Source organism: Oncorhynchus mykiss, chromosome 1, assembly GCF_013265735.2.
Source record: "Oncorhynchus mykiss isolate Arlee chromosome 1, USDA_OmykA_1.1, whole genome shotgun sequence".
Classification (NCBI taxonomy): domain Eukaryota; kingdom Metazoa; phylum Chordata; class Actinopteri; order Salmoniformes; family Salmonidae; genus Oncorhynchus; species Oncorhynchus mykiss.
Window position 1 is genome coordinate 36,712,510 of NC_048565.1, and position 144,179 is coordinate 36,856,688.

General features: G+C 43.0%; 1 protein-coding gene across 1 annotated transcript; it reads right to left on the reverse strand.

Moving 5' to 3' along the window:
- Positions 1–354: 354 nt before the first annotated feature.
- ldlrad3 (low density lipoprotein receptor class A domain containing 3) lies at positions 355–114,772 on the reverse strand. Its single transcript, XM_021600535.2, has 6 exons — positions 114,385–114,772; positions 66,122–66,268; positions 39,006–39,131; positions 37,199–37,333; positions 1,688–2,090; positions 355–1,272 (listed from the first exon to the last, which is right to left on the reverse strand). Exons 1-6 carry the CDS (start codon positions 114,434–114,436, stop codon positions 1,062–1,064), a joined length of 1,074 nt encoding a protein of 357 aa, XP_021456210.2. The 5' UTR covers positions 114,437–114,772; the 3' UTR covers positions 355–1,061.
- Positions 114,773–144,179: the final 29,407 nt, after the last annotated feature.

A 144,179-nucleotide genomic window follows, 5' to 3' on the forward strand; every position in this document is an offset into this window, starting at 1 on the left:
AAATAAACATATCTAGGTGTTACAATGGACAAGTCAAAGTCCAGACCTGAATCCAATCGAGAATCTGTGGAAAGAACTGAAAACTGCTGTTCACAAATGCTCTCCATCCAACCTCACTGAGCTCGAGCTGTTTTGCAAGGAGGAATGGGAAAAAATTTCAGTCTCTCGATGTGCAAAACTGATAGAGACATACCCCAAGCGACTTACAGCTGTAATCGCAGCAAAAGGTGGCGCTACAAAGTATTAACTTAAGGGGCTGAATAATTTTGCACGCCCAATTTTTCAGTTTTTGATTTGTTAAAAAAGTTTGAAATATCCAATAAATGTCGTTCCACTTCATGATTGTGTCCCACTTGTTGTTGATTCTTCACAAAAAAATGCAGTTTTATATCTTTATGTTTGAAGCCTGAAATGTGGCAAAAGGTCGCAAAGTTCAAGGGGGCCGAATACTTTCGCAAGGCACTGTACATCTGCCACTGTAACACCATGTGACATTTGACCCCTTATGAGTACCACAAATACTGTTAGTTAGTGCGACTCCTACTTCATTGTTAATGCATGACTGGACTACACAGGTTGACCATCTATCCAGTCAACTTAATCCAAGCTAAAGGATCTTCGCCCAACCACCCAACTGGTCTTCACCAGTCCAACAGGAGATGAATAGTGTTGGGAGGCTGTGGGAGTATTTCTCAGTCTTTAGAAGTTTAGGCTCTGGTTTCTGTTAAGCAGACTGTGAGAAATTAATTTGTAAAAAGCGCTATATAGCCACAGATTAAATGCAATTGACTGATGATTGATTGAATGAGTAGTAAGCCCAGTCAGGGATATGTAGATACATTTCCAGCAGAGGGCACCAGCGTACAAGAGCAATGATTCCAAGTGCCTCAGTCAGTCAGTCAGTCAGTTGTAGCTATAGGTAGAATAGCGCCTTGTCTCTCATTCCCACAGCAGGCAGGACAGTGCTTTGGGCCTTAACATATCGCACAGCTCTTCTCTCTTCAGCCATCCACAGCGCTGAGGCTGGGTACTAGTCCTGCGTAGATGCAGTAACCAGAGGACTACAGCTGGTCCGACTCCTCTCTGGAGCTGAGGCTAGGCCGGGACAAGCCTGGGGCCACAGTTCTGGGTGTAGGGGGCTCAGATGGGCATGTATTTGGCTGAGTGGAGCGCACTGTGGGGGCTTCGTACTGGGGCAGCTCACCTTCTGACGGCAGCTCCTCCCCGTCTGGGAGGTAGGGAGGCGGGGGGAGGTCGAACCAAGGAGGCCGGCTGGAGGCGAGATGGAGAAATAGATGAGTAAAGGAGCGTACATATAATTATGCTACTATTGCATTCTAACGTCCTAACTAATAAATGGACAAATTATGGTCAGAAGTATTCTAAATTGTATTTAGTTAAGTTTAGAGACAGATCAATTCTTAGTTAGATTTCTGTGTATTAGGTAGTTGTTGTGAAATTGTTAGAAATTACTTGTTAGATATTGCTGCACTGTCGGAACTAGAAGCACAAGCGTTTTGCTACACCCGCAATAGCATCTGCTAAACATGTGTACGTGACAAATACAATTTGATTTTGAATATAACAAACACATTAAAATAGACAAAGCTACAGCTGGCAAAAGTCTCACAATACCCCCTCCAGTACACTACATTGACAGTATGTCTCAAGCGGACTCTCAGCCTACCTGACATCCAGTACAGCCTGGGAGTAGGAAGGTGGTGAGTCCATGGGCATGCCAGCTGGGTAGAGGGCCCCAGACAGCAGCTGTAGCCCTGGGGGACCTGCAGGGTAGTGGGCCGCAGCAGAAGGGGAGGTGGGGGAGAGGCCAGGGCCAGCCGGGTGGACATGTCCCCGGTCTAGGATGACCAGGCGGGACAGCAGCAGGGGCTGGTGGTGGTGGTGGTGGTGGGAGGACCCCCGGACCCCACGGGGCAGCAGCACGCTGCGCTTCCTCTGATGGTGCAGGACCAAGGCCAACAGCGCCACCACCAGGACGAAGATGACAGCGCTGCCGATGACCGCGTAGGTGATGCTGGGGTAGTAACGCAGCCGGTAGTCCAGGGTTACAAAGTCCTGACCTGGAGCCTCTGGAGGAGAGAATATATGGATCTGTTTAATGTAGGACTAGCTCTAAGGGGCAAAATGATCTTACAGTTATTTTCTAGAGAACCTATGCAGAGTTCAGGAGCTTTGTGTCTGAGATGAAAACAGAGAGCAACACTACGGGGAATGTCAGATTACTACTGTTGAGGAGTGAGCAATGCGTGCACACACACGAGAGTAACACTTAGGAACTCTCAGGTCAAGATGAGAAAAGGGAACAGTGGGATAGTAGTCAGAAACACAGCATCAGCCTACTGGTTGAAATGAACAGGAGTTGCAACACTAATAAGGAGCACTGTGCTTTATTATTCCAGATGAGAGGAGGGAAACATTTCCTGTATGGGGGGAGGTAGTCTGGGGAGACCAAGGGTCGCACTCAGAACTAGCCTGAATAGAAGTTGCGTCCCCCCTCCCCCAACAGCCGCTACAAAACAATCACCAACACCCCTTCCCCTGTCATGGTGATGCTCATTCACTCAGACCCGGCCGTTCCTTCCCTCAGTTCCCTGGTCCTATTCATTATGCGCTGAGCTCTGCAGAGAGCGGTCCAAAACAAAAATTAAATACTACAGTAATTAGCGCAGTAAAAGAAAAACAGACAAAGGGATCCCACCGCTGCCACCCGTCCCGCTCGCCAGACGCACAGACAAAAGGAACTCATAATCAGGGCGATCACCAGAGTTTCATAATATTCGGGGCTCAGTCCTGAAGACCAGGGATGAGGGGTTTGTGGGTCCGAGAAAAAAAGGGCCTTTCTAAAATAATTTCCTGCATTTCTACGTCATTGTACATGACTGGAGACATTACACTAATACTTTTTTATACCACAAAAATGATCAAAAATGTCAAGCGACTCTGACATTTACATACTGCGATCAATAAAACGAACGACCCATGTCTTAAAACCAACCGATAGCATACGCAAATGAAAATATTGGATTCACAGATTTTAGGCCTACAATATGAGGAGGAAATTATAGTCCAACAACTTTCCAGTGTCACTCACCTACTCAAACAGATTTGCCCAGCAATTGTATTTTGAAATATTGCGAAATACCTTCTAGCTGCAGCCTGTTGTTCATTGACAGCCACAAATCAGCCACAAGGGCTGCCTGATTGCTGGATTCCCGACTGTAGACTCACTTGGCCTATGCGTTTGGCAAATGTATGTATTTCAATGTATGTGCAACACTTCCAACACCCCTTCCTGGAGCGCTGTTTTCTTTCATGTGCTGTGCTCTCCCCAAGGCCAAATAGTCAACACTTTTTGTCATTAATTCAATTGAGTGTGGTCAGTAACCCCATATGACGTTATTGTTTCGGTAGGCCAACTGTTACAATATTTGTTTTAATCATCTATCAGCAATTAGCTTAGCCTACATTTACAAGGGAATACATTCAGTAAATCAATGAAGCCAATAGTAGTTTCAGCTATATTGTTATTGAAATTATGCAGATGACCTTATGACCTTTTTAAACAATAAAAAATGTATGAAATAGTCTATGGGAAAAGCATACGAATGTGTATTCGCATCACTAGTCTAAGTGACTAAAATGCATCAGAAAAGTGTTGAAAAGTTCAGGAAAACATCAGGGAAGCTCATTAGGTAGACTACAGGATTGATGTGTGTGTAAAATCTGAATTACATTCAATTGCTAGACTAATGATCATGAGCACTTCCATACATTTAGCTAACAATTGTCTGCCTAATGTTGACCAAATATCCAAACAGAGATTCAGTGAAAACAAAAATCTGACATTGATTTAATTATCAAGATGAGTTCCCATGTTTGTCTCAAAGGAGCGCAATGATACTGTCCCAATTATCAGTTGACCTTTCACGGCAATTGCTTTACATTCATTATAACCAGTGGGGTAGCGCTATTTTTTTAATGTAGCCTACCGGAGCACCATTTTTGTATAATTATTACGCCATTATTTCTGAATGAAAGTTGGTACCGACATGAATTTTAGAATGTACATACAATGCATCATCCAAATTGTATGATTGCCTTTGCCTACACATACTGTAAGTAGCTAAAAGGAAAACGTGTAAAATCCTAAAACACCAAATTAGGCCTACTTTATTATGAATTAGGCCATCATCACTGTCAATCGTGAATGATAATTATTCACGTCTTACAGGTGAACGTCCATGCTGCATGGCAACCATTTGATCCCAATCACTTTCATGTGAATATGCATTTCAATCTCCTTGAAAGATTATTATTTTTTTATTATAATTTTTTTACACCTTTATTTAACCAGGTAAGCAAAGTTGAGAACAAGTTCTCATTTACAATTGCGACCTGGCCAAGATAAAGCAAAGCAGTTCGACAGATACAACAACACAGAGTTACACATGGAGTAAAACAAACATACAGTCAATAATACAGTATAAACAAGTCTATATACGATGTGAGCAAATGAGGTGAGATAAGGGAGGTAAAGGCAAAAAATGGCCATGGTGGCAAAATAAATACAATATAGCAAGTAAAACACTGGAATGGCAGATTTGCAGTGGAAGAATGTGCAAAGTAGAAATAAAAATAATGGGGTGCAAAGGAATAAATAATACAATAAATACAGTAGGGAAAGAGGTAGTTGTTTGGGCTAAATTATAGGTGGGCTATGTACAGGTGCAGTAATCTGTGAGCTGCTCTGACAGTTGGTGCTTAAAGCTAGTGAGGGAGATAAGTGTTTCCAGTTTCAGAGATTTTTGTTCCAGTCATTGGCAGCAGAGAACTGGAAGGAGAGGCCAAAGAAAGAATTGGTTTTGGGGGTGACCAGAGAGATATACCTGCTGGAGCGTGTGCTACAGGTGGGAGATGCTATGGTGACCAGCGAGCTGAGATAAGGGGGGACTTTAACTAGCAGGGTCTTGTAGATGACATGGAGCCAGTGGGTTTGGCGACGAGTATGAAGCGAGGGCCAGCCAACGAGAGCGTACAGGTCGCAATGGTGGGTAGTACTGTATATGGGGCTTTGGTGACAAAACGGATTGCACTGTGATAGACTGCATCCAATTTGTTGAGTAGGGTATTGGAGGCTATTTTGTAAATGACATCGCCGAAGTCGAGGATTGGTAGGATGGTCAGTTTTACAAGGGTATGTTTGGCAGCATGAGTGAAGGATGCTTTGTTGCGAAACAGGAAGCCAATTCAATATTTAACTTTGGATTGGAGATGTTTGATGTGGGTCTGGAAGGAGAGTTTACAGTCTAACCAGACACCTAGGTATTTGTAGTTGTCCACGTATTCTAAGTCAGAGCCGTCCAGAGTAGTGATGTTGGACAGGCGTGCAGGTGCAGGCAGCGATCGGTTGAAGAGCATGCATTTAGTTTTACTTGTATTTAAGAGCAATTGGAGGCCACGGAAGGAGAGTTGTATGGCATTGAAGCTTGCCTGGAGGGTTGTTAACACAGTGTCCAAGGAAGGGCCAGAAGTATACAGAAATATACAGTAACTAACCGGCCGAACTAATCGCATTTGAGACCAGATGAAGTTAAACACAGCCACCTCATATGAGATTTTTTTTTTTAAATTTCAGCACATAAGAAATTACATGGTGTTTTTGGCATAACAGTGGCCTGACATTATCATGTTATTATATTTGGCTTGATAAGTAATCATTAAGTGATCTTGAGAGACATAAAACCATTCTGAAAAGTGGGGGAGCTTCGCTCTGTTGAGCACCAGCAGCCCTACGCCCCTGATTATAACGGTTGGATGACTTCGGGAGTTAAGTGGCACATTCAGTTGACACATTTTCTTTTTACACCATTGCAGCAGCGCAAAAGCTTATTGGCTGACCCAAAGTCATTCGGGACTAAAGCTCCAAAAGCCAGGTCCTGGTGACGTCCATGCTCATAATGCCTCCACACAAACAATGGGTGGGTATTTGGTGCGTTTAGCAATAGAAGGCCTATATGAAGGCTACTGTTTTGTCTCTACTGCACTACCTGCCCAGTGCTAATGAACTGGTGTTTCTGATGCAGACACATCAGAATAGAAGCACACACGCATCTTTCTATTCCATAAGGGAGCTTTGCCACTCCCAGATGACACCATCACCTCTAGCAGAGTCTCTATACTCTTAGTGCTCATAAACCTTTCCCCCCTGGAGAGGTAGAGGGCCAGGGATCACACAGGCTCTGCCTGCTGTTCCCACAGACCACTTTAATCATACCAGAGTGGCTTCAAAACCCCCTTCTTCTCCCATCCTCTCTCCTCTCAGCGCCTGCTCTCCCTTCTTAGTACCTGCAATGCCTCCCCCATCCTCCCGGCTCTCCCCTCCTGCTCTCGTCCTTTCCTCTTTCTTCCATCTCCCCCATCCTCCCGGCTCTCCCCTCCTGCTCTCGTCCTTTCCTCTTTCTTCCATCTCCCCCATCCTCCCGGCTCTCCCCTCCTGCTCTCGTCCTTTCCTCTTTCTTCCATCTCCCCCAGCCTCTCTCTCTCTCTCTCTCTCTCTCTCTCTCAGCAGTTAGTCTGATGCCTCCACTGTGCAGTGGAACAGGTCATTCTACAGCCATGCTTCTCCACCTCTTCTACTTCTCTTATCATTCCTTGTGGTAAAAGTCTGTGGTGGAATTGAAATGAAAAGGGCAATGAAAAAAACAGACTGCTGACTTGTGTGAATCAATTACTAGAAAACTCAACAGTGTGTTCTCTAACATTACGTCCGAGACCATATACGGGTGTAGGATAAATGCCAGTATGTTTGACAGCCTGACTCAAAAATGCAGTCCCACCAGGGGTATTCTTGTCATTTGAACTGAGAGAGGATGTGGAGTGGGAGGTAGATCCTTTAAAGTGTCATCACAGAAACACAAGGGTGCAGTTACAGTGTGACACACAAACCTAAAAACAAAGCCTGAAAAATAAAGTCATTTCTACCTGCCTAATCTCTTTCTTGCTCATGATCCAGATGCATAGACAGGAGTAAGACAGACAGGAAAGTGAGACGCGGTATTGGAGAATGCCTGCTATATTGAGGGCAGCACTGAAACTCTTCTTTGTCTGATCAAATCAAACTATGACAGACATTAACAGAACACTGCCATTTTATTGCTGGGATACAGGGGATTTCTTTGAAGCGCAAGCTTTCATCCTGATTGGACACCTGCCTGCAAGTATGCTAATGAGCGACTCATGTCAAAATGAATGAGAAGAGAGAGAGAGAAATGCTGGGAATACTGGAATAAAGGAATAGAGACATTTTCCCTGATCATACTCCAGGAGAGGAGATCCACATCTACACAAATAAAGCCGTACACAGCACAGCAAATCCTCTCTCTACATACCTTAACACATAATGTATTCACATACTCTCCTTTAGAAGAGAGAAAAAGAAAACAAGGGGAAAAACACACTATCTCCTGCTATAACATTCCACTGCTTCTAGAATGTGTCTCCAGTTGATTGGTGTGTTTGCCTTATTCCATGGAGGTGGGGGAACGCCGTGTGACGGCTGATAATTACAGGTGTTGGTTCAGCTGGCGGCACGGACATAACAGCGAGAGAGGGTTGTGATGATGGTGCAACGATGGAGTCAGTGACAAAGCTGGCCGCTCCTCAGATCAACACATTAGCTTGAGCCAGAGTAAATATGGCCATGCCGTGGAGTGGAGCAGTGGTGAGACGTACCACTAGGGGGCAGTCTGTTCCTATATTTTCACCACATTTTGAGAAAGCTGGTTCCCCTCAGTGCAGGCCTAAAACCTCAAACAGGACTATTCCTCCTGTCCAAGCTCCCCCAGTGAAGGGAGGCCGACACCCCTTGGGCAGCCCTCCAGAGCAACAGCAGAAGAAGGGGAAAACACAGCCCAAACAGGCAGACAAGCCATCTGGCTAACAGGCTTCAAACATACCCCGACGCATGTGCACACTCACACACATACTAAGTGAGAAAAAGCAATAAACACTATTCAAAAATTACAACACGTCTTTCATTCTGGTCCAAATCGGCTAACTAAATCCTAACCCACATGGAGGGAAATCTATAAATTAAAAACAACAAACAAGTAGTAGGGGCCATGCTGTTCATGCCCCCTGGGAGTACTATTCATATGCTAGCTACTCACTCTCAAATTCCTCTGTCTGTGGAACAGTAGGTAGAAAGGGAAAAACAAACTCTTAAAAATGACTGTGGTGGATGTGGTGGGCAACTTGGCTGAGGGACTGACACCATACTCCCCCTCTCCTCTCCAAATTCCATTGGCTGTCTGGACATGCTGCTCTCTTTAGCAGTGATAGCATAGCGTAGCATGTTAGCTGCTCCCTGACAGACACCAGCACACCATTACTCCTCCCTGCCTGCTGCGTTATTAGTGTTCATGTGTCATGTCCCGTGTGACCCTCTCCTGTTATTATGTTCTGAGAGAGGGGAAGAGAACGACAGAGAGCGTTAGGATGAGTGAGAAAGTGAGGATGAGAGCGAAAGGGAGAGGCAGGGTGGGATCAACAACATGGAGGGAACAACAGAGAGAAAAAGAGAGAGTGAGCGAGGCCACGATAGAGAGTAAGAGAGAAAAATAAAAGAGCCAAAGGTAGTGAGGGAGGGAGGGAGGCAGCCCACAGCCCCACAGAGCTGGGAGGAGAGGTTTCATGCTCTATCAGGTCTCCATTTGCCTGTCCTGTAATAACTTGTCCGCTCCATTGCCTGCAACTATCACCACGGCCATTACACTCAGTCACACGGTTACAGCAGCACGACCAGCCATGTTTGGAGGCAGGCAATGGAGACCACTAACAGATTGCACCACATCCGTACACACTGGGAGAGGATGGAGGGATTGAGGAATGGAGGAGTTGAAAGACTGATAGAAGGAATAGAAGTGAAGAAGAAAGAGTGATGCAGGGTGGAGGGAGGGATGTTGGGACAAAGTGAAAGAGTGGATGAATAAAATGTATTGCAGGGAGCCAGACTTGGCTGGAATAGTGCAACAATGACTTGTCATTAGGGATTACAGTGAAGAAAAACGGTTGGGTGCTTTGGTGCAACACAGAGTGTGTCAAAGACTTTCAAATGCAGAATTCCTTAGAGATAAGCGGTGGGGTGCTGGTGTGTGTGTGGTTGGGGGGACAGAACTTTCTGCAGGAATCGTAAGAAAAGGGAGGGGTCAGTGGTTAGAAAGAGCTATGACTACAGGCCCCTCCTACTGAACCTGAGGGGCCCGTCTCCATGGTAACTGTGTGCTTTGGGCCGAGAGGTGAGAGAGGAAGGGTGGGAGTAGTGGCTGTACACACACACTGATGCCCCCTGGGAGTACTATTCATCCATGTCAGAAAGACAAAGGGAGTCTGTCTGTCTGTCTGCAGGATCCACAGGTTTAGGACAGACCTCCCAGAGGAGACAGCTATGCTGTGTGCGTGTTCAAAGGGAGCTATCACAAAACCCCATGGATGCAGCAGGGCACTATGAGAGAGATACAGAGCCATGGCCACTGCCAAAACCTTTTTATCTGATGTCCTTTATCATTTTATTTATGCAGGTGAGGCTCTTTGAGATAAAACATCTCCTTTTCAAGTGTAAAAGAGCAGCAATCAGACTCATTAAAAGTTAAAAGTATACAGACACAGACATATATAGATATAGCTCCAATAACTACCACTAACTTCATGACAGGAACAGGAAATTAGACCATTCTAATTTTTGACAAAAGTACCCAAAAAGGCTGTTTTTAAAAATGTGGATGTAGCTGCTGTGCTTGAAGTCAGGGGCTGACGAGGAGAGTTGGTGATGCTGTTACGGGGAGAATTGACGCCATCGGTGGCGATGTTTGGAGCTAGGGAAAGGGGGATACCTAGTCTTCCCCATTTAACCCTCTGAATCAGAGAGGTGTGGGGGGGGGGGGCTGCCATAATCGACATCCACATCTTTGGCGCCAGGGGAACAGTGGGTTAAACTGCCTTACTCAGGGACAGAACAACAGATTTTTACCATGACAGCTCTGAGATTCGATACAGCAACTTTTTGGTCACGAGAGAGAGTGCGTGAGAGAGAGAGAGGCTAATTACTGGGTAAGGAAAGGCATAAAAACAAAGAGAGGGAATGAAACAGCGGTGAGGAGCAAGAGAGCGGGAGAGAGCTGTATATGGTTGTATGTTTTATTGAGTGTATAATATAGACTGAGTGCAAAACTGGAGACAAATTCAGCTCCAATAACTCCTGTGGTATATGTGTCAACAGCAACCGTGGGAAAATCCTCTGCATTATCATTAACAGCAGACTCCTACATTTCCTCAGTGAAAACAATGTTCTGAGCATATGTCAAAATGTCTTTTTATCAAATTGACACAAGACAGACCATCACCCTGCACACACCAATTGACAAACAAACAAAACAAAAGCAAAGTCTTCTCATGCTTTGTTGATTTCAAAAAAGCTTGCGACTCAAATTGGCATGAGGATCTGTTATATAAGTTGATGGAAATCGGTGTTGGGAAAACATAGTATATTATAATATCCATTTACAAAAAAACAAGTGTGTGGTAAAAACTGGCAAAAAACATATTGATTTCTTTCCTAAGGGCCAGGGGCCGAGACAGGGATGCAGCTTGAGCCCCAGCCTCTTCAACATTTACAGTGCCTTGCGAAAGTATTCGGTCCCCTTGAACTTTGCGACCTTTTGCCACATTTCAGGCTTCAAACATAAAGATATAAAACTGTATTTTTTTGTGAAGAATCAAAAACAAGTGGGACACAATCATGAAGTGGAACGACATTTATTGGATATTTCAAACTTTTTTAACAAATCAAAAACTGAAAAATTGGGCGTGCAAAATTATTCAGCCCCTTTACTTTCAGTGCAGCAAACTCTATCCAGAAGTTCAGTGAGGATCTCTGAATGATCCAATGTTGACCTAAATGACTAATGATGATAAATACAATCCACCTGTGTGTAATCAAGTCTCCGTATAAATGCACCTGCACTGTGATAGTCTCAGAGGTCCGTTAAAAGCGCAGAGAGCATCATGAAGAACAAGGAACACACCAGGCAGGTCCGAGATACTGTTGTGAAGAAGTTTAAAGCCGGATTTGGATACAAAAAGATTTCCCAAGCTTCAAACATCCCAAAGAGCACTGTGCAAGCGATAATATTGGAATGGAAGGAGTATCAGACCAATGCAAATCTACCAAGACCTGGCCGTCCCTCTAAACTTTCAGCTCATACAAGGAGAAGACTGATCAGAGATGCAGCCAAGAGGCCCATGATCACTCTGGATGAACTGCAGAGATCTACAGCTGAGGTGGGAGACTCTGTCCATAGGACAACAATCAGTCGTATATTGCACAAATCTGGCCTTTATGGAAGAGTGGCAAGAAGAAAGCCATTTCTTAAAGATATCCATAAAAAGTGTCGTTTAAAGTTTGCCACAAGCCACCTGGGAGACACACCAAACGTGGAAGAAGGTGCTCTGGTCAGATGAAACCAAAATTGAAATTTTTGGCAACAATGCAAAACGTTATGTTTGGCGTAAAAGCAACACAGCTGAACACACCATCGCCACTGTCAAACATGGTGGTGGCAGCATCGTGGTTTGGGCCTGCTTTTCTTCAGCAGGGACAGGGAAGATGGTTAAAATTGATGGGAAGATGGATGGAGCCAAATACAGGACCATTCTGGAAGAAAACCTGATGGAGTCTGCAAAAGACCTGAGACTGGGACGGAGATTTGTCTTCCAACAAGACAATGATCCAAAACATAAAGCAAAATCTACAATGGAATGGTTCAAAAATAAACATATCCAGGTGTTAGAATGGCCAAGTCAAAGTCCAGACCTGAATCCAATCGAGAATCTGTGGAAAGAACTGAAAACTGCTGTTCACAAATGCTCTCCATCCAACCTCACTGAGCTCGAGCTGTTTTGCAAGGAGGAATGGGAAAAAATTTCAGTCTCTCGATGTGCAAAACTGATAGAGACATACCCCAAGCGACTTACAGCTGTAATCGCAGCAAAAGGTGGCGCTACAAAGTATTAACTTAAGGGGGCTGAATAATTTTGCACGGCCAATTTTTCCGTTTTTGATTTGTTAAAAAAGTTTGAAATATCCAATAAATGTCGTTCCACTTCATGATTGTGTCCCACTTGTTGTTGATTCTTCACAAAAAATACAGATTTATATCTTTATGTTTGAAGCCTGAAATGTGGCAAAAGGTCGCAAAGTTCAAAGGGGCCGAATACTTTCGCAAGGCACTGTATATCAACAAATTGGCGATGGCTATCTGAAACACCCGGCTTCACCCTACTAGACTCTGAAGTCAAATGTTTACTGTTTGCAGATGATCTGGTACTTCTGTCCCCAACCAAGCAGGGCCCACAGCAACAGCTAGATCTCCTGCACAGATTCTGTCAGACCTGGGTCCTTGGGCTCAGTTCATCTCAGTAAGACATAAATAATGGTGTTCCAAAAAAGGTCCAAAGACCACAAATACAAATTCCACCTACACAAAAAATGCTACCTACCTCGGCCTAAACATCAGCACCACAGGTAACTTCCACAAAGCTGTGAACGATTTGAGAGACGAGGCCAAAAGGGCCTTCGACGCCATCAAAAGGAACATGAAGGCTGACATCTCAATTAGGATCTGGCTAAAAATATTAGGATCAGTTATAGAACCCATCGTTCTCTGTGGTTCACTCACCAACCAGGTCCACTCACCAACCAAGAATTCACAAAATGGAACAAACACCAAATTGAGACTGGGTACAACATAAAACACCAAATAATGCACGTAGTGCAGAATTAGGATGAAAATAATCTAAATCCAGAAAAGATCAATTATATTCTAGAACCACCTAAAAGGAAGCGATTCTCAAACCCTCCATAATATAGTCATCACCTACAGAGAGATTAACCAAGAGAAAAGTCACTTCAGCAAACTGGCCCTGGGGTTCTGTTCACAAACAAGACAGCAACACAACTAGGCCCAACCAAATAATGAGAAAACATTTGTGACCTGTTGCCACAAGAAATGGGCAACCAGAGGAGCAAAAACACCATTGTAAATTCAACGATATTTACCTGTTTATTTATTTTCCCTTTTGTACTTCAACTATTTAAACATTGTTATAACACTGTACACAGCCAATAATAGAACATTTGAAACATCTATGTTCTTTAAATCATTTTGTGGGCTTAATGTTTACTGTTCATTTCTGATTGTCTATTTCCCTTTTGTTTATTGTCTATTTCACTTGTTTTGGCAATGTAAACATATGTTTCACATGCCAATAAAGCCCCTTGAATTGAGGGAGAGAGCGAGAGCGAGAGAGACGCACACACCTTGTGTCACACCTAGAGATGTATAATAAACAAACAGGTCCTTTAGCTCACTCATTCATACAGCAACAAATCCTCCTCTACCCCATGCCCTAGGTTATGAAAACTAGCAGAATTTAGGATATGTTCCCCTTCAAATGTACGCAGCTTATATCAAATCCCATTAGATTAGCCTATAGACTCAGTCAGCACTGGGTATTTATCCAACTTAATACCTTCCTTGGGGTTCCTGTCCCAACGTTCACAGGCTTTGAACAGGGAAATCCAACTGGGTACATGTTAAATGTTAGACATATTTCAAGCTACCTTTAGAGGACTTTATATTGCTCCCCTTAGATCTAATAGAATAGAATATGCCTCACACTAAATGATACCAGGAGAATTGTAGCTACAGGATTTTAACTCAAAGTGCTCCCCCCTCTGGCCAGGAAAGTATAACACAGTGACAACAGCTAGTCTACCTGGGGTCCAACAAAATCAAAAAATACATTACAGACAAAAAAAAGGTCTGGGCGCATAGATGGGACACTGATCTGCAAATGGGGTTGGGGGCTGACACACAGGCACGGACCGAGCATTTCTCATTGTAACTCTAGCCACATGGGAACTGGTGGTGACAGGAGTCTTTGTGAGTGTCTGAAGATCAGGTTGAAGGTGATTTAATGCTCAGCACAGGAGATCATATGTGGCAGGGGTAATGAAAATACAACGTGAGTGGGTCCTCCATATCTCCTTCAGCCATGACATGTTCTGATAAAGTTGAGCCAAGAGTGGACTGGAAGGGAGGGAAGACCGGAGGGAGGGAGGCTCACACACTGGCTCCTGGTGAGTCGATCAGAGTAACATACATCCACCCTGCTTGGCAAATACACACATGCAGTACATGCAAGTACTACAGACAGATAAACATGCATATTACCCACACATGTGCACACACACAGACACTACCCTTGGATCTGAAATGCACCAAGGTTTCAGATGCAGATCATAGTATCGAATCCCCTCTCCTTAAACACTGGGCCTGTCCAGCCCTACGGATGGGTCTCATCACTGTCCACAACACAGCCCATATCTATGGACCACACTACTGCAAATACAGTTGAAGACAGAAGTTTACATACACCTTAACCAAATACATTTAAACTCAGATTTTCACAATTCCTGACATTTAATTCTAGTAAAAAATTCACTGTCTTAGGGTCAGTTAGGATCACCACTTCATTTTAAGAATGCGAAATGTCAAAATAATAGTAGAGAGAATTATTATTTTCAGCTTTTATTTCTTTCATCACATTTACAGTGGGTCAGAAGTTTACATGCACTCAATTAGCATTTGGTAGCATTGCCTTTTTTTGTTTAAAAAACTTTAATGTTTTGGGTAGCCTTCCACAAGCTTCCCACAATATGTTGGGTGAATTTTTGGTAATTCCTCCTGACAGAGCTGGTGTAACGGAGTCAGGTTTGTAGGCCTCCTTGTGCACACACACACTTTTTCAGTTCTGCCCACACATTTTCTATGGAATTGAGGTCAGGGCTTTGTGATGGCCACTCCAATACCTTGACTTTGTTGTCCTTAAACCATTTTGCCACAACTTACAACTTTGAAGTATGCTTGGGGTCATTGTCCATTTGGAAGACCCATTTGCAACCAAGCTTTAACTTCCTGTCTGATGTCTTGAGATTCCTGCCTCATGATGCCATTTATTTTGTGAAGTGCTATTTTGTGATGATGCTGCCACCCCCATGCTTCACGATTGGGATGGTGTTCTTCGGATTGCAAGCCTCCCCCTTTTTCCCCCAAACATAACAATGTCATTATTTCCAAACAGTTCTATTTTTGTTTCATCAGACCAGAGGCCATTTCTCCAAAAAGTACGATCTTTGTCCCCATGTGCAGTTGCAAACCGTAGTCTGGCTTTTTTTATGGAGGTTTTGGAGCTGTGGCTTCTTCCTTGCTGAGCGGCCTTTCAGGTTATGTCGATATAGGACTCGTTTGACTGTGGATACAGATACTTTGTACGTGTTTCCTCCAGCATCTTCACAAGGTCCTTTGCTGTTGTTCTGGGATTGATTTTCACTTTTCGCATAAAAGTACGTTCATCTCTAGGAGACAGAACGCGTCTTCTTCCTGAGCGGTATGACGGCTGCGTGGTCCCATGGTGTTTATACTGGCGTACTATTGTTTGTTCAGATGAACGTGGTACCTTCAGGTGTTTGTAAATTGCTCCCATGATGTCAAGCAAAGAGGCACTGAGTTTGAAGGTAGGCTTTGAAATACATCCACAGGCACACCTCTAATTGACTCAAATGATGTCAGAAGCTTCTAAAGCCATGACGTCATTTTCTGGAATTTTCCAAGCTGTTTAAAGGCACATTCAACTTAGTGTATGTAAACTTCTGACCCACTGGAATTGTGATACAGTGAATTATAAGTGAAATAATCTGTCTGTAAACAATTGTTGGAAAATTACTTGTGTCATGCACAAAGTAGATGTCCTAATCAACTTGCCAAAACTACAGTTTGTTAACAAGAAATTTGTGGAGTGGTTGAAGAACAAGTTTTAATGACTCTAACCTAAGTGTATGTAAACTTCAGACTTCAACTGTATATGGCTCTACTCAGCTCTGCCTGGGTGGAAGAGAAGGCAAGGTGGCTCTTGGGATGTAGCAAGATTCCCTCGTTGCATTGTCAAGTCTTTCCATTCACATACCTCTCTCTCTCGCTCGCTCTCTCTTATTGGCATGGAAACCTATGTTAAGCAATATTTTTTTTTTTTACAGTAAACATTACACAAAATTCCCAATAGAATAAAGACATTTCAAATGTCATATTATGGCTATGTACAGTGTTATAACGATGTAGAAATAGTTACAAAAGGGAAAATAAATCTTCACTGGTTTCACACCTCTTGTGGCTACAGGTCACAAATCTTTCTGCTGTGATATTTCACCCTATAGATATTGGAGTTAATCAAAATTGGATTTGTTTTTTCGAATTATTTGTGGATCTGTGTAATCTGAGGGAAATATGTTTCTCTAATATGGTCATATATTTGGCAGGAGGTTAGGAAGTGCAGCTCAGTTTCCACCTAATTTTGTGGGCAGTGTGCACAAAGCCTGTCTTCTCTTGAGAGCCAGGTATACCTACAGCGGCCTTTCTTGATTGCAAGTTTATGCTATTGGTACCTTAAAAAAAAGGTAGGGTGATGGCGCCGGAGGAGAAGGCTGCTGTCTTATCGGCTCGTCACCAACCATGCTATTTTGTTAGTTTTTTTGCGTTGTTTGTAACTTGTTTTGTACATAATGTTACTGCTACCGTCTCTTATGACCAAAAAGAGCTTCCGGACATCAGAACTGCGAATGGTCACCTCAAACTAGACGTAGACGTCTTCTTCAATGAGTCAGACCGGAGGGATATAATACAGACACCCAACCAGGCCCAGATTCCCGTTATTCGCTGGAGAAGGAAACGCAGATTTTGCAGAAAGAGATCAGGGTGCTTTGTGAGGATCAGGCGACGAGTGGCTAATCTGCCCATGCCTTCCATCCTGCTAGCTAACGTTCAATCGCTGGAAAATAAATGGGACAAACTGAAAGCACGTTTATCCTAAACTCAGCAAAAAAAGAAACGTCCTCTCACTGTCAACTTAACATGTGTAAATTCCACAGACATGTGACTAACAAAAATGGAATAATGTGTCCCTGAACAAAGGGACAAAATCAAAAGTAACAGTCAGCATCTGGTGTGGCCACCAGCTGCATTAAGTACTGCAGTGCATTTTTGTGTAGATTTGCCAGTTCTTGCTGTGAGATGTTACCCCCCTCTTCCACCAAGGCACCTGCAAGTTGTTCCTGGACATTTCTGAGGGGAATGGCCCAAGCCCTCACACTCCGATCCAACAGGTCCCAGAGGTGCTCATTGGGATTGAGATCCAGGCTCTTCACTGGCCATGGCAGAACACTGACATTCCTGTCTTGCAGGAAATCACGCACAGAATGAGCAGTATGCCCGGTGGCATTGTCATTCTGGAGGGCCATGTCAGGATGAGCCTGCAGGAAGGGTACAACATGAGGGAGGAGGATGTCTTCCCTGTAACGCACAGTGTTGAGATTGCCTACAATGACAACAAGCTCAGTCCGATGATGCTGTGACACACTGCCCCAGACCATGACGGACCCTCCACCTCCAAATCGATCCCGCTCCAGAGAATCCGACCATCACCCCTGGTGAGACAAAACCGCGACACATCAGTGAAGAGCACTTTTTGCCAGTCCTGTCTGTTCCAGCTTGTGCCCATAGCCGACGTTGTTGCCGGTGATATCTGGTGAGGACCTGCCTTACAACAGGCCTACAAGCCTCCAGCCTCTCTCAGTCTATTGCGGACAGTCTGAGCACTGATGGAGAGATTGTGCGTTCCTGGTGTAACTTGGGAAGTTGTTGTTGCCATCCTGTACCTGTCCTGCAGGTGTGATGTTTGGATGTACCGATCCTGCTCAGGTGTTGTTACACGTGGTTTGCCACTGCGAGGACGATCAGCTGTCCGTCCTGTCTCACTGTAGCGCTGTCTTAGGCGTCTCACACTACGGAAATTGCAATTTATTGCCCACATCTGCAGTCCTCATGCCTCCTTGCAGCATGCCTAAGGCACGTTAACGCAGATGAGCAGGGACCCTGGGCATCTTTCTTTTGGTGTTTTTCAGAGTCAGAAGAAAGGCACCTTCAGTGTCCTAAGTTTTCATAACTGTGACCTTAATTGCCTACCGTCTGTATGCTGTTAGTGTCTTAACGACCGTTCCAAAGTTGCATGTTCATTAATTGTTGGGAAACAGTGTTTAAACCCTTTGTGAAGAAACCCAATGAAGATCTGTGAAGTTATTTGGATTTTAACAAATTATCTTTGAAAGACTGGGTCCAGAAAAAGGAACATTTATTTTTTTGCTGAGTTAACCAACGGGACATTAAAAACTGTAATATCTTATGTTTCACTTCGTCGTGGCTGAACGACGACATTAAGAACATACATCTGGTGGATTATCGGCAAAACAGAACAGTAGCCTCTGGTCAGACACCCCCCGCAGGGGCCTATGCATTTATGTAAACAACAGCTGGTGCACGATATCTAAGGAATAATCTAGGTTTTGCTTGCCTGAGGCAGAGTATCTCATGATAAGCTGTGGACCACACTATCTACTTAGACAGTTTTCATCTGTAGTTTTCATAGCGGTCTACCTACCACCACAGACCGATGCTGGCACTAAAACAGCAGTCAAAGAGCTGTATACTGTCATAGGCAAACAGGAAGACGCTCATCCAGAGGTGGCGCTCCTAGTGGCCGGAGACTTGAATGCAGGAAAACTTAAACCAGATGTACTTGATTTCTAATCAGCCTGTTAAATGTGCAACCAGAAGGAAAATAATTCTAGACCACCAATACCCCACACACAGAGACCCCACTTCCATTTGGCAAATCTGACAATAATTCTATCCTCCTGATTCCTGCGTACAAGCAAAAATGAAAGCAGGAAGCACCAGTGACTATGTCTATAAAAACATTGGTCAGATGAAGCAGATGCTAAACTACAGAACTGTTTTGCTAGCACAGACTGGAACATGTTCCGGGATTCTTCCGATGGCATTGAGGAGAACACCACATAAGTCACTGTCTTTATCAACAAGTGCATCGAGGATGTCATCCCCACAGTGACTGTACGTACATACCCAACCAGAAACCATAGATCACAGGCAACATTCACATTGAGCTAAAGGGTAGAGCTGCCACTTTCAAGGAGCAGGACTGGAAGCTTATAAGAAATCCTGCTATGCTCTCGAACGAACCATCAAAAAGGCAAAGTGTCAATACAGGACTAAGATTGAATCGTACTACACCGGCTCCAACTCTCATCGGATGTGGTAGGGCTTGCAAACTATTACAGACTACGAATGAAAGCACAGTCGAGAGCTGCCTACTGACACGAGCCTACCAGACAAGCTAAATAACTTATATGCTTGCTTCAAGGCAAGTAACAATGAAACATGAATGAGAGCATCAGCTGTTCCGGATGACTGTGTGATCACGCTCTCCGCAGCAGATGTGAGTAAAACCTCTAAACAGGTCAACATTCACAAGGCCACAGGGCCAGATCGATTACCAGGACGTGTACTCAGAGCATGTGCTGACTAACTGGAAAGTGTCTTCACTGACATTTTCAACCTCTCCCTAAAACCAACATATTTCAAGCAGACCACCATAGTACCTGTGCCCAATAACACTAAGGTAACCTGCCTAAATTACTACCGACATGTAGCACTCACGTCTGTAGCCATGTAATGCTTTGAAAGGCTGGCCATGGCTCACATCAACGCCATTATCCCAGAAACCCTAGACCCATTCCAACTTGCATACTGCACCAACAGATCCTCAGATGATGCAATCTCTATTGCACTCCATACTGCCCTTTCACACCTGGACAAAAGGAACACCTATGTGAGAATGCTATTCATTGATTCATTGACTAAGGATGCTGGGACTAAACACCTCCCTCTGCAACTGGATCCTGGACTTCCTGACGGGCCACCCCCAGGTGGTGAGGGTAGGTAACAACACATCCGCCACACTGATCCTCCACACGGGAGCTCCACAGGGGTGTGTGCTCAGTCTCCTCCTGTACTCCCTGTTCACTCATGACTGCACGGCCAGGCACGACTCCAACACAGTCATTAAGTTTGCTGATGACACAACAGTGGTAGGCCTGATCACAGACAATGATGAGACAGCCTATAGGGAGGAGATCAGAGACCTGGCCGTGTGGTGCAAGGACAACAACCTCTCCCTCAACATGATCAAGACAAAGATGATTTTGGACTACAGGAAAAGGAGGACAGAGCACTCTCCCATTCTCATCGACGGGGCTGTAGTGGAGCAGGTTGAGGCGTCCACATCACCAACAAACAAACATGGTCAAAGCACATCAAGACAGTCGTGAAGAGGGCATGACAAAACCTATTCCCCCTCAAGAGACTAAAAAGATTTTGCATGGGTCCTCAGATCCTCAAAAGGTTTTACAGCTGCACCATCGAGAGCACCCTGACGGGTTGCATCACTGCCTGGTATGGCAACTGCTCGGCCTCCGACCAGATTGTAGTGCGTACAGCCCAGTACATCACCGGGGCCAAGCTTCCTGCCATCCAGGACCTCTATACTAGGCGGTGTCAGAGGAAGGCCCTAAAAAAGTCCACAACTGGCAGCTTCATTAAATAGTACCCAGCAAAACACCAGTCTCAACGTCAACAGTGAAGAGGCGACTCTGGGATGCTGGCCTTCTTCTATTTTGACTTGTGAGGCGTCTGTTTCTCAAACTAGACACTCTAATGAACATGTCCTCTTGCTTAGTTGTGCACCGGGGCCTCCCACTCCTCTTTCTATTCTGGTTAGAGCCAGTTTGCACCATTCTGTGAAGGGAGTAGTACACAGCGTTTTACAAGATCTTCAGTTTCTTGGCAATTTCTCGCATGGAATAGCCTTCATTTCGCAGAACAAGAATAGACTGACGAGTTTCAGAAGAAAGTTACTTGTTTCTGGCAATTTTGAGCCTGTAATCGAACCCACAAATGCTGATGCTCCAGATACTCAACTAGTCTAAAGAAGGACAGTTTTATTACTTCTTTAATCAGACAACAGTTTTCAGCTGTGCTAACATAATTGCAGAAGGGTTTTCAACTTAGATTAGCTAACACAACGTGCCATTGGAACACAGGAGTGATGGTTGCTGATAATGGGCCTCTGTACACCTAAAACATCTGCAGTTTCCAGCTACGATAGTCATTTACAACATTAACACTGTCTACACTGTATTTCTGATCAATTTTATGTTATGTTTATGGACAAAAATAATTACTTTTCTTTCAAAAGCAAGGACATTTCTAAGTGACCTCAAACTTTTGAAAGGCAGTGTATGTGCGGCTGTCATGTTGAGGTCCTTGCTGGCGGGGGGCAGAAGGGGCATAGGTGTGACCTGGGGAGGCCTATATAGAGTGTGGCCAGGGTTTGCTTGGGGGGGGGTCTCAGCTGGTTGGGGTGGGGCTGGTGATGCTGTGGTCTGGGTGTAGGTCCTCTTGGCGTGTGCCCTTTCAGTACAGGTCCTTCTGGAGGGTGTCTGGCTGGTCTGGGTGAGGTGTCCATGCTCTGAGACTCCTGTGTGAGGTGCTGGGGCAGCAGTTGAGGGTGCTGCAAGTGGGGGGCCTGAGTTATACTCTCCACTGCGCTCTTGGCTATTTTGATCAAGCATTCCTTCCTCCATCTATTCCCTCCTTTACACCCTCTCCTTCAGTATCTTTGTTTATATGTCTTTCCTTACCCAGTAATTAGCCCATCTCTCTCTTTTTCGCTCTCTCTCTCAGCTAATTTGCATTTGACTGTAAATCAAGTGCGCCTGGAAATAGCAACCCCTCCCCCACGAGAGAACAACGGTCAATCAGGAAACGCAACACAGAGAAAATACTCTCGAACGCAGCTCTCCTGGCTACCCAAAGCCCAGAGTGCTGCCTGCTTACCAGGAACATTTGACACTGGAGGAGGGACAGTCAAAACGGAACCAATTAAGATCAATGCTTGCACAATGAATTATGTATGGGTGTATGTGAGAGAGCTGCGGAGCTAGATAAAAGCAAGGGGCCTGCCAGTGGGGGGCCTGAGTTATACTCTCCACTGCACTCTTTGGCTATCTTGATCAAGCATTCCTTCCTCCATCTATTCCCTCCTTTACTCCCTCTCCTTCAGTATATTCATATTTATGCCTTTCCTTACCCAGTAATTAGTCTCCCTCCCTCCACTGTGCAGCCTGCGCACGCATGCACACACACAGCTGCTCCACATATAAATACACACACATTGGATCACATACAGACACTCAATCACACACACAGCTGCATTGTTTTCGTTCTTAGTATTGGCTCTGTTGTTCGATATGATAGTACGCCACAATAGTCCCTGCACGCAGCTTTTTGGGGGGGTGAGCAGCAAGGAAGGCATGCAGTATATCGACATCTTTAGTCCCTCTTCAAACATCCAATGTCGACGGATGTTTCTAGTGACCAGGCTGACAGCACAGCCACACTACAACACAGCCACACCACTATACAAAGGAGCTCAGGAGAGAGAGGCCAAAGGTGACACATACTCAGAGAACACACTCTCTCTTTCTGACTTTCTCTCTCCACGCCTCTGGCATGTAGGAGTCCAAAGAATCCTACCCCACAGAGACACTAGAGAAGGAAAAGAGAGAGAGAGAGAGAGAGAGAGAGAGAGAGAGAACATAGAGAGAGTGGAGGATAAAAATAAAAACCACCACAGGAGCAGAGCGGAATTACCATTTCAAGGATCGTATACAAGTTTTCCCTGTGAACACAGAGTAGAGGAGAAGAACAGAGGGGGGAGGAGGGTGGAGAGTGAATCAGGATGCATACAGGCCCCCACTGGCAAACAGGGATCAGAACAGAAGAGTTGTATGTGTTGGGGGGGAGACACATTTCTGTTGTTCGCTGTAACTATGGACAGTAAAGTTGTATTGTATTGTGTGTGCGTTTGTCATCACCTATCAACACACCTGACCTGTTTATACTGTGTGTATAACACACATGATATAGTCTAGTAATGTACAGAGACACACATGGGTGCCCTCCTAATGCGTTTTAACCTTGTCCACAGAAAGAGAGGGGGAGAGAGAAAGAGAGAGAGAGAGAGAGAGAGAGAGCGGAGAAGGAGAGAGCGAGTCCAGTTGAGCTCAGTAATTACTATTAATGAAAGCAGCGTTGCATGCAGGGACTAATCCTGCTCTCCTATTCACTCTCTGGGCCTCAGGGACACAGCCCAAAATCTCATATCCTCCGCTTTCCCACCTCTCTCCCTCTTTTTAACCCCTTTCTCCCTTTCCCCCTCCTCTTTCCCCTAAATCTCATTGTGTCCCTCTATCTCCTCATCCAGGCTTCCACCCTTCCTAACTCCCTCCCATGCCAGTTCCTTTCCTTGATCCATTTACTCTTATTTTTGCTCTTTACAACATACTTTTTAAAATTCTAACCCATCTCTCTTCCTCATCCTCATCCCCTATCAACTCTATCAGTCTCTCCTAATTCTTTCTCCTTCCTAATCTTTCTTCAACTTCCCTGTCTGTCTCCCACCTTTTCTTCCTCATTCGCACTGACTCTTTCTCAATTTCAATTAAATTCATTGGCACGGGAAACATCGGTTAATATTGCCAAAGCAAGTGAACAAGATAATAAACAAAAGTGTGTTGGGGTTTGTTCTTCTTGTTCTTCACTGGTCACCCTTTCTTGTGGCTACAGGTCACAAATCTTTCTGCTGTGATGGCACACTGTGATATTTCACCCTATAGATATTGGAGTTTATCAAAATTGGATTTGTTTTCAAATTATTTGTTGGTCTGTGTAATCTGAGGGAAATATGTCTCTCTAATAAGGTCATATATTTGGCAGGTTAGGAAGTGCAGCTCAGTTTCCACCTAATTTTGTGGGCAGTGTGCACATACAGTGTCTTCTCTTGAGAGCCAGGTATGCCTACGATGGCCTTTCTCAATTGCACGGCTATGCTCACTGAGTCTGTACATAGTCAAAGCTTTCCTTAAACCAAACTTCTCTCTCTCGCTCTCTCTCTCTCTCCCCATCTATCTATTGCTCTCTACACAATGAATCCGGAGGGTTATATTTTGTACATCTCCATCAACTCCCTATTCTTTCTCTCCCCTCCCAGCTCTCTCTCCGGCTCCCTTGCTTTCATCTCCCTCACATTCCACTCTTTTTCATCCCATATTCTATCTCATTCTCCCCCACCCTCCTCCTCTCGCATTTCTATCTTTCTACCGTTCTCCGACACACAATCACTCTTCCTGCTCTCCTGGGCACGCTTTGGTCTCGCTCTACTCAAGCCTTTTTCCTCCTGCATTTCCCTGACGGATACACACACTTACACCTCCACCATCCTGGAGAGGTACGCGCACGCACACACACACACACAGCTCCCTGATGGATACGAACACTTACACCTCCACATACTCCCTGAACGATTCAGACACTTAGCTCCATACCCACACACTCCTCCCTGTCTGCACACCTACACCATATACTCATAGTAGTGTGTTGTCAGGACACAACATCTATTAGTATTAGCCTATTAACAGTAATCCAACTCTGCCAGTCATAGTGCCAATGGTGCAATACAAACACATTGACGAGAGAGAGAGAGACAAACATAAATACATAAACATGACCTTGTAGTGCTGGGCTCAGCCTCTGAAGTGACTGTACACACTGTATGCAAGGATTTCTTTTGTGTTGTCTTAGGAATGCTGCATTATCTCACCAACCCCCTCTTGTCACATCTCTGTGAACCAAGTGATGCTTTTGCTTTTACATCTTGTAGGTCTGATATCTGATTGGATGTTCACTTTTAGAGTATTCTATTGGTCAATGACTCAGGTTTTGAATCCAAACATGGTCAAATGTTATAAAAGGGGCTTACATTCATTGTCTCTTTCTCTCTTTGTTCCTGACCTGCTGTGGTGAGATATACTCTGTCTCTTTCCCTCTCTCTCCCATGAGCTATGGGCCATTTTTTTAATTTAACTAGGCAATTCAGTTAAGAACACATTCTTATTTGCAATGACGGCCTAGGAACAGTGCAATAACTGCCTTGTTCAGGGGCAGAATGACAGATTTTTCACCTTGTCTGCTTGAATCTTCGGTTACTGGCCCAACGCTCTAACCACTAGGCTACCAAGCCATGGTTACTTTGTATCTCTCTCTCCCTCTCTGATAATGCATATACTGTAATTATTGTTAATGCTTTGTAACTTAAACTTGTGCTTTGTTTGTGAATTTATTTAATTTTACAATGTGTATTTCATAGACAACTCTCAGACCTTTCTTGGTAGTTTATTCCTGTAACTGAACAATAGTCCTGCTTGCATGATGTTGAATCATCTTTATGGAATGAGAAACATTGTAATAGACTCTGTCATATTAATTGCAAAGTCTTATCACAGGTCGCATGTGTGGTACGCTATATATTATATGACAATATTTACCCCAATACAACCCAATGCATCATGCTTATTAACTCATATTCAATAACATTGATGGATTTACTCGCTCCTCTCCAAGGTGTCCCTAAAAACAATAGCAGCTACTGTATGTTGGCACTGCCATGTTGACCTGAGCCTTGCTGTTGAAAAACCTCTACAGTGTCCGACTTTCGGCTGTCGCCGATGCAGCTCCCCCTACTTCACACACCGACTTTCGTCTACAGTCGGCTACCTGAGTCTTATTGCCCAAACACAACCCGTATTTTACGTCAGATGGCATCAATCCTAGGCAAAGCATGTCTCTCGACCGATCTGCCTTGTAGGTCGTGGAACTCACATTCAAATTTTAAATATTCCAGAACGAAAACATAGTTCCTATTTTTTTTTAAATATCACTGCGCTCTCGTATGACTCTCCATGAAATAGACAGAATAACTAAATTATTAAAAACGTTATTACAGTGATTTTGCAATTGTGAGAAAATAAAAAACTACGCGGTGGCTAGCTCCTGCACAAATTCTGTGCAAGGACGTCGGTCACCAACGTGACTTGATCAGCTGCTTAGCTAACGTTTGCAGCTAGTTTACTGACATGTGTAACGTTAGTTATCTAGCTAGCTCTACCTTCAACAGTTAATGACATAAAAAGCATGGTTAGCCTGTTTCAAATATCCTGAAGTTGTAGACACGCAGCCCCAAAATTAGGAGGGACAGAAATCAGTCTGTTTCTCCACTAACATGCATCTTTGTATTGTTGGGTCAACTGAGTACAGCAGCTGACTCAGGAGGCTACTGCAATGACTTGCGGCAGAACAGCTGCTTCATGAAAACTCTTAACAAGGTTAGCATTAGCACTACTACAGTAGCTTACTAGCTAGCGTTTGTTGGAAGCATTCTACATTGTGTGTGCTGCACTAAGTAGGTAGCTGGTTGGTTAGCATCATATCAGTGACTGGCTCAGCTAGCAAGCTATGTAATGTTGGCTTTGGTTCCCATTGTCTAACGTCAGAAATACTGCTCCATGAAACACAAAAATCCTTAGCTAGATATAAAACGGTGGGACTAAGACGTCCTCAACAGACAAAAAGTACATATTATTGACACATGTATTGTTCTACAGTAGCTTAGATTAATTTAGACTGTTTTGAGGCAGAAATGGGGTTCAGCGGGGTATGTCACCGATGTAATATTTTTAGACAAGCTACTTTGGTACTATCCAATTACCATTAGTGAAATTCGAGACAGAACAGTGCAGATGGAATCAACGCGCTATCTGGCGTAAGACAATGACAGACACTGGCATTACCTCCCAGTGATTAAACGTCATATAGCCTATTCTATATGACCTTCTGAAGCTATTCTGCTGCTTATGGATGAGCACATTAGGCATGTCACCCAGGTAAAGTAATGATATGTTAAAAATAGTGCTGCTGGTGAAATGGCCTTCTGGGCACATCACTACCTCTTAGAGTAGGTCTATTTTTAACACATTCATCATCAACCCTGCTGCCCAGGAGAATGAAGTCATGTGGATCACACCTCTTCACTCTAATCCATTAATTCCTCTTAATGAAACATTTTATTAAAATGGCAGAACGTTTTTTTACATACCTCCTAGGCTAAAGCGGTCTGAACTACTAACAAGCTTCCTTACTATGCAGAAGTGTTTCAACATTATAACAACGGGGGCAAGGTGTAATTATTCCATGCGTCTTGAGTTACTTGATAACACGTTCTCTTCGGCAATTACGTTCTGGCCAAGAGGTTGAGATGGTTATGTAAAGGACAGGCTGAGGGGAGAGGAGGCACAGTGGAGTGGTTCCTGAGCCCTATTCAAACACACAGATAATGGGTATGGAAGAGCAGGCTCTGCTCGTGCACACACACACACACACACCGACACACACTAGAGAGGAGGGGCTATGGCTATTAGTAACAGTAAAGCTTATGCCCCGACTGGAATTCCTCTTCATGTCCGTGGGTGGAGGTTGTACCAGTTGACCACCATCGTTCGATGTTCGATGTAGCAGAGAAAGGTTGTTAATTTTGGGGAGCTCAGACAGAGTGGAATGGCTGGCCATTGTTTAAGGACATGGGGATTCATACAGACATAAGTCCAGGGGGAGGGCTCCCTCTGGTCATGGCCAAGACTGTTAGGCCTTTACACTGACGCTCAGCCATGGTATAGGTTAAAGCAGGGTTATTCAGCATAGGTGTCTGCAGCGCCCCCCCCCCCCCCCCCAAATGTTTTTATGAATATTGCTAGCAACAACATAAACAAAATAAACACATTTTTTATGACATACAGTACCTACAGTAGAAAAGGGGAGAATATACTATTTGTAATAATGTCAACTTTATTTTTTAACTCCTAATATTGAGCAACTTACACTCATTGGAGCCAATTGCACTCACTGGAGTAGCTAACCTGGTAAGGTTTCTTGACTTGGACATTTTTGCCAACACATGGTTAACCTTTATTAAATTAGCTAAACAGCTGCTCTTAGCGAAAATGTGTTTTGAGTTACCTTTTTAGCTAATGGGCTATGTTAGAGTTTACACTTCCTCTTCCAATTATAATGTGGGGAGGTCAAAATAATGAAACTATCTACCAAATCTATTCAAAATGTTTTTTTGCTAACATATGATGGGGGTCCCTGGGTCGCCGGTTTGCCTGGGAGAGGCTCCCTGGGCAATAAAATAATGAAGACCCCTAGGTTAGCGGGCTACTTCTAATGGAGGATCAGGGTGGGGAGGGGGGAGAGGAGAACAACAAAAGAGGGAAGAGAAACGTGGGTACACACACTGAAAGTTGAACTAGTTGAACTCCCTGGGCAGTAGCGTGTCCAACCTCTTCTATTCTGCTCTGTCCACTGAGTGTTGGCTCTGATAAACTAGCACTATTATATTCCACTCCCCTCCACCATTTTACGCTTACTCCCACGGTATTCTCCTTCTGTCCTCACCTTCTGTGGTAATGACGGCGCAAGACAGACCCACACCTTACACACAGATGCCCGCATGCACACACACACGCAGCACACACACGCACACACACACACACGAAGCACACACACGCACACATGCCGCACACACACACACACACACACACACACCTCCACCATCCTGAAGATGTACGTACGAGCACACATACACACTTACACCATCCTGGAGACGTATGTATGCGCGCACACACACACACACACAAAACTCCCTTGGATTAACTTGTCATTTTAATCTATAGTGCCTATTCTCTGGCCCAAATTCCATCAGAAATCAATGGGGGATATGGAGGCTGATAAGCCATTAAAAGTAAAGGGATACCAAAAGCGATGAACACAGCCCATGAATCTGTAATCACACTGACATTCTGGATTCAGTTTATATATCAGCGTGACGGCAGGTCCTAATGTGTGCTTTACTGTGGACTCTAATGGTGAGGTGGAAATGAGTGTTATATATCGTCAGTGTACACACAAATCTGTAAAAATGACGCCTGTTTATGAGCTGGTGTAGACAGCTGGCCCTGGGATCCAGGTTTCTCATAGATAATGGTTATGCAAAGCAGAAGATGCAGCTGTGAATCTCCTCTCACACAGAGGAAGGCGATATTAAATATATAGATGTAGATTATACTCTGTAGATGTGGTGCTTCTCTAGAGTTCAAAAGAGGCTCTCGGAAGTTTTACTAAGAGGAAGGAGAGAAAATTCTGTGTCCAAAACTTCAAGGGGTTCTTAGACAGACAGTATGTAGTGACAGATATAGGGGAGAGGTAAAAAAAAAAGGGGGAGGTCACAACTCTGTTTGCACAGTTGTTTACATGGGGGGGGGGGGGGGGGGGGGGGGTTCTGTTGCATTTTTGTATCAGGCTAGGGTCAAATTTTTCTCCACTTCCTGTCTGACTGACATGCCCAAAGTAAACTGCCTGTTACTCAGGCCCAGAAGCCAGGATATGCATGTAATTGGTACCATTGAAAAGAAAACATTTTGAAATTTGTGGAAAAGTTAATGTATGAGACTATAACACAATTGATATGGTAGGAGAAAATCCAAAGAAGTACCCATGCTCTTACAATGGAAAGCTATGGGTTAGAGGCAATTCCAGCTCCTAGATTGCAATTCCTATGGCTTCCACTAGATGACAACATTCTTTGTTCAAGGTTTCAGGCTTGTTTCTTCCCAAACAAGGAAGAATTTAGAGTTTTGGTACTGGGAGTCAGAGTTGAAAATCAGTGCGCGACGAAGAGGACGCGCATTTGCTTATTTTGCTTTCAATTGAACATACTTCCGTATTAAATATTATAGTTTAATTCCATTTTAGGGTACCTGAGGATTATATAGAAACTTATTTTGACTTGTTTTAACAAAGTTTAGCAGTATCTTTTTGGATTCCTTTTTCTGCATGTTTAACGAGTGGATTACTCAAATCGATGGCGCCAAATAAACTGACCTTTTGGGATATAAAGAAGGATTTTATCAAACAAAACGATCATGCATGTTGTAGCTGGGACCCTTTGGATTGCAAATCAGAGTAAGATTTTCAAAAAGTAAGTGAATATTTGTGATTTTCTGAAGCCTGTGCTGGTTGAAAAATATTTTGATGTGGGGCGCAATCACATGGCATGCTTTTGCTGTAAAGCCTATTGTAAATCGGACAATGCAGTTAAGATGAACAAAAATGTAAGATATAACCGATAATAAGACACTTGTATGTACCTAGATGTTTAATATCCATAATTTATATGATTATTTATTTGAATTGCGCATCCTCCAATTTCACCGGACGTTTTCGACAGGTGTCCCGCCTATCCCAGAGAGGTTAACGGAAAAGTATGAAGGAATTGACAAGGAACGTATGAAGGGGACAGCTATGCTATAGTATGAAGATGAAAATGACAATAATTTAAATAGAAACATGCAACATGTCCATAGCCTATTTATTAGCAACACTGATTGTCAAGGGAGATTTTTCAAATACTGTGAGGAACTATTATAATTTGAAAGGATGTAAAAAACACACAAAAAAAAACAGACCTTTGTTGATATGCTGTGTGAGGTGAAGAAACATTACTGAGAAGCCCAGCTGGGCAGGTACTTCTACGCTTGAATCGGCGTGCCCGCTCCGTCAACATGAGCAGGACAAAGAAAGCAGACACATGCTCGTTGTTCACATGGAGTGCATAAATGATGGTTATGAAATAAACCAAAACTTGTTTCTCATACGTGTAGCAGGTTGTGAACGTTTCCACTCCGAGAATGAGAACAGTAAATTACTGTAATTAATACATGCATTAACATAAATGAATGTAACCAAATGAGAGAGATTAACAGTAAACTGCCTGTTTTACAAGCAGTAGATTACCACATGGGCAATGTTCCCTCTAAGCTGTGCACGTGCGTGGGTGAGCAGCAGCACTGAGACTGCTGCACAGCTCCCTGAGCTCCCTGGACTGGTGTGCAGAATGCAGAAGAAATATCAGTCCACAAAGAGAAGCACGAGATTGAAACTTTCTAGAGTTTTCCCTGTTAGTTAACACTATCAACGTTTCCCTTTACTGTGGCAATTGTGTTCGAGTCAACGCAATATTAGCCAATTTCAATGCATACCGGAACAAAACAAACTATGCAAGAGATTTTGTTATAGGCAGAACGCATAGGAGTAAGATTCTATTGCGCACGACTCAACGGCACAGCCAATCAGAGCTGCAGTAGGTCTACCTGCAAATGGACCATTGCCATATTTGAATCTGCGCTATTTACCTCACATCAACACCATTATCCCAGAAACCCTATATCCACTCCAATTTGCATACCGCCCAAACAGATCCACAGATAATGCAATCTCTATTGCACTCCACACTGCCCTTTCCCAACTGGACAAAAATAACACCTATGTGAGAATGCTATTCATTGACTACAGCTCAGCGTTCAACACCATAGTACCCTCAAAGCTCAGCACTAAGCTAAGGAACCTGGGACTAAACACCTCCCTCTTCAACTGGATCCTGGACTTCCTGACGGGCCGCCCCCAGGTGGTGAGGGTAGGTAGCAACACATCTGCCATGCTGATCCTCAACACTGGAGCTCCCCAGGGGTGCGTGCTCAGTCCCCTCCTGTACTCCCTGTTCACCCACAACTGCATGGCCAGGCACGACTCCAACACCATCATTAAGTTTGCTGACGACACAACAGTGGTAGGCCTGATCACCGACAATGATGAGACAGCCTATAGGGAGGAGGTCAGAGACCTGACCGGGTGGTGCCAGAATAACAACCTATCCCTCAACGTAACCAAGACTAAGGAGATGATTGTGGACTACAGGAAAAGGAGCAGTAGTGAAGCAGGTTCAGAGCTTCAAATTCCTTGGTGTCCACATCAACAAAAAAACTAGAATGGTCCAAACGCACCAAGACAGTCGTGAAGAGGGCATGACAAAGCCTATTCCCTCTCAGGAAACTAAAATGATTTGTCATGGGTCCTGAGATCCTCAAAAGGTTCTACAGCTGCAACATTGAGAGCATGGTTGCATCACTGCCTGGTACGGCAATTGCTTGGCCTCCGACCGCAAGGCAATTCAGAGGGTAGTGCGTACGGCCCAGTACATCACTGGGGCAAAGCTGCTTGCCATCCAGGACCTCTATACCAGGCGGTGTCAGAGGAAGGCCCTGAAAATTGTCAAAGACCCCAGCCACCCCAGTCATAGACTGTTCTCTCTACTACCGCATGGCAAGCGGTACCGGAGTGCCAAGTCTAGGACAAAAAGGCTTCTCAACAGTTTTTACTCCCAAGACATAAGATTCCTGAACAGGTAACCAAATGGTTACCCAAACTATTTGCATTGTGTGCCCCCCAACCCCTCTTTTACGCTGCTGCTACTCTCTGTTTATCATATATGCAGAGCCACTTTAACTATACATTCATGTACATACTACCTCAATTGGCCCGACCAACCAGTGCTCCCGCACATTGGCTAACCGGGCTATCTGCATTGTGTCCCACCACCCGCCAACCCCTCTTTTATGCTACTGCTACTCTCTGTTCATCATATATGCATAGTCACTTTAACCATACCCACATGTGCATACTACCTCACTAAGCCTGACTAACCGGTGTCTGTATATAGCCTTGCTACTCTTATTTTCAAATGTCTTTTTACTGTTGTTTTATTTCTTTACTTACCTACACACACACACACACACTTTTTTTTCTCTGCACTATTGGTTAGAGCCTGCAAGTAAGCATTTCACTGTAAGGTCTACACCTGTTGTATTCGGGGCACGTGACAAATACACTTTGATTTGAACTGGACTGTGTTTACAGCTGTGGTCTTGAGTAGATGTGTTTGTTTTGAGATCAAAGCAAGAGCTGCATGTAGCCACATGTGCAAATGTTGTTAATATCCTTTGCCAGTTAGTGAGTTATTAGCCCAGTTATATATAATTTGTAGTCAGCAATAGAGGAGTGATTGCTTCCTACAAGAGCACAAAACGTGTACATTTCTAGACTTCTTTGAAAAGCAAGTTAGGTAAAGAGCTTTTTTTTTTTGTCTTAAAGGGGCAGTGTTGTATTTTGAGATAGCCAAGTAGCCAATAGGCAGAGGGTAGCATAATGTGTCTGATTCTCTGTAATAATGGTATGGAAATAATAAAACATTTTATTTAGTAAAGTGGTTTCTTGCATCAAACAACGCAACAACATTTTCAGTCACATCCTTGTCTGAAGGACAAGTGGATTAAGAGGTTAATGTCTAAATTCTCATGGAATGTAGGCCTACATTGAACATCACACATTGGCTACTACTGAAGGCTGAATAATAAAAGAGCAATTTCCATGTTAAAATGTTATGGGATGCATTTTCTCCATTGTTTTTGATGTTAGGTCACTCTGGTAGGCCTACGTTATGATCTCATAGTCACAGTAGACTACTTGGCCAATGTCTGAAACTGTAACTTAAAGTGGGCACAGCCTCAGTGTTTACAGTAAACTTTCGCAACATTCAGGACTGGGCATGATCAGCGTTGATTAGTCTATAAATTAAAATATGCCATATCAAATTATACCATGCCAGGTTGGAGAGGACTTGCCCATTGTCCATTTGACACAACGCTAGCGCATTATAGGCCACAAAGCCAGAACAGCCTTGTCGAAAGATGTTAAATCATTAATCAATAGACAGACACATCAAACCTTTTTGAAAAGAAGAGAGATTTATACTAGCAAGCAATTAAAATGTGAATTGTATAAAAGTCAAAAAATCAAACCATATTTTACTGAGGTACCATAGCCTATAGCACCTATCATCAGTTGGAAAGAAGAGGAGATATAGAAAGTTGAATGGACAGTTGGCAAAACCATTGCTTATAATCATTAGCAAACACTCCGGCTTATTAGGTCCAGTTTACCTCCATGAAAATGAAACGAACAAAAAAGTATTGAACTCTTAAAATGAACGTAGGTTTATTTAAATGGTTTTGATGGTGATTTTATTTACATGATGGTCTTCATCCATAACCGTCAGTGACATGGTTATTCAATTACCGTCACAGCATCTTTCCCTGCTCCCTCTGGGTCTCTTCTGTCTGCTGTCTGACAGTCCTCTATGGACCTGTAGGCCACTGATTACACTGATGGGGTCGGTGGCAGGGACAGTAATGTGACCAAATACATGTTGTGACAGTTGTATGGTTACTGAAGCAGCAACGGACATATTTATGACGAGAGGGTTTCAGTTCAGCATGAGACTGGACTGCAGGCCCTGAAGATATCATGGTGTATTGGTGTGTGTGTGTGTGTGTGTGTGTGTGTGTGTACTCTACAGCATCTTTGCATTTGTGAAGTGTGTGTGTGTTGCATATGATAGTGTTTGTAGTTGCCACATATTTAGCATTGAAGGACTTCAGTTTAATGGTCACCAGGCCTCCAAACAATCAGGATGTACAGTGTGACTATCTGTGAGGGGGAGTGGTAAACATAGCAAGTCACTATGGTTCGATCCCTTAAAGTAATGCTGCAGGATAACCTTGATGAGGAAAGTTGGTTATAAATAGGCTTTGTTGTGATGCGAAGGGATATGAATGTAAATGACATGCAAATGTGTCCAACAAACATTGCATCTGTATTCAAATGTGCCTTAGATACTGAAATGTGAGTAAAGTTTGGGACTGGGGACATGAAACAGAGCTTTGGTTGAAGGTGGATGCGAAAAAGAGCAATAATGGAGAAGTTTTCCAGAGCCTTTGTCAGCTCTACTCTACATGAAGACACTAGCATAATCCACACTGCATTTCTGAATTCCTGCATATTGTTTGGAATGTAAATATTTAATGATAAACTCTATTTCAAAATGGTTATGTTAAATTTTTCGAAAAAGTGGAAATGTAGATAACTTTAAAAAATGATCTATGTTTTCTACAGTCTACTGAAGAGGGAGGTGCTGATTATTCAAACACGCACACACACACAGACAGACGGGTGTGCGCATACAGGGAGCGTGCCAAAACAAAAGCCTTTGATGCCGGCAATCAGACAAAGCATGCAATGTCTTCAGAAATCCACAAAGCCAGTTGAAAGCTTACACAACCATCAAATCCTCCTTTACCTTATTTCTCTTTGTTTGTTTCTCTCTCCATCTATTTCTCATAACTTCCGCAGGGATGGTCATCAGATGTGAGAATGAATCACTCCAACATCACCATATGCATAATACACTGTGACATTAGTCTACTGAGACAATTCAATGGCTGTACTTTGAAAGAATGTCCTTTCTTAGCAGATTTGAAACAACTTTCACCCATTCTGTGAATTAATGTTATTACTTAGAAAATAAACTCTCCAACTCAAAGAGAATACTTCATCCACAGTCTGTCATTAAGCAGCCCTCTGCATGTCTCTCACTATTTCACATTCACAAACTTCCTGATATTAAACTGCTGACGGTCAGGGAGTCATACTAGATGTATTATTGCTTTAGTGTGTGTGTGTATGTTTGGTGCTTGGGTATGTAGAGTGTTTCTCTGGACCCCAGTATTCAAGTGTGTGTGTGTGGGGGGGGGGGGGGGGGGGGGGGGTGTCCTGTTCCTAACCCCCTCCAACACTGTGCACCCAAACACAGATTTGAGAGGAAAGGGAAATCTCTTTCTCTCAGACTACTGCCCACCTCTCTAAATGTCCCTCTCAGTCACTTCTATCTATTCAATTCCCCTCCTCTGGCTTCTATTTCACTATTCCTCTGTCTTTGATCTATATCAGCTCCACCATCTCTCATTCTCACTATCCCTCTCCTATCTACCTCTCTTCCAACCTTTCATGTATTTTATTCTTACCTTTTCTATTGCTCTCTATTTTTCTCGTATTCTCTCTCTGTACACTCCCTGTATTACACCCCCTATCCTTCCCTCTACATATCGCTCATATCCCTCTCTTAGCAGTTATTGGATCAGTGCATTTATAGATGCTTGGATATTGCTATATTACATTGTTTGCCACTTCCCCCCTTCCAAAACCAATTATGCAATAAATAAATAGATAAACAACAAAGCGGCCATCCTTCGTGGCTGTCTAACAGTGCCAAATGACCTCAATCAGATTGTAGGAATGAAACAATAAAAATATCAAATGCTGAGAGTAGGCTAGATTTAATTATCAGACACCTTAGAGGCAGGTAACCCAAACAGCATTTGACTACGACCTAGCAGATACACAATCCAGGGAGGCGGCTAGAAGGACACCAGAGATTAAGATAGGAGGAGAGGAGGTCAGGCTGAGGAGGAGAAGAAGAATGTAGTGGGGGTAAGGGAGCAGAGGAGGAAGAGGAGAAGGAGGGAAGGAAAATGACATGTGGGGGAGGAAGAAAGGAGTAGAGGCAGAGAAAAAGAAAAGGAGTGTGATGAGGAGAGGCGAAGGAGAAGAAGAGGGGAGTGGAAGAGAAGAAGAGGGGAGTGTGGGGGAAGAGGAGAGGTAGAGACGCAGAGAACAAAACGAAGCAGTGAGTGTGGGGAGTAGGACTGGAGGAGAATATATATAGAAGAAGTGGGGTGTGTGGGGGAAGAGGACAGTAGAAGAGGTGAAGGAGAAGAAGAGGTGTGTGTGGAGAGGAAGACAGGATTGTAGGCTGAGCTCAGGTGTCTTAAAGCAGATATTATTGCCTTATCTGTCACCTGCAGCAGCTCAGCTATTATTTTAGAGAGAGAGAGGAACTGCTAGGGGAGGGAACATAGATGGTGTGTGTGTGTGTATACCTTTGGGTGTGTGTGTTATGTAGATTAAATTCCCCCTTCTCCTCCTCAGCACAGAGGGAAAATAAACACGGTAAACCCTGAGCTTCTCTGCTGTAATCTGTTCTGAAGGCCACGGGGGTCTGGGAGATGTGTATGGAGGTACATGTCAACTGTCTCTGCAGGAACAACAAGCTAGAGTCTTGCTTCTGACTGCAAAAGTTGGCTTGGAGTGTAAGAGGAAGCCAAGTATTGAATCCTGGCGAACACTGTTAAGGATAATAATGGTGCCCTGTGACTGTGATCCCATTAGCTTGTAGCCCTGATAGTGTGTCATTTGCGCATTGTTAGCATGCAGCTGCATACCTGCAGTGGTCAAGCAATGCTGCTATGTTTCAAGTAGTTGGCATGTAACTGTCGAATGGCTGCCTTTCTACGGTGGTCATTAGCATGTAGCCGTGTTAGCGTTTAGTTATGTAGCATATAACTCCTTACCTGCGGTGGTGAGGCAGTGTTCCTCGTCGCTGTTGTCCTGACAGTTGTCTTGTCCATTACACAGGAAGCTGCGGTCCACACAGCGCCCGTTACGACACTTGAAGCGGGCCTCCAAGCACACCAGCGGGTTACCTGCTGTGAGAGTACAACAACATGACTCAGAGGTTAGAGGTCAGGGGTTAGAGATTAGGTATGTGATAAACATACTGTAGGCATTGTTTTGATTTGTTTTTATAACCACTAGCTCCTTAACACTAGAAGTGCAGAGACCAAACTGCGCACAGCTCACCTGGCAGTTGCACTCGGAACAGAACCTACGACATCTGCAAGCGACATGTTTATGGGAAGAGTTGCAAACAAGAAAAAGCGACGAAGATTTGTGTCGACTATAGGACAAGGGATAACAGCTAAAAGAGATCGAACTGATGCCATTGCATGAAGACAGATGCTTTACTGTAAGCACGAGTGAGGCCAAAAATAATATGTCCAATAAATGACAATAATGGACTATTTTTGCTTTCGTGCTGATTTGACTATTTATCAAGCCCACTTTGAACTGATACTGATGTTTAGGATAATGATCATTTATGTGTGTGTGTCTTGCTGACCGTGCGTCTTAGTGGTTTGGGTATTTGCATTTGTTGTGTCGTTATAAAATCAAGTTGTTACTGTGTTCCAGCGCACATGCTTTTTTTAACATAGATGTACAAAGGCAAAATAATGAATAAAATTGGTTTATCACTTGAAATTCTGTGCTTTTAGTGTTTTGTTCATTTTTACACATAGCCTACAGCAACAAACAAATAAAAATGCTATTATGTAAAAATATATATTTTTCCGTATTCTAATGTTACCTAAGACCTTCATAAACACAACCAAAGGATTATTTTCCCGATAGTATTACATTTATTTATTAGACTGTTGACATCCCAAAAGAAACGTCATTGGCTCAAAGTGGGGTCCCTCGAGGCCTGGCACTTTAAGTGTTAAACTAAAGAGCAGAGGCTGTCCAAAAAAAAAAGAGAAACCTCAAACCTAAATCCAAAACATATACTGTAACACAGTCCAATTTAACAGAAACGTTGGGATTTTAGACTATCCAAAATTATCAGAAATTTGAAGAGGGGAGTAATGAAAAACTGTAACACATCACACAGAATCGAGAAATACGGTAAAACCATTTGATCAGGGTTTGTGATTAGATACAAACAAATCTAACTCCAACTAGCATGAGAGACATCAGAAAAGTTCGGATTCCTCTTTGCACTCTGTGCTGCTTGGCCTTTGTTCCAAGCCTGGGCAGAATTAGGTGGAATTATCTTGTGAGACGATTCCGACAATTACCCAATGGAGATGATGTGGTCGGCTCTGAGAGTGCGCCGCTCCCAGCCCAGAGCACACGGAGGGAGAACAGCTCCATTGAAATAGCTAGATTAGATGTGTAAGCCGTGGGGGCCTGCGGGCTATGCATAGTGTTTCTGACGATGGAGAGTGATTGGTTTGTTAAAAGCTGCTCGGTTGAGATGGAGAGAGACAGGAACAGAGACACCACTCCCACCAATCCCTCTCCCAATCCTCCACTATAATATACTACAGCTGGCTCCCAAATGATCCGTATCTCTGTACTGTGTCTGCTAACAAGAGGACAAATCGCACTGACTATAGGTCCAGAAGACCAACCTTTGTGTGAATACAGTATGTGGCTAAATAGAGAGTGGTTTCCATAATAATTGTATATTAGGGTCACGATGAGGTTTGGTTGTAAGGGTTATTATGGGATGGGAGGTGGTTGCCGTGGGATACTCACTGCAGTTCTCCTCGTCGCTCCCGTCAGGACAGTCACTGAAGCCGTTACAACGGAAGCGCCCGATGATACAGTGGATCCCGTTGGCACAGGCGAAAAACGTCGGAGCACACTTGGACTTTATCTTGGCTGTGGGGCGGAGACAGGGAGAGAGAGAGAGGGGGAGAGAAGGGTCTGTTATTTAGGATGATGGCAGACATATCTATGGATGGATGATGCTGCAGTTTTAAGTGTGTCATAATAGAGTTGAGCTGTGGGGATGAGAGAAGTAGAGAGCGAGAGAGAGAGAGAGATTAGGAAGAAGAGAGAATGAGAAGGAAGGAAGGACAGCAGGAGAGAGATGAGAGGAGAGGGAAGAAAGGGGGGGAAGAAAGGAGAGAGATGAAGAGCAGGACAGGAAGAGAGCGGGAGAGAAGGAGTGAGAGCGAGGAGGAGAATGGTAGGGAGAGAGAGATGTGTTATATGGGACAATTCCAGACAACCACTGTATATTACAGGATGTTGATAGAGTGTCATTCATGGCCTTAAAGGATCCTCTTATTGGCATTCTGGCAATGGTGCACTTTGAATACAGAACTGTTGTTCTGTCATACTAAAGGTCAGTGAATTAATCAGTTCTACTTATCCTGCAGTACTTCTTTGCACTTTCTCTATTGGCCTACTGCCCTCAGCTTAAGAGCTACTGGTTGGAGACAGAATGGGAAGCAGTTAGGAAGGAGAGCAGGCAGAAAGCAGACAGAGACAAAAAGAGAACAGATAGTGGAGGGGACCCTTGGAATAGATCCAACACCAGTCAGTCTAACCGAGGGTAGATGGAGAGAGGGCCAGAGGACAGATCTCAGTGGACAGCCAGGAGATTGACGAGCCTCCACCCCCATCATTCGGCACCGTTTAACACCAGTAGCACCGAACCTCAGCTGCCTGCCTCAGATATATTGATCTCCCCTCTCTGGAGGAGGAAAACACTGTGCAGGAAGTTGCTACACCACAGACAGAGACTTGTGGGGAGAAGTCAGACCAGAAAGACCTCGGTTACTTGGTTACTGCTTTTCAATCCATTGCAGATAGTGGCATTCTAGGGCCAGGATTGGCATTTTGAGAAGTGCATTGGATTTGCACATGGAGTCTGTCCCATAGTGTGACCCAAACCTGCCATGGCAAGATGAGTCCACCATCTGGGACATGCTACTGTGCAAATCAAAGAACCCCTGAGTGTTATCTAGATTAGAAATCCACTAACTGGAGAGAGAGAAAGCTGAAAACATGTTTTAGTCCATGGTTAATTCCCCCTGGAAAAAGTATGCAACACAAAAGCTCAGTAACTCAGGTGCTTAAAGTATAGATCAAACTTTCTGTCTAAGTAATCCACCTCATACAAGAGCTACCAAGTAGGTTGCATAGCTAGCAGCCAGTTGAGCAAGCACTGCCAGTAACCAGTTAGCCACCAGTATGTGGGCACAGACACTGCATACATAACAGGCGGCTCTAGTAAAACCCAGCATTTGAAAGCAAGGCCTCAAACCCCCTAAAGGCGGTGTACTGAGTGGGTACACAGTACACCTCTCAGCCAGCCAACACCCAAACATCTCCCTGTGTTTTCCCCACTCTTAGTAACAAAGAGAATCGGTCTGTCCACAGCGATTTTTCATATGCTAGGGGCTCACATTTCTCCCCTTACAATCTATTGTGGTAGGCCGATTTATGAGCTCTTTCAAGCTGTGTCGATAATGTGTGGTAGAGGGAGGGGTATGCAGAGCACCCGCATATTCTCCTCTCCTGGCTGAAGAGTGGGTGTGTGTGTGTGTGCGTACACTCTGGAAGCCTTTGTTTACTGCCACAAAGGTGGCCCTGAGCGCTTAAAGCCCATTTTGCATGGGTGGTATATCACATTCATTAAACAAACGCTGGGGAGAAAAAAAGACATGGCTCCGAGCTGAAGCACAACATAAAAGCAAGGATCTAAACAGGCTGTGTAGGTGTACATTAAAGCTAATTTGTCCGCAAACAATGAAGAAAGGTTGTTGTTTTTCCTTCATATTTTCTCTCACTCCGTCTCACTTTGATGTAGAAAACAATAAAAACAGGTTCCCGTCTATCACATATGTCTTGTTTGTATTTCTTTTGGCCTCCTAAGAAAGTGAGAATTCAAGCGGAGAATGATTTGTGGGTATGAAGCCATTTAAGACCATTGAGATGCACCCCTGTGGAGGTGGGTAGTAAACCGCATGCTATAGCGTGGTATGAAACAACTTTTAATTGAGGAACCACTGTTTCACATCCGGTTTGAGGTCGCCTCGTCCTTCACAGGTAGAACAGAGTGCAGCTCTCAGGACATAAAAAACAATCACAGTTGATGGGAGAAGCCATTTTGGAGTAAAATAAGGGGGGTGAAGAGGGCAGAGACTTAACAAAATAAAACTCAGACCCTGTTATTACATTTTCCTTGTTTCTCTTTGTTTTTGTTGCCTGGAATTGTTCGGTCTCCACCTCTCTAAATTGAAGAACTTCCATGTTGTTGTTTTTTCCACTCAGAGCATTGCTCTTCAACCTCTCCCCCTACCTCTTTCCCTCTCCCACCCCTCCTGTGACTCTCTCCCTCTTAGTTGAACTTCTTTCATTCCGGGCCAAGTTTTTTTCCCTTTTCTCTGAGCCTAAATAGAAGTTGTTTACAAAAACCAGCCCCAGTTTTTTTCTGTGTTGAATGGCTTCCAAAGTTAGTGGCAGTGTTCAGCGCAGCAGAAAAAAATGAAACCGAATGGCCTGCAGTCAGGCCGATTCCTCTAGAATCAGCAGTAAAACACAACCTGATCTCACTGACACACACACTAACACATGGACGGAAGCACAAACAAGCGCAGAGGCATGCCCACGCACGCACGCACATTTCAGGGGTGAGTGCTTTTCCTTTCAAATCTCTCCTAAACCTTATCCAAGAGAGCATTCTTAATATCAAATTTGTTTGCCATAAAACTTCCAAGCAGCAAACATTTTTTCATTGCTTTAATTAAATACTAAGGTTTTCCCTTTTCATGCAGCCAAACGAAGGCCATTGCTACATAGTACACATCCTGTTGAACCTTTGAGTAGCTGGAGATTCATCTGAGTCCCTTTATCATAGATGGACACAATGAAAAGCAGCGCATATTAAAACACATTATTATTTCTTCAAATCCAATCAAATGCTATGTCACATGCTTCGTAAACTGTAAACTGTTGTCGACAAACAGTGAAATGCTTACTTACAGGCCCTTCCCAACAATGCATTATATATATATATATATTGTTTTAATAATAGAAAAATAATAAACATGAGGAATAAATACACAATGAGTTACGAATCGTTGGCTATATACACAGAGTACCAGTACCAAGTCGATGTGCAGGGGTACTTGAGGTAGATAGGTAATTCTTAGGGCCTTCCTCTGACACCGCCTGGTATAGAGGTCCTGGATGGCAGGGAGCTCAGCCCCAGGGATGTACTGGGCCGTACGCACTACCCTCTGTAGAGCCTTGCGGTCGGATGCCAAGCAGTTGCAATACCAAGCAGTGATCCAGCCAGTCAAGATGCTCTCAATGGTGCAGCTGTAGAACTTTTTAAGGATCTGAGGGCCAATGCCAAATCTTTTCAGCCTCCTGAGCGGATAGAGGTGTTGTCGTGCCTTCTTCATGACTGTCTTGGTGGCTGTGGACCATAATAATTCCTTAATGATGTGGACACCAAAGAACTTGAAGCTCTTGACCCGCTCAACTTCAGCTACGTCAATGTGGATGGGATCAGCTCCTTGTTCTTGCTGTTGTTGAGGGAGAGGTTGTTGTCCTGGCACCACACTGCCAGGTCACTGACCTCCTCCCTATAGGCTGCGCATCGTCGTCGGTGAGAGAGGACCAGGAGTTGAAAGGACATTATCTGACCTTGCCTGTGCGTTTGTGAGGGAAGGAAAATCGATGGGTGATGGAGTCTGGGTGAAAGAAAGGAGGGCAGCCAGAGACTGAGGCAGTCTGATAGGAGGCTGGAAGATCAAACTAATCAATCTGGCCCCTTCAGAGTCCTGGCCCAGTCTGGCGCCGTACAATACAATAACCTTCTGAGGGAGAACAACCTACAGTAGGTTGGCCCTAAAGAGCAGTCTTCAGCCTTGCTTTCTCTTGGCCCTGAAACTTTAATGGAACTTTATGATCACGCCCGGCCAACAACATTCAAACGATGTTACCGATGTGCAAAAGAGGAGCAGTGAGTGACTCCCATATGCTGTACGTATTTACAATCATTGAAAATAACAACATTTCAATGAGCCTACATCATAATGAGCTAATGTTTTCCTAGTTGGTGATGCCACAGGGCCAGCAACCTTCTGTCAAGACAAGTGTGTCCAATATCAATTATGAAAATATAATTTCGAACGCATCTGCATTTAGAAAGCTGGCTTTTTTAACGGATGGTAAGACAGAGCGATACAGACAGGCTACTTGGTGTAGAGAATGAGCGTTGTTTAGTGCAGCGATAGATCTCTCCAATAAAGACTCTGTTGCAATATTCATCAGAGGGGCTCATATCTTCTAATAGCCTTGTTTCAAGTCAGTGCATCCGACAATGTGTGCTCTACAACGGCACATTAGCATTTATTTTTATTTTGTAGATTTCAGGGAAGCCACTTTGCTGGAGCGCAACTGTCTGAGGGGCAGGGAGGGAGTTCAATCTGAAGTAGAAAGACAGAGAGAGGAGAAAGAGAGGGGAGAGAGAGGAAGAAAGAAAGAGAGCAAGGCCTTAATCAATATTTCATCCTGGTCTGTGGTATTAATTGCAGAAGCTCATTGATCAGTCATCCATTAAGCGTCTGGGCTGCACCAGACCTATTCTACATCCCTCTGCATCTACTCTGCACTCCTCTCCCCATCCGTCTACTGCTCTCTCTTCTTCTTCGCTCCTCTACTATCTTTTTCTATCCCCTCCCCTTCCTCCTCTTCTACATTTTTTGTCTTTCCTCTCTTTCCTTTTCCTCCCCTACTTACTTCTCTCAGTTCTGATGTGTTTTTTATTATCAATGTGTGCAATAAAAAAAGGTGTTCCTTTAATGTTGAAATAGATGGTCTCTTCTCCTCTGTGGTGTGTGAGGAGTGTGTCTGAGACAGAGCTGTAACAACAGATATTAAACCACACACACTCCCTCTGTAAGCCCCACAATCCTCTCTGGCCTCTCCTCTATGACACAGACTTTCCATAAGCTCCACACTCCCACTGGCCCCGGGAGGACATGGAGGGACAAGGGAGAGAGAGAAAGCGAGAGAAAAGAAACACATGTTGCATGCACGTTTCACAGACACACACACAAGCTCAGAGACATTGTGGTGGAGCTGAAAGGATCATGGCCAAACAGCCAGCTTTCTGGGATTTATTAATTTTCATCCCCTTACTTTTTCTGCCTATATTCCCATCTCCCCCTTTTTCTCTCTCTGTCCTTTGTCCATGCCATCACCACCTCTCTCTCTCTCCTTCTCTCACCATCTTCCCTCTCTCCCACCTCTCTTCCCCTCTCTCCCTCCTTCGATAAGGATGGGGGTTAAACTCCACTAAGAGGGCATGGACCAGTAAGCCCCGTTAGCTCTCCTCTCCTCTGCTCTCCTCTCCATACATAGAACACATGTACATGTATGTATGTACAGCGGGGCAAAAAAGTATTTAGTCAGCCACCAATTTTGCAAGTTCTCCCACTTAAAAAGATGAGAGAGGCCTGTAATTTTCATCATAGGTACACTTCAACTATGACAGACAAAATGAGAAAAAAAATCCCGAAAATCACATTGTAGGATTTTTAATGAATTTATTTGCATGTATGTATGTATGTATGTATGTATGTATGTATGTATGTATGTAGGTGCAAACTACCAAACTACTGAGACACGCACACAATCTATTTTCCACCCTTAGGAGCTAGAAGCAGATCTGCCATATCTGTCGGCGCCATCTGTAAACAATAAGCACACAAAACACTGCATTTCAGGAGTTCTGTATTAGACGTGTTCATTTGGGACACAGATGTAATGTGAAAAATGCTTCATTTGTAAAGGGGATTGACCTTGCATTGGCTTTGCAACACAGTAACCAAATAACTTAATGAAATAATGTATTACAAGAACATGGAGATATTAGGCTTTTTTTCTCTGAGTGCTGTAGATGTTGAATGCTTTGTCAAAGCGAGCGGCAGTATTAACATGGCTCTGGCTGACCTCTTTGCTGGAGCGCAATTGTCTGAGGGGCAGGGAGGGAGTTCAGTCTGAAGTAGAAAGAGAGAGCGAGCGAGAGAGGGGGAGAGGGAAAGAGAGAGAGAAGCACACTCAGTCCTATCAGGAAGAATGTATGCTGGCAGAGAGAAAGCAGGAAATGCAGGCCAGGTTTGTATGACTCCCTGGGCCAAACTTTTCAACTGGTTGTCATGGGGATAGGATGCAGGAAGGAAGATAGCAAAAGCTACTGGGGCATCGAGATAGCAGCATATTTCCTTGGATATGATCAAGGTGCGTGTGTGTGTAACCATGTGTGAAGAAAATAAGTGTGAACTATTATTGTGTATGAGGTGAGTGTACAAGTACATAGCTGGATATGTTTACTTGTGAGTTTGTGTGCGTGTGTGTTTATATTTGTTAGTGCATGCGTGTGTGTGTGTGTGTGTGTTTATACATTGTCTGAGTTGCATATGCACATGGGTCTCAGTGTGTACAAACAAGTCATTTGCATGTCCAGATCAGCCAGTCAGCCAGCACTCCAGTCCGTTCCCCCTTGGCTACATAATTTCTATAAACAAATTCTCATTAATGAGTCATGGGGGATATCTGATTGAATATGACCTTTACTTTCAGCTCTGCACGAAAAACCCAATTTGTGTGAAGGCCGCCCACATCAGGGCTAACCACTGGCTAAATAGCGTTGTATTCTGGGGGGTTAAGAAACCAGAGTAATGATTCTCATCCACCAGACAGAGGCAGAGCAGGGAGCTAAAAGGACAATGGTACTGTACTGCATGGACTGGTACAACCTTCTGGTGCAATACAGCTGCCATGGCATCACTCACATGGGTTCTACATGTTAGTAGTTGAGGTGAGTCCTTAACTTCCTACCTTTAGTATGTAAAGCACTTTGAGCACCTGGGAAATAGGCTATTCCCAGACAAAGTAGGCATTCTTATTCAGGACACAGAGGTAGGGCAGCTAGCTAGCTAAAGGCTAATCGAATAACAGGGCAGTCCAGGCTTCATTCAGCCTGACTGCAAATTGACTGTAAGAAGCCTTAACAGATAATATTTGACTAAGACAATAATTTTAACCGCGCTTACATTTGTATACGATCACATACAGTGAGTGTACAAAACATTAGAAACACCTTCTCTTTCAATGACAGACTGACCTGACCATGTGAATCCAGGTGAAAGCTATGATCGCTTATTGATATCACCAGTCAAATCCACTTCAGTCAGTCTAGATGAAGGGGAGGAGACCGGTTAAAGAAAGATTTTTAAGCCTTGAGAAAATTGAGACATGGATTGTGCGTGTGTCATTCAGAAGGTGAATGGGCAAGCCAAAATATTTAAGTGCTTTTGAGCAGGGTATGGTAGTAGGTGCCAGGCGCATCAGTATGAATGTGTCAAGAACTGCAATGCTACTAGTTTTTTTTACGCTCAACAGTTTCCCATGTATATCAAGAATGGTTCACCACCCGAAGGACATCCAGCATTCCCTGTGGAATGCTTTTGACACCTGTGTATATCGCTCTATTAGTGTTGGGTGGTTTCCAGATTTTCTAATCGTCATACCGTCCTTCTCTGTGATTTATGGTATTATTGACTTAAAAAAGCCCATCCGGTGTCTATTGCCAGAATGCTAACTAAATTAGCACAAGTAATAGCCCACTTCCATGGACGCTGCTAGCTAAATATTCTAACGAGCGCAAAAGAAAATACACAAACTGCAAAGACAGGCAATCCAGCTCATAAAGTTATCCATTGACACTACCAGTCAAAAGTTTTGGACACACCTACTTATTCCAGGGATTTTCTTTATTTTGACTATTTTTCTACATAGAATAATAGTGAAGGCATCAAAACTATGAAATGTGTAATCATGTAGTAAGCAATATTTGAGATTCTTGAAAGTAGCCACCTTTTGCCTTGATGACAGCTTTGCACACTCTTGGCATTCTCTCATCCAGCTTCATGAGGTCGTCGCCTGGAATGCATTTCAATTAACAGGTGTGCCTTTGTGGGATTTCTTTCCTTCTTAATGCGTTTGAGCCATTCAGTTGTATTGTGACAAGGTAGGGGTGGTATACAGAAGATTGCCCTATTTGGTAAAAGACCAAGTCCATATTGTGGCAAGAACAACTCAAATAAGCAAAGAGAAACGACAGTCCATCATTACTTTAAGACATGATGGTCAGTCAATGCGGAACATTTCAAGAGCTTTGAAAGTTTCTTCAACTGCAGTCGCAAAAACCATCAAGCGCATGAGAACCTCGCTCTCATGAGAACCGCCACAGAAAAGGAAGACCCTGAGTTACCTCTGCTGAGATGATAAGTTCATTAGAGTTACCAGCCTAATGGCAGCCCAAATAAATGCTTCACAGAGTTCAAGTAACAGATACATCTCAAAATAAACTGTTCAGAGGAGACTGAGTGAATCAGGCCTTCATTGTCGAATTGCAACAAAGAAACCACTACTAAAAGACACAAATAATAAGAAGAGACTTGCTTGGGCCAAGAAACATGAACAATGGACGTTAGACCGGTGGAAATCTGTCCTTTGGTCTGATGAGTCCAATTTGATGTTTTTGGTTCCAACCGCAGTGCCTTTGTGAGATGCAGATTAGGTGAACAGATGATCTCTGCATGTGTGGTTCCCACCATGAAGCATGGAGGAAGAGGTGTGATGGTTTGGGGGTGCTTTGCTGGTGACACTGTCAGTGATTTATTTAGAATTCAAGGCACACTTAACCAGCATGGCTACCACAGCATTCTCTACCGATACGCCTTCCCATCTGGTTTGCGCTTAGTGGGACTATCATTTGTTTTTCAACAGGACAATAACTTTTTCACTGTAGGCTCATTTACTTGTGTGGCTGCCAGCCAAATAGCGTTGCACTTCTGTTGTCATCTGATGAAAATGAAGCTATTTTCTGCCGAATGTGTTGCTTTAATGTATTTTCTGTGAGGGAAAACTTCTATTGAAGCACAAAAACACTCTTGACTTTCAATTTAAAACACGACCCCTGTCAATACACAGCTGGACTCACCTGCTCCTGCCTTCTACCATTGTGCTATTTACAAACAAGCACGTGACTGGCTCAACTGTTCTGGGGAACTACAGTAAGCTTCATAATGTAAAATAATGTGACAGGTGAAATGAAGAACGCGATCTGCTTTATCTCCTAACGTATTAAACAAGTAGACTGCAGGTGTTTGCATAAAAAGTAGCTACAAATATGAAAATAGAGTAAAACACGTCAGCATTTGGTGATATTGAAAAACAATCCTGTGGCTATTTCCAAATACCCCGGTATACGGTATATACGTTATACCACCCAAACGTACTCTCTATGATGCATGGAAATACTTTGGAACAGATTCAAATCACTTGCAGCTGATATGCTGGTGTTTTTACAGTCTTTTTTCTTTTCTAATAACAACTTTTAAATGTTTTTTTTAGCTCAGAAAACTTGGAGGGGCCAGTTGGGGAACCCTGCCCTACAGAGAATCATAGATATGGCCTCACAACTAGAGATATGAAACATGAGGTGGCAAACATCCTCTCTATCAAACTAGCAGCAGCTCATATCGCAGGTGACACATATTTCCTGTTGCTGCGTTGGCAGAAAGGAAGCAAGGTTAAAACTAATGGTAGTCATAGTGATAAGGGTTGCCATGCATACAGATAAGCAAGGAAGAACCGAGAATGGCAGAAGTGGAAAGAGTGAAGGCACAGCTCTTAACGACAGATTTGTACTAAAAAACGAAACATTTGTTGAATCCCCAATGTGTTATCACTATGCTTTCAACCATCTAATAGAACGACCAAGTTCTAATTGGAAAACAATGTTTGATTTTTGGTGTAGTCATTCAAATGGGTTATCACTGCACTTTCGACCATTTAAAGCACAACAAAGTTAAAATGGGAATACAATGTCAGATATTTTGTATTTATACAACAACGTCGTGTCTTTTCACTGTACTTCATAAATATGTTTTAATTGTCACATGATAGGTGCCGTGAAATGTTTTGTTCTAAAGGGTAAGTCATAGTAGTACGGTGCCCCTGGAGCAAATTTGGATTAAGTACCTTGCTCAAGGGCAAATCGACAGATTTTTCACAATGTCGGCTCGAGTATTTTAAAAAGCATCCAATTTGTTTACAAATGTATAATTGACATGTTGGATTCACGTCTCCATCGCAAACAAACATCTAAGTTAAAGAATAGGACTAAATCTAATCAAACTTTAAATGCACTTTAAATATATATATTTAGTCTTATTCTTGAACCCTGGGTTAAATTGAAACAACAGCTGTTAATGACTTCGCAAACGCTATATGGACCTAAATAGCATTGTTGTAGTCGGGTCACTAAACCTCAAGTCCAAGTCGAGTCCAAATTCTCCAGTGCTCGAGTCGGAGTCACAGTATATCGCCACAACTTCATGAAAAAACAACAGCTAATTTACTATTTATCACTATCTCCAAAGTTTTACTCAATACCTGTGTTTAATTTCTTATTTACTGCATAAATAAATTGTAAGTCAAGCTCTCACTTTTTTATAATTGCCCAGTGATACAGTGCCTTGCGAAAGTATTCGGCCCCCTTGAACTTTGCAACCTTTTGCCACATTTCAGGCTTCAAACATAAAGATATAAAACTATCATTTTTTTGTGAAGAATCAACAACAAGTGGGACACAATCATGAAGTGGAACGACATTTATTGGATATTTAAAACTTTTTTAACAAATCAAAAACTGAAAAATTGGGCGTGCAAAATTATTCAGCCCCTTAAGTTAATACTTTGTAGCGCCACCTTTTGCTGCGATTACAGCTGTAAGTCGCTTGGGGTATGTTTCTATCAGTTTTGCACATCGAGAGACTGACATTTTTTCCCATTCCTCCTTGCAAAACAGCTCGAGCTCAGTGAGGTTGGATGGAGAGCATTTGTGAACAGCAGTTTTCAGTTCTTTCCACAGATTCTCGATTGGATTCAGGTCTGGACTTTGACTTGGCCATTCTAACACCTGGACGTGTTTATTTTTGAACCATTCCATTGTAGATTTTGCTTTATGTTTTGGATCATTGTCTTGTTGGAAGACAAATCTCCGTCCCAGTCTCAGGTCTTTTGCAGACTCCATCAGGTTCTCTTCCAGAATGGTCCTGTATTTGGCTCCATCCATCTTCCCATCAATTTTAACCATCTTCCCTGTCCCTGCTGAAGAAAAGCAGGCCCAAACCATGATGCTGCCACCACCATGTTTGACAGTGGGGATGGTGTGTTCAGCTGTGTTGCTTTTACGCCAAACATAACGTTTTGCATGGTTGCCAAAAAGTTCAATTTTGGTTTCATCTGACCAGAGCACCTTCTTCCACATGTTTGGTGTGTCTCCCAGGTGGCTTGTGGCAAACTTTAAACTACACTTTTTATGGATATCTTTAAGAAATGGCTTTCTTCTTGCCACTCTTCCATAAAGGCCAGATTTGTGCAATATACGACTGATTGTTGTCCTATGGACAGAGTCTCCCACCTCAGCTGTAGATCTCTGCAGTTCATCCAGAGTGTTCATGGGCCTCTTGGCTGCATCTCTGATCAGTCTTCTCCTTGTATGAGCTGAAAGTTTAGAGGGACGGCCAGGTCTTGGTAGATTTGCAGTGGTCTGATACTCCGTCCATTTCAATATTATCGCTTGCACAGTGCTCCTTGGGATGTTTAAAGCTTGGGAAATCTTTTTGTATCCAAATCCGGCTTTAAACTTCTTCACAACAGTATCTCGGACCTGCCTGGTGTGTTCCTTGTTCTTCATGATGCTCTCTGCACTTTTAACGGACCTCTGAGACTATCACAGTGCAGGTGCATTTATACGGAGACTTGATTACACACAGGTGGATTGTATTTATCATCATTAGTCATTTAGGTCAACATTGGGTCATTCAGAGATCCTCACTGAACTTCTGGAGAGAGTTTGCTGCACTGAAAGTAAAGGGGCTGAATAATTTTGCACGCCCAATTTTTCAGTTTTTGATTTGTTAAAAAGGTTTGAAATATCAAAAAAAAATATCGTTCCACTTCATGATTGTGTCCCACTTGTTGTTGATTCTTCACAAAAAAATACAGTTTTATATCTTTATGTTTGAAGCCTGAAATGTGGCAAAAGTTCGCAAAGTTCAAGGGGGCCGAATACTTTCGCAAGACACTGTATGTGTGTAGGTTGACTAAAGGGAGACTTGTCAAAACCTGGTTAACCACTTATTGAACACGGAATGAGTCCATGCAACTTATTATGCGATTTGTTAAGCTAATTTTTACTCCTGAACTTATTTACTGTAGGCTTGTCATAACAAAGGGGTTGAATACTTATTGACTCAAGACATTTCAGCTTTAAATTAAATCTATTAATTTAAAAGAAATTCTACAAACAAAATTCCACTTTGACATTATTGGGTATTGCATGTGACACAAATGTTCAATTGAATACATTTTAAATTCAGGGTGTAACGCAACAAAATGTGGAAGAAGTAAAAATGTGAATACTTTCTGATGGCTCTGTAAATAGTAGGCTGTTGACTGTTGGTTACGAGGAAAGCAAATGAGTCTCTTGCACGATGTTTAGCCTATGATCGTAGGTGGAGTCGGAGTGGAGCCTGCCTGCCCACAATATATACCTGCTCCCCCGCAGCTCACCAGCTGATTTAGACTGTGTGTTCTTCCTTCCCACTGCTAGAGAACAGAACCCTCGATGCGCTGCGCACTCAGTTTAGCGAATATTCTGCTTATGAAAGTAGCCTATCCAGTCCAAGCAAATACAAGTCACGAGAAGGCGATTCCGAGTCAACAATGGTCGAGAAGGCGAGTCCAAGTCAGAGTCACCAATGGTCGAGTCCAAGTTGAGGACTCGAGTACTACAACACAGCTAAACATTATCATTGATTATATATTTGACTTAATTAAAAGGTATTGTTACATTTCATTTTCTCTGTTGAAACTACCCATTGGAATGACTTCGATAGCAACAGTGAATCTATTAATTTGTTAAAATCATTCTCACGATAAGCACATTGGTAGTTGTCAGTGACAAATATCAAAGCTAAGCAGGGCTGGGCTTGGTTATTCTGTAATAACCTTAGTGATCACTGTTTTACAGCCTGTGTTCGTAATGGCTGCTCAGTGAAATAACCTGTCCTGATTTGACATAGACGCCTGCTAAAAAACTTTAATAAGCATGCTTTCCTTCATGAACTGGCCTCTGTAAAAATGGGATAGAATCAGCTTGATCTTGTCATGTACTGTCATGTTGTGTCTTGTCTCTGTCCTTTCCCTTCACCCTGTCTCCCTCTGCTGGTCGTTGTTAGGTTACCTTTTCTCCCCCGCTTTCCCCCAGCTGTTCCTTGTCTCCTCTTGACTACCTCGTCACCCCTTCTCCCACCTGTTCCCCTTTTCCCTCTGATTAGTCCCCTATATCTCTCTCTGTTTTTGTTCCTGTCCTTGTCGGATTCTTGTTTGTTGTGTTTCATGCCTGAACCAGACTGTCGTCATGTTTGCTGTAACCTTGTCTTGTCCTGTCGGAATCTGCCGGTCCGTCTGAGCCTACCTATGTTTGGTAATTAAAGAAGCTCTGTTTAAGTTAATTCGCTTTTGGGTCCTCATTCACGCACCGTAACAGAAGAATCCGACCAAGAATGGACCCAGCGACTTCGGATCCTCTCCACTCAGCCGTCGGGATCCAGGGAGCGATGCTAGGCAGACACGAGCAGGAAGTGTCTGCTGCTCGACATGCCGTTGAGACCCTGGCCACCCAAGTCTCCAACCTCACAGAACAGGTTCACCATCTCCGCCTCGATCCACCGGCCACTTCCAGGGCTTTCGAATCTCCGGAGCCCAGAATCAATAACCCGCCGTGTTACTCTGGGGAGCCCACTGAATGCCGCTCGTTCCTCACCCAGTGTGATATTGTGTTTTCTCTCCAGCCCAACACTTACTCCAGGAGCACTGCTCGTGTCGCCTACGTCATATCTCTCCTTATTGGACGGGCTCGTGAGTGGGGCACGGCAATCTGGGAGGCAAGGGCTGAGTGTACTAACCAGTATCAGGACTTTAAGGAGGAGATGATACGGGTTTTTGATCGATCTGTTTTTGGGGAGGAGGCTTCCAGGGCCCTGTCTTCCCTATGTCAAGGCAATCGATCCATAACAGACTACTCTATTGAGTTTCGCACTCTTGCTGTCTCCAGTGGCTGGAACGAGCCGGCCTTGCTCGCTCGTCTTCTGGAGGGTCTCCGCGCAGAGGTAAAGGATGAGATTCTCTCCCGGGAGGTTCCTTCCAGCGTGGATTCCTTGATTGAACTCGCTATTCGCATTGAGCGACAGGTTGATCTTCGTCACCGAGCTCGTGGAAAGGAGCTCGCGCTCTCCGTCGCTCCCCTCTCCGCATCACTACCATCTTCCTCTGCCGGCTCGGGTGCTGAGCCCATGCAGCTGGGAGGTATCCGCATCTCGACTAAGGAGAGGGAACGGAGAATCACCAACCGCCTCTGTCTCTATTGCGGTTCCGCTGGTCATTTTGTCACTTCATGTCCAGTAAAAGGCCAGAGCTCGTCAGTAAGCGGAGGGCTACTGGTGAGCGCTACTACTCCTGTCTCTCCTTCAAGATCCTGCACTACCTTGTCGGTCCATCTACGCTGGACCGGTTCGTCAGCTTCCTGCAGTGCCTTAATAGACTCTGGGGCGGAGGGCTGTTTTATGGACGAGACCTGGGCTCGGGAACATGACATTCCTCTCAGACAGTTAAAGGAGCCCACGGCCTTGTTCGCCCTGGATGGTAGTCCTCTCCCCAGGATTCAGCGTGAGACGCTACCTTTAACCCTCACTGTTTCTGGTAATCATAGTGAAACCATTTCTTTTTTAATTTTTCGTTCACCTTTTACACCTGTTGTTTTGGGCCATCCCTGGCTAGTTTGTCATAATCCTTCCATTAATTGGTCTAGTAATTCTATCCTCTCCTGGAACGTCTCTTGTCATGTGAAATGTTTAATGTCTGCTATCCCTCCTGTTTCCTCTGTCTCTTCTTCACAGGAGGAGCCTGGTGATTTGACAGGGGTGCCGGAGGAATATCACGATCTGCGCACGGTGTTCAGTCGGTCCAGGGCCACCTCTCTTCCTCCACACCGGTCGTATGATTGTAGTATTGATCTCCTTCCGGGAACCACCCCCCCCCGGGGTAGACTATACTCTCTGTCGGCTCCCGAACGTAAGGCTCTCGAAGATTATTTGTCTGTAGCTCTTGACGCCGGTACCATAGTCCCCTCCTCCTCTCCCGCCGGAGCAGGGTTTTTTTTTGTCAAGAAGAAGAACGGGTCTCTGCGCCCCTGCATAGATTATCGATGGCTGAATGACATAACAGTGAAGAATCGTTATCCGCTTCCTCTTATGTCTTCAGCCTTCGAGATCCTGCAGGGAGCCAGGTTTTTCACTAAGTTGGACCTTCGTAACGCTTACCATCTCGTGCGCATCAGGGAGGGGGACGAGTGGAAGACGGCGTTTAACACTCCGTTAGGGCACTTTGAATACCGGGTCCTTCCTTTCGGCCTCGCTAACGCTCCAGCTGTCTTTCAGGCATTAGTCAATGATGTCCTGAGAGACATGCTGAACATCTTTGTTTTCGTTTACCTTGACGATATCCTGATTTTTTCACCGTCACTCCAGATTCATGTTCAGCACGTTCGACGTGTCCTCCAGCGCCTTTTAGAGAATTGTCTTTTTGTGAAGGCTGAGAAGTGCACTTTTCATGCCTCCTCCGTCACATTTCTCGGTTCTGTTATTTCCGCTGAAGGCATTAAGATGGATCCCGCTAAGGTCCAAGCTGTCATTGATTGGCCCGTCCCTAAGTCACGCGTCGAGCTGCAGCGCTTTCTCGGCTTCGCGAACTTCTATCGTCGTTTCATCCGTAATTTCGTACAGGTGGCAGCTCCTCTCACAGCCCTTACTTCTGTCAAGACGTGCTTTAAGTGGTCCGTTTCCGCCCAGGGAGCTTTTGATCTCCTCAAGAATCGTTTTACATCCGCTCCTATCCTTGTTACACCTGACGTCTCTAGACAGTTCGTTGTCGAGGTTGACGCGTCAGAGGTGGGCGTGGGAGCCATTCTTTCTCAGCGCTCCCTCTCTGACGACAAGGTCCACCCATGCGCGTATTTTTCTCATCGCCTGTCGCCGTCGGAACGTAACTATGATGTGGGTAACCGCGAACTGCTCGCCATCCGGTTAGCCCTAGGCGAATGGCGACAGTGGTTGGAGGGGGCGACCGTTCCTTTTGTCGTTTGGACTGACCATAGGAACCTTGAGTACATCCGTTCTGCCAAACGACTTAATGCGCGTCAGGCGCGTTGGGCGCTGTTTTTCGCTCGTTTCGAGTTCGTGATTTCTTATCGTCCGGGCTCTAAGAACACCAAGCCTGATGCTTTGTCTCGTCTCTTCAGTTCTTCAGTAGCCTCCACTGACCCCGAGGGGATTCTCCCTGACGGGCGTGTTGTCGGGTTGACTGTCTGGGGAATTGAGAGGCAGGTAAAACAAGCGCTCACTCACACTCCGTCGCCGCGCGCTTGTCCTAGGAACCTTCTTTTCGTTCCCGTTCCTACTCGTCTGGCCGTTCTTCAGTGGGCTCACTCTGCCAAGTTAGCCGGCCACCCTGGCGTTCGGGGTACGCTTGCTTCCATTCGCCAGCGTTTTTGGTGGCCCACCCGGGAGCATGACACGCGTCGTTTCGTGGCTGCTTGTTCGGTCTGCGCGCAGACTAAGTCCGGTAACTCTCCTCCTGCCGGCCGTCTCAGGCCGCTTCCTATTCCCTCTCGACCGTGGTCTCACATCGCCTTAGATTTTGTCACCGGACTGCCTTCGTCAGCGGGGAAGACTGTTATTCTTACGGTTGTCGATAGGTTCTCTAAGGCGGCTCATTTCATTCCCCTTGCTAAGCTTCCTTCTGCTAAAGAGACGGCACAAATCATCATCGAGAATGTTTTCAGAATTCATGGCCTTCCGTCAAACGTCGTTTCGGACAGAGGTCCGCAATTCACGTCTCAATTTTGGAGGGAGTTTTGCCGTTTGATTGGGGCTTCCGTCAGTCTCTCTTCCGGCTTTCACCCCCAGTCTAACGGTCAAGCAGAACGGGCCAATCAGACTATTGGTCGCATCTTACGCAGTCTTTCTTTTCGCAACCCTGCGTCTTGGTCAGAACAGCTCCCCTGGGCAGAATACGCCCACAACTCGCTTCCTTCGTCTGCGACCGGGCTATCTCCTTTTCAGAGTAGCCTCGGGTACCAGCCTCCGCTGTTCTCATCTCAGTTCGCCGAGTCCAGCGTCCCCTCCGCTCAGGCTTTTGTCCAACGTTGCGAGCGCACCTGGAAGAGGGTCAGGTCTGCACTTTGCCGTTATAGGACGCAGACTGTGAGGGCTGCTAATAAGCGTAGAACTAAGAGTCCTAGATATTGTCGCGGTCAGAGAGTTTGGCTCTCCACTCAGAACCTTCCCCTTAAGACGGCTTCTCGCAAGTTGACCCCGCGGTTCATTGGTCCGTTCCGTATTTCTCGGGTCATTAATCCTGTCGCAGTTCGACTTCTTCTTCCGCGATACCTTCGTCGCGTCCACCCGGTCTTCCATGTCTCCTGCATCAAGCCCGTCCTTCGCGCCCCCGCTCGTCTTCTCCCCCCCCCCCCCCCATCCTTGTCGAGGGCGCACCCATCTACAGGGTCCGTAGAATTTTGGACATGCGTCCTCGGGGCCGTGGTCACCAGTACCTCGTAGATTGGGAGGGGTACGGTCCTGAGGAGAGGAGTTGGGTTCCCTCTCGGGACGTGCTGGACCGTGCGCTGATCGAGGATTTCCTCCGTTGCCGCCAGGTTTCCTCCTCGAGTGCGCCAGGAGGCGCTCGGTGAGTGGGGGGGGTACTGTCATGTACTGTCATGTTGTGTCTTGTCTCTGTCCTTTCCCTTCACCCTGTCTCCCTCTGCTGGTCGTTGTTAGGTTACCTTTTCTCCCCCGCTTTCCCCCAGCTGTTCCTTGTCTCCTCTTGACTACCTCGTCACCCCTTCTCCCACCTGTTCCCCTTTTCCCTCTGATTAGTCCCCTATATCTCTCTCTGTTTTTGTTCCTGTCCTTGTCGGATTCTTGTTTGTTGTGTTTCATGCCTGAACCAGACTGTCGTCATGTTTGCTGTAACCTTGTCTTGTCCTGTCGGAATCTGCCGGTCTGTCTGAGCCTACCTATGTTTGGTAATTAAAGAAGCTCTGTTTAAGTTAATTCGCTTTTGGGTCCTCATTCACGCACCGTAACAGATCTCCTCTGTCGAAGACGCATGGACCTTCCTTTTTAATATTTTCAGTGGTTTTGATAACAAACACGTCCCCATAAAGAAAATAAGAATTAAAAACAGGTTCAGTCCCTGGTTTGACCGTGTTCTTGTAGAGTTACTCCACCTCAAGAATTGCATTGCATTTGGTGGAAGGCTCGGCACACGCATACTCAGGCTGACTGGCCATCGTTCAGGCAAATGAGAAATAAATGCACTCAGGCTATCCGGAAGGCCAAAGTTAGTTACTTTAAAGGAGCAGTTCTTTCTCTGTGGGTCTAACCACAAGAAGTTCTGGAAAACAGTTAAACACCTGGAGAATAAACCCTCCTCCTCACAGCTGCCCATGTCCCTTAATGTTGATGATGTGGTTGTTACTGACAAGAAGCACATGGCTGAGCTCTTTAATCACCACTTTATTAAGTCAGGATTCCTATTTGACTCAGCCATGCCTTCTTGCCCGTCCAACATTTCTTCATCTCCCACCCCTTCCAATGCGACTATCCCCGATGCTTCTCCCTCTTTTTCCCTACCCCGCTACTCAGCTTCTCCCTGGAGGCAGTCACTGAGTCTGAGGTGCTAAAGGAGCTCCTTAAACTTGGGTCAGATGCTTTAGACCCTTTCTTCCTTAAGGTTGCTGCCCCTATCATCGCCAAGCCTATCTCCAGCCTTTTTAACCAAGTCATAGACTGTTCTCTCTGCTACCGCACGGCAAGCTGTACCGGAGCACCAAGTCCAGGTCCAAGATGCTTCTAAACAGCTTCTACCCCAAGCCATGAGACTCCTGAACACCTAATCAAATGGCTACCCAGACTATTTACATTGCCCCCCCTCTTTTACACAGCTGCTACTCTCTGTTGTCATCATCTATGCATAGTCACTTTAATAACTCTACCTACATGTACATATTACCTCAATTAACCGGTGCCCCCGCACATTAAAACTGTAGTGGTGCCCCCCTGTATATAGTCTCGCTATTGTTATTTTACTGCTGCTCTTTAATTACTTGTTACTTTTGTTTATATTCTTATCCGTATTTTTTTAAACTGCATTGTTTGTTATTGTCTCGTAAGTAAGCATTTCACTGTAAGGTGAACCTGTTGTATTCGGCGCATGTTACTAATTTAATTGGATTTGATGATTTAATTGCAACCTTAAAGATCCTCAATGATGTCACCATTTCCATTGATTCTAAGCAATGTCGTGCTGCTATTTTTATTGACTTGGCCAAAGCTTTTGATACGGTAGACCTTTCCATTCTTATGGGCCGGCTAAGGAGTATTGGTGTCTCTGAAGGGTCTTTGACCTGGTTTGCTAACTACCTCTCTCAAAGATTACAGTGTATGAAGTCAGAAAATCTGCTGTCTCAGCCACAGCCAGTCACCAAGGGAGCACCCCAAGGCTCGATCCTAGGCCCCACGCTCTTCTCAATTTACATCAATAACATAGCTCAGGCAGTAGGACGCTCTCTCAGCCATTTATATGCAGATGACACAGTCTTATACTCAGCTGGCCCCTCCCTGGATTTTGTGTTAAATGCTCTCCAACAAAGCTTTCTTAGTGTCCAACAAGCTTTCTCTACCCTTAACCTTGTTCTGAACACCTCCGAAACAAAGGTCATGTGGTTTAGTAAGAAGAATGCTCCTCTTCCCACAGGTGTTATTACTATAGCTGAGGGTTTAGAGCTTGAGGTAGTCACCTCACACAAGTACTTGGGAGTGGGGTGCACTGTCCTTCTCTCAGCACATATCAAAGCTCCAGGCTAAAGTTAAATCTAGACTTGGTTTCCTATATTGTAATCGCTCCTCTTTCACCCCAGCTGCCAAGCTAACCCTGATTCAGATGACCATCCTACCCATGCTAGATTACGGAGACTGGAACGAGCTGCAACAAACACTCAAACTGGACAGTTTTATCTCAATCTCTTCATTCAAAGACTCAATCATAGACACTCTTACTGACAGTTGTGGCTGCTTTGTGTGATATATTGTTGTCTCTACCTTCTTGGCCTTTGTGCTGTTGTCTGTGCCCAAAAATGTTTGTACATGTTTTGTGCTGCTACCATGTTGTGTTGCTACTATGTTGTTGTCATGTTGTGTTGCTACCATGCTGTGTTGCTACCTTGCTATGTTGTTGTCTTAGTTCTCTCCTTATGTAGTGTTATCGCTCTTGTTGTGATGTGTGTTTTGTCCTATATTTATATTGTATTAATTTTAAATCCCAGGCCCCCATCCCCGCAGGAGGCCTTTTGGTAGGCCATCATTCTTAATAAGAATTTGTTCTTAACTGACCTGCCTAGTTAAATAAAAATTAAATTAAAAAAACCCTGGATGGATACCAAAGGGATAGCTGTAGATAGGCCAACTCTCCAGTAGGAGATACTGCCCAAACAATAGATTTTTTTTTCTGATAGTGAATATAACGTTGAAGATTGGATGTTGTTTCATTTTCATTGATGACTTTTTGCAAATCTAATTTATTTTCCACATGGATTCCACGTCACAATACATTGAAAAAAATGTTGATTCCACCAGTTTGTTCCCAGTGGGTAGACAAGAGGAATCAGAGTGAATATCAGTTCCAGCAGCTATAATGAAGCTCTTCTCTCCTCCTCCTACCCACACAGAGAGCCAGCCACACAGCCAGCCACATATAATAGAGCAGGGACGTTTGTTGGGAATTTGGAGGGGCAGTCACTGGAGATGTCAGGTGACACAACCATCTATTGCAGGATAATAAAGTCCACTTACGCCCGGTGTCTCAGGCATTGTGTGTATGTCTGTGTGTGTATTTACAGGTAACTGCCAATATATTGGAAACACTTCAGTAAATGAGGGATACAAAGTAGTGTATTCAGAAAGTATTCACACACCTTGACTTTTTCCACATTTTGTTGTTACAGCCTAAATTTTAAATTAAATAAATATATATTTTGTGTCACTGGCCTACACACAATACCCTGGGGCGGCAGGTAGCCTAGAGGTTAATGGCATTGGGCCTGTAACTGAAAGGTTGCTGGTTCGAATCCCCAAGCCAGCAAGATGGAAAAATAATCCGTTCTGGCGAAGGCAGTTAACCCCCACAACAACTGCTCCCTGGATGCCGAAAACGTCGACTAATCCCGCACTGCTCTGATTCAGAGGGGTTGGGTTAAATGCAGAAGATGCATTTAGTTGTGCAACTGATTAGGTATCCCTTTTCTCAAAATGGAATTAGGTTTTTGAACTTTTTGCAAATTAATAGAAAATTAAAAGCTGAAATGTTTTGAGTCAATAAGTATTCAACCCCTTTGTTATGGCAAGCCTTAATATGGTCAGGAGTAAAAATGTGCTTAATAAGTCATGGTGCATGGTGTGCAATAACTGTCACACCCAGATCTGTTTCACCTGTCTTGTGCTTGTCTCCACCCCCCTCCAGGTGTCGCCCATTTTCCCAGTTATCCACTGTGCATTTATCCCTGTGATTGTCTATTGCCAGTTCATCTTGTCCCATCAAACCTACCAGCGTTTTACCCGTACTACTGTTTTTCTCTCTTGTCCCTGTTTTCACCGTTCTGCCTGCCCTGACCCTGACCCCGCCTTCTGTACCTTTCGGACTCTGATCTGGATCACAGACCTCTGCCTGCCCTTGACCTGTCGTTTGCCTGCCCCCTATTTTTGTAATAAACTTTTGTTACTTCGAACTGTCTGTATCTGGGTCTTATCCTGAGGTCTGACAGTATGAACTGGCCATGACTGACCCAACAGACTCAGACCAGATCCGCAACGCCATCTTCACTCAAGGAGCCACCATTGGGAGACACGAGGAGTTACTCCTAGGTCTTATGGACGGATTCCAGACCTTGGAAGACCGCCATGACTGTGCTTTGAATACATTGCTGGAGCAATTCCGCGGATTATCTGTGCGGCCACCGGCCACGACAGTAGCATCCCAGCCCCCCAGGTACACCACTGTCAGCAGTGCGTCTCTCCAGGCCACCCCGGCTTCCCGAGAACCCTGCTTACCTACTCCAGATTGCGTCGCTGGAGGGTCAGGAACCCGTCGGGTGTTTCTCTCCCAGTGTTCCCTCATCTTCGAGCTGTAGTCCTTGTCCTTCCCCTCGGACCGCTCAAAGATAGCGTATCTCATAACGCTAATGTCCGGGAGCGCTCTCGTCTGGGCTACTGCGGTGTGGGAACAACAATCTGCCATGCGTTTCAGCCTGGATGAGTTCGTGGATGAGGTGAAAAAAAGTTTTAGATTCTCGGTTGTCCAGGAGAGAGTCAGCCCGGAAGTTACTTCAGCTTCGCCAAGACTCCCGCAGTGTGAGGGACTATGCGGTTGATTTCCGCACGTTGGCTACCGAGAGTGCCTGGAACCCGGACTCCCTGTTTGACACATTCCTTCATGGATTATCGGAGGAGGTTAAGGACAGGCTCGCCGCCGGGGAGCTGCCTACGGATCTCGATTCGCTCATCGCCATGACCATCCGGATCGATGGCCGGCTAGGAGAACGTAGGAGGGAGAGGAGGTCCGATTCCGGTCCCAATTGCTCGCCCAAGGATCTCACCTTGCCCCAGAGGAACTTTGGAAGTCACTGGTGTCTACATCCCCGAGAGGATCCGGCCTTACCAGAGTTCTGCCGAGAATCTCTGAGGTCTGCTGACTCGCCTTTTTCGGAGCCTATGCAACTCTGCAGAGCTAGGCTGTCTCCAGCCGAACGCTTATGCAGACTTAAGACCCAGAGTTGTCTGTACTGTGGAACTGTCGGTCATTATGTGTCTTGTCCTTTAAAGAGACCAGGCTCATCAGTCGGTACAAGTACTTTGGTGGGCCATGCAGAGAGTTTTTCTTCTGCCCTTACTCGCACCCCTCTCCATGCCATCCTCCTGTGGGGTGACCAGTCTAAATCTCTCCGGGTTCTCAAGGACTCTGGGGCCGACAAGAGTTTCATGGATGCCACCCTGGTGTCTGAGCTGGGCATCCCCACTCAGCCTCACTCCAGTCCCCTGGACGATAGAGCACTGGATGGGCGCTCTATAGGCAGGGTTACCCACAATACTACTCCTATTCACCCGCGTGTGTCCGGGAACCACAGTGAGACTATACAGTTATACACCTCCCCCGCCGGCGCAGGTTTCTTCTTTGTTGAGAAGAAGGACAAAATTCTGCGCCCGTACATCGACTACTAGGGCCTCAATGACATCACGGTTAAGAACTGCTACCCGTTACCACTTATTGCCTCGGCTTTTGAGCTGCTCAGTCCCCTCCTGTCCTCCCTGTTCACTCATGACTGCACGGCCAGGCACAACTCCAACACCATCATTAAGTTTGCTAATAACACAACAGTGGTAGGCCTGATCACAGACAAAGATGAGACAGCCTATAGGGAGGTCGTCAGAGACCTGACCGTGTCTCATTGACGGGGCTGCAGTGGAGCAGTTCCTTGGCGTCCACATCACAAACAAACTAAAATGGTCCAAGGACACAAAGACAGTGGTGAAGAGGGCACGACAAAACCTATTCCCGCTCAGGAGACTGAAAAGATTTGGCATGGGTCCTCAGATCCTCAAAAGGTTGCATCACTGCCTGGTATGGCAACTGCTCGGCCTCTGACCTCAAGGCACTACAGAGGGTAGTGTGTACGGCCCAGTACATCACCAGGGCCAAGCTTCCTGCCATCCAGGACCTCTATACCAGGCGGTGTCAAAGACTCCAGCCAACCTACTCATAGACTGTTCTCTCTGCTACCGCACGGCAAGCGGTACCAGAGAGCCAAGTCTAGGTCCAAGAGGCTTCTAAACAGCTTCTACCCCCAAGCCATAAGACTCCTGAACAGCTAATCAAATGGCTACCCAGACTATTTATCCCTTCCCCCACGCTGCAGCTACTCTCTGTTATCATCTATGTATAGCCACTTTAATAACCCTACCTGCATGTACATAATTACCTCAATTACATCGACACCGGTGCACCCGCACATTGACACATTGACTCTGTACCGGTACCCCCTGTATATAGCCCCACTATTGTTATTTGCTGCTCTTTAATTGCTTGTTTGTCTTATCTTTAACAAATGTATTTTTTTAGGTATTTTCTTAAATCTGCATTGTTAATTAAGGGCTTGTAAGTAAGCATTTCACTGTAAGGTCAACAAACTTTGATTTGGTGTGTGTGTGTGTGTGTGTGTGTGTGTGTGTGTGTGTGTGTGTGTGTGTGTCAAGGAGGAGACAGACAAAAACAACAAAATTCTCCGACAAAGGAGTAGGGATATCTATAAGGTATTTTAATACCAATGCATCCACTCGGCTTCAGTGTCAATTAGAGTAACTTCATGCGAACCCATTCACATTGTTTCAGCATCAATTCAAATGATTTCATACGAAGGCGATCACTGCATGTTAGCATCAGTGCAATGGTGAGGTTAAAACTCTTGACAGAGCAGAGAGCTGTCTGAAGAACCAAGCCTAACCTAACCTGTCTGCTCTGCCAAGGCCAGGAGGTGAAGTGATGGAAGTGAAGGGGATGGGTTAGATGGATTACAGAGACCTCAGGCTGAGAGAGGAAAGGAGGGAGGAGGAAAATTATGTCCAAAAAAGTTGTACTGAAATGAACAATAGTGAGAGAGAGAGAGAGAGAGAGAGAGAGAGAGAGAGAGAGAGAGAGAGAGAGAGAGAGAGAGAGAGAGAGAGAGAGAGAGAGAGAGAGAGAGAGAGAGAGAGAGAGAGAGAGAGAGAGAGAGAGAGAGAGAGAGAGAGACAAATAGAGAGACAAAGAGAGAGACAAAGAGAGAGACAAAGAGAGAGACAAAGAGAGAGACAAAGAGAGAGACAAAGAGAGAGACAAAGAGAGACAAAGAGTGAGAGAGAGACCGAGACAAAGAGAGAGACAAAGAGAGAGACAAATAGAGAGAGACAAATAGAGGGAGACAAATAGAGAGAGACAAATAGAGGGAGACAAAGAGAGAGAAAGAGAGCGAGAGAGAAAGAAAGAGAGAACAACAATCCATGAACAACTCCAGTGTGACATGTCATCTTGGGAATCAGGGTCCCGTTGGCAAAATTTGAGTTGTCTGGTGACTCCCTGAGCTGCCACAGCAAACAGAGAGAGTGTTGGCGAAGAAGGGATGGAAGGAGAGGACAAGGGGTAGGGCAGTGTGTGTGTGTGTGTGTGTGTGTGTGTGTGTGTGTGTGTGTGTGTGTGTGTGTGTGTGTGTGTGTGTGTGTGTGTGTGTGTGTGTGTGTGTGTGTGTGTGTGTGTGTGTGTGTGTGTGTGTGAGAGCATTGGGTTATGAGAGTTAGGAGGGTGTGTAAACTGGGGCTGAGCCACATGTACATTTCCCAGAGGCGTCTTAAAGTCTCAGCAGAACCAGAAGGGAAGGGGGTGAGTAGATGTTTGGCAGGGACCTAACACCCGTCCCACCCAACATGAGGAGGAAACATGTTCCTTAATTGGAGAAAAATAATTAGGTGAGTGAAAGGTGGGGTAACAGTCATCAGAGGGGAATGAGGGGGAAAACCCACCTGGAGATGAAGAGAGGGGGAGAGAGAGAGAGCAAGAGCGAGCAAGAGAGAGAGAGAGAGAGAGAGAGAGAGAGAGAGAGAGAGAAATGGGATACTTGTAGACATATTCACTTAAGAAGGGAGAATGAGACGGGGTGTGGTGGGGGTGTCGATGCATCGACTTGAGATGGGAGTTCCCCTTAAAGGGGTAATCCGCAATTGCTACATCCATTTTTGTACTTAAGAGTTAATTCACGATATGTACCCATTGATTCTTGAAGAATATAACTTAGAAAGGCCTCAGGTGCTTAGTTAAACTGACTTACCCCATCAGAACCCAAAATATAAGGTTGTTTTACTCCAATGTTTGTGTACATTTACTTTGTTTACAAACACTGTATATAGGCCCAAAACATGACTAAAACTATAATTTGGATATCATGGATGGTCAGTTCTTGCATCCATCGCTCTGTCTATGAATTTGAGAGTGGTTACATTTCTCCAGCCCCATCCCTCTGCTTTTTTTTACCAAAACAGGGGTGGGGAAATGCTTTGTTATTGTTTCTACTGCTGATTGCCTCTTTAAATATGTCAGGAGCTCAAAGTCAATGCTTATCAACATTCCCATCTTTATGTGGAGAGGGGGGATAAAGGGGGGAGAGCGGGGATAGTGAGAGAGAGGGGCGAGAGAGAGAGAGCGAGAGCGAGAGAGATAGCAGGATAGACGAAAGCTCAATAAAGATCAAAGCCAAGCAACACTAGTAGGATCATGACTTTACTGGATTATATTACCGTGGTGTTACAGTAGTATTATAATGTGCTATTTCTACACACAGGCATAATCGTCCATTGCTTTGATGGTATTACGTTTCCCCAAGTGCTAAACTGGGGCTATGGGTTTGTTGGATAGGGGGATGGGAATGGGGGGGGCCTAGACAAGAAAGAAGGGGAGAAGCAAGAAGTGCAGGACTAAACCTGGTCTCTGGTTCCCTTAAAATGCTTAGAGAGAGCGAGAGAATGAGAGAGAATTAGAAAGTGGAGATGGTGAAAGGGAGCTGTACTCACGGCAGCCTTTCTCGTCGCTCTTGTCGAAGCAGTCGGGCAGTCCGTCACACTGCCACCCGCCTGGGACACACTTCCCGTCCCCACACATGAAGTTCCCTGGGATATTGCACTCTGTGGTGAAGTTGTTCCCCGGAAGGAGCTGGCTCTCTGTGGGAGAGGAGGAGCGGGAGGAGGAAAGGAGAAAATGGAGGAGAGGGGTGGAGGGGAGAGGAGGAGGATGAGGATGATGAGGAAGAGGACGAGGATGGGGAAGAAGATGAAAAGAAGGAGGAAGATGAAGTGGAAGAGGAAGAGGGAAATATTGTTACAATCTGAGAACTTGAACGGTAGAAGAATATTGCATTCAAAAGATAATAATCTCACAGTCAAAAGGCAGGCTATTATTATCTCCAAATGGAAAATATTAAAGGCATTCCTATATCAGTATCCAGGCAGGTCATAAAAACAGAGGATAGCATCATGAATACCAATATGAAAGTATGAAAGGGTCATATGGTGATAACAGTCAGTCTCTGAGTCAGTCTACTGCTGGCTAATATAAAGAAGGGCAGATAAGGACACACATCAAGCACACACACACATTTTCCATCTGATTTCCCTATCGCTAAATACGACAGAACTTGCAAAACTTGTGTGCATCATTGCATAGTGAAGACTCCTTTCTAGATTCCTATGGAGACTATGACCCATTTGCCTTAGAAGACAATATGGGTATGTCTGGCATCAAGTACATTTGCAAAGCTCTTCCATTGTATGATCCATTGATCCACAAGCAGAGCAGCAGAGAAGCGCAGTGGCCTGTGGGCAATTCCACAATAACAGTAGCAGACACTCGGATTGCTAAACAGTATGCCAAACAAAAAACATTGATTTTAAAGTTTAACAAACCATACAACTCTATGCACAATGACTACTTTTAACAATTTACACTGAACATAACACATTTACTGGAAGAACTGTGCAGATGCAAAGTTTGGTAACATAATTATGGTAAAATCTCCCTCAGTTTTTGTGTCCATGCTTTCCAAAAAATCTGTTAGATCTCTGCTCCAAATTAAGAGTTAAAGATGTTTGCAGAAAGAATGGGGGTGAAGTGGATTTACACCCGGTGACGGAATTGCGGTAACAGAATTTCATCATGGGTCCCTGATCTGTACTACACAGAAATGCATACTTTTGGATATGAATGTAGTTTTAAATAGGTACAGAAACGTATAAATATGCAATATCCTCCTTTGCATATTTGGGTATTATTCTACACACTGGCTATTCTTTTAATGAGCTCTGCCCCCAAACAAGACCACATTTGGTTGGTCCGGTCTGGACCAAATCTAAACCAATCATAGACATCTCTGTTTCACAAGTTTGGACATCAATGTACAGCACAGTAGCGTACAATAGAGTACAGTAAAGTTTTGTACAGTACCGCAGAGTTCAGTACATTCTGTGTTCTCTACTGTGTAGTGTACTGAACTCTACTTTACCTTACTGTACTGAACTATACTCTACATTTATTTTATTTGGTAACGGAATTGAGTTTTAATTACTTAATAATTCATAAACAAAAATGTATAACAGTAAAAACACTAACTAATTGATAGGTCTACCTTTAATTCTTACTTCTGTGAACTTCCATTATCTTCCCTCCTCATGACGGAGAGAAATTAGAAAATATCTTAAAGATATGTGGTTTTTAAGTAATGGAATTTGAACTGAGAGAAGGCAGATGTCACGTTCTGACCTTTTATTTCCTTGGTTTTGTATGTATTTATTATGGTCAGGGCGTGAGTTGGGTGGGCAGTCTATGTTTGATTTTCTATGATTTGGGATTTCTATGTTTCGGCCTAGTATGGTTCTCAATCAGAGGCAGGTGTCATTAGTTGTCTCTGATTGAGAATCATACTTAGGTCTCCTGGGTTGCTCTGTTTGTTTGTGGGTGATCGTCTATGTTGATTGCCATTTTCAGCGCAGTTTGCATTTGGCGTCACGGTTGTTATTTCGTTTATTGTTTTTGCATAGGGTTTCAGTGTTCAGTGTTTTCTGTATTAAAATTAATGATGAACACATACCACGCCGCATTTTGGTCCTCCGATCCATCTCGCCTCTCCTCTTCAGATGAAGAGGAGGACGACCGTGACAGCAGAGAAATGTATCCGAAACTAAATCTAAGTGTTGATATTAGTCAGGGGTCTTTACTTCAACATTCTTATGTTTTCATACGTTTCTCATCTGGTAGATGTTTTCTAAGACCCCTTTTCCATCTCTCTGACCAGAAGTTAAAGCTGTGGGAAAATGTACACACTACCAGTCCAAAGTTTTAGAACAAACCTACTCATTCAAGGGTTTTCTTTATTTTACTATTTTCTACATTGTAGAATAATAGTGAAGACAGCAAAACTAGGAAATAACACATATTAGAATAATTTAGAAACCAAAAAAAGTGTTAAACAAATCAAAATATATTTATTCAAATAGCCACCCCTTGCCTTGATGACAGCTTTGCACACTCTTGGCATTATCTCAACCAGCTTCACCTGGAATGCTTTCCCAACATTATTGAAGGAGTTCCCACATATGTAGAGCATTTGCTGGCAGCTTTACCTTCCCTCTGCAGTCCGACTCATCCCAAATCATATACAGTGGGGAGAACAAGTATTTGATAACCTGCAAAATCGGCAGTGTTTCCTACTTACAAAGCATGTAGAGGTCTGCCATTTTTATCATAGGTACACTTCAACTGCGAGAGACGGAATCTAAAACAAAAATTCCAAAAATAACATTGTATGATTTTTAAGTAATTAATTTGCATTTTATTGCATTACATAAGTATTTGATCACCTACCAACCAGTAAGAATTCCGTCTCTCACAGACCTGTTAGTTTTTGTTTAAGAAGCCCTCCTGTTCTCCACTCATTACCTGTATTAACTGCACCTGTTTGAACACGTTACCTGTATAAAAGACACCTGTCCACACACTCAATCAAACAGACTCCAACCTCTCCACAATGGCCAAGACCAGATAGCTGTGTAAGGACATCAGGGATAAAATGTTAGACCTACACAAGGCTGGGATGGGCTACAGGACAATAGGCAAGCAGCTTGGTGAGAAGGCAACAACTGTTGGTGCAATTATTAGAAAATGGAAGAAGTTCAAGATGACGGTCAATCACCCTCGGTCTGGGGCTCCATGCAAGATCTCACCTCGTGGGGCATCAATGATCATGAGGAAGGTGAGAGATCAGCCCAGAACTACACGGCATGACCTGAAGAGAGCTGGGACCACAGTTTCAAAGAAAACCATTAGTAACACACTACGCCGTCATGGATTAAAATCCTGCAGCGCACGCAAGGTCCCCCTGCTCAAGCCAGCGCATGTCCAGGCCCGTCTGAAGTGTGCCATTGACCATCTGGATGATCCAGAGGAGGAATGGGAGAAGGTCATGAGGTCTGATGAGACAAAAATAGAGCTTTTTGGTCTAAACTCCACTCTCCGTGTTTGGAGGAGGAAGAAGGAGGAGTACAACCCCAAGAACACTATCCCAACCGTGAAGCATGGAGGTGGAAACGTAATTCTTTGGGGATGCTTTTCTGCAAAGGGGACAGGACGACTACACTGTATTGAGGGGAGGATGGATGGGGCCATGTATCGAGAGATCTTGGCCAACAACCTCATTCCCTCAGTACGAGCATTGAAGATGAGTCGTGGCTGGGTCTTCCAGCATGACAACGACCCAAAACACACAGCCAGGGCAACTAAGGAGTGGCTCCGTAAGAAGCTTCTAAAGGTCCTGGAGTGGCCAAGCCAGTCTCCAGACCTGAACCCAATAGAAAATCGTTGGAGGGAGCTGAAAGTCCGTATTGCCCAGCAACAGCCCCGAAACCTGAAGAATCTGGAGAAGGTATGTATGGAGGAGTGGACCAAAATCCCTGCTGCAGTGTGTGCAAACCTGGTCAAGAACTACAGGAAACGTATGATCTCTGTAATTGCAAACAAAGGTTTCTGTACCAAATATTAAGTTCTGCTTTTCTGATGTATCAAATAATATGTCATGCAATAAAATGCAAATTAATTACTTAAAAATCATACAATGTGATTTTCTGGATTACAGACTTCTACATGCTTTGTATGTAGGAATACCTGCAAAATCGGCAGTGTATTTCCCCACTGTATGTACTGTACCTTAATTTCAAAGGAATGTAAACTCTTAGCTTTCATTTGGCAGGCAATTTAACATGATCCTAAGAATTTCACATGTTGCTGCTCATGGGTCTTTTACATGGAAATGACCCTGTCTGATCTTTAATAAGTGGGATAGGGCAGAACTTGTTGATGCACTCCAGCAATATACTAATGAGTTAGAATGTAAACCATGTGCTGCTGGGCTGGCTGGCTGGGCTCTGAAACTGTGGTGGGGAAGGACACACTTAAGTGATAATGCCCGAGAAGCCGGTGTTTGGAGGATATAGAGTTGAAGTTGTAAGTTTATATACACTTAGTTTGCAGTCATTAAAACTCGTTTTTTAACCACTCCACAAATGTCTTGCTAACAAACTATAGTTTTGGTTAGGACATCTATTATGTGCATGACACAAGTAAATTTTCCAACAATTGTTTGCAGACATTATTTCAACAATTGTTTGCAGACAGATTATTTCACTGTATCACAATTCCAGTGGGTCAGAAGTTCACATACACTAAGTTGACTGTGCCTTTAAAAAGATTGGGAAATTCCAGAAAATTATGTCATGGCTTTCGAAGCCAACATTTGAGTCAATTGTCGTTGTACCTGTGGATGTATTTCAAGGCCTACCTTCAAACTCAGTGCCTCTTTGTCTGACACCATGGGAAAATCTAAAGAAATCAGCCAAGACCTCAGAAAGAAATTGTTGACCTCTACAAGTCTGGTTCACCCTTGGGAGCAATTTCCAAACACCTGAAGGTACCACATTCATCTGTACAGACAATAGTACGCAAGTATAAACATCATGGGACCACGCAGCCATCCTACCGCTCAGTTCTGTCTCCTAGAGATTAACATACTTTGGTTGCGAAAAGTGCAAATCAATCCCAGAACAACAGCAAAGGACCTTGTGAAGATGCTGGAAACAGGTACAAAAGTATCTATATCTACAGTAAAACGAGTCCTATATCAACATAACCTGAAAGGCTGCTCAGCAAGGAAGAAGCCACTGCTCCAAAACCGCCATAAAAAAGCCAGACTACGGTTTACAACTGCACATTGGGACAAAGATCATACTTATTGGAAAAATGTCCTCTGGTCTGATGAAACAAAAATAGAACTGTTTGGCCATAATGACATCGTTATGTTTGGAGGAAAAAGGGGGATGCTTGCAAGCCGAAGAACACCATCCCAACCGTGAAGCACGGGGGTGGCAGCATCATGTTGTGGGGGGGGGGGTTGCTTTGCTGCAGGAGGGACTGGTGCACTTCACAAAATAGAGGGCATCATGAGGCAGGAAAAATGTGGATATATTGAAGCAACATCTCAAGACATCAGCCAGGAAGCTAAAGCTTGGTCGCCAATGGGTCTTCCAAATGGACAATGACCCCAAGCATACCTCCAAAGTTGTGGCAAAATGGCTTAAGGACAACAAAGTCAAGGTATTGGAGTGGCCATCACAAAGCCATGACCTCAATCCCATAGAAAATGTGTGGGCAGAACTCAAAAAGTGTGTGCGAGCAAGAAGGCCTACAAACCTGACTCAGTTACACCAGCTCTGTCTGGTGGAATGGGCCAAAATTCACCCAACTTATTGTGGGAAGCTTGTGGAAGGATACCAGAAACGTTTTACCCAAGTTAAACCATTTAAAGGCAATGCTACCAAATAATAATTACGTGTATGTAAACTTCTGACCCACTGGGAATGTGATGAAAGAAATAAAAGCTGAAATAAATCACTCTACTACTATTTCACTACAGTTCACATTCTTAAAATAAAGTGGTGATCCTAACTGACCTAAGACAGGGACATTTTACTGGGATTAAAAGTCAGGAATTGTGAAAAACTGAGTTTAAATGTATTTGGCTAAAGTATATGTAAACTTCCGACTTCAACTGTATTGGCACGGATGTAGTTAGGCCCATGCCAATATATCCTCCAAACACGGGCATCGAGGGTATTATCACTTTTATACAACGGTTTACCAACATTCAAATAATAATAATAATTATTTACATATTTTCATTAAAAACTTTATTTTGAGGAATGTATAAATTCTATTTTATCCTTCCACAAGATATAGTCCCGACACACATCTAGGGTTGCTACCCAAGCCAGCGGGTAGTTCATTCTATCCGGTTTGGTTGCTAGAGGCGCTACCCAGTCATTCAGCCTTTCGTTGTGTATCTATGGACGCGACCCAGTCATTCGTTCTAAATGTTCCATTGCCATAATGGCTGGCAACGTTCTTACCTTTTGCTTGCTAACTAGCCAACTACAGCTAACTTACAGTCACGTCAAAAAGTGCAACCAGAATAACAGCACAGTAGCTGCAATTGCATTTGTTTAAGGTGTTTTCTCGTGACATTTATTTGGATACATCCATAACATTGAGCTAATGAGGCACGATTTCACCTGGCATAGAACATGTGCTCACTCATCAGGACACTGTTGAAAGGAGCTTGCCAACAACACAGCTAACAATCACTTCAAACTGAATCTGGAAAGACTGCAAACTAGCTGCAATTAGTTTCGTTTGACCTTTTTTCAATTTACATTTTACTTTGTCTATCCATAAAAATGATGCCAGCTGATTCATGATTTCGACTGGCTGAGAAACCCTGCCTGTCTGTCTCGTCCCAACTTCCGACATGCTCATTACTTTGGGACAGCTGGAGATCGAATTTGAATATTGAAACAATTTTTCAAACGTCGGAGAGACAACCAGCAAGGTTTATACAAATCTCCACTGTTGAAAACTAAATGTTAGTCTAAAGGAAATGTGAGATAATGTCTAGATGCTTTTTATAGAGGAGATAAAGTTTAGAAATCGCTTGGCTGGGCTGATGAGACAGTGGATTGCGCAGTCAGATGGAACAGAGTAAATAGGCATTTTAACGTCATAGATTTTGCTGGTGGAAACTTGTGGCATAGACACCGGCTGGAATGCAGTTTAAACCAACCAGCATTCAAGATTAGACCCACCCATAGTATAATAACAAACAACACTACTCTATAGTCATCCAAATTATAACTTAAGGACACCAGGTCACAGGATGTGTCCCAGATAGCACCCTATTCCCAATACTGTACAGTGCACTACGATCGACCAGGGCCCATAGGTCTCTGGTCAAAAGTAGTGTGCTAAATAGGGATAATTTGGGACCCATCCACAGTTTCACTCAGCAACCCAACCTGGACCAAACTAGGGGAGGAATACAAAGTTGTAAGAGTCCAATTTATAAATAGGCCTGTGTTAAAAGTACTACTTAAGTAGTACTTAATATTTACATTTTACTTCACTTAATTTCTAATAATGTCATTTTTACACCATACATTTTCCGACACCCAAAGTACTCGTTACATTTTGAATGCTTAGCAGGACAGTTCAAGAGAACATCTCTGGTCATCCCTACTGCCTCTGATCTGGCGGACTCACTAAACACATACTTTGTTTGTAAATGAGTGTTGGAGTGTGCCCCTGGCTATCCGTTAGTAAATAAAACATGTTTTTTGTTAAAGGATGCCATCTGGTGTGCTTAATATAAGGAATTTGAAATGTTTAATACTTTAACTTTTGATACTAAGTATATTTTAGCAATTACATTTACTTTTGATACTTAAGTAAATTTTAAATAAAAAACTTTTAGACTTTTACTCAAGTAATATTTTACTGGGTGACTTGCACTTTTACTTGAGTCATTATCTATTAGAGTATATTTACTTTTACTCGTATGACAATTGGGTACTTTTTCCACCAGTGATTATAATTAAGGCTGACAAACTGGATGTAGTAAGTAGATTGTGAGCTGTGTTAGAATGTTGCTGCCTGTAGTGACTATGCTTTTGTTGTTGTTATTGAGGTGCAACAGGTCCAGTATTTTAAACACGTTGTATAATTAATTAACTGGTAACAGCATCAAACTGTTTTCCTCTATTTTCATCAGCACACAGAAACAGTGAAAACATCAACCCACGTGTTCTGGAGGGCAGAACACAATGTTCGCACTTTGTTTCATTAGACTAAATCTGAGCACATCATCAAACACACCTACACAGACACCCAGAAAACCTGCTAGGCAAGAACCTCACTGTACAACTGTGTTTTTTCGCCTGACCATTTAATCCAAAAAATAACTCCTGGTCCAACAGAGCTAAAGAGTCCTGTCTACTTGTTATAAATATCTTCAAATCCAGCCACTCCCAGTGCTACATCTGAGTGATTGACAGCTGGTATGAGTCATAAAGGGATTACAGCTGTTTGAGAAATGCTTCATCATCACCATGGCCCTTTCACACTTAAGGTTCTGGAAATGTCTATATAACATCCCTCTCCTCACCCTCTCAGAGGGTGTGATGCAAGATACTCTTTGTTTCATTCAATAAAAGGAGAGAGGGATCGAGGGAGAGAGGGAAAGGGAGATATAAAAGCCTGACCTAGCAACGGCTTTCCTATGTAGCATACTAATTGCTATTTCTCTGATTGGCAGTAGAACGTGCCAGCGAGTTTTGTGGGATGGCTACACTGGGTTGTTTCTAACAGCTCGAGAACACAAATCCACATTGGTGCACATGCACACAACATGCGTAAAGACTTGAGGGAACTAGGCTGTTTGACAAGAGGCAATGGGTTCATTGGAGCTGCTCTGCGACTGTGTGTGTGTGTGTGTGTGTTTAGCTTATCACTATGATTTGATATAGGCTGCTCCACTGCCCCATGGCCTGGTACTGTTAGCAACAGAAAACCCCAGCAGCACTACTGACACTTCTTAGATTGGCACTAACACTACACAAGGAACTACACAATGAAAATGCGTAAGGGATTTTTGTGTTTGAGGAAAGTAAGAATAAGTTAGGGGATGGGTCATTATTGGACAGCTCTGAATAAGCCTGGCTTTTTATGGCTAGATGCAGGAACTTGTTTTCCAATTACACACTGATTTTAATGGGCTGGCTGTATCAGGAGCTTCTGAAGCACAGAGGGTGGTGGAGGGAAATTGGAGCCCTATGTGTGTGTGTGTGTGTGCGTGCGTGCATGTCTTTGTGTGTGTGTGTGAATATGTGTGAAAGTGTGTGCATGTGACAGCTCATAGAGAAAGGACAGGATTCTCATTCCTCTTCCTTAGACTCAACGGAGCAAATCACAAATGAGCCAACAACCTTTGGCATGGTCAATTAAAGACACCACAAACAGAGAGAGAACAGCTGGCTGCAACACACACACAATTAACACACAACTCAAGGACCTCAGCCACCCGGGATACGGCCTGTTTACCTCGCTACCATCTAGTAAGGCGGAGACAGTACAGGTTCATCAAAGCTAATAAACAGCTTCTATGTCCAGGCCATGAAACTGTAAAAAAGTCACCACTAGCCAGCCTCTGCCCAGTACCCTGCACTGAACCACAGTCAGAGTCACAGTCACTAGCCGTGCAGTAGTATCTCTAGCCAACTACCCTGCCAATACTCTACCCTGCAACTTAGACTGCTGCCCCATGAACATAGAGTTATTGAACACTGGGCACTTTAATAATGTTTACATACTGTTTTACCCACTTCATATGTACAGTGCCTTGTGAAAGTATTCGGCCCCCTTGAACTTTGCGACCTTTTGCCACATTTCAGGCTTCAAACATAAAGATATAAAACTATATTTTTTTGTGAAGAATCAACAACAAGTGGGACACAATCATGAAGTGGAACGACATTTATTGGATATTTAAAACTTTTTGAACAAATCAAAAACTGAAAAATTGGGCGTGCAAAATTATTCAGCCCCCTTAAGTTAATACTTTGTAGCGCCACCTTTTGCTGCGATTACAGCTGTAAGTCGTTTGGGGTATGTCTCTATCAGTTTTGCACATTGAGAGACTGAAATTTTTTCCCATTCCTCCTTGCAAAACAGCTCGAGCTCAGTGAGGTTGGATGGAGAGCATTTGTGAACAGCAGTTTTCAGGTCTTTCCACAGATTCTCGATTGGATTCAGGTCTGGACTTTGACTTGGCCATTCTAACACCTGGATATGTTTATTTTTGAACCATTCCATTGTAGATTTTGCTTTATGTTTTGGATCATTGTCTTGTTGGAAGACAAATCTCCGTCCCAGTCTCAGGTCTTTTGCAGACTCCATGAGGTTTTCTTCCAGAATGGTCCTGTATTTGGCTCCATCCATCTTCCCATCAATTTTAACCATCTTCCCTGTCCCTGCTGAAGAAAAGCAGGCCCAAACCATGATGCTGCCACCACCATGTTTGACAGTGGGGATGGTGTGTTCAGGGAGATGAGCTGTGTTGCTTTTACGCCAAACATAACGTTGAGACTTGATTACACACAGGTGGATTGTATTTATCATCATTAGTCATTTAGGTCAACATTGGATCATTCAGAGATCCTCACTGAACTTCTGGAGAGAGTTTGCTGCACTGAAAGTAAAGGGGCTGAATAATTTTGCACGCCCAATTTTTCAGTTTTTGATTTGTTAAAAAAGTTTGAAATATCCAATAAATGTCGTTCCCCTTCATGATTGTGTCCCACTTGTTGTTGATTCTTCAGAAAAAAAATACAGTTTTATATCTTTATGTTTGAAGCCTGAAATGTGGCAAAAGGTCGCAAAGTTCAAGGGGGCCGAATACTTTCGCAAGGCACTGTATACATATACATACACATATATATACATATATATATATTCCGGACTCTGACTTTGCACGTTCTGATGCGTTCTGACGCAGCGATACGTGAGCCATGTGCCCAGTGTTCCCTGCCCTCTGTACAGACCAATAACAACGTAGGAGAGAGGGATGACTAGGGAGGAAGAAAGGAGCTGAGGAGGAAGAAAGAGAAGGTTAGGGGAGGAGAAAAAGAAGAGAGGGATGACTGCAGAGTTGTGCATTAGTCAGCCCTCTTCTGATGTGACCTTGGCGTCTCCAGCCAAGACTCCCTGATGTCTCTATTTACACATGCACGCCCAACCACGCTTGCTGCCATGCCCACACACAGCAATGTACCTGTATAGCAGAAGTTCTCTCACTAGAGGTGGGATAATAAGTAAGATGGCGCCGACAGACATGGCAGCTCTGCTTCTACCTGCTAAGCAACATTGCAGTATTTTGTTTTTATTGGTTATTTCTTACATCATTAGCCCAGAACGTTTTTTTTTTGTGTTATTACATACAGCTGGTTAGAACTTGTGGATGTCAGAGTGATGGTAACTCGCCCGCATTACGAACACGAATACGACTTTGGCAAATTGGATCGTTTGTTCGCACCCCCCAGGGCAAATTAACTTATCCCAGAGGCTGCTCCAAGATGCCGCCGGCTGAGAAGAGGTATTCGGAGTGGACTTCTAGTCCGACTCAGGAGGCGGGCACACCATCCACCACTTCAGAGTCTCTGGACAATAAAGTAGACGAGCTCAGGGCCAGGATCTCCTTCCAGAGAGACATCAGGGACTGTAACATACTCTGTTTTGCGGAATCATGGCTCTCTCCGGATATACTGGCCCCGTTCATACAGCCAACTGGGTTCTCAGTACACTGCGCAGACAGGAATAAAGAACACTCCGGGAAGAAGAAGGGCAGTGGTGATTGTTTCATGATTAACCACTCATGATTGTGATAACGTAGAGAAACTCAAGTCCTTTTGTTCACCTGACCTAGCATACCCTACAATCAAATGTAGTCACAGCAGTCACAGCAGTGTATATTCCCCCTCAAGCCGATACCACGACGGCCTTCAAGGAACGACACTGGACTGTATGCAAACTGGAAACCACATATCCTGAGGCAGCATTTATTGTAGCTGGGGATTTTAACAAAGAACATTTGAGGAAAACGCTACCGAAGTTCTATCAACACATTGACTGTAGTACTCGAGCTGGGATAACACTCGACCACTGCTAGTCTCTCTTCCGGGATGCCTACAAGGCCATCCCCCGCCCTCCTTTCGGCAAATCAGATCACAACTCCATTTTGCTCCTCCCTTCCTATAGGCAGAAACTCAAACAGGAAGTGCCCATGCTAAGGTATTTTCGACGCTGGGCTGACCAAATCGGAATCCATGCGCCAAGATTGCTTTGATCACACGGACTGATTATATGTTCCGGGTAGCCGTCAGAGAATAACATTAATGCATGAACGGACATGGTGACGGAGTTGATCAGGAAGTATATAGGTTATGTTGTTCCCACTGTGACTATTAAAACGTACCAAAACCAGAAATCGTGGATAGATGGCAGCATTACAGCTAAACTGAAAGCACAAACCACCTCATGCAACCATGGCAATACAAACAGTGTAGTTATTCCCTCCGTAAGGCAATCAAACAGGCAAAACATCAGTACAGAGACAAAGTGGAGTCGGAATTCAACGGATCAGACACGAAACGTACGTGGCAGGGTCTACAGACAATCACAGATTACAAAGGGAAAACAAGAAGCCATGTCATTCCATTATTTTACTTTTAGATTTGTGTGTGTTGTTGTGATTTGTTAGATATCACTCCACTGTTAGAGTGAGGAACACAAGCATTTCGCAACACCCGAATAACATCTGCTAAATATGTATGTGACCAATAAAACTTGATTTGATAACACACAGAATATTAGCACAGTCAGCCAGGCCAAATCCCACTACGGAGTAGACTAGATTTTTGTTTTGAGCCCTCTTGACTCAACTACAGCAGAATATCACAAGGCTTCAACAGCACAACACATCTGTTATCTTACTATTGTACATGTCTACCAAGATCTTGAAATTCTGGTTATGAACACCAATCAAAAAAATGCTCTTGTTCAGGCACATTAAAAAATATGCAGAAGGAAGACCTTACAAAGGCCTTTTCCATTGGAGTGTTGATTGATTAAAGGAGGCTTGCATAAAACAGGCAAATATGCACACAGCTTTCTCCAGAGAAATGTATCCAGTAAACAAATACGTCTGGAACCCCACCCTAACCCCCAGGACACATGCACTACACCCTGAGTAGTAAACAAGTCGCTCCACATGGGTCTGGGCTCTAGAATGTACTAACAAAACTTAAGGGTTGTTTCCACCTCAAAAAGCACCCACCATCTCAGATAGTTCTGAAATTATTTATGTAGTTAGTAACAGATACAATTAGCATTCCTGAAACATTATTTTGTTTAAATATAATTTAATCTCTAATTTAAAATTCTAGGATTCAGATAATATTCAATAAATATAGTACCCACCATGCGATTTGGCCCAAACTTAAAAAGACATAAATGGATCCCCTAAAATGTTCCAAAGCCATCCACGGACCCCCCACCTCACATGCTAAGCCAATCCAAACAACCAGTATACAGTATCGGTTCTCTGAGTTTGACAAGAGGTATGACGTTTTGGCTTGGAGTATTGCTTCCCCATACTATATAATGTATTCCTTGTGAATCTGGTTTTCCCCTGTTGAGAAAAATGTGTCATTACGTCACTTGCATTATTTCCCATAAAGAAGTGCGGAAGTACCATGTTATGACCACTTGATAGGAAGAAGTTTGGTCCAAGTCGGATGTTGAGTGGCATGTTTATTTAATATTATCTGAATCCTATAAATTAAAATGGCCAATTTGGGTGCAATCAATTCATTTCTCCAAGATCAAATACAATTTCAACAAAATTAAGTTTCAGGAATGCCCATCTTTCCTGTTTTTAACTACATAAACGATTTCAGAACAATCTGAGATGTTGAGTGTCATGGCTTGCTGAAATGACATGAAACGGCTCTGCATAATTGTGCCCAAAACAGTGCCTCACTCTCTTTTCTCTTGTTCCCTTTGCACACACAAATAAGCAAATAAAACACTCTCTCACTAACTCTCTCTCACTCAAGTCGCTGAGAGCCAGGCGATCAATGCCACTTCATTCTTGGCCAGATGCTTTGCTCGCTCCCTGCAATAAGTTCTCTCAGGTAGGGGCAAGGTTCACAGGAAAATAAAAAAGGCGCCTGAGTTATAAAAAAACCCCAATAAAGTGCACATTAACAGTGTCCCAGCTAGCACATAATGTTCTGAGAACAATATGTTTCTTAGAGCTTGGTGTGAGCGTGGTTGTCCTATGGTTATTTTTACATACAACCTTCCCACAGCTTTCTGGGAATGGTGCAGGATAGTTGCTTGGCTTTGGATCATTCTCAGCACATTAAGGACATTGACATTACTGATTATTACTTTTTTTATGTTTAAACGTGGTTACACTTCATTTCAATTTTGGTAATGTTCTCAAACTGGTCTGTATTTGGGAATGCGCCCAAATAATTCAGATAATGTTAAGAAACAATGTTCTTCTGTGGGAATTTCAGCATAAAGTTTCCTACAGGTTTCCTCGTGGTTCAATTTAAAGTTAAGTTCTCAAATGGTTCCAAAAAAAGTTATGAAACAACATTATTCTGTGGGAATTTCAGTACGTCAGCATAATGTATTCTACATTTTTCCTCATGGTTCTAATTAAAGTAATGTTCTCAAATTCCTCCGAGAACATTAAGAAAACTTTCCATAAAAGCCCCAAGAAACATTTGTAATGCTCAGAGAATGCTCTAGGAATGTTATTAAAAATGATATACATTCAATTCTCAGCATCAAAACTCTTCCTGTGTGTTCGCCTCACCTACTAATTGGCCACACCTGATCTTAATGAGTGCTTGTTTCCTTTGAAATGAGGTCTGGTTGAGTAGACTGAAACTGTAGGTTTGAATCTCACCGAGGCCGTGTAACAATAAAAAATATGTTTGCATGATTAGGGCTGTGGGATCACTACATTTCGTCAGTCAGTGATTGATCTCACGGTAATTGACCGTTAATTAACATGAACACATTCATTTAAAAAAAAAAATAATACATCCATGTAGTATAGCCTACACCTTCACAATAAATCCATTATTTATTTTAAACAGGTCTAAAGAAGTATGAGATTAAGAAAATGTAGCCTATTTCAGAAGAAAACAATCACATACTCTGAGTTGTCCTTATGTTATGTCCTGATCTGGCTAGGCCAAATGGCTGTGAGCTACACTAGTTCATTTAGCAGACAAGACCGGCTTAGAATTTTGTGGCAATATTTTATATTATTTTATAGTTTGATAATACAATTGAACAAAGCTGAATAAAATATCAATATTTTCTCCAAACGATTTGAGGGAGTGCACACATGCGGCTATTCTGTGTTGAGCAGTTAAAATAGGTACTCCCTATATGCTTAATTTAGAGTTACTAATGAGTTATTAGAGTTATACATTTAGTTGTTCTACAAATTTGGGCTATATGTTTTGATTTTTAATAAATTGTAAAAAAAAAAAAAAAACGTTGAATGAAAGGCATGAGCTCTGCTTTGTTTTTCCTCAGGCTGTAGACACTCCAACAGTCTCTCATTCACAGTTTGACAAGCACTTGATAATGCCTCGAATTTCACGGTGGCATCCCCTTTGTGAACGTAACGCACCCTAAAAAAAATCCATGCCTTTTGTGGACCGGAGTGCTGCGTTGTGCCATTCTCCCTGAGCACTGTGCAATACAAAGCGCCTCTCACTTACATGGCTCTCCATCACGTGATCGGGTCTTTCTCACAGGCTAAAAGTGAAGACAGACACATCAGGGACGCAACTGCTATGCCCCTTAGTACAAAAGTCGACCTATTCTATTCTGTGCGAGTAATACATTTTCCAAACTTAGTCTGGGACAGTGGTGAGATGCAATAGATCCCAAATTAATACAACCACTAGCATCAAAAATAACTTTTTTTACGCAATGTGGCTGATGCAACAGATCAGAACGTTTAGCTTAAAATGTTGATAAACTATTAGGCTATATCTTCACATTATAAGCACAGCAATGCACACATGGCACATATGACAATAAGCTAGGCTATAAGTACAAATGTTCTATTAGCGGGAAAACACCTTTATCAAAAGTGACCGCAAATAAGATTATGAACGTAATGCTTTTATTATAAAAAGGTGCATATTTATGGTGAAAAGTATCTTCCCCAAACATGAGTCTCATGCACTGCATATGTATGCCAGTTAGGCCCTTGTAAAGCAGATTAATGTGGTTAATTTTAATAAGGTTTGTGATACAAACCTTATTAAAACATATAGGCCTATTGGCTAGGCTACATAAGGTGTGCAACTATGATTCTAAAAAGACAGTTTCTTATGCTGGTGTGATAAGTGATAATATATAATTAACAAGTGATAAGCTAATATTGTCATCCATCAGACTATTCTTGATTTAATCTTGTCTTTACATACACTAAATAATATATATGTGTGAAATTTGTTTTTGATTTAGAATGGACCATTATCATGCACCGGTCGATCTCGAAACAGGGGCAGCAGGAAAAAACAAATGTCAAACCTATAGAAATGTTGCTCAACATGAGCTCATGAAGTGTTTGATTCGATTTTCGAAAACATTTGTATTGATGTCAGAGTGATTAGAGGGGCAATAGAGTGCTGAGTACCAGGCAGTTAGCAAGTTTGGTAGGCTACTAATGACCATCAGCAGCATCAGAGCTTGGAGAAGCCTAATTACAATGAATAAAAGGGTCACATGGAATTTGACTGCCTTCATGACCCATGACTGCCGGTGTGCCGGTAATACGGTCCGCCACACCAGCATGATTAATGCTTAAGGAAATACATTTCTGTGCTGGGAATTAAAACAAGTGCAGTATTACTGAAACATTGAAACATTTTAAGGAAGTTATTGAAAAACGTTAAAATAACCTATAATTTCCATTCTTCAAGCATTAATAAAATCTCCCAGGAAAACTATAATGGAACCAGAGTAAAACATTCTTAGAACATTCCCAGAACATTCTAAATGTTCACTTCCGTTCTCAGAACATTTAAAAAAACTTAAAGTTTTACCAGTCAGTAAACCTATGGCTGTTCCCACAACCAATGTGAAACCAATAATATACATTCCCACAATTTACAAGACACCAAATCTGCTAGCTGGAGTGTTTATATCTAGTTTGGGTATAAATCTAAGCCTTTTTTGCTAGAATGTGACCACCTAGTGACTAGCGGGCAACGTAGAGGGGCACTAAAGCCTTGTTAAAAGCCTCTGCTCCAACCTCTGTTCTAAACCATACATTATTGATGATCCATCTGTGGCCTAAAAAGAGATGTGGTGCTAAAAGAGGATGAAGAGAGAAAGAGATAACGAGAGTGTAAGGGAGAGAGAGAGGGGCAGAGAGAGCGAGAATGAGTGAGAGAGAGAGAGAGAGAGAGAAAACCCTACTCTGCGTTCCTCTTCCATTTCCCACAGCAGCATCTGCCTGACCCTGAAGGTCATAGACAAGGTCTTGGCAGAAACCATAGGATCCACTTTTAAAGCCAATCCTTCAGTGGGGGAATTATGTGGGCATGCTTGCACACAGACATAAAGACAATTAGCTTTCTCAATTCCACCACAACTCTGCTGCCTTTTCATTTCAGTGATGTGATAGTAATGAGATAGCTCAAACTTCCCTCCAAATGTCCAACCAGCACTCTCTCTAGAAGACTGGGCTATTTCCCTTATCTCCACTAAGAACCAGCAGATCCAGTAATCACCGTAAATACCCTTGTCTCCGCTGCCTATTCAACTTTAACATGACAACATTAGGAGATTGGCGTCTTTACTTCCCGATGAAAGAGGAAACTGCTGTATAATGCAATGCTCCCTCCCATACACGTGATTAATATGAGTGTAATTCCAATTTCCCCTAAAGTACAGAGCAGTTTGTATATGGCACGGGCTAGTTACATTAGTCTGGATGGTTTGGGATGCTTTCCTAATCACAACTAAGTAGAGCTGTTTTAATGTTTTTGATGTCTATTGCGGAACAGATTCCAAACTTCTGTCGACTTACGTTTACTACTTTGCTGATTCAATTAAAAGTGAATCCGCAGGAATATCCTAAAAGCGAGCGAATAGTGCGAGTCAGTGCTCTTGGTAAACACAAACATAAAGATGATATTACCATTTCACAGTCATAACCCTGCTCCAGTCTCCAGTGTGTTTAATAGAGCCAGTGATGGCTGCTGTTGGATCAGATTCACACTGGATGCTGACTGGCCACATTAGCCTGGCCTGAGCAAACACAATGCTATTAAATCATACAGGAAAAATCCTAAATGGCACCCTATTACGGATATAGCGCACTACTTTGAACTGGAACCCTATGGGCCATGGTCATAGGTAGTGCCCTATTTTGGGAATAGGGTACATTTGGGATGCAGACACTATTCCTCATTAATTACTATGGGATCACAGATCAAACTGCGTCTAATCTAACACAACATCATCTTATTCTGGGTGGATCAGTAGTGGACAGTCAGGATAGTTCATCTGTAGATGCTCTACAGATCGTCATACTATCAACAAACTATCTGTTGATAAGCAACTGCTTGCAAAGGTTAGGTTTAGAATAAGGGTTAGGCTAAGGGTTAGGGTTAGCAGATAATCAGTTGAAATGTTACTGATACTCTATAGAGCATCTACAGATGGACTATCCAAATAAAGTGTTACCAGAGAGACCAAAAAACACACTCACTGAAAATGTATGTCAATTAATGAATTTGTTGTGGCAACAGGTGTATTTAGTGCTTGTGTGATAGACAATCGTGCATCAAGCATATCTGATTGAGGGTAAATAACTAGCTAATATACAGTACCGGTCAAAAGTTAGGAAAAAACCTACTCATTCAAGGGTTTTTCTTTATTTTTTACTATTTTCTACATTGTAGTATAATAGTGAAGACATCAACCCTATGAAATAACGAGTGGAATCATGTAGTAATTCTTCAAAGTAGCCACCCTTTGCCTTATTGACAGCTTTGCACACTCTTGACATTCCGTCAACCAGCTTCATGAGGTAGTCACCTGGAATGAATTTCAATTAACAGGTGTGCCTTGTTAAAAGTTAAGTTGTGGGATATCTTTCCTTCTCAATGCGTTTGAGCCAATCAGTTGTGTTGTGACAAGGTAGGGGTGGTATACAGAAGAAACCCTATTTGGTAAAATTCCAAGTCCATATTATGGCAAGAACAGCTCAAATAAGCACAGAGAAACAACAATCCATCATTACTTTAAGATATAAAGGTTGGTCAGTCAATCCGTTTCTTTAAGTGCCGTCGCAAAACCATTAAGCGCTATGATGAAACTGGCTCTCATGAGGACCGCCAGAGGAAAGGAAGACACAGAGTTACCTCTTCTGCAGACACCTGCTTGGGCCAAGAAACACAAGCAAAAGACATTCGACCGGTGGAAATCTGTCCAAATTAGGAGATTTTTGGTTCCAACCACCAATGCATTGTGAGACGCATTCGGTGAACGGATGATCTCTGTGTGGTTCCCACCGTGAAACATGGAGGAGGTGTGATGGTGCTTTTCTGGTGACACTGTCAGTGATTTTTTTAGAATTCAAGGCACACTTAACCAGCATGGCTTCCACAGCATTCTGCAGCAATACACCATCCCATCTGGATTGCGCTTAGTTTGTTCATTTGTTTTTCAACAAGACAATGATCCAACACACCTCCAGTTCGTGTAAGGGCTATTTGACCAAGAAGGAGAGTGATGGAGTGCTGTACCAGATGACCTGGCCTCCACAATCACCCGACCTCAACCCAATTGAGATGGTTTGGGATGAGTTGAACCACAGAGTGGAGGAAAAGCATCCAACAAGTGCTCAGCATATGTGGGAACTCCTTCAAGACTGTTGGAAAAGCATTCCTCATGAAGCTCGTTGAGAGAATGCCAAGAGTGTGCAAAGCTGTCATCAAGGCAAAAGGTGGCTACTTTGAAGAATCTAAAATCTAAAATAGATTTAGATTTGTTTTACACTTTTTTGGTTACTACATGATTCCATATGTGCTATTTCATAGTTTTGATGTCTTCACTATTATTCTAAAATATAGAAAATAGTAAACATAATGAAAAACTCTAGAATGAGTTGGTGTGTCCAAACTTTTGACTGGTGCTGTAATTCTCCTAGTGTAAAGGAACAAAGCAGTAAGACAGAAGAATGTCATGGTTTATAATCAATCTTCAGCCCTCAGTACTGTGTCTTTGTCCCCCACCCCTCCACACTTGGCTTTGAATTCAAGTAAACCCATCATCTATTTAATCCTCCCACAGATGACAGTGGCAATTTTTATAAGCGTCTGGCCTTTTTAATATCATTTTGGGATTACCTTCCTGAAGTGGGGGAGGAGGAGGTGATAGAGGAGAAGAGTAGCAATGGTGCACGCACATGCACACACACAAATTAGCAGTACCAGACAGAATTACCTCTTTATGTGTAGATCAGTCCCAAGTACAGTAGGAAGCCTCCCCTGTCTGCTTTACAGACAACTGTCCCATTAATTCTGATTCTCCACATTGGCCCGTCAGCAGCCTGCTGCTAAACTAAATGTCACCGGTCTCCCATGACTCTGTTAATATGGCATGGCAAGGCGCGCACACACACACACACACACACACACACTGGGCTAGTTTATCTTTTGTAACTATCATTCTGTGGAGTATAATAAACAGGTTAATTAACGCTGACGTTTGATTTTGTAAATAAATAAAAAGCTAATGTCCTGCTCCTTCCCTGACTATTCCTAAATGTTTGTATTGTACACTGCTCATTTGTCAGAATGTTGAAATCACAAATAGAAAAGTATTTAGAGCCTTTTTTCCCCAACTTGCTGTAGGACGTTGGTACCCAGCAAGGTGCTAATGCCTCTCTCTCGCTCCTCACTGAATGAATGAAATGGATGAATGGGTGATAATTGTGCACCTTACTCCAACATTTTATTTAAATTAGGCATAACTGAATGATAAGGAGGGTGAAGAGGTTGATTTAATTTGGAAAGACAATAGCATAAAGATGAGTTTGTGTTATGCCTATTTATCAGCAGCAAATAATTTGACCACGCGCCTTGCGGGTTAAAATCATTCTCTTTTATGTTTTACTTTGTAAAAATATCTGTTATGGGACTGTTTTATTTATTGTAACTCTATTATGAATCAAATTTATTGTAAGGGAAACAAAAACATGCTACATGTTGTAGTAGGCCTTTAGAATAATGCTAAACATATCCTTGACTCTATCCAGAGAAGCAAACGCTTCCAGCCGACAATGAATGACAAATTAATGGAATGGGCATAATTGTGCAAGTCACTTCACAATCGAATTTCAATTAGGCCTAACTGAATGATGAGGGTGAAGAGGTTGATTTAATGTAGAACAACAATAGTAATGATGAGTTTGTGTTATGCCTATTTATCAGCGTTGGCACTCATGTTAATAATTTGACCGTGCAACTTGCAGGTTGATACCATACTCTTTAACATTTTACTTTGTAAAAAGCAGCTGTTACAGGACTGTTTTAATTACTGTAATTCTATTACTAATCAAATGTATTGTAAAGGGAATGAAAACATGCTATGTGTTGCAGTAGGTCTTTAGAATAATGCAAAACATATCCTTGACTCTGTCCAAGTTGTTGAGCGTGAAACAAACACTGCCAGTCAGCCTCCACAGCCGGCCCATCGAAACTACAAAAACTATACCGAAACTAACTTCACACATAATAAGAAATAACCTATAGACAATAAGAAAATACAGTTCAAGTCAGAAGTTTACATAAACGAGTTTTAATGACGCCAACCTAAGTGTTTCAACCAATCCACAAATGTCTTGTTAACAAACTATAGTTTTGGCAAGTCGGTTAGGACATGTACTTTGTGCATGGATGTAGATGGATGTATTTCAAGGCCTACCTTCGAACTCAGTGCTTCTTTGCTTGACATCATGGGAAAATCAAAAGAAATCAGCCTCGACCTCCACAAGTCTGGTTCATCCTTGGGAGCAATTTCCAAACGCCTGAAGGTACCACGTTCATCCGTACAAACAATAGTACGCAAGTATAGACACCATGGGACCACACAGCCGTCATACCGCTCAGGAAGAAGACGCGTTCTGTCTCCTAGAGATGAACATACTTTGCTGCGAAAAATGCAAATCAATCCCAGAACAACAGCAAAGAACCTTGTGAAGATGCTGGAGGACACAGGTACAAAAGTATCTATATCCACAGTAAAACGAGTCCTATATTGACATAACCTGAAAGGCCGCTCAGCAAGGAAGAAGCCACTGCTCCAAAACCGCCATAAAAAGCCAGACTACGGTTTGCAACTGCACATGGGGACGAAGATTGTACTTTTTGGAGAAATGTCCTCTGGTCTGATGAAACAAAAATAGAACTGTTTGGCCATAATGACCATCGTTATATTTGGAGAAAAAAGGGGGATGCTTGCAAGCCGAAGAACACCATCCCAACCGTGAAGCACGGGGGTGGCAGCATCGTGTTGTGGGGGTGCTTCTAAAACCATGAAGCTTCTAAAGCCATGACATAATTTTCTGGAATTTTCCAAGCTGTTTAAATGTGCATTCAACTTATTGTATGGAAACTTCTGACCCACTGGAATTGTGATAGATTATTTCACTTATTATTCACTCTGTCTGTAAACAATTGTTGTTAAAATTGCTTGTGTCATGCACAAAGTAGATGTCCTAACCGACTTGCCAAAATTATAGTTTGTTACCAAAACATTTGTGGAGTGGTTGAAAAACGAGTTTTAATGACTGAAACCTAAGTGTATGTAAACTTCCGACTTCAACTGTATGTAAAAATGTAGATGTGTGCATAAATTGGTTATCAAATTTGATCTGATCTTCATCTAAGTCACAACAATAGACATAGTGGACTTAAACTAATAACACATAATTTATTGTATTTTTCGTGTCTATATTGAATACAACAGTATCTCTAAAAGCCTTGATGTTCATCAGTTCACGGTAAGACAAATTGTCTATAAATGGAGAAAGTTCAGCACTGTTGGTACTCTCCCTAGGATAGGCCATCCTGCAAAGATGATTGCAAGAGCACAGCACAGAATGCTCAATGAGGTTAATAAGAAGACATTTTGCAGGAGAATGTTAGGCTGTCTGTCCGCCAATTAAAGCTCAACAGCAGTTGGATGATGCAACAAGACAACGACCGAAAACACAGATGTAAATAAACAACAGAATGGCTTCAACAGAAGAAAATACACCTTCTCGAGTGGCCCAGTCAGTCCTGACCTCAACCCGATTGAGATGCTGTGGCATGACCTCAAGAGAGCAGTTCATACCAGACATCCCAAGAATATTGCTGAACTGAAACAGTTTGTAAAGAGGAATGGTCCAAAATTCCTCCTGACCATTGTGCAGGTCTGATCCGCAACTACATAAAATGTTTGGTTGAGGTTATTGCTGCCAACCAGTTATAAAATCCAAGGGTTCATATACTTTTCCCAGCCTGCACTGTGAATGTTTACACGGTGTGTTCAATAAAGACATGAAAATGTATCATTGTTTGTGTGTTGTTAGTTTAAGCAGACAGTGTTCGTCTATTGTTGTGACCTAGAAGAAGATCAGATCATATGACCAATTTATGCAGAAATCCAGGTATTTCCAAAGGGTTCACATACTTTTTCTTGCCACTGTACTTTCACGTCATTTTTTTTCAAGAGAATGTGTGTGTATGTGTGTGAGTGGGTGCGCAGCACCGGGTCTGCAAAATGGAGCCATTCTCACAGTGGGGAGGCAAAGCTGGGATGAAGCAAGGTACAGGATCGGGAGCAGAATTAAGTGTCAGAGAGGATACACCAGGCCCATCTACTCCCATGACAACTGGTCCCGCGTGGCTCAGTTGGTACAGCATGCCGCTTGCAACGCCAGCATTGTAAGTTTGATTCCCATGTTGGACCAGTATGAAAAAGTATGAACATGTATGCATTCACTACTGTAAGTCGCTCTGGATAAGAGCATATGATAAATGACTAAAATGTAACCTGAAACGCACATACATAGACACACACACACATACCTAATTAACACCTACACTTGTTTGACAGGATGTCAGTAAAAAGCCTTTTGTCAATAGCAGAATCACATTCCAGTAAGAGAGTGAGTCTTCCTATTCCTTCAAAGCCTATCCCTATACTTTTTTGACAAAACATTTTCATCGTGCTATTCTTGTGTATTGGTTTGGTTGCTGTGTTACAATGGACTGTGTTATTGTTGTTAATTAGAATTAGTAGAATGGGAGTACCCATTCAAGTAAGTTATGCCATAACAGGTAGACTGGCAGTCATTCTAGTTATTTCATTTCAATAGTTATGAAGTCCAGCGGTATCCCCAGAACAACTCTCCTAGAAAGAGAGAGAGAGAGAGGGAAAGAAAAATCTTCTCCTCTGTCTCTCTGTCAGACAAGGGGAATGGCCTCTCTTTCCTTATCTACGCCCTCTCCTCCCCTCCCAACCCCCTCCTCTCTGCTTCGGTAAAAAAATAAAATAAAAGACAAAAACAAATGTCCTGAAAATTCCCCAAAGTAGAAGTTGTTTTGGAGTGGTCCATTTATTTTCATTTGCGCAAGTGTCCTTGCCGGTGCTTGCCTGAGAGCTTCATAGATCATTCTGGCTCTGTTCGTCCTCCTCGATGACACTTAGGCCCCACTACGCAATTAGGAGCTCATTAGCCAGAGAGACAGAAACAGGACAGAGAGAACAAGAAAAACGAGAGCAGGTGGCCTGTCCTTTCTATTCTCTCTTCTCCTCTTTCTAGTCCCTCTCCTCATTCCTCTGGGCTTACTTTTTAAAGTGCATAACTTTTTATGCCCAACTGCTTTCTTTGCTCCCTCCGTAACAGTTCATCTCCCCTTCTGTGCTTAATGTCATGAGTATCGAGAGTGTTGAATGTGAAAAACAAATAATTGGGCACAGAGTACTGCATGAATGTAGTGTCTGCATAAAGACAACGTTCCGACCCTCACAGTGAGTGTCATGCCATGGACGTGTTTGTTGAGAATAGGTGTTCAAGATTCCTGTGACTGGGTCAGGATAATTACCAGAGTACATATTTTTCGGGAGAGGTTTAGAATTGAAGCTTTCCGAATCGTCTCATTCTGAGCTTCATTGAAAGCCTCTGTGTTCAGCAAGCCTTATTTACCACCTGTTGAAATTAGCTGAAAACTGAAACAATAATTTAATTCAACTTTTAATTAAAATTTCAAACATGACAATGCCCTCTAATAAATGTGGACAAACAAAGTTATATTGTTTTAATATTGAATGGGACTTTGAGGGACTTGTGCATGGTTTCTTTAACTTTTCGATTATTTGTTTTTGATGGACATACATTTCAAAGTAGAAAATAGGAGTCTCAGCATCACTCTGTTGCCATGGAATTGCCCAGGGCCAATGTCAGGGCATGGTCACATAGAGATGTGTTTCTCTCAGTCACATCAGGTCTACGCTGCTTGGCAGCCCCGTTCAACACCCCGCCATCTCGGATCATCCTTCACTTTCTGCCACCGCTCCCCAAATGTCACTGTGCCCGCATGGTCATGGTGACCAACTGGGACTGAAGGGTAGAGTGTGTGTGTTTACTTGGCTGACGGATGAATAGAGAGTGCCTGAGTGTACAAAAGAGAAACTAGCACATACAGTGCCTTCAAAAATAATTCATACCCCTTGACTTATTCCACATTTATAGTGTTACAGCCTGAATTTAAAATGGATTACATGTATTTATTTTCCTCACCCATCTACACCATATATCCCATAACGACAAAGTGAAAACATGTTTTGTAGAAATGTTTGCTGATTTATTGAAAATGAAATACAACTCATTGAGGGCTTGATGACTAGTTGACCAGTTGAAGCAGGTCTGCTTGTCCAGGGTTAAAATATAAATGTGCACTGTTGGGGGTACTAGAGGACCAGGGTTGGGAAACACTGTTTTGGTTATTTCCCTGCTGAAAGGTGAATTTGTCTCCCAGTGTCTGTTGGAATGCAGACTGACACAGGTTTTCCTCAAGGATTTTGCATGTACTTAGTTCTACTCCGTTTATTTTTGTCCTAAAAACTCCCTAGTCCTTGCCAAAGACAAGGATACCCATAACATGATGCAGCCAAGAAGCTAGGGTTATGTCGCACAAAAATTTGTTTTTTTGCAGAAATCCGTTCTGGAACATGGGAACTTTCATGTGCCTTAATAAGAAATGTGTACGCCATCGAAAACAATTATAAAATTATGAGCCTAGTTGGTTTAGTCATGGTAAATACAGGAACCTTCCCGCTAGCCATGACTGGCTGAGATAATGGGTGGGCGGACATGCAGAGAGATGAGTTTGGATTGGTCTGCCATGTAGCATGGTTCTGTCTATAACATGAGCTGCTCTGTAAGTGTAGATAATCCTTTCTACCGTGGCTTTTTTTGAAAGATCATGAAGACCTGAAAAGCATAAGTTAACAGGCGCTATCGACAAAGATCAGTGGGAAAAAGTTGTGATGGACTACTTTCTGGAGGACGATTGTGCCATGCTGACTCTCTCTAAAAATTCATCAGATGACGAGGAAATTCCTTTTGGGTAAAATCATTTTCATTGCACCCGACAATGTAGAGTCTTCTGATGACAGTGATGGGTAAAAAACAGCGACCAACAGTGTCATTGTCACGGCAGAGGTTGACCAAGTTTTTAAATCAGTGGAATGCCCGGTGAAAGCAGAGAGATGATTGCAAAATGCAGTGAGAGTTGAAAAGAGAACACACAAGGCTGATGTATAAAACACCTGTCTCTGGATTAAATCTTCAAACTAAGGGCAACCATGGCATCCATAACAGAGAGGGAGAAGCATTCATACATGTACAGTTGAAGTCAGAAGTTTACATAAACTTAGGTTGGAGTCATTAAAACTCGTTTTTCAACCACTCCAGACATTTATTTTTAACAAACTATAGTTTTGGCAAGTCGGTTAGGACATCTACTTTGTGCACGACACAAGTACTTTTTCCAACAATTGTTTAAAGACAGATGATTTCACTGTATCACAATTCCAGTGGATCAGAAGTTTACATACACTATGTTGACTGTGCCTTTAAACAGCTTGGAAAATTCCAGAAAATGTTGTCATGGCTTTAGAAGCTTCTGATAGGCTAATTGACAACATTTGAGTCAATTGGCGGTGTACCTGTGGATGTATTTCAAGGCCTACCTTCAAACTCAGTGCCTCTTTGCTTGACATCATGGGAAAATCCAAATAAATCAGCCAAGACCTCAGAAAATAAATTGTATACCTCCACAGTCTGGTTCATCCTTAGGAGTAATTTCCAAATGCCTGAAAGTATCACGTTCATCTGTACAACTAATAGTACGCAAGTATAAACACCATGGGACCACGCAGCCATCATACTGCTCAGGAAGGAGACGCGTTCTGTCTCCTAGAGATTAAAGTACTTTGGTGCGAAAAGTGCAAATCAATCCAAGAACAACAGCAAAGGACCTTGTGAAGATAATAGAGGAAACAGGAAATAAAGTGTCTATATCCACAGTAAAACAAGTCCTATATCGACATAACCTGACAAGCCGCTCAGCAAGGAAGAAGCCACTGCACCAAAACCGCCATAAAAAAGCTAGACTACGGTTTGCAACTGCACATCGGGACAAAGAACATACTTTTGGAGAAATGTCCTCTGGTCTGATGAAACAAAAATAGAACTGTTTGGCCATAATGACCATCGTTATATTTGGAGGAAAAAGTGGGAGGCTTGCAAGCCGAAGAACACCATCCCAACCGTGAAGCACGGGGGTGGCAGCATCATGTTGTGGGGGTGCTTTGCTGCAGGAGGTACTGGCGCACTTCACAAAATAGATGGCATCATGAGGCTGGAAAATGATGTGGATATATGGAAGCAACATCTCAAGACATCAGTCAGGAAGTTAAAGCTTGGTTGCAAATGGGTCTTCCAAATGGACAATGACCTCAAGCATACTTCCAAAGTTGAGGCAAAATGGCTTAAGGACAACAAAGTCAAGGTATTGAAGTGGCCATCACAAAGCCCTGACCTCAATCCAATAGAACATTTGTGGGCAGAACTGAAAAAGCGTGTGCGAGCAAGGAGGCCTACAAACCTGACTCAGTTACACCAGCTCTGTCAGGAGGAATGGGCCAAAATTCACCCAACTTATTGTGGGAAGCTTGTAGAAGGCTACCCAAAAGGTTTTGCCCAAGTTAAACAATTTAAAGGCAATGCTACCAAATACTAGCTGAGTGTGATGTGATGAAAGAAAAAAAGATGAAATAAATAATTCTCTCTATTATTCTGACATTCCACATTCTTTAAATAAAGTGGTGATCCTAACTGATCTAAAACAGGGAAATTTTACTATGATTAAATGTCAGGAATTGTGAAAAACTGAGTTTAAATTTATTTGGCCAAGCTGTATGTAAACTTCCGACTTCAACTGTAGAAGAGGGATAAAGTGACTATGCATAGGTAATAAACAGAGTAGCAGTAAATGTATGCAATAAATCTAACTGATTGGATTAATCATTCAATGTATATGAAAAAATCATAGATATTAAAAACAATCCTAAATAAAAATCTACCTGCAGCAGAGCATGCTGGGAAATATACACAGAGTAAAACAATAACTCTGGTTACAACACAAACACTATGGGTTCTTTTACACCACTGTAACTCCTGAATCAACACTAGAAATGTTACACTGAAAAATCAACACTGGCCAACTTGCTGTCTACTAAAGGCCTGTCTGTTTACAGAGGTCAATCAATGGAAGATCATTTAATCATGATCCTTGGCTGCTCCTTCAAGAGTCACCAGCTCCTGACCCGTATCGGACATGTTGCAAGATAAACATCATTTCACAAAACATGGGATGTTCACTAGCTTTAGTTGTATCGGCTTTCTTGACACTTTAGCTAGTTACTTCACTACTAAGTTCAGACTTTACACTAAGGGGTGTTGATATTTATTTGGCATGTCTATAGCGTTCTTCACACAGTCAAGAGACCAGGGATGTTAATATTACAGTGTGATCACGCTCTCTCATTTTACTTAGCTTGTCATACCTGAAATGTTGATCAAAAGTGGTACCGTGACAAGCCCTTCTGAATATCATTAATACACCTACTTAACATCAGCCTCGGAATTAAATTAAAGTGTCAATCTCGTAAATGGACATCAAAAAGCTGGGGGGAACAACCTCCGAGAGTATTAATACTAAGCTCCAAAGTCAGTCAGAAAAATACCAGCAATCCTTCATTAGGCCTACGCATCTGGTGTCACTAGCTGAGCTGGAGGAGGGCTTGTGTGTCTGATAGTCTGACACATTGTCCGGGGCAGAAGAAATTAGTCACAACTCCAGTCTGTAGCTTCTCATTAGACCAGGGCTGCACAGAGACTAACTCAATAACCATCTGCAACATCACTTCCTCTCCTCTCCTGTAGACTAAAACAGCCCAACTCCAGCCTGACCTCTACTAAGACAACCCCTGTACCTCTACCTACAGCTGGGTGATTTTGACAAAAATCCATAGTGATAAATTGCCTGAATTTTTAAGTCAGTTAAAGAACAAATTCTTATTTTCAATGACGGCCTAGGAACAGTGGATTAACTGCCTTGTTCAGGGGCAGAACGACAGATTTGTACCTTGTCAGCTCGGGGATTCAAACTTGCAACCTTTCGGTTACTGGCCCAACACTCTAACCACTAGGCTACCCTGCCGCCCCCAATTGATGTGATAATGACAAAGAGAACAATACGTTCATAACATCAATGTGCACGACAGTTTTGTTTTATTATCCTGTAAACTAGAGGTCGACCGGTTATGATTTTTCAACGCTGATACAGATTATTGGAGGACCAAAAAAAGCTGAAATCGATTAATCGGCCGATTAAACAGGTATCAGCAATTTATATTTGAAATAACGACAATTACAACAATACTGACTGAACACTTTTATTTTAACTTAATATAATACAGAAATAAAATCAATTTAGTCTCAAATAAATAATGAAACATGCTCAATTTGGTTTAAATAAAGCAAAAACACAGTGTTGGAGAAGAAAGTAAAAGTGCAATATGTGCCATGTAAAAAAGCTAACGTTTAAGTTCCATGCTCAGAACATATGAAAGCTGGTGGTTCAATATTCCCAGTTATTATAGGAATTATGACGCGTCGACTATTTCTCTCTATACCATTTGTATTTCATATAACTTTGATTGGATGTTCTAATAGGCACTTCAGTATTGCCAGCCTAATCTCAGGAGTTGATAGGCTTGAAGTCATAAACAGCGCTGTGATCAAGCATTGCTAAGAGCTGCTGGCAAACGCAGTAAAGTTTGAAATAATGCTTACGAGCCAGCTGCTGCAGACCACCGCTCAGTCAAATATCAAATCATAGACTTAATTATAATATAACAAACACAGAAATACGACCACTTGGTCATTAATATGGTCAAATTTGGAAACTATCATTTTGAAAACATAACATTTATTCTTTCAGTGAAATACGGAAATGTTCCGTATTTTATCAGCCGGGTGGCAACCCTAAGTCTAAATATTGCTGTTACATTGCAGAACCTTCAATGTTATGTCATAATTATGTAGAATTCTGGCAAATTAGTTTGCATTGAGCCAGGTGGCCCAAACTGCTGCATATACCCTGACTCTGCGTGCAATGAACGCAAGAGAAGTGACACAATTTCCCTTGTTAATATTGCCTGCTAACATTAATTTATTTTAACTAAATATGCAGGTTTAAAAAAAATATACTTCTGTGTATTGATTTTCAGAAAGGCAAAATATGTTTATGCTGTACATTCGTGCAATGATTGTGCTTTTTTTTGCGAAAACGCCTTTGTTAAATCATCACTTGTTTGGTGAAGTAGGCTGTTCGATTCAATGATAAATTAACAGGCACCGCATTGATTACATGCAAAGCAGGACAAGCTAGTTAACCTAGTAATATCATCAACTCTGTGTATTTATGTGAAGATCTAGCATAACAGGTGGTCAGCCTACCACACAGTTTCCTTGAGGAACGAGCCATAATTGGCATCCAAAAATGCAGATTACCGTTTGTTATAAAAACATGAAATCGGCCCTAATTAATAGGCCATGCCGATTAATCCGTCGACCTCTACTGTAAACTACTACTACTAATTTGATGGTTGTAACCATCAATCGTCACATTGACAATAATCCATATTAGCAAACTTATTTCATTTCAAACTTCAAATGTATCTCTTACTGAACAAAAATATAAAACATAACATGTAAAGTGTTGGTGCCATGTTTCATGAGCTGAAATAAAAGTTCCCAGAAATGTTCTATATGCACAAGAAGCTTGTTTCTTTCAAATTGTGTGCAGAAATTTGTTTACATCCCTGTTAGTGAGCATTTCTACTTTACCAAGATAATCCATCCATCTGACAGGTGTGGCATATCAAGAAGCTGATTAAACAGCATGATCATTACACAGGTAATGTGCTGGGGACAATAAAAGGCCACTAAAATGTGAAGTTGTCACACAACGCTACAGATGCCTCAAGTTTTGAGGGAGCGCACAATTGGCAGAATTCTTACATACAAAAAAAGGACTTCAGCTGGCTCGGTGTATATGTAAAAATAAACTAACTGAAATATAACATTTGAGGGAATGTCCACTGGTACCAGATAATTTAAATATTCAATTCTACCAAAAGCCGCCTCTAAAGTTGTTTTAGAGAATTTGTCAGTACATCCTCATAACCGCAGACCACGTGTAACCACGCCAGCCCAAGACCTCTACATCCAGCTTGCTTCACCTGCGGGATCGTCCACCCGGACATCTGATGAAACTGAGGAGTATTTGTCTGTAATAAAGCGCTTTAGTGAGAAAAAACATGTTCTGAATGGCTGGGCCTGGCTACCCAGTGGATGGGCAAGTGAGGACATAGGCCCGCCCACTTGGGAGCCATGCCCACTCACTGGGGAGCCAGGCCCAGCCTGGCTGTGACCCTGCCCAGACATATGAAATCCATAGATTAGGGCCTAATGAAGTTTACCTTTTATGAACTATAACCGAGTAAAATCATTGAAATCGTTGATATTTTTGTTCAGTATAGTATAGGCTATTTTTTGTAATGATCGATATCAGCAAAATGCCTGCGATAAGTGATCGGTATGGTCGGTGTAGATATTTTTAGGTTTATCTTCCCAGCTCTACCTCCCCCCAACAGATACATACTGTACACACATGATTTAAAATATATATTTTTTTTTACCTTTATTTATACATAAGTGGGTGCACACAACCCATTGCATCACCGGGGACAAGATTCCTGTCAGAGGAAGGCCCAAAAAAGTCACCAAAGTCATAGACTGTTCTCTCTGCTACCGCACGGCAAGTGGTACTGGAGCGCCAAGTCTAGGACTAAAAGGCTCCTTATCAGCTTCTACCCCCAAGCCATAAGGCTGCTGAACAATTAATTAGATGGACATCCTGACTATTTACATTGACCCCCCGATTGTTTTTACACTGCTGCTAGTCACAGTTTATTTAGTTATTTCTTAACTATATTTCTTGAACTGCATTGTTGGTTAAGGGCTTGTAAGTAAGCATTTCACAGTAAGGTCTACCTGTTGTATTCAGCGCATGTGACAAATAACATTTTATTTGATATGATTTAGCGGCCTGGTCGTGGGGAGAGATGCCAAGCCACGGTTGACAGAGAAGCAGCATTAAAGCAATTAACATGGGCTTTGCATTTGATTTGGGCTGGCAAGGGGGAGATGTAAACAGCAGGCAGCATCAGCCGATTAGTTCTGGTGAAGATGAGCGCATCGTCTCCACTGTCCCCCTCCAGGAGAGGATTACCCATTACACACATACACACACACTCCCAAACATGCACGCGTTCACACACACACACACACACACACGCTCACACACGCGCAAGCAGTTTGACTTTGTGTTAAGAGAGAGATTGAGAATGTGTGTGTGTGTGTGCATCTCCTAGACAGGTTTCTGACACAACAGGAGTGAAACAATGTGCTCCTCCTCTCTCCTGAATTCACCTCTCTAAAATCATTCACAGAAAGGCAAATGTTATTGCCTTCCTTTTTTTACATGACATATTTCATCATCCATTATACACCAGGGAGAACGCCCAGGCTCCGGTACGATGCTCTGAGCTGATCTCCGCTTAACGAGTGGTATTTTCAGGTAGGCAATAATGGGAAATTCAATATCAATATCATGGGGTCTTAAGTCAAAGCTTTGAAATTAATTGTGACAAAGAGGTAATTATTTATAGTCTGCCAAATTGAGATTGATCTTATTTGTTCATTGATGCACTTGCCTGGGAGAGTAACATCAAGTGCGTAATTGGCTTTTCTGTTGAAAGATTCTCATCTGTGATTGGAGTTTCACCCGAGAGGTTAGTGTCTGTGTGAGTGAGCACGTAATAAAAGGTGGAGAGAATTCCACTGGTAGTCTCAGCTGAATGCCAATGTGATGTGAGAGAAGAGGAAGATCATACCTAGGTATTAAAAAAAAATAAACATTTTATCCTCTCCTCTGCTCCTGATTCCATGTGCTGCTGTTGCAGGGAGTTATGGTTATTTTATTTTCATGACGGTCTTCATCCATAACTGGCAGGTACACAGTTATACGGTAATTGTGCAAGCCCTAATCACACCTCTCCATCCCATAGGAGGAAGGAGAGGTATTAGAAGTCTTGATGCGTCAGCTGGCCACTTCACTCAGAAAGAAGTCAATCCACCATTCAGTCATTCCGTCCGTCTGTCTATCAGTCACCAATTTGGTATGTTACTCTTGTATTCATGTTGCTTTATCGCTATGAAAAACCAGAGAAGGCGTATTCAATGTTTTTTATTAGCACTGAGCCTGAGAGTTTGTCTTGCTCAGTGTTCGATTACATTTGTACTTTGCCCTTCTGCATTTTTTTCAGTCATCCCTCCACAAGTCTGCATACTTTAGAATAAATACTGATGTGAATACTTAGAACAAAAACTCTGCAATGTTAACTGGACCAAGTAGTACAGCTAAGTCTGCAAACATTCACAATTTCACACTCTGGACATCTCAATTCTGATTTGGAGTTTCACAGAAAAAAACTTGTTTGAGAAAATACTTTCTTCAGTGGTGAGTGTGACCTGTCGTTTATCCCTGTGCAAACAGTGAGTTTATCCCTGGATAGCATATATATATATATACCAGGTTTCACTTCAGGTTATTGAGGCCCTGTGGATGTTTTCACTTAAGTTCTACGTGTAATTCTATGAGGAATACCAAAGAGCTTGCTATGGCAGCAGACACACCTAATAGAACAATGAACATTTGATTCAGACAATTTACATCAGGGCTCCAAACCTGTTCCTGGAGGGCTGTTCCTGTAGGTTTTCGCACCAACCCTAATCGAGCGCACCTGATTCTAAAAATTAACTGGTTAATAAGCTGAATCAAGCTAGATTGAAATCCTACAGGAGGGTAGCTCACCCGGAACAGTGTTGGAGCCCTGATCTACATATTTATTAGAAATTATGCAAAACACACAAGTCAGCTAGTAAGCTCTCCAATTAAACAAAACAAAACAATTTGTGTGTTTGGTTTGTGTGTTTGCAATGTACAGACTTTATGACTACTTTGCCAGTGATTGCATTAGGGCTGACCCCATTTAGGCGAATGGACTATTGTTTGGTCGACTGGCTGTTGGTCGACCAAGATTTTTTTAGTCGAGCAGTGGCAAATATATTTAAAACAATTATGGCACACTAGACACCTGTCTGATTCACGCCTGTCTGAGTGGACTAATCCATTGAGGAGGCCGCAGGGATGGCTCACTAGACACCTGTCTGATTCACGCCTGTCTGAGTGGACTAATCCATTGAGGACGGATTGGCACGCCAGTATCACCAGTAGTACATTTACCGTTAACATCCTTTATAATCTACAATGTTTGGTTACGGTCATTTCTGTTAATGCATTCATTATATTATTATTACAGTCTTACCTTACCTTACCTTTTTTTTTTGGGGGGGGGGGGTTATTTCATTCCATTTACGAGTTGTCAATTTATTCATTGTCTTGTTTGGAGCACTCTTGTCAATAATGATGTAAGGACACGCACCTGATTACGCATATAAGTAGGCCTAGCCTACCTGGCCTGCGTGCAAATGTAGGCCTAGAAATGTGTCCATTTGGGGATCTGAAACTATTTCAGATTTTCTTAACTCACCATCACTGTTGAGCTTCTCAAAGTCATTTTTTCTTTGCCTCAAAAAGCCAGTAAACAAAGTCTGTTTTTACATCCTTTGAGAATGACAATATTTCCTCCACGTAGCCTACCTGAAAAATCTTTCCAGCTCTCTCCCGTTCCATAACCACTCAGCATGAAAGGGGAAACATGTTATGCTCTGATCAGGTGGAAATGTCATAAAGGCTCACCTGATTATCCCTTGGGCAAATAGCCTACAGCTGTGTCTGTCTGTCCGGAGCTCATTGGCCTGAAGGTCCAGAGTATTGTATACAATGTTACAGGTTTGCTAACAGGACAAGTTAATAGTTAATACAATGTTTCAAGTTCCTTGCAGACAGGCCATGTGTAGCCAATGTGATGTATAGGACACTTATTTTTATCAGGATGTATTCTACTTGAGGGCTGCAAACTTTTTATTTGTTGGCTTTTGCTAAAAAAAAATGAAACTTGAATGTGAAACTCCAAATCAGAATTGAGATGTCCAGAGTGTGAAATTGTGAATGTTTGCAGACTTAGCTGTTCTACTTGCTCCAGTTAACATTGCAGAGTTTTTGTTCTACACTGAGCCTGAGAGTTTGTCTTGCTCAGTATCGGACTACATTTGTACTTTGCCCTTCTGACTTTTTTTGCAGTCATCCCTCCACAAGGAAATGCTGACTTGCCTAAATAAATAAAAGGTTAAAGAAATAAAACATAAAATAAAAACAAGGCCAGCAGCGGGAGGAGGAGGGTCGGGTGGGGAACAGGTTTTTGTTCTTCTGGTTAGGCTATATTGATCTGGCTCCATCTTTAGTAATTTGTGTGTCTTCATTTTTAATGAAGTATGCTTCCGTGCTTAAAGCATCAGAGAACCTCAGTAGCCTACATATAGTTGATTTATTCAAACAGGGTGGAAAAGTAGACGCTTAAAAATGATTGATCAATTGAATAAGAAAGAAGACAACTGTCAGTCAAGCACATTTTTTTTTTGTCAGAGACAGCCATAGATTGCATATTTAGAGCATCATATTAGATAATGTCATGAATGTCCAAAGCTATTGTTTGGAGTTCAGCTCTCCACTGCAAGCACATGAATATAACTACAAATCATGCACTTTGCCAATACATCCATACCAAGGTTTAGTGTAACCCAAACACTATGATAAAAGTAATGTAGTAGCTCTTATCCAGTGACCTACACTCAGTCAGCACATAAATACACAATCAATGGTATATAGCAGATAGTATACAACAGCAAATAACACCCTGTGAGCCAGTCTCAGAGGGATGATGGGATTGCTGTCTGTGTCCGTGGTGCCACGCTGTGTGACACAACACAGCAAATGACTCCTGATCGCAGGGACAGCAGGGGAGCCAGCTGTCTGGCAGGCAGCAGGAGGACAACACAGGGCCATAATGGCCTTTTCCAACACACAACACGAGAGAACAGAAGAAAACCGACAGAGAGAGGGAAAGAAGAGGTAATGGTGTGTTGTAGGCATCACAAACAATCTGTAGATTTGGTTATCCATGGGAGATACCAAGTTATATCCACCCCTGCCCAGAATGAGGGGAATGAAATCTCCTATCTCCTCAGGCTTCCTTGTTTCTGTGGCGATGATGAGTTAATGGGTTGCCAGGAGACAGCACTGCAGTGACATGAAACACTGCCATGTACTCACTCTACATGGCAGTGTCATTTTATTCTAAAAGACAGCTTTCGGATAAATACGTGTTTCTTAAAGTAACACTTCTATGCTGCTACTCCTTGGCTTAGGCGTACAGCTAGGTGTGTGTATGTGTGTGGAGTCAATTAAAGCCAAACAGACAAGAGTCTCCTTTAAAAAATTCCAAAATAAAACAGATTTGTCGCCGGGACCTAACTCCCAGATTAAAGCCTATATCTCATGTTAAGGTTTGAAAGTTTAAACTTGTGAGAGGCCATTTGAATGAAGACCAGAAGTGACTGGATCAGTGTTATAAACTCCAAGTGTAACGGCATTCCTCCTCCTCTTCTGAGGAAGAGTAGCGAGAAGGATCGGAGGACCAATGCGCAGCATGGTAAGTGGCCATTATGTTTAATACGAAAAACAACAGAACACTAGAACAAAACAAAATAACGTGCATCAATGAAAACCGAAACAGTGCCGTGTGGCAACAAACACTCACACGGAAACAAACACCCACAACTCAAAAGTGAAACCCAGGCTACCTAAGTATGAATCTCAATCAGAGACAACTAACGACACCTGCCTCTGAATGAGAACCATACTAGGCCGAAACAGAAACCAAACATAGAAAAACAAACATAGACTGCCCACCCCAACTCACGCCCTGACCATACTAAATAAAGACAAAACAAAGGAAATAAAGGTCAGAACATGACACCAAGGGGAAGAGCATACAGCACATTCTAGGCCAAACAATGGTGAGCAGTACAGTTAACAAGTCATATGTTGTCATATGTTGTCACCATATTTAAATATCTCACCAGGATTACAAACTTTGGCCCACCGAAGTTAGCAGTACAGGGTCTTTGAACTTCACAAACTATGTCAGAGAAGATTCTTAGCTATCGATGTATAAAACCATCCAACCAGTCAAAGGTTTAATCTTGGCTCCAGGGAAGTAGATATGATCGATAGACGACAATGATGAGACTGAGCCTTTCATGGAATAGCAAAGCACTTTGGATCGATCAGCAATCAATTTCTAATGAGTTCGCTGGACAATCTTTTTTTCAAACCTCTTCTTTTGTTTCCCCTTCGATCCATACATCTCTAGATAGATCAGCTCCATGAAGCAGCATGATTAATAGATCACAGAGCAGAGCTCAGGTTGGATGGAAGGAGATGCTTCATCTCAGGTAGAGATGGACAGAATCCCATCCAAATTAAATGAAAATAATACAGAAAGAATAACAAACAAGTGGTCTAATTAATCCCATTACACGTAGTATTTTATTCAGGAATTCAATGATTGCCGATAGAGGATTTGTCTGCACTTTTGAAAGCACAGTGTGGGATATTCTCATATCTGCTTCAACTACTGAATTCTGTCTGTAATAGTCTGGCCCATGTCTGTAAAACACAGCATGTCAAAACACATGGCCCATGTCAAAACACAGCACTGGTATTGAGTTGAAAGTATGGTGCTGTGCTGGGGAGGTCTGAAATGTGACTTCAGTCATGTGGCTTTGTTTAACAACTCTGGGAAATGGCACCAACTCTATCACACACAAGGCAGGCTTAATGTTTTTATTTTTTTTAATTAAATTTTACCCCATTTTCTCCCCAATTTTGTGGTATCCAATTGCTTAGTAGCTACTATCTTGTCTCATCGCTACAACTCCCGTACGGGCTCGGGAGAGACGGGAGAGAAGGTTGAAAGTCGTGCGTCCTCCGATACACAACCCAACCAAGCCGCACTGCTTCTTAAAAAAGCTCGCATCCAACCCAGAAGCCAGCCGCACCAATGTGTCGGAGGAAACACCGTGCACCTGGCAACCTTGGTTAGTGCGCACTGCGCCCGGCCCGCCACAGGAGTCGCTGGTGCGCGATGAGACAAGGATATCCCTACCGGCCAACCCCTCCCTAACCCGGACGACGCTAGGCCAATTGTGCGTCCCCCCACGGACCTACCGGTCGCGGCCGGTTACGACAGAGCCTGGGCGCGAACCCAGAGTCTCTGGTGGCACAGCTGGCGCTTGCTTTGCTATTTCATGAAAGGCTCAGTCTCATCATTGTCGTCTATCGATCATATCTACTTCCCTGGAGCCAAGATTAAACCTTTGACTGGTTGGATGGGCCCTTAACCACTGCGCCACCCGGGAGGCCCAAGGCAGGCCTAATTGAAGGGACACAGTAGGACAATGTTACGGACACAGGTATCCTGTGTGTGTGTGTGTGTGTGTGTGTGTGTGTATCCTGTGTGTGTATTTAGTTTCTCTCCTTCGCCCCTCGTCACAGGTGGCAATCATCATTCCCCAATCAGTCACCAATTAGAAGACACCTCCTCCTGTTTCCATTACCCTATCACATCCCCTTTCCCTTGGTTTAAAAACCCAGTCAGTTGTTTTCTCTGGAGCTCAATCTCTGTGTTTCAATCTCTCTGTGTCCCAATCTCTCGCTATATCTCTCTCCCGCTGGATTGAGCGCTCTTTTGGTTTTTGTTCATACATGTCACATTTGTCTGGAATTATGTGAGTATTGTTTTGTTATGGTGTTTGATGGTGGGAAAAGGGGTGCCAAGTCGCCCATGGGCATACACTACCCGTAGGGTACACTACCCGTAGGTAAACTTTGTCTAAATACACTAGTTAGAACTGTATTTTTGGTTAGTTAGTTAGCTGTATTGAAGTAGGCTAGTCTAGCTTAGGGGTATTTTTGGATATTTGTTTCTTTCCTTGGGTCCAGCTCAGCCCCTTTCCCCGCCCCCCTTTACCGTGTGTTTAAAATTAAACCATGAGTGTTTGACGGTAATTTAGTTGTCTGTGGTTTTTCGTTCTCACTGTTACTTTTTCACTATTATACTTTCCACGAGTTATGTTACGGGTCTCGTTACCATCCCCCCCTAGACTGCCGGGCCATCAGGGATTCGTAACAGACAATGATTGGGAGCATATCAGCTGAAGTGAAAACACACACACATGGTATGCACATACTGCACAGACACACATACAGTCACAGATGTTTGTGCATGGACACACACACACACACACACACACACACACACACACACACACACACACACACACACAGGGCTAGCCACTAAACACCCTTCCCTGACAATAGAACAACCCAGGAGCACAATATGAACCAAAGGTAAACCATATACAACATGGTTCTGCTCCTCGACTGAGTCTCACCAGGTGAGAAATTATTACAGCATCCGCTGGTGGTTATGAATAAAAAACATCCAACCACCGGTGTCTTGAAGTGTGAAGTACTACTGAGACTGTAATGGAACACATTAATCTTGATTATGGCGATATCGGGCATGCTTACATCTGTCTGTTTCCTCACACTGCCATTGCAGTTATTTTTGGCGCGCTGCTTCACAGTAAATACAATAACAAATCTGAGGACGGCAGATATAGGAGATAGTCATTGAATAAATCATATCCTTGTTTGGACCCCAGGAAGAGTAGCTGTCGGATAGAAAGAAGTGTGTTTCTGTGCAGTATCAGGCCATGAGGACTCTGCAAGCAATAAGGTTTGACATACAATCGTGGCCAAAAGTTTTCACAGTCTGCTGCTTCAGTTTATGATGGCAATTTGCATATACTCCAGAATGTGATCAGATAAATTGCAATTAATTGCAAAGTCCCTCTTTGCCATGCAAATAACTGAATCCCCAAAAAAACATTTCCACTGCACTTCAGCCCTTCCACAAAAGGACCAGCTGACATGTCACTGACTCTCTCGTTAACACAGGTGTGAGTGTTGGTAGGGACAAGGCTGGAGATCACACTGTCATGCTGATTGAGTTCGAATAACCGACTGGAAGCTTCAAAAGGAGGGTGGTGCTTGGAATCATTGTTCTTCCTCTGTCAATCATGGTTACCTGCAAGGAAACACGTGCCGTCATCATTGCTTTGCACAAAAAGGGCTTCACAGGCAAGGATATTGCTGCCAGTAACATTGCACCTAAATCAACCATTTATCGGATCTTCAAGGAGAGCAGTTCAATTGTTGTGAAGAAGGCTTCAGGGCGGCCAAGAAAGTCCAGCAAGCGCGAGGACCGTCTCCTAAAGTTGATTCAGCTTCAGGATCGGGGCACCACCAGTCCCGAGCTTGCTCGGGAATGGCAGCAGGCAGGTGTGAGTGCATCTGCACACACAGTGAGGCAAAGACTTTTGGGGCATCCGGAAAAAAGCTTGTCCAGAGAAGACCAGGTGAGTTCTACCATCAGTCCTGTGTCATGCCAACAATAAAGCATCCTGAGACCATTCATGTGTGGGGTTGCTTCTCAGCCAAGGGAGTGGGCTCACTCACAATTTTGCCTAGGACCACAGCCATGAATAAGGAATGGTACCAACACATCCTCCGAGAGCAACTTCTCCCAACCATCCAGGAACAGTTTGGTGACGAACAATGCCTTTTCCAGCATGATGGAGCACCTTGCCATAAGGCAAAAGTGATAACTAAGTGGCTCAGGGAACAAAACATCGATATTTTGGGTCCATGGCCAGGAAACTCCCCAGGCCTTAATCCCATTGAGAACTTGTGGTCAATCCTCAAGAGGCGGGCGGACAAACAAAAACCCACAAATTCTGACCAACTCCAAGCATTGATTATGCAAGAATGGGCTGCCGTCAAGATGCTCAGGATGTGGCCCAGAAGTTAATTGACCACATGCCAGGGCAGATTGCAGAGGTCTTGGAAAAAGAAGGGTCAACACTGCAAATATTGACTCTTTGCATCAACTTCATGTAATTGTCAAATGCCTTTGACACTTATGAAATGCTTGTAATTATAATTCACCATTCCATAGTAACATTTTACAAATATCTCAAGACACTGAAGCAGAGAACTTTGGAAATGAATATGTGTCATTCTCAACTTTTGGCCATGACTGTACAGTGAGGTCCACAAGTATTTGGACAGTGACACTTTTTGTTTTGGCTCTATATTGAAATGGTACAATGACTATGAGGTTAAAGTGCAGACTGTCAGCTTTAATTTGAGAGTATTTTCATCCATATTGGGTGAAACATTTAGAACAGCATTTCCCAAACTCGGTCCTCGGGATCCCACGGGGTGCACATTTGTTTTTGCCCTAACACTACAAAGCTGATTCAGATTATCAACGCTTGATGATTAGTTGATTATGTGAATCAGCTGTGTTGTGCTAGGGCAAAAACCAAAATGTGCTCCCCTTGGAGTCCCGAGGACTGAGTTTAGGAAACCCTGGTTTAGATAGTGCCCACATTTTAAGGAACCAAAAGTATTCTGACAAATTCACTTATGCAGTATGTGTATTAAAGTAGTCAAAGGTTAAGTATTTGGTCCCATATTCCTAGCAAGCAATAACTATATCAAGCTTGTGACTACAAACGTGTTGGATGCATTTGCAGTTGGTTTTGGTTGTGTTTCAGATTATTGTTCACAATATACAGTTCCAATTAAGTTTGGACACCTACTTTTTATTTATTTGTACGATTTTCTACATTGTAGAATACGTGAACATATCAAAATGATGAAATTACACACATGGAATCATGTAGTAACCAAAAAAGTGTTAAACAAATCAAAATATATTTTATATTTGAGATTCTTCAAAGTAGCCACCCTTTGCCTTGATGACAGCTTTGCACACTCTTGGCATTCTCAAAAAAACAGCTTAATGCATTTCAATTAACAGGTGTGCCTTGTTAAGTTCATTTGCGGAATTTCTTTCCTTAGTGTGTTTGAGCCAATCAGTTGTGCTGTGACAAGGAATGGGTGGCATAGGGAAGATAGGGCTATTAGGTCAAATACCAAGTCCATATTATGGCAAGAACAGCTCAAATAAGCAAAGGGAAATCACAGCCCATCATTACTTTAAGACAAGAAGGTCAGTCAATCCAGAAAATGTCAAGAATTTTGAACAAATCTTCAAGTGCAGTCGCAAAAACCATCAAGCGCTATGATGAAACTGGCTCTCATGAGGACCGCCCCAGGAAAAGAAGACCCAGAGTTACATCTGCTGTAGAGGATCAGTTAATTAGAGTTACCTGGCTGTCATGAGGACCGCCACAGGAAAAGAAGACCCAGAGTTACATCTGCTGTAGAGGATCAGTTAAATAGAGTTACCTGGCTGTAATGAGGACCGCCACGGGAAAAGAAGACCCAGAGTTACCTCTGCTGCAGAGGATAAATTCATTACAGTTACCAGCCTCCAAAATTGCAGCCCAAATAAAAGCTTCAGAGTTCAAGTAACAGACACATCTCAACATCAACTGTTCAGAGGAGACTGCGTGAATCAGGCCTTCATGGTCGAATTGCTGCAAAGAAACCACTAATACAGGACACCAATAAGAAGAGACTTGCTTGGGTCAAGAAACATGAGCAATGGACATTAGACCGGTGGATATCTGACCATTGGTCTGATGAGTCCATATTTGAGATTTTTGGTTCCAACCGCCGTGTCTTTGTGAGACGCAGAGTAGGTGAATGGATAATCTCTGCATGTGTAGTTTCCACCGTGAAGCATGGAGGTGGTGGTGTGATGGTGCTTTGCTGGTGACACTGTCAGTGATTTACTTAAAATGCAAGGTACACTTAACCAGCATGGCTACCACAGCATTCTGCAGTGATATGCCATCCCATCTGGTTTGCGCTTGTGTGGGACTATCATTTGATTTTCAACAGGACAATGACCCAACACACCTGTGTAAGGGCTATTTGACAATGAAGGAGAGTGATGGAGTGCTGCATCAGATGATCTGGCCTCCACAATCCCCCCACCTCAAACCAACTGAGATGAGTTGGACCGCAGAGTGAAGGAAAAGCAGCCAACAAGTGCTCAGCCTATGTGGGAACTCCTTCAAGACTGTTGGAAAGGCATTCCAGGTGAAGCTGGTTGAGAGAATGCCCAGAGTGTGCAAAGCTGTCTTCAAGGCAAAGGGTGGCTACTTTGAAGAATCTCAAATATAAAATAATTTGATTTGTTTAACACTTTTTTTGGTTATTACATGATTCCATATGTGTTATTTCATAGTTTTGATGTCTAAAAATAAAGAAACCCTTGAATGAGTAGGTGTGTTGTGTTCAAACTTGACTGGTACTGTAAATGAATGGTAAATGTATTGTGTCATTTTGGAGTCAGTTATTGTAAATAAGAATGAAATATGTTTCTGAACACTTCTACATTTTTTTTAGGGGGGGGGGGGTGTATATATTTATGCCTCCGTAGCATTCTCACTCATCATTATTCACAATTCATGAATGATTATTCGTAATCATGGTACCATCCATATTAATGTAGAATTGTTAGGAAACATATTCTATTTTCATTTATACTAAGTGACTCCAAAATAACACAATACATTATTTCCCATTAATTTCTGTTGGGAACAAAATAGTCAAAAACAACCAAAACAAACTGCAAATGCATCCAACAAGTTTGTAGAGTCACAAGTTTGATGTAGTAGTCATTGTTTGCTAGGAATGTGGGATTAAATGCTAAACTTTAGACTACTTTAATACACAAGTGAATTTATCAAAATATTTCTGGTTCTCTAAAATGGGGGGACTATCTATAAGTGCTGTCTTTTCTAAATGGTTCACCCGCTATGGATAAATACCCCAAATAAAGTTGAGTCAGCACTCATAGTCATTGCATCATTACAAATCCAAAGTGCTGAGTACAAAGCCAAAACAACAAAACAAATGTTACTGTCCAAATACTTTACCTCACTATATATGCTACGCTAGCACGATCACTTCATTATGCATTCATTCTGACAGGTGAGATATGGTCAGGTGGAGCTTTGGTGATTCACATGGTTCTTCATTGAGAAGGTGGTGGGACACCACTATTCTATAGTGCTAATGACTAAGTTTTTTTGGCCATTCTCTCACTTCAGGGGCAAGCCTGGAAAAGACCACAAAAAAAGACCGTACGCACACACACAAGTTATTCCAGCCAGGTCTGTTGTGATTTATATGGTTCATTATAACGGGAATTCTTTACAACCAAACAGAACAGGGTGCCATTGAACACAGAGTCACGGGAGGAGGAAGACACATTAAATGGCCTCTGCAGAGCACAAACAGACAGAACTGGAGTCCATTTTGAAAAGTTATATTTACAATGTATGCGCAGGTTTAATTTGCTCGGTTTCACTTTGTTATTAATGACAGCCAGCTGTGTGTGTGAGTGAGAGATCAGGTCTTGGTGACCTTGATCGGTCAGACCAAAATGGGTCGGTTGCAGAGTCGAGGCCTGAAGTTTGACAGCCCTCTAAATCTAAAACATATAACTTTAACACATTTAATGCATGTGTCATATGTATGGATTTACCACTGTTTAAGATATTACCAACTAAAGTAATATAGGCCTTCATACTGTACTGCAACACTGAGACTGAGACTGTGTTTTATACCAGAGTTCACAAGGGCCAAAAAAATGTGAAATGAGAGTTACTGAGAAAGACATCAAGACAAAAGGGAGTAACCTTCCCCCATTCCAAAATGTAAAATGAGTAGCAGAAAAGCATTGAGTGGCTGCTGCCATACATTAAAACATTTTAGCACTAGCCACTTTAAACAATGCCACTTAATATAATGTTTACATACCCTACATGAATCATCTCATGTGTATATACCATACTCTATACCACCTACTGCATCTTGCCATCTTTATGTAATACATGTATCACTAGCCACTTTAAACAATGCCACACCAAAAAATTAGGAATAACCAAAGGCTTTGATTTCTGGTCATAGAGATAGAAAAGTGGTTTTGGAAAACATCTACCAGAAAAGTCTTAAAAGGTATGAGAAACGTATGAAAACATAAGAATGTTGAAGTAAAGACCCCTGACTAATATCAACACTTATATTTAGTTTCGGATAAATTATTTGCCTACTGTACATTTTTAAAACACAACCTTATGCTTGTAATTCTGTTACCAAAAACCTACATATTTTTAAGATATTTACTTCTAATTTCTCTCCCTCATGAGGGAGAATAATGAATACGTAACAAAGAAAGTTAGATGTACCAATTAGTTCGTGTTTTTACCGATATTAAGTTTGTTTATGAATTAAGTGATTAAAACCGAAATCATAAAACACAGTTGGCTCACGTGCTACTGTCATCCTTTCCACTGGCACACTGTTATGTTCAGCTCATAACTGTTTTCTTTCTCTTTCTGTCATCTGGTGGTTAAAGCAAGACTATAAAAACAATCTGGACAACCTCTCCCTCTCTCTCGCCAGTTAGTCACGGCCGTTACCGACACCTACGACCTTTTCTTTTACTGTAACAAGGACATCCATGGACGGGCCAAATATGAACCAATCATAAATGTCTGTTTCACAAGTTTGGACAGCACAGTACAGTACAGTAGAGAACAATAAAGGGCCCGGTTTCCCAAAAGCATCTTAAGACTAAGTTCATCGTTAGAGCCTGTACAGAAAGGTACAGTAGAGTTCAGTAAAGTACAGTAGAGCACACTGGAGTAGAGAACCATGTTTGCTTTAATGCACTGTACTCTACTGTACTGAACATTTGTACTTTACTGTACTGAACTCTGCTGTGCCATACTGTGATGTCCAAACTTGTGAAACATAGACGTCTATGATTGGTTCAGATTTTGTCTGGTCCGGACCAACCAAATGTGGTCGTTTGGGGGCAGAGCTCATTCAAATAATAGCCCGTGTGTAGAATAATACCCAAATATGCTAAACATATAATGCATATTTCTACATTTGTGTACCTGTTCAGGATGCATCACCATGAAGAGAATGATATTCATACCCATAATAATGCATTTCTGTATAGTACAAATCAGGGACCAATGATGTAATTCCGTTAGCGGTTTAAAACCCACTTCACTTCAATAACCAAAATAAAAAATGTGAAACTCAATGTGTCATGTCATAGCTGTCTTCTTGCAGACATCCTTGAATCTTCATTTTTGGAAAACGTTGTCGCATTAGAAACTAAGGGCGATTTTACCGTAATATCGTTACGAAACTTTGCATCTGCACAGTTCTTCCAGTAAATGTGTTTTGTGACATTACCTGTGTAAATTGTTCAAAGTAGTACTTGTTCAAAGAGTTGTATGTTTTGTTAAACTTTAAAAAGCTATGTTTTTTTAGCATACATTTTAAAGTGACACATCTGTTCTCATTGCGGACAAGTCAACTAAGTACTCTGACGTAGCCTTTAAATCTGAAACATGTTGAGTTTGAATAACAAAAAGGCATCATATTTTGAACTCCCATTGCCCTCATAGAGTGGCTCAATGTGTTTTGCACAGCAAATCAAACTTCACCTGTCAGTCTTTATTCAAACCGTGTCGAACGGTCTATGCAACTTGGTAACAGGCATCATACTAGAGCCTACGCTGGACTTTATTGAATGAAAAACGATCTACTATGTAACTATAAACACAATATTGTTACTACAGTTTTTCCTGTGTAGGCTAGTTGCTCTCAATATAGGGCTCTGGTTACATGTACTTACAATAATTATATAGGCATACATGGTAGGCCACAAGTTCATGTAGCCATACTGAAAGCATTTAAAATCGTATCCTGGTAATGTAATTCTGTAATACTTACTGCCTGCTGCACAGTCTGATAGAAGTGTAAATAGAGGCAGACTAGGCTTCTCTCCATGCCCCCACTCGGCCCTTCAGCTGCCATGGCGGGGCAGGGGCACAGATTGACTTGTCAACGTTGCCCTGTCAACAACCTCAGATCATAACAACCCTGCGTCCTCTGACTCCTCTCCCTCTGATTTACCTCTCACACTTCACATAGCATCCTTACTCACAAACATACAGTATAAGGCAATCTAGCCCTACACATGGCTGCCAGACGTTTAACGGCATAAACTGACATGCAATGCAATGCGATGTCCTGGGAAACATAGCCAACGGGAATTTGAGAATAGCCCGCTGCTTTCGGGTTTGGCAAAAGTAAAACAACCGGACGTAGCGGAACTAAATCGACTTCGCAGCCTGTTGGTTGCACATACTTTGCCCCAACTCCGCTTGAAGTTAGCGCTGGTTACATTGCAACAGTGTAACATTTTGACAACAACGATATTGTGCACACAAAAGTGGCAAATAGGATATATCGTTATTGTTACGTCTGTTGCGAAAGCACGCGTGTTCTTTCCCTTCCAGGGCAGCCACAGCCGCACTGTTAGAAGCGCCTACAGATTAAAAAGCTTGAATACGAAATACTACGTATTAAAAAAAAAAAAAACTTACCAACCGAGCTTGAGCCCGTCCCCGAACTAAGCAAGATGTACCAGATCCACATCTTATGGTCTTTTTTCGGCCTGCCCTTTTTGCACCCCGCCGCGGGCCAACAATCGGGGCAATAGAACACTTATCCGGTTTGCTCCTATCTCCACTTTCGCGTTGTTTTCTCCTTTTTTCTATTCGGGACAAAGTTAGAAAATGGCTTGCGTGAAGAGCCGGATTCTCACAGGGACAGAGTTTTCAGAATCAGGGCTGGGGAGGAAGAGGCTGGCGGTGGTAGGGGCTTGAGGGGTGGTGGCAGGGGATTCGGAGTGAGTGGGGATCACTGGGTGGGGATCGGTTTAGCGCCGTGTGAGAGGCGGAGACTTGTGGCTGCTACAGAAGACTAAAGGTCGGTTGGGAGTAGGACCATGTATGTGCCTCGAAGGCAGGCACTCACATAAGTTCTTGATCACAGAACATGTGATATAGCCAGGCATCTATTAATCCAAAAATGTTGAAAATAGTGACATTCAGCCATTAGTTATTCGTACTTTATACATACTTTGTTTGTGAGATTAAATCTCTGTAGACTTTAAACTTCTGGTTTGTGAGATTACATATCTGTAGACTTTAGACTTTGGAGACCTGGGAAAAACTATGTGGAAGGTGCACTGAGCAGTTTAAATAGGCTACAGTTCCTTGTTTGCTCTCAATCAAAAAGAACTACAGAAGTTAAAACATCAGTTTCTAAATAAATATGTATACAAGTGTATATGTTTTTCCCTTATGTGAACTTCTATTTCAATAAGAGTAAACTATTCAGTCAATGTATCAAGATATACATTGCATTAGCATCTCTCTCTCAAACACACACATATATACACACACACACAACCAAGCATGCACACACACAAAACACACACAGTCTGTCTGTCACAGTGTCAGTGTTATGAATAGTGTGTCAACTCTGAAAACAGAGGGAGCAGATGGAAGAGGAGTGATGAGCTTTCACCAGAGCAGACCTATCCTCTTTATCGTTCAACACAGCTGTGTGAAGTCAAAGACAGACCCAAACAAAAAGCCAGCTTTTGATAACACCCTAACCTGCAGGCATATGATCTGGAAAAGCCCCCACTATCAAACAACCTCCAGCCCTAAAAGAATTCATCAGCACATTGCTTATCAAGGCAGCTGGGCCTGGAGCAGGCAGGCAAACAGGCAGCACAGGGGGTCAGATAAATGCATGAGGCCATTGTCATCAATCTCGGTTTGATCTACAATACCAGTCAAAAGTTTGGACACACCTGCTCATTCAAGGGTTTTTCTTTATTTGTACTATTTTCGAACATTGTATAATAATAGTGAAGACATCAAAACTAGGAAATAAATCATATGGTATCACGTACTAACCAAAAAAGTGTTAAACAAATCAAAATATATTTTATATTTGAGATTCTTCAAAGTGGCCACCCTTCTTCTTCATGACAGCTTTGCACAGTCTTGGCATTCTCTCAACCAGCTTCACCTGGAATGCTTTTCCAACAGTCTTGTGAGGAGTTTCCACATATGCTGAGCACTTGTTGGATGCTTTTCCTTCACTCTGCGATCCAACTCATCCAAAACCATCTCAATTGAGTTGAGGTCGGGTGATTATGGAGTCCAGATCATCTGATACAGCACTCCATCACTCTCCTTCTTAGTCAAATAGCCTTTACACAGCTTAGAGGTGTGTTGGGTTATTGTCCGGTTGAAAAACAAATGATAGTCCCACTAAGCTCAAACCAGATGGGATGGAGTATTACTGCAGAATGCTGTGGCAGCCATGCTGGTTAAGTGTGCCTTTAATTCTAAATAAATCACAGACAGTGACACCATCACACTACCTTCACGGTGGAAACCACACATGCGTATACCATCTGTTCACCTACTCTGCATCTTACAAAGACACAGCGGTTGGAACCAAAAATCTCAAATTTGGACAGATTTCCGCCGACCTAATGTCTAATGTCCATTGCTTGTGTTTCTTGGCCCAAGCAAGTCTCTTCTTATTATTGTTGTCCTTTACAGTTGATATTGAGATGCGTCTGTTACTTGAACTCTGAAGCTTTTATTTGGGCTGCCGTTTCTGAGGCTGGTAACTGTAATGATCTCATCCTCTGCAGCAGAGGTAACTCTGGGTCTTCTTTTCCTGTGGCGGTCCTCATGAGAGCCAGTTTCATCATAGCGTTTGATGGTTTTTGCGACTGCACTTGAAGAAACTTTCAAAGTTCTTGAAATGTTCTGCATTGACTGACTTTCATGTCTTAAAGTAATGATGGACTGTAATTTCTCTTTTCTTATTTGATCTGTTCTTGCCATAATATGGACTTGTTTTTTTACCAAACCTTCTGTATACCACCCCTGCCTTGTCACAACACAACTGATTGGCTCAAACGCATTAAGAAGGAAAGAAATTCCACAAATAAACTTTTAACAAGCCACATCTGTTAATTGAAATGGATTCCAGGTGACTACCTATGAACCTGTTTGAGAGAATGCCAAGAGTGTGCAAAGCTGTCATTAAGGCAAAGGGTGGGTACTTTGAAGAATCTCAAATATGTTTTTATTTGTTTCTCTTTTTTGGGTTACTACATGATTCCATATTTTATTTCATAGTTTTGATGTCTTCACTATTATTCTACAATGTAGGAAATAGGAAAAATAAGGAAAAACCCTTGAATGAGTAGGTGTCCACACTTTTGACTGGTACTGTATATCGGTTGTTAAGGCCATATTTAAATGCCATTAGAATGCACCACTTTCTTTCTCACTCATGTACTAAATTGTTTTCCATACTACACTGAAATCAATCAAATAATGTATTTTGAGGAGCAGAGATTGAGAGACTAAACACAAATGTTCCAATGTTAATAGCAAATGGATTCATAATTGAGAGAAGCCCTTGAGTAGCTGATGATAATACACCATAACAATACCAGTACTGAATTGCTAAACAAAAATATCTATAATGAATGAGGAGCACAGAGCAGAGTAAACAGTTTGAGGCCTGTGGTCCCTCCTTGGTCCCTGCAGTGGGAACGTCAGAACAAGGAAATGTTCCCCTCACCATTGATTGACACGCAGAGCTCTCAGTAATGTCCCATCAATTAGCTGAAGCTATCTATAAACAGCAGGCCTGCAGGACCTAATTAGCCTGTTGGCGAGTGACAAATGTATTTAATGTAACCACTGGCAACCACCAACCTCATTAGCGAACATTAAACTCTAACATGAAGGTTGTTATTGCCTTAATCACAGGAGAAACCCAATTAGACGGCAGGTTTGGAAAATGATTCTGGGTCAGAGATGTACGATGTGATTGGTGGAGGCAGGGAAGGAAGGAGGGGACAGAGCAGTGCAACCTGAGATGACTTAGCCTGTGGGGGCATTGATAAAGGCAGGGAGGGGAAATGGTGGAGAGAGGGAGAGAAAGAGGTAATGTAGGGAGAGGCTAGTTAGAGGGAGAGAGTGGATATTTAGAGGGAGAGAAAGAGAGAGTGGTAGGGAGATGGAGATTAATTACATTTTTTATTTCACCTTTATTTAACCAGGTTTCACCTTTATTTAACCAGCCAGTTGAGAACAAGTTCTCATTTACAACTGCGACCTGGCCAAGATAAAGCATAGCAGTGCGACAAAAACAACAACACAGAGTTACACATAAACAGACGTACAGTCAATAACACAAAATAAAAGAAAAATAGACAGATCTATGTACTGTGTGCAAATGTAGGGAGGTAGGCAATAAATAAGCCATAGAGGTGAAAATAAGTTGCTGCAGGGGTCCTGAGTTGTTGGCCGGGGTAGGGGTAGCCAGGTGGAAAGCATGTCCAGCTGTGGAACAATGCTTATTGAAATTATCGTAGATTTATCGGTGGTGACAGTGCTTCCTATCCTCAGTGCAGTGGGCATCTGGGAGGAGGTGCTCTTATTCTCCATGGACTTTACAGTGACCCAAAACCTTTTGGAATTAGTGCTACAGGAAGCACATTTTTGTTTGAAAAAGCTAGCCTTAGCTTTCCTAACTGACTGAGTATATTGGTTCCTGACTTCCCTGAAGAGTTGCATGTCACGGGGGCTATTCGATGCTCATGCAGAATGCCACAGGATGTTTTTGTGCTGGTCGAGGCCAGTCAAGTCTGGGGTGAACTGTTCTTAGGTCTACATTTTTGATCAGAGAGATGAGAGAGAGATGTGGGGTATTGAGAGGTTTAGAGTGTGAGAGAGTGTTGGAGAGAGACTAGGCTGTGGTAGGGAAAGAGTGGCAGAGAGAGAGAGAGAGAGAGAGAGAGAGACACAGACAGACAGACAGACAGACAGACAGACAGACAGACAGACAGACAGACAGACAGACAGACAGACAGACAGAGAGCCCCCCACCCTCACCCGGTCCATTGTTTCGTTGCACCTGTTGGTCTGCCCTGTATGGAGCTCACATGCAGCCCTGTTGCTCCTGTTTTCTAGTCTGCCCTGTAGGAGCGTGACTGGTATCCAAACATGCATGGCTTGAAATGTGGTCACCGGTCAAGTGTGTGTAGCAAGCTACCTAGTTTAAATATCAGCAATCAATCAAATGTATTTATAAAGCCCTTTTTACATCTGCAGATATCACAAAGTGCTATACAGAAACCCAGCCTAAAACCCCTGTCTTGTCTCTGCTATCATTAAATGTGAAGACTTATTTTATCAAATCAATTCTCTATGTGTAATTATTATTACGTGATAAAACTAATCATGTAAACTTTAATTAACTAGGAAGTCGGGGCACCACAGAAAATGTTGAGATTACAAAGTTATAATTTTCCGAAAATTACTCTTCAGATATTTTAATATCTGATCAATTAGTCTTCTATTAATGAATTATTACCTGTTACCTTCCGTCAGTCTTATCTGAACGTCGTAAAATGCTTGGTTATCTGCACGAACCCTAGTTTCCATAATGAATCAGCAATATACAAATTGGCTGAATCATTTATTTACTAACTAACTAAATAGTCACAGAAATACATCACAAACAAACAGCAGAATTGGTTACTTAACAATGATAGAAAAGTCCCTAGTGGGCTAAGCCGATATGCCGGCTTGGTAGACAAAGGGAAGGGCGTGTGGACCGCTCAAGACGGGGAGAATCATAGCTGATAACGACACTCATAGAAATTGCCAATACTTTACATGAACAACCGCACATTCGAAAAATAAATTATAATTTACATTTATACGAGTATATCTTGTTGTCTCTCTCTGGTCGCCGGTCCATCTGCTGGAGAGAGTCGACAGAAAAGTCTCTGGTTGTGTTCCCCAGAAGTCACAGTCTGTCTTTCATGTTTGTCGTGGTTAGAATGGATACTTCAGAGTACCATTAAAAAAATGTCTCATAGTAGTGAATCGACAGTCTCAGAGTGTAACCACTTCCAGCAGTGTAGCCAATGCTCCACATGGGATGGTTTTCTAGTCTTATGGTTTGCGTGGTCTTAACCATTCGAGACGTCCGGCTTACGGTGGGTCTCTTTGGCATAAATGTACATTTTGTCACGAGTGATTTTATACTCTTCTGGGAAAAGGGGGTGTTCCATGACGCTGTGTCATGTCTGTGCTCACGGGGGCAGGGCCACTGACTAGTTAATCTTCATATGAAAATCCATACTCTCATTTAGAAGGTTAACATCACATTACATCTTTTCACAAATAGTTTCATGTTTAATCACATATGTTTCACAATATTTAGATGTAAACCTGACAGCTGGGAAATGTACACTTTAAGAGATACTGTAATGTGTGTTTCCTGTCCTTCATGAGATCACCAAATGAAACACACTCAACATAACTGTCCTATAATTTAACTTTTTGTGACTAGGGGGCAGTATTTTAAATTTTGGAAAAACAATGTTCCTGTAGTAAACGGGATATTTTGTCAGGAAAAGATGCTAGAATATGCATATAATTGACAGCTTAGGATAGAAAACACTCTGAAGTTTCCAAAACTGTAAAAATATTGTCTGTGAGTATAACAGAACTGATGTTGCAGGCGAAAGCCTGAGAAAAATCCAATCTGGAAGTGCCTCATGTTTTGAAAGCGCTGCGTTCCAATGCGTCCCTATTGAGCAGTGAATGTGCTATCAACCAGATTACTTTTTCTCCGTATTCCCCAAGGTGTCTACAGCATTGTGACGTAGTTTTACGCATTTATGTTGAAGAATACCCGTAAGCGGCTACATTGCGCAAGTGGTCCCCTGATGCTCCCAGAGTGATTCTCGGGTAAAATACTGAGGTAGCCATTATTCCAATCGGTCCTACTGAAAAACAAATTGTCCCGGTGGATATATTATTGAATAGATATTTGAAAAACACCTTGAGGATTGATTATAAACAACGTTTTCCATGTTTCTGTCAATATTAGGGAGCTAATTTTGAATATTTTTTGGCGTTTTTGTGGCTGCAATTTCCGGGCGATTTCTCAGCCAAACGTGAAGAACAAACGGAGTTATTTTGCCTACAAAAATAACATTTTTGGAAAAAAGGAACATTTGCTATCTAACTGGGAGTCTCGTGAGTGAAAACATCCGAAGCTCATCAAAGGTAAACGATTTAATTTGATTGCTTTTCTGATTTCCGTGACCTAGTTACCTGCTGCTAGCTGGACAAAATGCTATGCTAGGCTATCGATACACTTACACAAATGCTTGTTTAGCTTTGGCTGTAAAGCATATTTGGAAAATCTGAGATGACAGGGTGATTAACAAAAGGCTAAGCTGTGTCTAAATATATTTCACTTGTGATTTTCATGAATAGGAATATTTTCTAGGAATATTTATGTCCATTGCGTTATGCTAATTAGTGTCAGTCGATGATTACGCTCCCTCATGCGGGATGGGGAGTTACTAGAGGTTTTAAGTGTCCACGGACCATTCTATCCTTCTCAAAAGTAGAAAGAATGTTTCATTCTCCCATTTTGGGGATTTAGGAGTTTGGCCAAGTGAAGTGCTTTGTTCTCTTTCTGTGCTCTCTACCTCTCTTTCTACATGACCAGGGGGAAAGAGTCTCTGCAAGGAATTTATGACCTGAGATAACAACATCTGGGTTTAGGAGAGAGAGTGAGAGAGGGGGGGGGGGGGCAATGCACATGTAGAAGCACAGTGGCTAGGAAAAACTCACTACAAAAGGCAGGAACCTACGAAGATACCTAGAGAGGAACCAAGCTTTGAGGGGTGGCGATTCCTCTTCTGGCTGTGCTTGGTGGAGATTATAACAGTACATGACCAAGATGTTCAAACGTTCATAGATGACCAGCAGGGTCAAATAATAATAATCACAGTGGTTGTAGAGGTTACAACAGGTCAGCACCTCAGAAGTAAATGTCAGGTGGCTTTTCATAGCCGATCATTCAGAGTTAGACACAGCAGGTGCGGTAGAGAGAGAGAGTTGAAAACAGCAGGTCCGGGACAAGGTAGCACGTCCGGTGAACAGGTCAGGGTTCCCTAGTTGCAGGCAGAACAGTTGGAACTGGAGCAGCAGCAGGAACAGGTGGACTGGGGACAGCAAGGAGTCATCAGGCCAGGTAGTCCTGAGGCATGGTCCTAAGGCTCAGGTCCTCCGAGAGAAGATAGAATGAGAGGGATCATACTTAAATTCACACAGGACACCGGATAAGACAGGAGAAATACTCCAGATATAACAGACTGACCCTAGCCCCCCCAACACATAAACTATTGCAGCATTAATACTGGAGGCTGAGACAGGAGGGCTCGGGAGCTGCAGCATACATTTTTATTTGGTCTGGTTGGCTGATAGCCTACGCTCAGCAGAAAGACAGAGTGGAGCGTTTGCCTCTAGAACCTTCCAACACAACTCCTTCCCTTCTTCAGTTGGAAGTTGCAAGTGTGTCAGGGAAGCATCAACACAGGTAGTCTAGAGATTCTAGCTAACCACCATATACTATAATATCTACACAAGCCACAAGCCACAAGCCAGATAGCCATATAGGCCTACCATAATATAGAAGATTATGACTATTTTATAAAACCGTAAGTTTGGATCGTCGATGCTGATTGGTTCACAATTATTAATACCATGATGCCCTAATGCCATAATTACCTTTCAAGTAGCAATGCCCATCCACTGTCCTGCAGTCCAGCCAGGCATTCATAAACGTAATCTCCCCCCCAAAAAACCTCTAGACATTGTTTCCCCATGCTTCTTGCCCAGCATTTGGTTTGGCACAGTGGAGGTTAATATAAAAAAATTATTTGCGATCTCCACCGTGCCATGCATATGAATGTGATAAGACTAAAAGCTTTTCCGATCCAGGCAAATTCATTTATCAGAAACATTATAATGGATATACAGTATCCAAAGAATTAGCAATAGAAACAAAAGTTTAAAAAAAAATGAAAATGCAGTTTTCTGTCATTTCAGCTGCTTGATGGGATTGTGTGTTAGCTTTAGTTTACTAGCTAGATAGCAAAAGATAACATTAGCCTAGCTATACTTCATAACTCTTATTGGTTGTTGCCTATTTATACATGATTGATTAAATCATTATTTACTGAAGTTTTTGTTGCCTATTTATAAAGTGCCTTCAGAAAGTATCCACACCCCTTGACTTTTTCCACATTTTGTTGTGTTACAACCTGAATTTAAAATGGATCAAATTTAGATTTTTTTGTCACTGGCCTAAACACAATACCCCATAATGTCAAAATGGAATTATGTTTTTGAAATGTTTACAAATTAACAAAAAATGAAAAGCTGAAATGTCTTGAGTCAATAAGTATTCAAAGTCTTTGTTATGGCAACCTTAAATAGGTTCAGGAGTAATACTGTGCTTAATAAGTCACATAAGTTGCATGGACCCACTATGTGTGCAATAATAGGGTTTAACATGATTTTTGAATGACTACTTCATCTCTTTACTCCACACATAAAACTATCTGTAAGGTCCCCCAGTCAAGCAATGAATTTCAAACACAGATTCAACCACAAAGACCAAGGAGGTTTTCCAATGCCTCGCAAAGAAGGACACCTATCGGTAGATGGGTAAAATAAAAAAGCAGACACTGAATATCACTTTTAGCAAAGCTATGAGTTTGAGTGAAGTTATGAATGACACTTTGGAGGCTGTATCAATACACCCAGTCACTACAAAGACACAGGCGTCCTTCCTAACTCAGTTGCTGGAAAGGAAGGAAACCACTCAGGGATTTCACCATGAGGCCAAATGGTGAATTTAAAACAGTTACAGAGTTTAATGGCTGTAATAGGAGAAAACTGAGGATGGATCAACATCTCTGTAGTTACTCCACAATAGTGGAGTGAAAAGAAGGAACCCTGTACATGCATCCTGTTTGCAACAAGGCACCAAAGAAATATTGCAACAAAAATGTGGCAAAGCAATTACCTGTTTGTCCTGAATACAAAGTGTTATGTTGGATTGACCCCAAACATAACACATTACTAAGTACCACCATCCATATATTCAAGCATAGTGGTGGTCTCATCATGTTATGGGTAAGCTTGTAGTCGTTAAGGACTGGGAGGTTTTCAGGATAAAAAATGAACTGAATAGAGCTAAACACAGGCAACGTCTGAGAGGAAACCCTGGTCATCTGCTGTCCACCAGACGCATCTACTTACCACCAGAGATGAAGTCACCTTTCAGCAGAACAATAGCCTAAAACACAAGGCCAAATCTACACTTACCAAGAAGACAGTGTATGTTCCTGAGGGCGGAGTTACAGTTTTAACTTAAATCAACTTAAAAATATATGGCAAGACCTGAAAATGGTTGAACAATTATCAACATCCAATATGACAGAGCTTGAAGAATTTTGAAAAGAATAATGGGCAAATGTTGCACAATCCATGTTTGGAAAGCTCTTAGAGACTTACCCAGAAAGACACACAGCTGTATCGCTGCCACAGGTGCTTCTACAAAGTATTGACTTAGGCGTGTGAATATGTATGTAAATTAGATACATTATCTGCATTGCATTTTCAAAAAATTAGCAACATTTCTAAAAACAGATTTTCATGAAAATCTAGCTACCCCTACAACGGCCAACAGCTCAGCACCCCCTAGAGCAACTTGCCCAAGCCCCCCCCCCCTCCCCCCTGCTTTTCCTTCACCCAAATCCAGACAGATGATGTTCTGAAAGAGCTGCAGCATCTGAATCCCTACAAATCAGCTGGGCTAGACAATCTGGACCCTCTCTTTTTAAAATTATCCGCCGCAATTATTGCAACCCCAATTACTAGCCTGTTCAACCTCTCTTTCGTATCGTCTGAGATCCCCAGAGATTGGAAAGCTGCCGCGGTCATCTCCCTCTTCAAAGGGGGAGACACTCTAGACCCAAACTGTTGTAGACCTATATCCATCCTGCCCTGCCTTTCTAAAATCTTCGAAAGCCAAGTTAACAAACAGATCACCGTCCATTTCGAATCCCACCGTACCTTCTCCACTGTGCAATCTGGTTTGCGAGCTGGTCATGGGTGCACCTCAGCCACGCTCAAGGTTCTAAACAATATCCTAACCGCCATCGATAAAAGACAGTACTGTGCAGCGTCTTCATCGACCTGGCAAAGGATTTCTACTCTGTCAATCACTGCATTCTTATCGGCAGACTCAACAGCCTTGGTTTCTCAAATTACTGCCTCGCCTGGTTCACCAACTACTTCTCAGATAGAGTTCAGTGTGTCAAATCGGAGGGCCTGTTGTCCGGACCTCTGGCAGTCTGTATTGGGGTGCCACAGGGTTCAATTCTCGGGCTGACTCTTTTCTCTCTCTTTTCTAACAGTGTTTGAATCATGTCTGTGAGTATAGCAGAACTTATTTACCAGGAAAACTCAGAGGACAAACCATTCAGATTTTTTTTTTGAGGTCACTCTTTTCAATGGGTTTTCATTGGGAATCCAATTCTAAGGGACCTTCTTGCAGTTCCTATCGCTATTGAGGTTAATCCTTTGTGTAATGAAGAAGTACGGCCATCTTGAACGAGGGTCACTTCAAGTGTACTGTTAGATAGAGGCACGTGACCAGAAAGCTAGCTACTGTTTGTTTTCCTCCTGTATTGAACACAGATCATCCGGTCTTCAATTTTATCGAGTATTTACGTATTTTGTAGTCACGTTGCGCAAGTTGGAACCGGTGTTTTTCTGGATCAAACGCGCCAAATAAATGGACATTTTGGATATATATCGACGGAATTAATCGAACAAGAGGACCATTTGTGACGTTTATGGGTGTACCAACAAAAGAAGCTTGTCAAAGTTAAGGCATGAATAATATTTTTATTTCTGCGTTTTGTGTCACGCCTGCAGGGTTGAAATATGGCTTCTCTCTTTGTTTACGGAGGTGCTATCCTCAGATAATAGCCTCGTTTGCTTTCGCTGAAAAGCCTTCTTGAAATCTGACATGTTGGCTGGATTCACAAGAAGTGTAGCTTTAATTTGCTATCTTGCATGTGTGATTTAATGAAAGTTTGATTTTTATAATAATTTATTTGAATTTGGCGCTCTGTATTTTCCCTGGCTTTTGGCCAGCGTCCCACATATCCCAGAGAGGTTAAATGCTAGTAAAACTAAGTGCATGCTCTTCAACCAATTGCTGCCTGCTCCCGCCTGCCCAACTAGCATCACTACTCTGGACCGTTCTGACAACTACAAATACCTAGGTGTCTGGCTAAACTGTAAACTCTCCTTTCAGACTCACATTAAGCATCTCCAATCCAAAATTAAATCTAGAATTGGCTTCCTATTTCGCAACAAAGCCTCCTTCACTCATTCTGCCAAACATACCCTCGTAAAACTGACTATCTTACCGATCTTTGACTTCGGCGATGTAATTTACGAAATAGTCTCCAACACTCTACTCAGCAAACTGGATGTAGTCTACCACAGTGCCATCCGTTTTGTCACCAAAGCCCCATATACTACCCACCACTGTGACCTGTATGCTCACGTTGGCTAGCCCTCACTTCATATTCGTCGCCAAACCCACTGGCTCCAGGTCATCTGTAAGTCTTTGCTAGGTAAAGCCCCGCCTTATCTCAGCTCATTGATCACCATAGCAACACACACCAGTAACATGTGCTCCAGCAGGTATATTTCACTGTTCATCCCCAAAGCCAACACTTCCTTTGGCCGCCATTCCTTCCATGGACTTGCTCCTACCTATCTCTCTGATTTGGTCCTGCCGTACATACCTACAGGTACGCTACGGTCACAAGACGCATGCCTCCTAATTGTCCCTAGAATTTCTAAGCAAACAGCTGGAGGCAGGGCTTTCTCCTATAGAGCTCCATTTTTATGGAACGGTCTGCCTACCCATGTCAGAGACGCAAACTCGGTCTCAACCTTTAAGTCTCTACTGAAGACTCATCTCTTCAGTGGGTCATATGATTGAGTGTAGTCTGGCCCAGGAGTGGGAGGGTGAACGGAAAGGCTCTGGAGCAACGAACCGCCCTTGCTGTCTCTGCCTTGCTGGTTCCCCTCTTTCCACTGGGATTCTCTGCCTCTAACCCTGTTACAGGGGCTGAGTCACTGGCTTACTGGGGCTCTCTCATGCCATCCCTGGAGGGGGTGCGTCACCCTCCCCCCCTTGGGTTGTGCCGTGGCGGAGGTCTTTGTGGGCTATACTCAGCCTTGTCTCAGGATGGTAAGTTGGTGGTTGAAGATATCCCTCTAGTGGTGTGGGGGCTGTGCTTTGGCAAAGTGGGTGGGGTTATATCCTTCCTGTTTGGCCCTGTCTGGGGGTGTCCTCGGATGGAGCCACAGTGTCTCCTGACCCCTCCTGTCTCAGCCTCCAGTATTTATGCTGCAGTAGTTTATGTGTCGGGGGGCTAGGGTCAGTTTATTATATCTGGAGTACTTCTCCTGTCCTATTCGGTGTCCTGTGTGAATCTAAGTGTGCGTTCTCTAATTCTCTCCTTCTCTCTTTCTCTCTCTCGGAGGACCTGAGCCCTAGGACCATGCCGCAGGACTACCTGACATGATGACTCCTTGCTGTCCCAAGTCCACCTGGCCGTGCTGCTGCTCCAGTTTCAACTGTTCTGCCTTATTATTATTCAACCATGCTGGTCATTTATGAACATTTGAACATCTTGGCCATGTTCTGTTATAATCTCCACCCGGCACAGCCAGAAGAGGACTGGCCATCCCACATATGCTCTCTCTAATTCTCTCTTTCTTTCTCTCTCTCGGAGGACCTGAGCCCTAGGACCATGCCCCAGGAATACCTGACATGATGACACCTTGCTGTCCCCAGTCCACCTGACTGTGCTGCTGCTCCAGTTTCAACTGTTCTGCCTTATTATTATTCGACCATGCTAGTCATTTATGAACATTTGAACATCTTGACCATGTTCTGTTATAATCTCCACCCGGCACAGCCAGAAGAGGACTGGCCACCCCACATAGCCTGGTTCCTCTCTAGGTTTCTTCCTAGGTTTTGGCCTTTCTAGGGAGTTTTTCCTAGCCACCGTGCTTCTACACCTGCATTGCTTGCTGTTTGGGGTTTTAGGCTGGGTTTCTGTACAGCACTTTGAGATATCAGCTGATGTACGAAGGGCTATATAAATACATTTGATTTGATTTGATTTCTCTGCTGCCAATGAGTGGATCGAATTGCAAAAATCTCTGAAGCTGGAGTCTTATATCTCCCTATCTAAGTTTAAGCATCAGTTGTCAAAGCAGCTTACTGATCACTGTACCTGTACACATTCAATCTGTAAATAGCATACCCAACTACCTCATCCCCATGTTGTTATTTATCTTCTTGCTCTTTTGCACCTCAGTATCTCTTCTTGCATATCATCATCTGCACATCTGTCACTCCAGTGTTAATGCTAATTTGTAATAATTTCGACTCTATGACCTATTTTTTGCCTTACCTCCCTACTCTTCTACATTTGCACACACAGTACATAGATTTTTCTATTGTGTTATTGACTAAGTTTGTTGACTAAGTTTGTAAGTTTGTTGATGTGCAACTCTGTGTTGTTGTTTTTGTCGCACTGCTTTGCTTTATCTTGGCCAGGCCGCAGTTGTAAATGAGAACTTGTTCTCAACTGGCCTACCTGGTTAAATAAAGGTGAAATAAAAATACATTTAATCAATTTTTAATTCAGGCTGTATGTAACACAACAAAATGTGTAATAAGTTAAGGGGTAGGAATACTTTCTGAAGGCACTGTACATTATTTATTATATCATTATTTATTGAAGTTCTTGTCTCTCGTCATCATTGAACCTTTTTTATGTTTTTTCTATATTTTTTATTTGTTCTTCATTGTTCTTTTTTATCTGTTGTTTTTCCTCATCATTGAACCTTTGCTAACTAGCTACATTCCAATTATTTGTTTAGCATAGCACCAGAAAAACATAGAATGAACAACTGGATCAAACATGAGAATAGAATTAACGACCAGCATGTTTGTTTAGCAACTTCAGAACCTCAGAACTAACAACGGGCTTTTGCCCAGACTGTCGACTGGTGGAAGGATTAAATTAAATTAATTTACTCATTAAAATAACATTTAGAATAAAAAACATATAGTTAACATTTTTTTAAATATATTGTCAACCGTATGTTAAAGCAACAAGGTCCTCGAACCCAGGAATGATCGTGTCGGGCCTAAGAACAGCCCTTAGTTGGGAGTTATCACACGATAATCACCGGGGTCTCATACCTTATTGCTTAAATATTATGAAGTTATTATATACAATCAGTAAAAAAGGAATCAAGCTATCTAACTAGCAGATTTACATCAATTATCAACCCACCCTCTTTACCCAATGTCAATCATGTCTTAGAGAGACACTTTAACTAACTTGCTTACAATTTGTGGTGAGTGAGTGTTATTGCAGAAATAAATATGCAAAAAAAAATCCCGATGGGTGACCCTTTTTCCCAATTTGAGCACCTACCCCCTGAAAGGTCTGTGCACGGCCCTGACCCCAAGGCAGTCTGGGATGTTGATTTAACTTTGCCAGTTGTCTAGTGCTCCACTGTGAGGTCATCCTTAATGCATGACTTTAAATCCATCAAACATTACTACTGCATCTGAAGTAGAGTAAAAATAAAAGTCACAGAGCTTTCAGGATGACATGCCCTTGTCATGTTGGACTGCTGTCACAGCAGCTGGAAAATGCCAAGGTTCTTAAAGGACTGGCTGATAGGAGGATGTGTGTGTGTACCTCCCTCAACACTCGTCACAGACTTAATAAACACCCTTGTGTACAGTACGTGAGGAGTGATGTGAAGGACAGCGCTGTGTGTGCTTGTGTGTCTGACAGAGCAGAGGACACTTCAGCGGACATGCCCCTGATGATTTCAGCAAGAATCTGTCTGCTAGCTCATTAGCACATCCACTCTGGTGGCAAATATCCAGCTCCATGGACCACACACATGCACGTGCCGTATGCACACACATTCACGCAAGGGTAAACACACAGACACATAGTCCCTCCCCTCACAGACACACACACTTATGCAAATATGCACACCCACCTGTTGTTTCACATCACCCCAAAGTCTCCTTCATGCTTCTTTAAATGCATTAATTGATTAATTAATCAATCAATTAACTAAAATTGTATCTCTCCCCTCTGACATGGGTAGTTAGTATGGCAGACATCTTGTCAGCTGCCTATGCAGAGAAACACCAGATAGGCATTACCAATTAAAGGAGAAGGAGAGGAAAAGGGTGGTGTGTGTGTGTGTGTGTGTGTGTGTGTGTGTGTGTGTGTGTGTGTGTGTGTGTGTGTGTGTGTGTGTCATTCTTCAAAGTTATGTCTCTCCTCCCCTTGAGGCAGCCTAAGACACACCTGTCCTTGACACATCCTTTACTTTATAGTTATATCCAGTGGGTGTTGTGTCCAACCTTTATTTCACTCCTTCCCTTCATTACTCCCTCCTTCTGTCCCCCATTGCACTATTCCCTTCTCCCTCTGTCCCACCCCTCCATCAGTAGCCACCTTCCAGGGAATTGACTGCCACCTCATCAAGGATGTTCCCGTTAAGTCATTAATCCTGCTTATCAAGGACACGATTTCAATCAGTTTGGGATTACAACAATTATTCATTCCATTTTCGTACCCACTGGGCACAGACGTCAATTCAAATTCTATTCCACGTAATTTATTTTAAATTATGTGGAAACAACATTTATTCAACCAGTGTAAGACCTGTGGGTATAAACTGTAAGTCAAATGAAAATGTATACAAAGAGAGAGGAAGGGGCGGAATAGGTAGATAGACAGAGGCAGACAGAGAGGGAACTATAGAGGGAGAGAGAGAAAGAGATAAAGATAGAAACTGTGCAAGAGAGTGAGAGAAAGAAAGAGAGCGAGGGAGCGAGAGACTGTCAAGGGCAGGGGAAAGAGAAGCCCCGTCACCAGTCTTACCAGCAGGCATCGCCTGTTTTACTGACGACAGCTTGGCTTGGCTGATCCTGTCTCAGCCCTCAGCCCCTCGGCTTGCTTTAGTGGCCCACCAACTTTCTGCTGTAGGTGTTTTTTTTATGGGCAAAAGTGGGACACTCATTCCCTGCCTCCATTCAATGCTCCCACTCCTGCATATTTCAGAAGCCTGCTCTGAGCTATATTTGTATATCCATTAGATAAAAAAACCTCAGCCATGTCAAAGAGTAGCGTTGAGTATAACCTTGGTCCGATTTAAAACAGCTAAAACATATATATTCTAAGTTTGAAATAATTGGAAACTGCAAGATTTAATTGAGAAAGTGACTGGACTGCATAGTGTTTGAGTTACATAATTATTATAAGTAAGAGAACAAGGTTTGTGACATTAAGAAAAGGGGAAGAGAGTGTTGAGGTAAAACATAAAGGGAAACCCAGCCGCGAGCTGACCAGGGACACAAGCCTACCAGACAAGCTTAATTCCTTCTATGTTCGCTTCGAGGCAAGCAACACTGAACCATTTATAAGAGCACTAGCTGTTCCGGACGACTGTGTGATCTCACTCTCCGTAGACGATGTGAGTAAGACATTTAAACAGGTAAACATTCCCTGTTCACCCACAACTGCTTGGCAGCGAACGACCCCAATACCATCATTAGGATTGCTGACGTGGTTGGCGTGATCACCAACGACAATGAGAACAGTGTACAAACCTTTTCCTCAATGTCAGCAAGACAAAGGAGCGTATCGTGGTATCCATATCGACAGGGCTGTAGTGGAGCAGGTCAGAGCTTCAAGTTCCTTGGTGTCCACATCACAAAGGACTTATCATAGTCCACACACACCAACACAGTGGTGGAAAAGGCACCTCTTCCTCCTCAGGAGGCTGAAAAGAATCGGCAAGGGCCCTCAGATCTTAAAAAAGATTTACAGCTGCACCATTGAGAGCATCTTGACTGGCTGCATCACCGCTTGGTATTGCAAATGCTTGGCATCCGACTGCAAGGCTCTACAGAGGATAGTGGGTACGACCCAGTATATCACTGGGGCCGAGCGCCATGCCATCCAGGACTATACCAGGCGGTGTCAAAGGAAGGCCCTAAACATTGTCAAAGACTCCAGCCACCCAAGTCATAGACTGTTTTCTCTGCTACCGCAAGGCAAGCGGTACCGATGCAGCAAGTCTGGAATCAACAGGACCCTTAACAGCTTCTGCCCCCAAAACATAAAACTGCTAAATAGTTCATTAAATAGTTAACCATTAGCTATATTGCTACATATCTACATTGACCCTTTTTGCATGAACTCTTTTTACTTATCACATATGCTGCTGCTACTGTTTATTATCTATCCTGTTGCCTAGTCACTTTATCTCTACCAATATGTACATATCTACCTCAATTACTTCGTACCGCTGCACAGTGACTCGGTACTGGTACTCTGTGTACATAGTCAAGTTATCATTACTAATTCTGTGTTTAGTCCTTGTGTTATTATTTTTCTATTATTTCTAGCAAGCATTTCACTGTTAGTCTACATCTGTTGTCTATGAAGCATGTGACAAATAAAATGTGATTTGATTTGAGGTGACGATGGGGAGGAGGGGGTCTTGATCTGGTAAAGGAGGAAGTGGATAACAGTATAGCTAAAGAGGAACATGTGATTGTGACTATGTAGGGAGGCAAGGGATTGTCCCTGCAGGGTCCAGGAGGTACAGGTAGCAGCATGTGAAGGGGCGTAAGGCTGTTTCAGACACCATGAAGTAGACTAACTGATAAAGACATTAGAAAGTACAGTGGGGGCAAGGGGAAATAGTTTTGTCCAACAGTTTAGGGTGGCATGAAGTAACTGATGAAGGGTGGCATGAAGTAACTGATGAAGTGAGTAGCTAGGACTTAAGGGGTCAAAGGTGAAAAATAGTGGTGAAGCATATAGGGGGGAAGAGTTGAAGAGAGCAGGGTGTAAGATTTGAAGCGGGCAGGGGGTAATGGCCAGGCGGTGGCACCGGAGGTCTCCTGGGCTCTGGGATAATGAGGGCTGTCGCTGCAGGCTTAGTGTTCACGCCTGACTTACCTCAACCCTCACTAGAACACAGAGAGAAGGAGAGGGGAGGAGAGAGGGGGAGTAGAAAGGTAGAGAGGACAGGGAGGGACCGAAGAGAGGGATTAGAGGAAGGGGGCTGCATTAAGGGTCTTGTTTGGGAGGAAGGGTAGGGAGGAAAGGAGAGGGGAGGCAGGGAGGAAAGGAGTGAGGGAGAGGAGGAGGAAATTAGATGGAGGGTGAAGATGGCCTTTGATCACCCAGAGAGGAAATACCAGCTCAATGCCCACGGCTCCTGCGCCCCAGCTCCGCAAAGCATCATGGGAAATGGTTCTGGGTGGCTTAGGGTACAATACACAGACTCTAACTAACCCCCTACTCTCTATGTCCCCAGTACACACACACACACACACACGCACACTCACACACACTACTAAATATCTTTGTTTCCTCACCCTGACTTGGGCATCTCTCATTAGAGTCAACAGTGAGGAACTATGTGGGCCGTGACACACAGAGAAATACAGAGACACACAGAGACAAGAGGAAACACCAGACTCGATTCACACATACTTCACAGAGCCTACAGACACAGAGACACAGTGACAATGCAAGAGAGCCATGTTGTTAGCATGATCTGGACAATTAATAGTTTAAATGCACATTCAACCTTTCTTTGTGAAGAATAAAATGTTTTCAGGCAGAAAAACTATTCCCCTAGTCTGTAGACCTCAACCTCAAGGACAGGTATTATTGGACCAAAACAAAAGATCTGAATAGTGGTAAATAGTGGAATTCGAAAGATGTCTATTTAGCTGGCTGCAGAACACCCCATGCATGCCTAAGTGTACAGTGCCTGAGCACCAAGGACAATTGGCTGGAGGAATATAAACAAGAAGGCCGGGAATATGCATTTGTGAACCAATGGCTTAGATCCGTAGATGGCTGCAACATTCCCCTCTAGTCAGCACACCTAAGTCCACACCGACTGTAGAGCAAGGACGGGTCCTTAAGAATAAACAATAAGGCTAAACGTTTGGAATGCTCATTTATTATCTCTTTCAGACTGCATGCCTGAGACTAAAGAAGAATTGTGTGTGTGAAGGAATGCATGTGTGAAGACGGGTAGACTAGCATGCCTTAGTAGTGGTCCTACTCAATACTCTATTGCCCTGAATTAGACGTTTTTCTTTTGTAAAACCTGTACATTTCAATAGATTCAGTTTCAATGAACATATCAGTAGAATTCAGTCTCAGTGAATGTATCAATAAATTCAGTCTCCTTAACCATATTGATAAAACTCAGTTTAATAACCATATTCCTATCGACATATGAATGGTACCGTATCTCCTTAGGATCTATTTACAGGAACCGGACGTGTTGGAGGACTGTCACTGGTTGGCAGGGAAATGTTCTCTCTCAATTCTGTAACTAAAATACTGACTGTGCCTCAATGTGGCACGAATTGAAACAGTTCGCCGACCGCAACACTGATCCCCTCCATCTTTTTCCCTCATCTTGTTCTGAGTGGCACAGCGGTCTTAGGCACTGCATCTCAGTGAAAAAGGCGTCACTACAGTCCCTGGTTTGAATCCTGGATGTGTCACATCTGGCCGTGATTGGGAGTCCCATAGGACGGCGCACAATTGGCCCAGCTTCGTCCAGGTTTGGCCGGGGTAGGCCGTAATTATAAATAAGAATTTGTTCTTAACTGACTTGCCTAGTTACATAAAGGTTAAATAAAAAATAAATACAATTCCCTCTTGACAGGCGAAGCAATGGAGCAGTCCCACTCACACATGAGCACACCTTTGGACACAACGTCCTCAGCCAACTCCTCCATCTTGACAGGCGTAGCAGCTATCAACAGCTTCCCATGAGCGACCCTCTCTTGACAGGCAGAATTACTCTCTCCCTCCTGACTAAACTGATATCTTCGGACACAACAATGTCTCTTTGCGATCTATCTTTGATCGCAACTGCTTTACAGCTAAACTTGCATTGTTTCGTAATTTGTTTTGTCTTCCGTGTCGGCCGTATTCACATCAGCACCATCGCATTCCACCATCCTTTCTTTCTCCACGCATTTCCCCTCCTCCCCAATCTCACAATCTATTATGACTGCCTCGCCTGGTTCACCAACTGCTTCTCAGATAGAGTTCAGTGTGTCAAATCGGAGGGCCTGTTGTCCAGACCTCTGGCAGTCTCTATAAGGGTGCCACAGGTTTCAATTCTTGGGCCGACTCTTTTCTCTGTATATATCAATGATGTCGTTCTTGCTGCTGGTGATTATCTGATCCACCTCTACGCAGACGACGCCATTATTTATACATCTGGCCCTTCTTTGGACACTTTGCTAACAAACCTCCAAATGAGCTTCAACGCCATACAACACTCCTTCCGTGGCCTCTAACTGCTCTTAAATGCTAGTAAAACTAAGTGCATGCTCTTCAACCGATTGCTGCCCGCACCCTTCCGTCCGACTAGCATCACTACTCTGGACGGTTCTGACTTAGAATATGTGGACAACTACAAATACCTCAGTGTCTGGTTAGACTGCAAACTCTCCTTCAAGACTCACATTAACCATCTCCAATCCAAAATTAAATCTAGAATCGGCTTCCAATTTCGCAAAAAAGCCTCCTTCACTCATGCTGCCAAACAAAACTGACTATCCTACTAATCCTTGATTTCGGCGATGTCATTTACAAAATAGCCCCGCAACACTCTACTCAGCAAACTCGATGTAGTCCATCACAGTGCCATCCATTTAATCACCAAAGCCCCATATACTACCCACCACTGTGACATCTATGCTCTTGTTGGCTGGCCCTCACTACATATCTGTCGCCAAACCCACTGGCTCCAGGTCATCTATAAGTCTTTGCTAGGTAAAGCCCCGCCTTATCTCAGCTCACTGGTCACCATCGCAACACCTACCCGTAGCATGCACTCCAGCAGGTATATTGCACTGTTCAACCCCAAAGCCAACACTTCCTTTGGCCGCCTTTCCTTACAGTTCTCTGCTGTCAATGACTGGAACGAATGGCAAAAATCTCTGAAGGCTCCATCCCATAGACCCTATTTAGGCTTGGACGGTCATTTCTCTTCATGGCAAGGAGGATGGCGCCAACAGTGGAATCATCTCTTTGCAGTCCGTAGATTTCATCCCATCTGTGCTCCTCAATCCTTCCCTTCACAGTAGCCTGCATAACAATTTCCACTTCTGTTTTGCCAGGTTCAACTCCTTTAGCAGGCCACAGGCATGCTTGGACCTAATTTGATTTCAATATCATTAAGTCTTTCTCTGTAACTTCCCTATCAAGCTCTCTCTCAAAAGGGATCCTTGACAAGACATCGGCATTAGTGTTCATTCTCCCCAGCTTGTAGTGCACCTCAGTCGTATTCAGCCAGCTGGGCTACTCATCTCTGTTCAATCGCTCTGAGATTAGCCATCTCCAGGTATCTCAAGGGATTGTGATCAGTGACAACATTGAACTTGGAGAACTACAGGTAGGTAGTCCCTGAACTTCTAAGTTACAGCCCATTGAAGAGCTAGGAGCTCTATCTTAAATGCGCCATATTCTCTTGTTATTTCTTTCTGACCCCCATAGGCTATCACTTTCTCAAGAGGAGACTAAAATCTTGGTATGCCAGCACTGGTGGACATAACAGACATCTTCTTAATCTGACATTCTTCGCTCAAGACAAAGGATATAGCTGCAACAACCTTGCTTCCCTTACCCACTTTACCCACTAGTATGTGCAGTGGTTTAGCAATGTGTGTGAAGTTTGGCACAAAGCGGCGATAATAACTCATGACCCTAGCACTTTCCTTACTTCTTTTGGCGTTTTGGGGACAGGCCAGGTTTCCAGGGCCTTGTCTTTCTCCCCATCGACTTGGATACCATCTGCCAATACCACGTGGTCAAAGAACTTTAACAGGAAACACTTACTAGGTTTGAACTTCAATCCATGTTGCTTCATACTGTTCAGCTCAAGATCCAGCTTCTTCAGGTGACTCTCAAAGTCCTCAGAGAAGAGTATGGTATTGTCCAAATACAGTGCCTTGCGAAAGTATTCGGCCCCCTTGAACTTTGCGACCTTTTGCCACATTTCAGGCTTCAAACATAAAGATATAAAACTGTATGTTTTTGTGAAGAATCAACAACAAGTGGGACACAATCATGAAGTGGAACGACATTTATTGGATATTAACTTTTTTAACAAATCAAAAACTGAAAAATTGGGCGTGCTAAATTATTCAGCCCCCTTAAGTTAATACTTTGTAGCGCCACCTTTTGCTGCAATTACAGCTGTAAGTCGCTTGGGGTATGTCTATCAGTTTTGCACATCGAGAGACTGAAATTTTTTCCCATTCCTCCTTGCAAAACAGCTCGAGCTCAGTGAGGTTGGATGGAGAGCATTTGTGAACAGCAGTTTTCAGTTCTTTCCACAGATTCTCGATTGGATTCAGGTCTGGACTTTGACTTGGCCATTCTAACACCTGGATATGTTTATTTTTGAACCATTCCATTGTAGATTTTGCTTTATGTTTTGGATCATTGTCTTGTTGGAAGACAAATCTCCGTCCCAGTCTCAGGTCTTTTGCAGACTCCATCAGGTTTTCTTCCAGAATGGTCCTGTATTTGGCTCCATCCATCTTCCCATCAATTTTAACCATCTTCCCTGTCCCTGCTGAAGAAAAGCAGGCCCAAACCATGATGCTGCCACCACTATGTTTGACAGTGGGGATGGTGTGTTCAGCTGTGTTGCTTTTACGCCAAACATAACGTTTTGCATTGTTGCCAAAAAGTTACATTTTGGTTTCATCTGACCAGAGCACCTTCTTCCACATGTTTGGTGTGTCTCCCAGGTGGCTTGTGGCAAACTTTAAACGACACTTTTTATGGATATCTTTAAGAAATGGCTTTATTCTTGCCACTCTTCCATAAAGGCCAGATTTGTGCAATATACGACTGATTGTTGTCCTATGGACAGAGTCTCCCACCTCAGCTGTAGATCTCTGCAGTTCATCCAGAGTGATCATGGGCCTCTTGGCTGCATCTCTGATCAGTCTTCTCCTTGTATGAGCTGAAAGTTTAGAGGGACGGCCAGGTCTTGGTAGATTTGCAGTGGTCTGATACTCCTTCCATTTCAATATTATCGCTTGCACAGTGCTCCTTGGGATGTTTAATGCTTGGGAAATCTTTTTGTATCCAAATCCGGCTTTAAACTTCTTCACAACAGTATCTCGGACCTGCCTGGTGTGTTCCTTGTTCTTCATGATGCTCTCTGCGCTTTTAACGGACCTCTGAGACTATCACAGTGCAGGTGCATTTATACGGAGACTTGATTACACACAGGTGGATTGTATTTATCATCATTAGTCATTTAGGTCAACATTGGATCATTCAGAGATCCTCACTGAACTTCTGGAGAGAGTTTGCTGCAATGAAAGTAAAGGGGCTGAATAATTTTGCACGCCTAATTTTTCAGTTTTTGATTTGTTAAAAAAGTTTGAAATATCCAAAAAATGTCGTTCCACTTCATGATTGTGTCCCACTTGTTGTTGATTCTTCACAAAAAATACAGTTTTATATCTTTATGTTTGAAGCCTGAAATGTGGCAAAAGGTCGAAAAGTTCAAGGGGGCCAAATACTTTACATACTGTACTGTATATGAACAGGACATCAAAGGCAAGATAACCCAGCACCTCTATTAGGCGCTGAAAGATGGCCATTACATCGACCCACGTCGTAATCCCGATCCCCAATGCAATACAGATACAGTACACACACTAATCTGCAGATTATCAGATTATGAAAATTATTAACAAAATAACAAGGCTTTCTTTGCCCAAAAGGCATGTGGGTCCACTCGAAAAGGCCAAACGGAGTAGTAACATCTGTTTTCTGAACTTAGTTCAGGCCCCTATGATCACAGCAAAAACGTACACTGCCATCATTCTTAAAGACTATGACGGCCTGTGACGCACAGGGACTACTACTCCCTTTGGGGACCCCTTGGGCAACAACGTCCTGGACATGCCTCTTAAACTCCTGGAACACCTGGGGAGGGTCCCTCCAATGTTTCTGGGGTCTGTCTCTCCAGTCAGGATGCTGCGTGTCACAGTGGTGGTGCAACCAAAATTATTCCCATCCTAGGAAAACATCTCAGTACTTCTCAAGCAGCTTATTGAGTTCTTGGTGTTGTGCTGGGGTGAGCTCTTGAAGATGTACTTGGACAGGACCTGCCAACAGCCCTGGCACCCATTCTACAGTCTGGCTCACATCTTGCTTCATAGCTCTAACAAAGAGTGCCTCCTCTTTTTCTTCGACTGCCACCAGCTCTTTTTTTAAACACTTATTGTGGTTTATATAGCTCTGCTAACCTAGCTCTGGGAGGTAGCTTTATGGCCTTCCTGCTTGTGTTGAGTATCTTTTCAGGGACCATGTATTGCTTTAGCTAGGATGTTGGCAACAAGGAGTCCTCTGGGCAAGTTTGTTTCCTGGTAGGCTTCCACAAGGACCTGGCGTGTTGTCTTGGGGGGGTTCTGCAGTGCTCTTCAATTACATTTTCGCTGAATGGGGAAATAATGACTGCTTGTTTTCTCGCTACCCTGACGTATCCAATCGTTCCACTCGGACATACAAACTTTGACACTTTCCCCAACCGTGCCAACACACGCCTCAGGTTGGCCTCTCCTGTAAGCCATACCGATCCATCCTTTTCACTCCTTTTGCCTGAATGAGCAGATCCTGCAACTCATTGATGATGTTTATACCTATTAAACCTGGAATTAGATCCATACCTTCTACCCCAGGGCCAGTGTCTGTCAGCACAAACACACACTTCCTGTGAAGGGTCTTTCCCATGCATTCCACAGCTTCTAGCCAGTCTACTATGGGAATGTTGAGGCCATTTGGGGCAGTGAGTGGCACCCATTTGGCAGAGGTGAGAGACGACTCCTGGCCTTCAAAGTGCCTCCTGTAGAAAGATTCAGTGATGGTTGTCACCTCTGATCCGGTGTTTAGTAAGCAGTTAGTTTTAACACCACCAATCTTTACTTCAATAGTCAAGCAGTCTCTGAACGCTTTACTCCTTAGAGACAGGGTTTCTTCTCCTTCAGCCCACTCTACTTTCCTACTGCCCACCATAGATGGGGAAAGACCCCTCTGCACACCAGGATCTTCTGCTGGAGCACCATCTTCATCCGAGTTTGGCTTGGTTGGCAGAGTTCTCTGCTCTGCCCCTTTGTTTTGCTGGCACGATCGGCTAGTATGGCCTGGCTGCCCATACATGGTGCAGATTAACCGTTTTTCATTGTCCTTCAATGCCTTCTTTTAGGTTTGCTCTGTGACTGCTTCACTATCTATGAGTCATGCACCGCCTTAAAAAGCACTTCTTGGCATGTGGCCAGCTTTTGTATTGCTTCTGTGAATAGACAGTAGCAGTGGCTTGGTGAGCCAAGGTCTGCTTGTCGATGACAGCTTTCACAAGGGAGAGAACTTCTCTTTGCTCTTCTCTTGCCTGTAGCAAGGCACTAGATTGTTCTGACAGCCTAATCTGTAGCCTTTCTATCTCTTCCTTTAAATCTTGTAGCTCGGCAATGTACGAGCCCTCAAAGACCTGGGACATTTAACTTGTACTACAGCACTTAACTTTTAAGGGACTGTATTCGATAATGATTTAAATCTTGTTTGTGATGCCAGATGTGACGACAGGTAGACTAGCCTGCCTTAGTAGGGGTCCTACTCAAAACTCTATTGCCCTGGATGGCTGAGATAACAGAAAGATCTTGGTCCTTGTCCCCAACACAATTCGCCTCTGCTCCTATTCTGTATTACTTGAGGTGAGCTTCAGGATTTTTTATTATCATGGTGAAGACCTGAAGTGTAGCAGTACTAACAGGATTATAAACCCAACCTAGTAACCTCTCCCTCATATGTCCTACAGAAAAGGAGAGACACCCCTACTCCGGGGTACAAGAGTATCACAGCATGAGTCATAATACCCATAAAACCTAGAGGTCAAACCGGGAAATGGTTGCAATCGTTTTTCCACCATTCATTTTGGGAAACACTTCAAATAAGGGCTGTGTTTCATGTAGGCTTACCGTGGCGTGATGTTTTGATTACTGTCTAAATCTTTCTAGGACAAGGTGACTTTTTATCAATTTATTCAACAGTATTTACCACCCAAAATGAAATGCTAATTAGCTGCTAATGTGGCTATCATAAAGATTTACAAATGCCATGATGACCTGGACGAGACTGTCGAATTGAGGCAATGGTAAGAATCTCTGGAATTAAAACTCTTGTGGATTGGACCCTTTTTTTCAATTTTCGCATAAAATGACACACCCAAATCTAACTGCCTGTAGCTCAGGACTTATTACAATTTCTTTCTCATAACAGTCAATAACACAATAGATAAATCTGCCAATGAAGAAGAGTAGGGAGGTAAGGCAATAAATAGGCCATAGGCCATAGAGACAAAATAACTACAATTTAGCATTGACACTGGAGAGATAGATGTGTAGATGATGATGTGCAAGTAGAGATACTGAGGTGCAAAAGAGAAAGAGGATAAATAACAACATGGGGATGAGATAGTTGGGTGTGCTATTTACAGATTAGCTGTGTACAAGTACAGTGATCGGTAAGCTGCTCTGACAGCTGACGCTTAAAGTTAGAGAGGGAGATATAAGACTCTAGCTTCAGAGATTTTTGCAATTCGTTCCACTCATTGGCAGCAGAGAACTGGAAGGAATGGCAGCCAAAGGAAGTGTTAGCTCACTGGTCATCCCCAAAGCCAAGGCGGGGCTTTACTTAGACTTATAGATGACCTGGACCAGTGAGGGCCAGCCAACAAGAGCATACAGGTCACAGTGGTGGGTAGTATATTGGGCTTTGGTGTCAAAACGGATGGCGCTGTGATAGACTACATCCAGTTTGCTGAGTAGAGTGTTGGGGGCTATTTTGTAAATGACATCGCCGTAGTCAAGGATCGGTAGGATACTCAGTATTACGAGGGTATGTTTGCCAGCATGAGTGAAGGAGGTTTAGTTGCAAAATAGGAAGCCAATTCTAGATTTAATTTTGGATTGGAGATGCTTAATGTGAGTCTGGAAGGAGAGTTTACAGTCTAACCAGACACGGAGGTACAGTGCCTTGCGAAAGTATTCGGCCCCCTTGAACTTTGCGACCTTTTGCCACATTTCAGGCTTCAAACATAAAGATATAAAACTGTATTTTTTTGTGAAGAATCAACAACAAGTGGGACACAATCATGAAGTGGAACGACATTTATTGGATATTTCAAACTTTTTTAACAAATCAAAAACTGAAAAATTGGGCGTGCAAAATTATTCAGCCCCCTTAAGTTAATACTTTGTAGCGCCACCTTTTGCTGCGATTACAGCTGTAAGTCGCTTGGGGTATGTCTCTATTAGTTTTGCACATCAAGAGACTGACATTTTTTCCCATTCCTCCTTGCAAAACAGCTCGAGGTTGGATGGAGAGCATTTGTGAACAGCAGTTTTCAGTTCTTTCCACAGATTCTCGATTGGATTCAGGTCTGGACTTTGACTTGGCCATTCTAACACCTGGATATGTTTATTTTTGAACCATTCCACTGTAGATTTTGCTTTATGTTTTGAATCATTGTCTTGTTGGAAGACAAATCTCCGTCCCAGTCTCAGGTCTTTTGCAGACTCCATCAGGTTTTCTTCCAGAATGGTCCTGTATTTGGCTCCATCCATCTTCCCATCAATTTTAACCATCTTCCCTGCCCCCTGCTGAAGAAAAGCAGGCCCAAACCATGACGCTGCCACCAACATGTTTGACAGTGGGGATGGTGTGTTCAGCTGTGTTGCTTTTACGACAAACATAACGTTTTGCATTGTTGCCAAAAAGTTCAATTTTGGTTTCATCTGACCAGAGCACCTTCTTCCACATGTTTGGTGTGTCTCCCAGGTGGCTTGTGGCAAACTTTAAACAACACTTTTTATGGATATCTTTAAGAAATGGCTTTCTTCTTGCCACTCTTCCATAAAGGCCAGATTTGTGCAATATACGACTGATTGTTGTCCTATGGACAGAGTCTCCCACCTCAGCTGTAGATCTCTGCAGTTCATCCAGAGTGATTGTGGGCCTCTTGGCTGCATCTCTGATCAGTCTTCTCCTTGTATGAGCTGAAAGTTTAGAGGGACGGCCAGGTCTTGGTAGATTTGCAGTGGTCTGATACTCCTTCCATTTCAATATTATCGCTTGCACAGTGCTCCTTGGGATGTTTAAAGCTTGGGAAATCTTTTTGCATCCAAATCCGGCTTTAAACTTCTTCACAACAGTATCTCGGACCTGCCTGGTGTGTTCCTTGTTCTTCATGATGCTCTCTGCGCTTTTAACGGACCTCTGAGACTATCACAGTGCAGGTGCATTTATACGGAGACTTGATTACACACAGGTGGATTGTATTTATCATCATTAGTCATTTAGGTCAACATTGGATCATTCAGAGATCCTCACTGAACTTCTGGAGAGAGTTTGCTGCACTGAAAGTAAAGGGGCTGAATAATTTTGCACGCCCAATTTTTCAGTTTTTGATTTGTTAAAAAAGTTTGAAATATCCAATAAATGTCGTTCCACTTCATGATTGTGTCCCACTTGTTGTTGATTCTTCACAAAAAAATACAGTTTTATATCTTTATGTTTGAAGCCTGAAATGTGGCAAAAGGTCGCAAAGTTCAAGGGGGCCGAATACTTTCGCAAGGCACTGTATTTGTAGTTATCCACATATTCTAAGTCAGAACTGTCCAGAGTAGTGATGCTAGTCGGGCAGGAGGGTGCGGGCAGCAATCGGTTGAAGAGAATGCACTTAGTTTTACTAGCATTTAAAAGCAGTTGGAGGCCACGGAAGGAGTGTTGTATGGCATTGAAGTTCGTTTGGAGGTTTGTTAACACAATATCCAAAGAAGGGCCAGATGTATAAAGAATAGTGTCGTCTGCGTAGAGGTGGATCAGAGAATCACCAGCAGCAAGAGCGACATCATTGATATATACAGAGAAAAGAGTCGGCCGGAGAATTGAACCCTGTGGCACCCCCATAGAGACTGCCAGAGGTCCGGACAACAGGCCCTCCGATTTGACACACTGAACTCTGAGAAGTAGTCGAAAACCTTGGCCAGGTCGATGAAAACGGCAGTACTGTCTTTTATCAATGGTGGTTATGATATAATTTAGGACCATGAGTGTGGCTGAGGTGCACCGATGACCAGCTCGGAAACCAGATTGCATAGTGGAGAAGGTACGGTGGGATTCGAA

Excerpts from the sequence above, each read along its gene's own strand:
- ldlrad3 (XM_021600535.2), bottom strand. The coding sequence starts at position 114,436 with ATGTGGATCTGGTACATCTTGCTTAGTTCGGGGACGGGCTCAAGCTCG. Across the intron at positions 39,132-66,121 it reads GAGCGACGAGAAAGGCTGCC|CCAAGATAAAGTCCAAGTGT; the intron begins GTGAGTACAGCT and ends TCCGCCCCACAG. Across the intron at positions 37,334-39,005 it reads GAGCGACGAGGAGAACTGCA|CAGGTAACCCGCTGGTGTGC; the intron begins GTGAGTATCCCA and ends GTACTCTCACAG.